Source organism: Aythya marila (assembly GCF_965140915.1).
Source record: "Aythya marila genome assembly, chromosome: 4".
Classification (NCBI taxonomy): Eukaryota; Metazoa; Chordata; class Aves; order Anseriformes; family Anatidae; genus Aythya; species Aythya marila.
Window position 1 is genome coordinate 52,611,715 of NC_139045.1, and position 144,179 is coordinate 52,755,893.

The 144,179-nt window shown below is 43.9% G+C and overlaps 2 protein-coding genes across 12 annotated transcripts; one reads left to right on the forward strand and one right to left on the reverse strand.

Moving 5' to 3' along the window:
• Window positions 1-10,463: 10,463 nt before the first annotated feature.
• RBM47 (RNA binding motif protein 47) lies at window positions 10,464-86,312 on the forward strand. 9 transcript variants are annotated; one of them, XM_082759897.1, is made up of 5 exons: window positions 10,464-10,682; window positions 77,071-78,230; window positions 79,772-79,978; window positions 82,837-83,039; window positions 83,698-86,312. In XM_082759897.1, exons 1-5 carry the CDS (start codon window positions 10,654-10,656, stop codon window positions 83,953-83,955), a joined length of 1,857 nt encoding a protein of 618 aa, XP_082616023.1. In that variant the 5' UTR covers window positions 10,464-10,653; the 3' UTR covers window positions 83,956-86,312. The 9 variants fall into 9 exon arrangements, with proteins under 9 accessions (XP_082616023.1, XP_082616025.1, XP_082616026.1 ...); XM_082759899.1 differs by lacking the exon at window positions 10,464-10,682 and adding an exon at window positions 11,297-11,624; XM_082759900.1 differs by lacking the exon at window positions 10,464-10,682 and adding an exon at window positions 42,546-42,667.
• Window positions 86,313-110,941: 24,629 nt separating this feature from the next.
• On the reverse strand, window positions 110,942-134,669 carry CHRNA9 (cholinergic receptor nicotinic alpha 9 subunit). 3 transcript variants are annotated; one of them, XM_082758790.1, is made up of 6 exons: window positions 134,620-134,669; window positions 124,959-125,120; window positions 114,002-114,147; window positions 113,039-113,193; window positions 111,938-112,470; window positions 110,942-111,651 (listed from the first exon to the last, which is right to left on the reverse strand). In XM_082758790.1, exons 2-6 carry the CDS (start codon window positions 125,035-125,037, stop codon window positions 111,095-111,097), a joined length of 1,470 nt encoding a protein of 489 aa, XP_082614916.1. In that variant the 5' UTR covers window positions 125,038-125,120; window positions 134,620-134,669; the 3' UTR covers window positions 110,942-111,094. The 3 variants fall into 3 exon arrangements, with proteins under 3 accessions (XP_082614916.1, XP_082614918.1, XP_082614917.1); XM_082758792.1 differs by lacking the exon at window positions 134,620-134,669 and having other exon boundaries at window positions 124,976-125,068; XM_082758791.1 differs by lacking the exons at window positions 124,959-125,120; window positions 134,620-134,669 and adding an exon at window positions 115,242-115,378.
• Between the last annotated feature and the right edge of the window lie 9,510 nt (window positions 134,670-144,179).

Genomic DNA, 144,179 nt, shown 5'->3' on the forward strand with positions numbered 1-144,179 from the left:
AATGCTTTTGCTGACTTGACACAAAAAATATTTTTCTTATCCAAAATGACCGAAGAAGCTGAATAAGCCACTTCACCTTCCTTCCTTTCCTCCTCTCCCTCACTAGGTTTTCTGTTTCTGTAAAGGACATTTCTTCAGACCTCTGACAACCTTTCTTGCACTACTCATGTTGTCATTTACTCTCCTGCATAGTTAGCTCCTGGGACTATTCAGAACAGCAGACACCTCTTGGTTTGGCTGCCCCTAGCTGCCAGCGAGGAACCTCGTGTACATGAACCATCACCACCAATGCTGATGGACACAGGTCCCCAGCAGCACCACCTGAGTATGGCAAAACCTCCTGCTTGGACCCATCATGCACACACGGTTGTGGCAGAGCTTTTGGTAGTGGGTTTTTCTGGAAGCAGAAATCAAACTCATAGCAAGTCAACTTTTCCTCCTGAGCCTCTCAATCTCTCTGCTATAGGTCCTGATAGCTTTCAAGGAGCAATTTTGTGGGTATAAGCCAATTATGCTCAAAAGAACTGCATACTACAGAAATTCTGAAGGAATTCGTGTAATTTCTTCTAGGAAGTGTCATGTATTGCTCCCATGATCACTATAACAAACTGTGATCCTAGCAAAAAAAAAAAAAAAGACAAAAAGTACCTTTGTGTTCAGAATCCTGGTTCTTTGCTAGTGTAAATAATTGTTTCCTTCCCCTCTCCTTTGTATATCTTTCTTCTTCTGAGCCAACACAGGTAAGGAGGTTGGATCCTGTTCCTTATGTATTGCACATCAGGAGGAGTTTCATAAATCCTAATCACATTCATCTGCACAGCCCCATTGAGAGCACTGTGGGCACAAGGCGGTCTCCTGGATCATTATCAACAGGAATGACTAGTGAGCAAGTATCTGTCAGAAACTGTGTGAATAATCAGTGTTCTTTTTAGGCAGGGAATGCACTGGATGATCTCCCAAAGTCCCTTCCAGCACTCTGAATATGTGATAACATGAGGAGAAAAGCACCCCAGCTTGGTTTTCTAAGTCAGCTGTTTGCAAGACTCCAAATATCAGCTAAGGAAAAAAACATCCTTCTGCCTGCAAGAAAAGTTCATTGATAGGTGTGCAAAATCACATTGCTGTACTCCCAAACAAAGCTGTCACTTTATGTCAAATTTTCAGAAATATTTAACAATTTTCTTCCAAAGGATTACCACATTTTACTTTAACTGTGAGGCTTTTTTCTAATGACAGATTCCTTGTTCAAGATAATGCTTTTTTGTAACAGCTGTAATGTATGAGCCTGGAACTGGAGCCTGGAAGGCAGCAGCCGTCCTTCTGCATTGTTAGTTTAGAGAAAAAAAAAAATGTTTTGTTAGAATTCAACCCAATGATGCCCTGTGAAATGATTATTTTCTTATGTGCTTCATTGGAAGAAAATCCATGTTAGAGAAGAATTAAATTCTAGACATTTAGGTAAAACAATTTTCAGCATTACTCTTCTTTCTATTTTCCACAAGAAAACTAAGAACAAGTACATGCTTTAATGAAAATTTCATTTTTGAATAAAGACCCTCATTTCTAAAGGAGAAACAAGTATTTCACTCCATTAAACTTTGCTTACTGATAGTATGAACAGAAGTGTGATGGTGCTAAGCTGGAGCTGCTGCAGCACCTTGTGTGCATGGTCAGGTGTGTGCCCAGGTGGGTGCTGTGCCTTGATGTCGGGGCAATACCTCCCCTGCTGCTCCTGGCAGTATCAAGGGCTATTTAAGCTGAGTTCAAAAACTTTACTTGAGCCGCATTTGGCAGTGCTTACATGATTTTCTCTGTTGCCTAAAGTTCAACTTGTACTACAGGCGTGGTAGGAGGTGAAGGAACAGGTACTTCTTGGAGTTCTCTGGGTTTTTGTGTTGTCTGTTTGCAGCCTTTCATGGATGCTCAAAGCCCAGATCTTGTTGTCTCCACTTGCTCACATAGTGTCTGTTACTGTTTTCACTGCAAAGGGTCTATGATTTCCATTGCCTCCAAGTTAAACAAGTGAATTTTGAGATAAAATGGGGCTAGATGGATCTGTCTGGGGAAAAAAAAAAAAAAAAAGAAAAAGAAAAAAAAAAAAAGGAAATGAAACATGGTCCAAATTACAGAAGTAGAAGAAAGAAATAGAGGAAAGCACAGTACATCTCAGAAGGAAAAATAAAACAAAATGAAACAAAGAAAAACAAAAATACCATGGGCATTGTAGTAGTAAGTGCTGCTAACAACACTGCCATGCTCACTGGTGTGAGCGGAGGCACCTCTGACTCAGGGTGCCCCACGTTCCTCTCAGTCTCTCTTGCTTAAATTCTGTCTATAATGCCAGTAGATGTTTTGGCTTTGTCAAAGTTATTATTAACAAACCACTAATTACCAAGCTAATACCGTTTAAAAAAGCAATTAAGGCCTATAAAATTCATATAAACTCTCTGTTTTCGCAGGAGCAGTTTGGCAGGGGTGGTGGAGTCCATTACCTTCCCGGCTCACTTCCAAGCAGCGTAAGTCATCAGGACTGTGCTGGGAGGGGAGCTGGGAGATTGGTCGTGGCAAGATAATAAGAGGTAGTTTTTAATTTGTGTTTGATTTCCTAGATGAAGGAGATGTTCAACTACTGAGCACTTTGATTAGTATTAGGACTGCAATAACTAAGCTGAAGCAATTCCTCCTGATCTAGGTTTCTTTCTGGTTGATTTAATGAACACATATAAATGCTAATCTGGTGAATGATCACAGATGAGTTAGTACTGGCTTCTTTCTGAACTGCTGGGTTAAATGTAAACCCCTTGACCTCATCATCTTCTCTGTGTATCCACTATACATCTGCCTGCGGTGCACCTCTTCACCACCAGGACCAAAAGAACAATGTATGAAACAATGCTTCTGCCAAAGTAGCACACATTCATTGGTAACAGGCAATTTTAGGGCACACAAATTTATTTGTCCTTCTCTTGCTAAGACTGCTTTCTCTCCTAGAAAGTCACATTAATCATGCTGTCAAATATTTTTTCAGGGTTTCTGATGGGAAAACCTAGAGAAAAGCTCATGGTTATCATTATCCCTAATAGAGCTTGTCCTGCAGGAGAGCCGGAGGCGTTAGGTCATGGATCGGGTGCTACGCAACGTGCTGCGAAATGTGGATCACATCCCATGTTTTTCCCCATAGATTTTATCTTCTGAATAGAAAATGCCTTTTTCCTTTGTCAGTCTTCCTGAGGACAGAGTACTTGACTGGACTGGAAGTGTTATACAAGAAGAATTACCTTTTTTGTTAATATTTACATGTATACAAAAGTCAGACCAACGATGTCCATGACACTGCTTCTGACTGTGCCACAAATTCTTCCAGTTACTGCGTATGTGTAATCAATACTTTTACTTTGATCTTATTATTATTATTATGTATGATTTGATATATACAATCCTCATCATTGCTTCCAGGTTTATTAAAGGACAGTGAATTGCTTTGAACATTGTAACCAAGTCTAAAATAATGTGTGAGTATTCATGGGCTGTGGTTTTTGTTTATGTATATACAGCTTGCAGTTTTCACACTGAGTGTATTTCACTTTTATACTACACATTTTTAATACATTTTCAGCCACAGAAGATTTAATTCCACTTTACAGGAGTCTTGTCTGAACCCCCAGATTAAGCTGAATAGGTGCTGGAAAATGCTGAAAAAGAGGAAAAAATAAAAAAGTACAGATGCTCATCATTAACGAACTGCAGGATGCTACAAAAAAAAAGTTAAATAAACTGGAAAACATTTTTTGTATAAAGTCACATATCTCTGTAGTACTTTTCATCTTGGTGTACAGGGGTGGTGAGCTAGGGGTCTTCTTTCAGTGCTGGGACAGGACACACTATGTTGTTGTGATATAATCATGACCAGCATATTCTTACATGTTCAATTGTAAAATAATTACCATCAAATGGTTTGGAGACTGAAGCTGGAGGTACAAAACATTTCAAAATCAGATGAAAACTGTTTCTTTGAATTTTTCTATGGGTAGGTGGAGGCAAAGCAAAGCAGGATTTCAGTGCCCCTCAGAGTACCCCAGCCAGAGGTAGTCACTCTCCCCAGGCTTCAAGCTGGCTTGACAAGCAATCAGAGTGTTTTCAGCTGGGCTATACCTGATTTGAGACAGCTTGCTTGTTCTGTGCAAATCCATTTCTAACAATGGCTCATGGTACAATTTGCTCTTCAACGTCATATATATTGTTTTTGCAGTTCTTGTTTGTTTTGTGGAGGAAAAAAAAAAAAAAAAAGAGAACAGAGAAACTGTAGTGAGGTTGAAAATTTCCCTGTCATATAGCCTTCTGTCCCTGCTTAGCATCAAGGTGTGTGGATATTTTGTCATGTCTAGTCACTCCATCCATACCTGCTGCTAATGCTTGGCTCTCCCAGCAGCCTGCTCCCTCCTCTTCCTCCTCCCCTCTTGCATGACCAGTGTGTGATTTCTGTGCCCCATGTGAATATTTGAAGGAATTACTGTAAAGGGAGTTAGATTTCATGGAGGGTGGTGTGTGACACCTGCCACTCTTTCTTGAAAGTGGTTATCAGAGGCTTTCATCCCCGCGTGATGCCTGGTAATAGAAAAAAGAGCAGGTTCCACATTTAAATATCACCACAGAACTGTGCTGAAAGCCAAGGTAATGATAATTTCCTGCTGAAATTCATCTCTGGGCATACGTCCTTCATACAAATGTCATTCTAGGGTGCTTGGGTGGACTGGAGACCACCCAGCTCAGGAGCTGTGGGCTGATACACGGGACAGACAGGGAGACACTTTGCCCTGTGCAGCAGTGCAGGTGGACAGCCATACCCACAGCCTGCAAAGAGGCCTTCTGGTGTGCTATGATCTCTTGCTGCAAGTGGAGAAACAGTTCTGTGATCATTTGGTTTCTCCCCTGTCCGAGAAATCATGCATTTTTATATTCTTGCAAGTAATCTGAATTGCAATAAATGTTCCTAATAATAGCTTTATCACAAAAGCTAATTAAAAAAAAAAAAAAAAAAAAAAAAAAAGCTTTAAATATTAACTAAATAAATATTTAAATATTAATAAAGTTCATGTGGGATATACATGTATATCCCCTGTATCTGGGTGACCTTCCTGTTTCATGGGCCCGTTTTCCTGCTGTACAGCCCTGCTGCCTGCGTGCGCACAGGCTCTGTGTGCAGGATGTGTCCCCGTTCCGGAGCACTTCTCTCCATCCAAGAGTGGAAGGGGTTCAGCTCTCGTTATTTTTGAGTCACTGAGTCAATTGCCTGTACTTTTTCTGCTAACCACCCGTGACTATTATGGGATGTGTGTGAACACCCCCTGCCTCCACAGGCGCAGACCTTCCTCCTCCTTCCCCTGACCTCTGCACAAGCTCACACCCACTGAGCACACAAGTGTGTGCATGTGCTGTGGCAATACCTGCAGTTGTCTCAGGGCCTCTTGTTCTGGGAGACAGAAATTGTGAAATTAGGCAGCTTCTTTTGTTTTCTTTTCCCCCTTTGCAGGGATTAATAAATGGCTGAATTCTTCTTGGCTTGATTTTTTTTTTTCTGTTCTTAGAGCTTGCTTCAGTAAATAACGATAATTTCCTGCTGAAATGCTTCTGCTGCACTTTGCCTGTTTCACTTCCCTTCAAAAAGAAGTGACTGCAGAGTAAACACCAGACCAGTGCTCAGCACGCCTCTTAACCAGGGTTAAATCTAACCACATTGCCTTGTGATTTGACCTAGCTCCTGATTTCACCAGCTACAGCTTCCAGCTTCAAGCTAGAGAAAGGTTTATTAGTTTTAAAGACTGCGCCCAAGTTTTAGGCTATGTATGGTCAGCTTTTCACAAGTCAGAATAAATCTCCAAGATCCTTTGTGCAAACTACCTGCTCTTTTCATCTGGGAAATTGAAAGAGGAGCAATGCTACCTTCAGAGGCTTTTATCGGAGTATTTTCAGGCTCTCATTTTATTGTAAGGACTGAAAAAAATGTTCCACATATGTGAGAGCGCTCAGCATAAAAACACCAGCAAGGGCATTACTCTTATTTCTGTGCTGGAAGAGGTTTGTGGAAGTAGAGAGCTGCCTTCCCTCCGGAACTCCACTAAAAGCAGGAGGGACAAGGAGCAGCCATGTGCTGCAGCTCCCTCCGGGGCTGAGGTTAGAGGTGCAGCGAGGGTTATCTAAGGGCATGTTTATGTGGAGCAGAGGTGTACCATGCACAGGGTCCTTTTAGGGAACTAAAATGCCCTAATGTGCCTCTCCAGCTCCAGGGCCCCCCAAGGAGCATTTGGTGGCTGAATGCAGCAGGAGCACATACCTGCCATGCCCACTCCCCTGGGGTGAAGGGCTTGTGTCAGAGATAAAATAGAGCTGCTCCTATCAAAGGCACTGCAGCTTGCTCAGTGAAGAATTTAAGAAGACACCTGTAGCTTTTCTTACTTTTAGCTTGGGGAATGCATTTGTTAACATGGGGTTAGCTGTAGCTCTTTTCCTCTCCTACGTGAGGAAAAGAGATGAGACTTTTATCCTATCCATGAACTATTTCTGAGCAGACTCTTCTGTGCAAGTCTGTGATGTTTTTTATGAAATTATGTGTCTGGATTTGACCTGTGAAAGGAAATTCATTCTCAGATTACACTCTTTTGGACACTGGAAACTGATTTGAAGGCCAGCTGGTTTAGTTAGCAAAGGGCATTGTGTCCAGGCCATGACATCTCTGCACATCCCAAGTGATAGAAGTTAGTTAAATAACTTTAGACTGGTACCAGTAGCAAAAAAAAAAAAAAAAAAAAAAAAAAAAAAAAAAAAAAAACCTGTAAATATGTTTTGAGAAGGAGCTGAGCATTGATGGTATTGGGATCTTTGTCAAAAAGAGACATCTAAACCTGCAGGCAGAGACAGCTCAAGGTCTTTCAATCATGCTGGCAAGTAGATGATTTCTGGCCATGCTGGGCTCAGCAAGCTGATGGGACAGAAGAGAGGGTGGTCACGGGAGGAGACCAAAGATCCATGAGGGTTTCCTTGTGCTCTGTCTTTCATTTCACTGCCCTCCTCACAAGCTCTATTCTCATCTTCTCTTCCCTAGAAATGGGGTTCCAGGGAAGTGCGGGAGGATGCACCTCTCTGCAGCACTGGAATTGTCCAGGGCTCCAGGCTCTGGAGGCCAGAGGTGGGATTGGGTATTCCCTCGCTCCCACAGCTCTTTCTTCTCTTCTTCCAGCATCACCAAGGTAAAGAACCTCCCGTTCACCTAAAAAAAATGTAGTCTGCTCTCCTGTCTATCTACTTTGCCTATATACATTTGGTGTTGTCCACATAAATGCTTCTCCTAGACAGAAGACAAAATGTCTATGGGCTTCCAAGCTGGACTTCTCTGGAAGAAATATTGCTGTGTCTCAGGCATACTGAGATCTTTTACATAGGAAAACACAATATTTCACAGACTATTTTCAAACATGCTTGTCCTCCAACCTTCAGCTTTAACTCGGAAAAAAAGCAAAACCCTCCAGGATTAAATACAGTATTAATTGCAGACTGTGTTTGCTTACTGAATTGTGTACAAATATTTAACCTGTAATCATACACTAGGAAACACTTTGTGTACCAAAACAAAAATATAGAATTGAAATAGAGGCTTTTTAACCTTATAATAATAATAATTATTATTATTACACAATAATAGATATTCCTTACCTCGCCAATCAGTTTTCTCTTCTTTAGAACCATTTCATTACTGGGTAACACACCTTGCATTTGTGTTTTCCATGGTTTCCCACTTAGTAAAACAAACAAACAAACAAACAACCTGTAGGGGGGTTCATAAACTCCTGAACAAACTGCAGCCACCAAACTTTAAACAAGTGGTTTCTTGCTGCAGCAAAATCAGCTCTTGGCAGTGGTGATAAACTGTAAAATATTTATTGCACAGCTGATACCACAATAAGCCCTGTTCAGAAGGAAACATTACCAACTGGGATAACCTCCCCCCCAAAACCACTACCCCTCAACTTTGGCTATTCATTGCCAGAAATTTTTGATTGCCTTTTTAAGATCAGTTTTGGAGGACACCTTCCTTGATCAAATGCTGTTGCCTTTAAAGATTAGTGCTAGCGGCCTAATCACACTGCACTTAGCTTAATTTGCTTTGCTATGGACTCATTAAATTCTTTTCTTTCGGTTAGAAACCCCACCATGGCTTGGCAGAGGAACAGGAAATCTCTGCTGGGTGCTCCAGGGTTGTGACTGCTCTTTCGTTTTAACCCACAGTCTGGAAGGTGCTGCAGCAATTTGTGGCTCTTCCCTTCCTATGTAAAGAGCTCACAACCATTTAAAACACTTTGTCAGCTGAACAGAGAGGGAGAAAAATTACTCAGATGTAAAAATGGCTCAGACTGGTGGTAGATCAATTAGATCAATTAGACCTGATGTTTAATTTTAGATTAAACCTAAAATTAGATTAGACCTAAAACCTCCAGTGGTAACAAGCTCTACAACTGATGATACTCAAATCAAGGATCCTTTCATCCCATCCCACCTTGTGATAGATCCAGCACTTGGTGGTCAAGGAGAGGCTTTCCTGAATGGCTGCTGTCATCTGGATGGATGATGTACACTAAGAAAGAAAAGTGAGCTTCAAGAACTGCCGGGCAACACTTGCTGCTTCTTTGAACTGGGCTCTGTGGATCTGAGTACAGTAAGAAATGCTCTACCTGTCACCACCAGCACTGGATCTGTGTGGAGGTTTGGCATTACTGCTCTGCCGGCAGCTGTGCAGTTCAGAAATGGTTGTTATTGCAAGGCCTGGAAACCCCTCAGACAGCTGTGTGCAGACCTGTCGTGGACACCTGTGCACCTGCCAAGGTGTGCAGGGAGATGTGCAGGACCTTGCAGTCCTGCGTGGGTCAATGGAAAGCGTTTGCTGCATTTTCTGTAATATTGATTAATTTAAAACAAAGTCTCTCATTTAGAAGAAATAATCTGCAGATGTTGGCGAAGAAGAACTTCTGCCAGTAATGCCTATTTTGCTCCTCTGAACAGAGCAAATGGAGCATAAACTGTCTGTACACGAGGTGTATTCCCAGGGGAATTTATGGGCAAATTTATCAAATGAAAACACTGTAGAAAAGCCTTGCTTCTGGACAAATGGGCCCTGTTTTTAAGGATGGTGATGCTAGAATACTTTAGAGATTTTTCTACCACTGAGCCCCTCTGTTTGCTTTTCTGGATTATTTTCCCTTAAAGAATTTAACTGCATGAAATATTTGAGGCAAATGTTGAATTCTCATTTCAATTAAAGTACTTGATGGCAATTTCCCTCCTGGTTATTCGCTCACCAATACTGGTAAATTCTGAAAGATTTTTTTATACTTGCCGCATTTGCAAAATCTGGAATTGCATCCCTTTGGCAACTTTTGACTTATGATAGTTTGGAGGGAACACGCTGCTAACTTGAACTTTGCAGTATCTGGCTCTTTGGCTTCTTTACACCAACAGTGGTTTGGTTCTTCAGTTCCTGCTTAAAGCGAAACTCTCTTAGGTAGTCAAGTGTGGTTCACTCAGGTAAAACCAATGGGATTTTTCCCTACTGTAAAAAAAAAAAAACAACAGAGCACAATTAGATAAATATCTGTTTGGAAGGACAAACTCCTTTCAAAACAACATTTAGGTTACAGAACAGTAATAAAGCAATATATTGTATACTCAACCCTGGATATTTCTTTTCAAAATTAAGAAGAATTAAGAAGAATCCTTAATTCAGAATTCATAAGAATTAGTTAAGAATAAAAAGAAATATTTTTAAAATTATTCGGAATTATGAAGAATGAATTTATTTCACTAGCTTTTATTCCCATTTTTATTGATTCTTTAAAGATTTAACTTTCAGGACTCTCAGTCTGTTTGTTAGGAGCTTGCTTTGTCCAGCTGTCCTAGATTAAGATCCTCTGTCCAGTCAGAAATTACAGAAATTAACTTGGGGGGAAACAACAATGACAAAACAGCTGCAGAAACGTCCTCCACAGGCAGACAAGCAGATGAAGAAGATTTTAAGATCACTGCTGATGGGAACTGTTGATCTGTTAAGTATTTGCATATATACGATTAAACATTGTCTGTGCTAGGCTTTCCAACAACAGCAAAAAGAACTCTATTTGAACAAAAGTCACCTAAGCTGAAACCCTTTTTTTTTTTTTTTTTTTTTTTCCCTCGCATGACAATGCAAGCAGGAATTACTACTTTTAAAAAAATCCGATGGTGTGTGCTTCCTGTTCCAGTTTGTTTAGTCACTCGTCTGAATTATATCTCTGTTGGTTGGTTTCATTTACTATAAACAGGTCTTGTGCTTTGTTTCAATACATCAAAGCCCATAGCCAGGCGCAGACAGGTAATGTAAAAGGGGGTGAGAAAGTTTACAGCCTGCTTCATTGTTTCTCTAAGTATTCAAGACAACGGTCAGAGGGATCAGACAGAGGTTAAAAGAAGGCGAAGGCTTGGCTGCTTTTTTTATAAACTAGTTTCCCTTTGTTCCTTTTCTAGAAACCAGATGTAACTTTAGGTCAGAAAAGGGTAAAATGAGGCACATGCTTGACCGCTGCTTTGGGGTGACTGGAGTGGAGAAACCTGTAGGCTTCACCCCTTGCTATGCTAACTCCAGCGATGCTGTCCTTCAGGTGAGTACAGACGGTTTGCTTTCCCTTCAAATCTCATCCACCCCAAGGACACAGATGACCGAGGAGGGTATTTTCTCTTTCCCGACACTAGTGGAAAAAATAAAATAAAAAAATCACTGGCTTAGCCCTTTAAAGATAAAAGGGAATTGCTCCCTCCCACAGTATTTTTAGTAAAGCTGCTCTAAAAGTTTGCTTCCTTCCAGCCTTTGCATCTCTACAGGTTTCCCTCTCTCTTTTCTTTTCTTTTTTTTTTTTTTTTTCCTTCTTCCTTTTTTTTTTTTTTATCTGCCCTCCTAAAACAACAGGAATGCTGCACTGGCCCTCCGCCAGCAAAGGCTCAGCGAGCAGGGTAAAATTTCAGTTCAGATTTACGGGAAGGTGTTGGGAGTAAAAATCTGGTTCGGTGAGTTTAAGGCAAGGGAGTAGCCAAGAGACAACCTTGCTACTGTGAGCGCAGGGAGAAAGGGAGGAGGAGGAGGAGGAGGTAAGGGGGACAAAAAGAAAAAAAAAAAACCCGACCCATACTGGGGGGGAGATACCAATTTTTCCTCTCTCGGAGTTTCGGCGTGCTGCTGACCTCCGGCAGCGCTATCAGGGCTGCAGGCTGGAAGCGGGGCGTGCAAGCGCAGCGCAGCGCAGGAATGTGCGGCTTAGGGCAGAGGCTTTGGCTGAGCCACTGCTAATCGCACGGCTTTCTCCCCACATCGGACTTCTCAAAAACTCTTAAAAAAAAAAAAAAAAAAAAAAAAAAAGTTGCATAGAGCCAAGAGAGGAGGTTAAGGCTCGGAGAGCGGTTGCTCCGAGTGGCAGCGTCGTGAGGAGTTGCTCAACCCTCCTCGCGTAGCGGTGGGGCAGGAGGAAAAATGCGTTAGGTCGCTGCCCCGAAGCTTGGCCTTTCCGTGCATGGTGCCGAGAGCAGCTGCGGGCGCACCGGGGCTCCAGGTAGGTGCCATCCCCTTCTGGTTTGCTCTGCTGTCCCTCTGTCCTTCTGCCAGGGTTCGTTCTTCTGCGATTGGGTTGGCAGCGTAATGGGACAGAAGTTTGCTCAGAAAACACATTTTGAACCTTTTTTTTTTTTTCTTTTTTTTTTTTCTGGGGGGTGGGGGATGAAACCGAGAGGACTGCAGGGATTGCGAGTGAAGTTTTGGTGGTCCTTTCCGAGTGAGAGCTTTTTTGTGTGCTGAAGCCACGGCTCTGCGAGCAGATGACAGATGAGAGGCAGAAGCAAATATTAACTAAGAAAGAGTGAGAAGTCATCTGCAGGTTTGAAACTTTTAATTGAAAGGTGTACATTTCTCTGCATCAACACAAAATTACAGCGTGATGTGCCTAATGTCTTTGCAGTAAATTTCAGAAGAAATATTTCATTTGTTTGGCTGTTTCTTACTTTCAACACTCAAAATGCTGCAGTTTGTGCAGCAGGCAGTGGTGACACAGCCCTGAGAGACGTCAAATGGGCTCAGAGATAGGCTGCTGTCTGGGAGCCTGTTACACACCATTAGCATAAGAATGGGATCTTATCTTGGAGAAGTTTCTGATGACCGTTTGAAATACATGTATCAATCGGGAGGTCAAGCCTCTCCTTTGCTCTGAAAGTAGGTGATTAGATGAGACATGCCGGGGGCTCCTTATCCGTGTTATAAGAAATAGCTGGTGAGGGGTTTTTCGGGTTTTGTGTCAGAGGGAAAGCTGCACAGCTCACTTCGCTGTAGGAATTTAAAATCAAACTTTGTGCTAAGACAGGTCGGGACCTAACAGACCGCAAAATCCCTCCTGAATGTTCCCAGCACAGTGGGAGTGCTCTCGCAGCGGGCAGGAGCATAAGAAGGGGCCGCAGAGAGCCGCTTGCGGCCAGCACCAGCAGACTGCCGGTGCCTGTGCGAGCCTTCGAGCCTTCGCAGGGGCAATTTGGGCACGGCTGGGTTTGCATGATGTGGAGGGGAACCCAGGTCTTTTTTGAGTGGTAGACCAGCAGCGTGGCTGCCACAGGTGCTGTGGTGCAGGGTGAGAGGTCAGCCTTCATGCTCGCCAGGCCTGGCGGGGAGCTGCAGGCCTGCGAGGCAGTGGCAGCCTGCGCTCACTGGGGGGAAACTGGAGATAACGCCGGGAATACGCTGCGGTCCGTGTCCAGCCAGCACATGCCAGAGCTGCTAAAAGGCTAACAAACTGCTGTCTGGGAGATAAACGACGAGACAAACACTCTCCTTGCGCGTTTGTTCTTTCTCCCCCACTCCCCTGCCTGCTCTCTTCCCGGGACAGGGATTTTTTTCCTGGCGGAGCTGAGGGCAGGTGCTCATGGCTCTCATCCCCGTGAGGTGGGACTGGGCTGTCCCTGCACTGCCAGGCATTGCCGTGCCCTGAGACATGGACAAAACACCCAGCCCCGTGCGCTAGGTGTTGTTAAGGGAATGTTTGGAGTCGGCTGGCATGTAAATAGTCGCTAATTGTTTCTGTGTGTCCCTGTGGTGGTCTGGGATGAGAAATCTTTGTTTGAAGTTTTAGAAAGTAAAGGAATGTGCTGCCTCCAATAAACTATATTTAAAAACATCAAAAACCTTGGAATACAATTATTTAATATAAGCAGCAGAGCCTGTAGGGAGTAGTGCTTCAGTTGGAGTTTGCACCAGGCTCTGCTTTCAGGGCTGTCCATGTTTTTGGGGTCCTGGCGGCCCAGCTTGGCCTGTGTTGGCCAATGTGTTGGTTCCCTGTAGGAGCTCACAACACTGAGTGACAAACTCTAGCAGATGTTACGTTACTCTTACGAGAGAAGCAATAATTATATCTCAACTTTTTCATTCAGACCACTGCCCTTGGTTATCTGTGCATGATTTCCCAAATCACCAATGCTCTGATTTACTGAGAAATTTAATAGGGTAATATATGCGCGGTCTGTGAAGAAATGGTGATAGGTCTCTAAGTTGCCAGATTCACTTCCTGCTGAAAATGACAGAAATCAATGACTTTGATGGAAGTAAAGATTGGGTTTGCTTCATAGCAGGGAAGTAAATCTGATCTGATGGCCATGAGGGGACAACCTCCATGCCTGCGTATCAGTGTATGTAGCTGTCTTCTTAGCCAAGAGGTTTAGATCTCCAAATTACCAATGACCTACACCCACAAACAATTCCATATATTGTCAAGTCACTTTGAAGCTTGTTTTGCATGGGGATTTTTAGGTCCAGTTTTCCAGCTTCTAAAACGGATCCTGTGAGCAGGACATTTTTGCATGCCATTTTAGCAGAAGAAAGGACTCTGACCTTTATCTCTCCAGTGAGAGGCCTAAAATAATATCTCTTTCTGTTGTTGTAATTTATTTTTTTTCAATAAAATGCTTCTGGGTACACCTAGCTCTTGCCAAGATCAGGAACATCTTCTCATAGCCTTGCAGAGACAATGTAGGCTTTGTATAGCTATGGCTGTTGGGGTTTTGGTGACACAGTAAACTCAACAGAGCAAAGCAACTTCTTAGTAACTGCAAAGCTGACTACCTGGTATGTGAGGGCATTTTTGTCCTTTCCAGTCTTTCATTTGCCATGATTACAAGCAAGCTTTTATTTGAAAAGAAGAGAGGGGTTTTTGATATATATTTTTTTAAAGCAAATGTTTTACAAAACATGCTTAGAGGCTGGATGTTATCTTTTACCTAGCTAGCTCAGGAAGCAGAGACTAAATCAGCATAGATGAGCTTATTAGGCATGGGTTGGAAAGAAACTACAAATGCATGAGAAACCTCTGCCATGTGGTATAAAAGAATCATGAGAAAACAGTAACTTTCAGCTATTTCCAAAGTAGGCAAGGCTTCAACAACCACTGAAAAATGAAACACTCTCTGTCCTATTCACCACCGTAAGGACCATCAGGAAGCAGAAGCACCACTCCAAGTGACATTGTTCAGGGTTTGTATTTGTGTTTTGGCCTGCGAGTAACCAGTGGATGTGCTTGAGTTTTACCTTGAAATAAAATGAAATACTGCCTCTGCATTTTTGTCTTTTGTCAAAGAAACCTAGTGATATCCACCATGGCTCAGGGTGTAGGTTCAGCCCCAGTAAGTTGAGTTCCTGGTAGAAGGAAAGATGTCATCTATTACTACATGGTCATAGGCCTGGGATTCCTGATCTGGGTGTTGCTGCCCCGTGTGTAACCACACTGCCACTGCTGTGCTGGGTTTCTGTGCGAAATACCCAGCAAGGGACAATAACTGGGTACGGCATGGGGTGGAGCACAAGGAAATTGTGAGACGGGTCAGTCAGGTGTGAAGTGTGGCTGCTGCTGCGTTATTTCAGCAGCACGGAGGCAATATATTGTATTTCTTAGCGAATGGAGAGCTGGTACATGGAAGCACTAAGGTGAGCAGCTTACTCAGGCATAAGGCTATGAAAATGACTTTTGTAATAGTATTTGGAAGATGAAGCAGTAGGTTGAGATCGCAGTTATGTAAGTCAGAGAAAAGGATGTTGGTGCTACTGAGATAATGAGAGGGTTAGACCCCGGAGAAGAGTTTTAGCTATGAGGGTGGGTAGAACAGGCAACATCTTGGACATGGAAACAGAAAGCATCAACAGGTCTTAGCTGTACCTTGAAAGGAAAGGCTGCCTAAGAAAAAATTGCACCCTGCCGGCCAACAGGACAGTAATTCTCACTGAGGAAAGGAGAGAAGAGATTTTGGGTATCCCTTGAGAGTGAGGGTGCCTGGCACACTGTTTTATGTGTGTTGAGCTTGGAAGTGTCCAGGCTTTCAGCAGACTGAAGAAAAAGTGGGTGAGGGACATCAGCTGGGCTGGGTATTGATGGGAAAGCAAAGCAAAAGAAATTGAACTATGGGGAGAATTTGCAATTGAACGTGGTAGAGAGAAGAGGGTTGAAAGCAAAAGAGAAGTCATCAGGGCTGATGGAGTGGAAATCACAGGAAGGCTGAATGGTGGGACATAAAGGGGGAGGCTAATGGATGGTGCTGAATAGGACCACTTGAAGGTTAGTGCAGGGAAAATTCATCAGTGCAGCCTGAGCACTGCATCTCAAATAAACAGTCTTTTTATGAGCAAAAGAAAAGAATCAGGGCAGCAGAGGAAGGGAATACGTGAGACGGACATAACATGATGAGGGGGTGATATGGGTCATCGGCATAAATCAGCAGCAGTGAGAAAGAGGCTTGTGAGAAAAGGAAAATGGAGAATCAAAACCAAAGGAGGAAGGTGGAGGAGCTAGGTGAACGGGAGGCGTCTGCAGGGCAGGGAGGGTGTCAGAAATGAGGGATCCTTGTAAAGAGACAGAGGAAGGACAAGGGAAAAGATCAAACCACAGGGTACAGTCTGACCCTAGTCAGGGAAAATCTGAGAAGGAGACGCTTCATTAAGGCTGGAAAGCCTTGCTGTTGAAGCCACGAGGAGGTTTTGGGACCTGGAGGGAAGGAAGTATGAAGAGATTGTGGCTAACTGAGGTCTTTAAAGCTGGAATGTGTGCTGTAGGACAGGCAGGGCGCGACTGTGGGAGCTTCCCAGGCTGGGTAGGGAGGAAGAGCATGAGCGGGGAAATATGGCACCGAAGGCAAAGAGGGAAGGTAGAGGTGAACACGAATGCACACGCAGGGGCATGTTCTTGAAGTGTTTTTACAGTAAAAGAGCACATTCAGTTCACCTTAATAAAATATTCACATTATTAACGTGACCTTAGGCCATGTCCACGTCATTGTGCCTGCTTTTGGCAGTAAAATTCCTGTTGGCTGTGGATGCTGCAATTTCTCCAGAGTTCATGCACTGGTACCCGCATTCTAACATGAATGGTACTCCTCACAGGCAGCATTTCAGTCATTAGTGCTCCCATTAAAGATAACACTAACAAGGTGCCTGAAGCACACAGGAACATTGCAGCAGGTAAAGCTGCAAGCAGAGAGAAATTTGATGGGCAGGTGTCTTGAAATGGATGGGACTGAAGTACAAGTTTTTGCTCTTGAAGGCTGATTCTGTCCTTTATTTCCTGGCTTTGGGGAGTGGGCACGAACAGACCATGTGTGCTCAGTGGATGGGAAGCTGGAGGTGCCTCAGGTTGGGTCGAGGTGATCTGCACCTATCGTAGCTGCCCTGTGTTGCGTCTTACCAGGTGTTTTTGAGGTAAAGAGGGCAGCAGATGCTGCTGACAAAGTTGTCTCTGTCTTTTCACCCTGACGGCCCTGGGTCACAGCGAGCTCAACACAATACCTACATCCTTCAAGGAAGAGAGAGACGAAGAGCTTCCCATACAAACTAATTGTATTGAGCAATCCTAAACGAAAAGGCTTCTCTGTGCTCTTTCCACAGGTTGAAGCACCAAGTATCATCTTACCTGTGTGAATCCCAGGTCAGGCTGTACATGTACAGAATAAATCTTCCCAGACGCCACAGAGGTGTCAGGGGTGTCTGGTACATGGAGAGGGTCTCCATGTACCAGACATGCTTTGTCCCTTTGTTTTTACTCCAACACGTTTTACCACTGGTGTTTGCAAGTCCTTCTTTGAGATGCTGAGGAGACCAAAGACAAAGTCTTCCCATGTTTGTTTTTTTCTTCTCTTGAAAATTCTTTTGTTTTTATTTTTATTTTTACTTCCAACAGTACTCCTCTACAAACTCATGTGCCCAGTGAGCAGCAAGACAGACTGACAAACAATATTAGTTTTTCCTGTCTGCTAGCCGTATGACTCAAAGTAAGAATATTCCTGCAGAAATTCCTGTGGAAATTCCTGGCCATTCCCATGGCCACCTGCCTTGGGACAGTTTATCAGCTCACTCTCTGCTTGATGTAAGGGGCACAGTAGGTACAAACCCCACAGCTTTCAGGGATGCAGAATGAGCTGCCCTAAGTGCACCTAGGTATTGTTAAACAGGTGGTCTTGGCTTTCTCATCATAAAAGCCCAGGGAAAGTAGCTGTTTTGCTCATGGAGCAGTTCCAGACCTTTCTCTGCCCTCTCTATAGCGTTATCTGGAATTTCTACTGTGGCTTTTTGATTCTTGGCATTGCCATCTAGATCACAGGACAAAAACAAATAAGAATAAAAAGAGGAGTATGCTCTATTTCTTTTGGTATTTCTTCTGCTTCCTTGTGCAAACAGTGGCCTTTCTTACGTGCTGGTATCAATGACCACTGACTTCAGTGAACTCAGCAAGAGTACTCTGGTAACCTCTGTATGTGAGGAGGACAAGCCTTTGGTAAATTTAGCTTTGCAGCTGTTTGGGGAATACCTCGTTTCTTCTAACCAGGTGTAGGCTTCTCTGTATATGCACAAGAAGTATCAAAACAGGTGAGTCTTGATGTTGTATTTTTAATTCCCAAAGCACTGGCCTTCATCTGTCAATGCTTGGTTACCAGCTTTGTCTCTGGTTTAGAGGGAGGTGATCCTGTGGGGACCACTTTTGCTCACTGTGCCGTAGTTTTCCCACCAATAGACCAGAAATACATTTTTTTCTTCTTTTCTGAAACACTATACACTATAGGAGACAAGCTGTTAAAGAACACACTGCTTGTATGTGAGAGATGATAACAATACACCTGCCTCTGGCATGAAGCATCTCTCCCTCTGAATTTTCTAGTAGTGTGAATTTTCCAAAAAACAGTGGTGATATTTTAGTTTTTTTAAAGAAGTACATTGTGTAAAGATACAGGATCTCCAAAGAAAATGAAAGTGAAACCACTGATTGTGCAATCTACTTACCAATAGGCAGAGTAATAAACCTAGTTTTATGAAAAATGTCATGTGTCCAGAGGTCTTTTGTTAAGCCCTAGAAGTTTAGATTTGCACTAAAACTTACCAGTAATAGTGAAAATCAGCTAAAGGAGAGAGCTCACCATGAATACTGTGAGTATGCAAGGCACAGACTGCGTAGGGCAGCCAGTGTGCTGTAAACTGGGGTGTAAGTTTACATATCTTTGGACACACCTTTGTGTTTTTAATACACAGGCAACTGTATGTTCCTTTTTATTGCACTCCAAAGTAATCAGAAAAGATCCTGCTGTAGCTTGGGAGCCGTAATCATGCTGCCACAGGGTGGCCACAAGGCTATCTGCCCCCCTGTGTGCAGTCGTGCCCTAGGAGTACCCACAAAAGGGTCGGACAAACCCTTCCCAGAGCTACGGCTGGCGCAAAGAGGATCAGATAAGCTTGGCAGTCGTTGTTGTGCAAGCTTCTTTCTGAGCTCTGGATTCAAAGCAAAACTCAGACAAAACCACAGGGCTGAAACTCCTCGGTGGACTCCATCCACGGCGTGCAACAGGGCAGCCAGCATGCAACCCGTACAGTTGACTCACCGCTTCCCCATCCTTCCAGGTCCGCCTTTGCCTTCCGGCACGGGCACCAGTTTTTGGGGCCACCACGCTGCTGAGCAGCTCTGCCTGTGTACCTCAGTGATCTTGGGTCCATGGCTGGGCTCCCAGGTCCCAGGCTGGAGCAGGATGGGTGTTGGCAGTGATGCAAAGCAAGGGGTTGATGAGCCATGGTCTGTGGGGTGCGTGGGCGCAGCCATGCTGGGTCAGAGCTGCTGGCACCACGGAAAGGCAGAGGGGTGAACCTCCTCCCCAGCAGGTCTGGGAATGCTGGGTGACACGGCAGGTGAAGGAGCCAGGCTGTAATTTTCACTGTGTTTCTATACTGTTCAAATCGGGGTTCCAGCTGAGATGCCAAAGAGCAGAAAGGGCCCAGCAGCTGCCTTACCTCTGAGAATGGAGCGCATATCCAGCAACAAACCCTGTAACATGAGCAAAGAGAGAGCAGCATTTTATTGCTTCTTCTACAGATCCAAGCCATTTCTATCACATTTCCTCTTCATCTAATCTTATCTGCTCTGTGTTGCAATCCTTGCTGTGCTTCCCTATTTCCAAATCAAAGCATGATCTCTGCAAAAATCTGAGCGCGGCCTCCATTTTGAAACACGGCCTGCTCCGAACAAAGGCTATCAGTCTGCTAATTCGCTGCTAATCCTTACCTGAAAAGTAACTGATGCCAAAATAATTGCGTTCTCTTGAGAGTGTCAATCACCATTAGAAAGTTTTCCTCTCGCTTCACGCGTACTATTGTACGTATATGTGCAACTGGATGTAGGACAAGCCAGACAAGAAGAAAACGAAAAGCATACAAATGACTGGTTCTGCAGGAAGAACACCAGCATGAGGTTTGGGAAACCTGGGTGCAAGTCCCTGCCCCACCACAAAAAATGGTGTGACTGAGTAAATAACAGTGTGGCCAGTTTGCTGGTTGCTGTGGGTATTTCCTATGCCTGTAATTTATTTTTTTTCTGCTTGTTTTAAGCCATTGTCTTGATGGGTTGGTTGGACAGCTGTGCTGGGAGAGTCCTGGGGATGGAGGAAGGTGACAATCAAAAAGAAAAATAAAAAGAGATTTAAGCAGGATATAAACCTCTGAAAATTTCCATGCACTTAGTGGAGACTTCAACTTCTAACATCCACCTCCCAGAAAATACTGCTCACACTGAGCAAGACTGCAATTGCTGTGGCAGTAGGAGGCTGCCAGGCTACCTGCAGCTGAGCTGGAGAGCAGGGTTTAGGGCATCTAAAGGTAAAGAGAGCCAAGGAAAAGGTGCTGGGGGCTGGGAAGGACAGGTTGGATGGAGGAGCAAGGGAAGGAAAGAAGGAGAGGAGGGGAGCTGGCAGGGGAAGGAGACTGCCTGGAAAAGATGATGGGGAGTTGATAGAAAGAGACTTGGTGAGATAACTCAAATAGAGGTGACCTAGAATTGGTGGCTGGGCAGAGAGACAGCAGCTACAGTAACAGGGTCCAGCGTGGGGGCTGCAAATGGAGCCCACCGGGCAGGGGGCCCCAGGGACTAGAGGGACAGAGGTGAGCTTGGGGCACAGGTGGGACAGGGATGGGGCTGGGGAGGTGAATGGAGCCCAGGTGGGAGCATTTGGGATGGTGAACTTGGGGCTTTCCAGCCAACAAGCCTGGAAAAGTGAAGTGTTGGCTGAGCAGGGGCAATGGGAGAGGGATGCGGCTGGGGCAAGCCCCATGGTCCTATGTTTTTCACCCATTCCCACTGCTGCCAGCAAACCCCAGGCTGGGCTGCTGCCTCCTCACTGTGATTTGGTCAGTTCCTTCAGCTAGCTGAAATCTGCCTGTGGTAAATCGCATGTGCCACCCCTCCGTGTGACACAGACGTCAGTGGGATGCGACATGATGGATTTTTTTTTAAGTTTGCAGGAAAAAAAAAAAAAACAAACAAACAAACAAAAAAAAAACACCTCACCAACGTAAAAGCTTTGGAAGTAGTGCACAGATACATCCTACTCAGAAAAAGTATAAAGTGTGTAATTCAGACAGTACCAGGTTTATAGTCTGCATAATCCTAATTTGCCTTCTGGGGTGTATTTTTATAGCGTGATTATTCTCTTCTGACATTTATTTCTGCTGTGTGGTGGTTTGGTTTTGGTTTTTTGTGTTTTTTTTTTTTTTTTTCCAGGGCTCTTGCCTTACAAAGTGCATGAGAAGGAGGGTGGTCAGCAAGCAGTTTACTTTACACTTCCTTTTCCTGCTGTTCAGGGTGTACGTTGCTAGTTCTCTTGCACTGCTTCCAGCTATAAAGAGAATGATTATTCCTTGGCTTTTTAAATGGGGTTCACCTCTTTACATTTAATTACTTCACAAATAGTAATGAGCTACTCTGCACAACAGCTATTTGACATTGATTTACTAAAAAAAATAAAAATGGAGTCACAGAAGGTAAATTAAAAAGTTTACCATAATGCTGAGAGCACAAATTAGGATGTCATGGCCAGGCATGGGAGAAGTTTCTTAGTTAAATGTCTTCTATACTGGAAAATGTTTTTTAGGATTAACAAGCTCTAGCTACAGATTTATGTCAAGTTTAAAAGGTTATTTTGGGTGAACAAAAATAAACATATTCCAATAAGTTGAAATGTGTTATTTCAACAATTCCCAAATGCGGCCACTACATTCCTGTTGCTTTAGGATGATATTTCATTTAAAAATTTGTCTGAATTTAACAATAAGAAGTGGGTAGAGAATCCAGAAATGAAATGTTTGATTTGGGCAAAACAAATTTCCTCCTTTTTTTTTTTTTTTTCCTGGTGCATTTCAGCTAGCAATGTGAGTCAGTCACACTGCTCGCCTTATGACTCTATTTTCCAGAAAAATTAGTTTTGTTTTAAGACTCTCATTTTTGAAGCGTGTTTCCCAGCAAGATCACTCACAGCCCTCAGCACTCTTTGCTTCTGCAAGGGACTGCGGATCAGAAAACGTTCCCACCCCAAAATAAGGAACAAGCAGTTGGTGACCATCTGTATGAGGCTTGGCTTAAATGACATGGCCAGTGATAGACAGGAACTGGGTGCAACACTAAGACAGAAAGCAGTTAATTGTGAGCCAGTTCATCTGCCTCGGCTGTGAGTTCCCCTTCCTCATGGTGTGTCCCCTGGAGCATCCCCAGGGGGGTGGTGGGGATGGAGGCCACCTAAGCAGGTCCACCCTCTGCTCCACACGGTGCGTGGAGGAGGCCACCATCAACTGCAAGGGGCTGCAGTGGTGCAGGATCTGGCTTGCAGCATCCACGTTCCAAATATTGGGTGCTCCTTGGGGCATCTGTTGTGGGGAGCATGTGTGGGGTGTGCATCTGGGGACAAGTGGCCCCAGGGGCTTGGGGATACGAGGAGAAATTGCAAGAAGAGGTGTCCTCACCACCACAGCTTCTGCACTGGGAAGGGGCACTGCTAGGCCGTAGTACCTACACCATGGTCTGGCAGGAGTGAACAGGGCCAGCACACCTCTGACTGCTGCATTATAACTCTTCCAGAGGTCTGCTTAATCAAAGTGGTTTGCAAAAGCTTGAATCAGGTATAGAAACCCACCCTGTGCTGCTGGGGTGTTTGGGTCTCCTTTTCCTCAGAGCTGACTGGAGTTAAGCTGTTCTCAGGCAAGGAACAGGACGTTTGGAGCATGGCCCTTGCTCGTATTCCTGTAACACACACTGTGGATGAGACCAGACTGGGGTAGGCAACTCTAAACAAAGCAAATCTACACCTCTACACCTCCCTCAATGCCTGCAAGTGCATTGGCAGAAACGTACCCAGAGCCGCATCAGCACCACGCAGACTGCCCCCGCCATGTGGGATTTACATTTTTTTATTATTATTATTTTTTTTTTTGGTATGAGCAAACAAGGATGGACAGCACAGGTCCTTTTATTACATTCTTCTAAAGCAGAAGTGGACAAATGAAAGATGCCTGTTGCATTGGGTACCACAGACAGCAGAGGGAAAGGCAACCTCTGTTCAATAAACAGGAAATCCAGAGGCAGAAACGAAGCCTGCCCAACAAGTGGCTGAAGATAAGGGTGAAACCTACTGCTCCTGAGGGGGCTGCAGTGCAGTGGATCACGCTGCAGCTTTCATTGAGCAAGCCTGAGCTGTGAACATGCTTATGGCAACTAGTGGGTGGATGATTCACAGCCAGAGAAAAGGAAAAAAAAAAAAAAAAAAGAACAAAAAGGGGAGGAGTTTGCACCTCTCCAATAGACAACATGATGTTTAAACCCTTCTCCTAACCAGGCATTGCCCATTCTCCTGTTCATTTAATGGGGCGTTTTTAAACAATGCAAGCCTGCTCCTTTTCATATTCAGAGCTGTGGTCAGGTCTACAGTACAAGTTTTCATGTGCCCAGTTGTGTTGGCCAGACCGCAGTTCTTCTTTCTCCTTCTTCTACCCCCCTGCTTTCCTGCACCAACTGAACTAGGGGTCATACCTGACCACCTTCCTCAGGTAGGAAAAGCTCCCACGCATCCATGGCTGTACTGGCAAAACTCCCTGCCTCAGGGAGGATCTATTTCAGTGGGAGGCAGAGGGCCCGAGCAAACTGCAGGCCAGATTTTGCATGTATTGGCTGTAGGGTACATCACACAGGTGAAACACAGCCTGGATTTTACTTGAGCCATCCCGCAGCAGCTTGCCGCCTCAGCTGTCTGATGGTGGCAAGCCGTGTCTGAACCAGTTATGACTAATTACTTGAAACTGGTGAAAACCCACGTGGTTTTCTGGCTTCCCAGGCTGAATTGGCATCACCTGCATATAACCTACATTATTGGGGTTGTATTTGATCATTTCTTTCCCTTTGTATCCTTTCTGTCTTTGGTTTTTAATTTAATATTCCTTCTCTCCTTCTGCTTTGGTTACTTTGCCTCTTAGTGCTTAGAGACTTCCTGCCCATATATATTGCACATTTTTAATGAAGAATTTCAGCAGCGCCTGGCGTTCACAAGTAAAAGCCCTCTGCAGATTTTGACAGAAGAAGGAGTTATATGAAATTACTCCTAATCTCTTTATCCTTGTCACACCACTCTGCTATGCAGTAATACACCAAAGAATTTCCAGAAAGCAAAGGCTGGCAACTTACAATACCTGCCTACTTGGTGGAAAAAAATAAAGAGGTGAATTCAATCTGCTGCTTTTCTGTAGCTGTGTTAGCAGGGGGACAAGGGAGAAGACAATTGGAGGGAGAAAGCTGGAAGAAACAAATGCTATCTCTCTTTTTGTTGTTGTTGTTTTGTGATTTATTTATTTTTTTAATAAAACCTTGAGTCCAATCAAGCCATTACCCTCAAAAGTTGAGATCATGTTTTGAAAGTTTAAAAACGAGGCATTTTGGTTGACTTTATCACGGTGGCTATCAATGGTACATTGTTAATCCCTGTTAGAGTGGCAAAGCTGAAAAACAAATAACAGTGTGTCCTTGAGTGCACCAGTTATGTGCCTGACAGGTTTTCATTTTTCACCCTGTTGCATAATGCTGGCATGCACAGATGACACGTAGCATATGAAACTTTCTGGGTAGGGCTCGATCCTCCTTCCATTCAAGTCAAGGGCAATATTCTTCCAGTTCTCAAAAGAAGCAAGGTCAGAACGAGCGCCGGAGCCTACCTCGCCCAGTCCGAAGGCAGACGGCCGTGTTGTAGGGGAGGTCAGCTGTCTCCTGCTCCGAGCCCAATCCCACATGAGCTTGTGCAAGGATTTACTTTTTGAAATCCGATAGCAGCTAATGGCTTTTATCACTTGCCTGCTGCGTTCCCAGAGTTCATTCCTTAAAAGAATTCAAAATAAATAAATAAATAGAAGAAATCCCAGCTAGTATTTCCTCCTCAGATGCACGCACGCAGAAAACAAGACATTGATTTTCTGGTACTCCATGTTTGTCAGTCTTAGCCAAGCGTTGTGTGTAGGTGTTATGTGATTTTAAAAAAATAAGATGAAATGTGGGTGGGACTGAAAATGCTGTTGCTATTATTCATCTATTTATGCCATCATACATGTGTGATCAGACAGTGATCTTGTGCAGCAGCTAGGAACCTACGTATTGCTTAAATCATGCTCCTGTGAGAAGGCCAGAAGATGTGTATAATCCTCCTACTAGATCAGCAAGATTGGTATACACCAAATTTGTATTTTGTAGTTATAGCCAGCATCAGCCTACACATGTGATGAAACATCAGCATGGAAATCCATATCTGTACTTTTTTTCCCCCCTTACAATATGCAAAATCATCAGGATTCCAATGGGGGAAAAAAAAATGTGTAAACAAAGAGTTACCAAAAAGTGAAGTTCTTGTAAAATTGAAACTGTTTGGGTCAAGTTTGCAGTACAATCTGATCTGCATAAAAATAAAAATTCTAAGGAACATATTTCCACTTTTCATTTTGGAGCACATGATGTGGAAACTGTAGGAAACTTTAAAGAAGAACTACAGGAAAAAATGAATAAATCAGAAAAGAAAAAGAAAAAAAAAAAAGATTTTTTATTTAAAAAAAAAAAAAAGAGAAAAGTATCTTTTTTATCCTTGTTTCTAGGGTCAATTTATAATAGAAATATATATATGTGTGTATGTATGTATATATATATATATATAAAGCCTGTTTACACACCTCTATTGTCACCTTCCCAGTACAAGTAAAGCTGTGGCATTAACGTTTGATGGCCATCAGGTTTGTACATGGGAGTTTAATCCTGCAGGTTCTTTGAGCTCTGTTTTAATGTACCTGTGACATACATAGGCCATCCAAAAAACTAGATGCAGATCTGTTATCACGACTTTGCAGGCTCAACCACATTCCTGCTGCCACAGAGAGCAGTTCTTCTAGCTGCAGGCACTACAAACTCGCTGCAGTGCTAATTATTTGATCATCTCCCTCAATATTCCCAGATGTAAAAGATTTCTTTATTTTGGTTGCTAAAGAAGGAGCTCAGTTTTCTTTCTCTGCTCCCTGTTGGTACATCTCTGCTAGTGAATTAAACGTGCCCAGAACCGCTCTCTGGCATGGATGCTGCCAGCCTCCCGAGGAGGATGCTGCCTCCCCTGCCAAAACTGAATGGCTGCACCCATGTGTGAAGGTTGCTCTGAAGCTCACACCAACCAGAGGTGTTTGCCCTCTGGTTTGGGCAAGTGGTATTTAAGTGACATGGACCAGAGCTGTGCCAGGCACCTTAGGAACCTTAGGAATCAGCACAATCAGTTTTCAGTGCCCAGCAATGCTCACTGACACTAATTTACTCCCATCGGGGTCGTTTGTACACCTCCGCCTTCCTTATTGGCACCGATCAGCAGAACGCTCTTCCTTCAGAGGCTCCAAGATCAGGTGCATGCTGATTATGTCCCCAAGCGAAGTATTCTCATTCAAATAAAAGCACAATTAGTCCTACCAGCATTAGCAAGTGTTATAGAATGAGGTTTGCACAGAAAGAGAATGGGACGATCAAGATAAAACCCTAGCAGCTGTGGGATCCCTGCCCAGGAAGCAGCAGCGAAACAAGGCAGAGAGGTAGCAGCAGATGCTGATGTTGAGAGCTGCCGGCTGCTGCCAAAACGAACTGTCTCGCTGGGAATAAAGTCAAGAATTTATGGGCAAGAATAAGACAAGAATGTGTTTTCAGAAGGGGAGGAAGAGTCTGGAGGCTCTAACGGCCTCTTTTGCTGTTGTTTTGTAGGAGGGAAGGCATAAATATCGTAGGCACAAAAATATTGTAGGGCTAAATTCCATTTTGCCTGCATCTATCCCAACTGGGGATGCTGTTTCAAGCGGTTCGTTATGGCTGGAAGAAAACAGTTGACTTGTGATTCCCATGGAAACACAAAGCAAGCTGCCTCCATGTAACTGAGACCCACGGGAAGGGCAGGGTGGGAAGGCGCCGAAAGCCACTGACTCCACGGCTGGGCAGGATGGCCTGAGTGAGACTTGGCCACCTGATTGCAATTCTTTTGATGAAACTTTGGAGCTACACTGCCCTTAGCCAGATTTTGGTGCTATTTGTATATATACCTGTACCCCCAAATGAATTGAGGTAGTACACTCCTAGAATAATATAAAATATGTACGTTTCCTTAACAAGAATGTTGGAGATCAACCCAATTCAATTAAATTTAAAAATTTTCAAAGCAGCAACATCTGTACAGAGAACAAAATATCCTCTGCTACACGGCAACATTACATCCAAGGAAGATGCTTTTCTGTGGAATATGCCTGCTGATTTAACTACCATCTGAGACTTTTTTTCACAGATTAATTTTCATTAGCCACTCGTTTCACCCACACGTCCTAGGGTAGCATTTGTAAGAACCAACAGCAACAACTTTGTTTCTCAGTTATGTCTAGTTTAACTAACAGCTAATCCTCTTAGCTTTTATACCTTCGCAAACAGGGATTTATTTGGCTCAAAATTTTTAATTAGCCTGATCACATGGAACAGGCATTTAACAACCCCAAGGCAAACCCGTTTCAGACATCAGAAGTGTCTCCCAGCCAGATTCAGAGAGCTCATTCTGGGAGACCTTTGCTGCCAAACTCGACTAACAGGGTGGGTGAGTGACTGGCACCCAGTTTTTCTGCATAAGTGGGCAGCATTCTTCCATGGTAGCCTGCTAGCAACATCCTTTTATGGTCCTTTGCTAGCCTCTTATCTCTGCTCACCCCCCAAAGCAGCCCCTCGGTTTGTGCTCAGAAAAGTCCATCCAGCTCCTGAGAGAGAGTTTCTCAACCATCTCTTCCCATGGGTTTGGTAGGACTGCCAAAAACCCAATGGGACAGGGACAAATAAATGTGTTTGCAGGCTGAGCAGAGAGGGTGAGGGTTGAACCGACAAGGCTCTTGGTCTCAGTGGCTGCGTAGCTCAGGCAACATGCAGGCTGTACCCCGGGAAGTGCGGGGTCACCGCTGTGGGGCTGGGACCCGTATTCCTGTGGTGCCTGAAAACCATCAGGGAAAGGAGTGGATAATGCAAAGTGGAATCATGGACACTGGCAAAAAACGCACGAGTGAGTGCTTGCATAACATGCTGAACAATTAACTAGTAATTATTAACTTGAGACAGAGTTAAACTCCAGGAGGGACAATTAGATCCAGATTGATATGACAGAGCTCAGTGGCTTTTATTCGTGTACTCCCCATCTCCCCAGATCAAAAGACGTGTATAAAAGCACCAAGGGGCTCACCAGCCCGAATCTGCAGGAGCTGGCCATAGGATAAGGGCTGCAGCTGTGCACGGCCCACCCATAGGTGCTCAGAAAGGATCCTCTGATCCGGGAAGGGATCCCTTGGCAGGGATCTTGTGGAGTTACACCAAGCGTTATCACTGCCTTGCAGGCAAGGCTTTGGAGAAAATGAGAGTGATAGTCTGAGACTAGGGGGGAAGACTGCGAGTAGTGGCTAGCAGGTCAAGCTTGTTGAACCCTTCCAGGAGTAAAACCTTCCTCTGTCAGCTTTTCAAAAGGCTGCTGCCAGCAGAAATGATAGTGGGCAAGTCACCATGCAGTTATTTTCAGTCTCTGTTCTCCTCTTAAACACTCTTTGGAACATCTTAAAACACCACAAAATAGTAGAAATCCATAAATAAATGAGAAATAATCTCAGCACACTCCACTTAACTTCCTTTAAAGTTGCCAAGTGGCAAGTCCTTGGCATCTGCCACTTTCAACCTTGACTTCCCAACTTTCTCTGAGCTCGCCTAGACATCAGCTTTAGTTGTTTGCCAGTTAACCCCAGATATTTGATACATTTGTCCCCACATTCTCTGCATAGTCATTCCTGGCTCCAGACGCTGCTCTTTAGGATGCCAGTGCTAAATCTCAGAGCTGCATCGCCCTGCCTCGGCAGGGGAGCAGATGCCTGGAAAGCCTTTGTGGTGAGCAGAGCACAAGGCACCCAGCGATGTCTCAGCACACACAGAGCTGCGAGAAAGCTGGCTGGCCAGGCTGTTTTATCAGTCCTACCTGGGATGAGCTGCCCCTTTTGTAAACAACACAAAATGCCTTCCCATCCTGCTGCTGCAGGGAAACCATGTAGCCACAAGGATCAAGTGCAAATGCAGGGCACTTGGCTTAAAACATCTTCGGTCATGTTCTAGCTGGATATAAAATCATTTTTAAAATGAATCATTATGATGAATGGATGTAAAATCAGTCAACGTTATGTTGTTTGAACAAGAGCTGCGTGATCAGGCAGAATTTCTGTTACAAATCATAGAGCAAAGAAAAACCACGAAGCATCAGAAGTTCTTCCTTAGCAAGTCAGGTTAAAAAAATAAAAATAAACAACAACAACAACAAAAGGCAGTCTGATCTCATCTTAAAATTTAAGCTGCCAGAGGGCAGCTGGAAAGCTTGTAGAGTCCGGTCAGTTGGATTATTTATCTCAGTAGCATCGTTTGCAGACATTTGCAGATAACACTAAATATATGAATGCTCACAGTGTTGGTGACTTTCATATTATATTATTTCATATCATCATTAAAAAACCTCTAACCATTAAAAAACTTTCTCACTGTCTCTTACAGCTAACTGGAGGTAAAACATGAGCCAAATGAAAATCTGGCAGAATGATGTGATGAGAGACATGTTGTCAGGTAGTATGACAGAAAACTAATGAATGCATCTAAACAATGAGGGGATCTTAGCTTTGACAGCACAAGTTTAATACACCAAATAAAGCGAAATCTTTGCTACTTCACAGAGTACCAAGATGAGAGCAATTGTGGGAATTCAGCACTCACAACGAAGCCAGTGAAAATAGTACCCTTGGAAAAATTGTCAAGGAGATGAGTTAGCTGAGAGCTGTGCAAAGGCTGCTAAGGCTCAATGAATCCAATAACCAGGAAGAAGAAAATATATAATATTCATGAGATATTAACTAAAATTGAGACTGGACCAAGACAAAACAATATATACTTTTTTCCAAATTTCCAGTCAATTTTAGGCACTTGCATGCTTTGGTTTAGCAACCTGAGTCCCCCGAATGAGCACTCATGCAGGGTGGGTCTGCCTGCGGATGTGCCCATGGAGGGCAGGGGCTGCACTGCGTGGTCAAATTACATCAGGCTCCCTGTGTTGTAGGTGGCTCGGACACCGACTGCCAAAGCAGGAGGGTGGATTTCTACATGTCTTGCTAGAGTATGGACACATTGGTGATTAAATATTTGGGATCACTGGCATATAACAAGCTTTGTGTGAATGTTAATGCTTGGTATGCTCAACATTCAACCAACAAATGAAGTTCTGCAGTGAAGATGTGCAGTGAGCCTGGGCAAAGCTTTTTACTGAATTCCGTAATCCCTTGGGAACAAGCAAGCAAAGCACATGTGTAATTGCTCAGCTTCTGGCTGAGCAGGCTCAGACTCATCAGCCTGGAAAAGAGACCACCGTGGGGGTGAATTGGTTCAGGTCTACAAAATCCTGAGTGGCGTGGAGAGGGTGGATAGGGGTGGGCTCACGGTGTCTTCCAAAGCAAGAAGGAGCAACTGTTAAACAAAGCTGGTAGGAGTTGTTCTCAAAATGATCAGGGGTATTTCTTCATGCAGCACAAGCAAGACCTGTGAAACTCTTTGCCAAAGGGTGTTCTAATTGCAAAAGGTTTTGCACGCACTCAAGGGAAGATTGGGCAATCCTCCTTCCAACTGAAGAAAGATTCACTACTGGGCAAACAACGTCAGGCTCAAGGAGTGCCCTGAGTTGAAAATGGCTGGAGGCTGGAAGAGGACTTGGAGGAAAGAGCATATATGTTTTTCCTGCTCTCATTCATCTCTGTAGGGGTTGCTTGTTGTCGCTGTTGCAGATTACTGGGCTATACTACCCAGATTACTTAGTACAGGGACCCTAAAGATCTGAAAACACTTTTTGCTTGGATGGGGGACAATATTTCTGCTGGTATTCTAGATGAGCATGGCTTGGACAGGTGATTCCATGTGCCGTCTTCTGCTAAACTGGAGGGGAAAGCACTGCAGGAAGTGGTGGTACTGCAGTACCCACAGTGAAATAAGTTGATCCCACAGCTATACCAAGAATTTTTGCAGAGGTTCTGGGTTAACTGGTGACACCAAGTTCTTCTGTTTTCCTCTCAATAAATAAAACACCTTTCACAGCAATAGAGTGCAACTTGTATTGCGCTTGTGCTTGAGAACATATAGCAGAAAACATAATACTCAATAGTTTAAATTAACTTGCTTATCTTCAGACCACCAGAAAAAAAAAAAAAAAAAAAAAAAAGACTCTATTTATCTCCCTCTTTTATACCGCAGCAATGGCTAGCACTTCGTCAAAGCATATTGCATCACTGCAATTGCATTGCCATGAAGTGTGAAGCTGTGAGGTGCTGAGACTTTGAGCAGCTCATTCTGGCCCACATTTTGCAGGTTTATAGTCTGAGCACCTCTATGCTATGATGCAGCATGGTACTAGAAATATATGTTATGAAATGAGGAAGAAAAATCACTCTGATGTTCCCACTGCTTAGGAAATGATTGTTTTTAAAAAGCAAAAAATGTGATACTGCAGATTTTGTGCATACATGAATCCACAAAAAGCATGAGAGTGCGTCAAATGCCTGCACAAATGCATGCAGTCATCAGCCTTGAGTTTTCTTTCTGTAGCTGCAAGTAGTTAGGGTAAGTTTTCATACTGACTTTTGTTTGAGATCAGTACACATCTGTACTGCCAGGCAATACAGCCTCTTATAAAGAGTTCTATAAATAGCATTTGCATTTTTTAAGTTGTATTAGCTGCTGTAGCATTTTTAGCTTTTGTCTCAGAGGGGATAAAGCAACTTATTCCTGATATTAGTCACATTGCTTAAAGCTCTGCTGAAAAGAATTCAGACGCTGTAATGATAAGCACAATATAAGAGCATATCTGAAATAGTACAGCTATGTTGTCTGTAGTGGAATTATGCTAATTTGCTTCAATGAAGAATGCAGGCTCGTTAGGTTAAGAGAAGCTGTCTTGAATCATAATCTGATATCCCAGCTTGGTGGGTTCTGACTGATACATTAATTTGCATGATTGAGCACTGTATCTTTTTTTTTTTTAATTATTTTTTTAGATTAGAAATGTGGGGCATTTAACTTGGGTATTGCTTCCCCTTCTTAGTCACAAGGGAAAAGAGTCCCTGGAGGCACAAGTTTTAACAGAATGTCCACAGCAACACCAAAGGGTTGAAACCTCTTTTTGAGAGACTGATAATAGAGTCTCACCATTTCCTTCTTCACTCGACTGGGATAAAATCAATAGGAAATTTAATTTCTAAAAATAAGCTTCACGGGGATATGTGGGATGTGCTAGCTTGTCCCATTTGGCGCTGCATGGGGCTTGACAGTGATGCTAACCCAGGGCACAGGACATGTTAGACTGTTTGCTGACTAGAGGTAAATCCTGTACAAATACCCAAGGGCAGCTCCAGTGGCTGCAGAAGCCCAGGAGCTTGCAGAGCTCTTGATAACCAGCAGCACCATGCTGCAGGGATGGAGGCAGGTTTGTTTAAACAGTGGCAATTCTTCAGTACAGCTCTGGAATGTCAAATCTGTCTCTCCTTCCTTTCTCCCCCTCATTGCTGTCAGACCAAAGATACATTATCGTGGGTGGGAGATCTGCACACCAAAGGAGTTACAAGCTAACAGTTTATTTTCTGTTCTTTAACAAAGAATACAATCAGCGCCATGCTAACACCCAAAAAGTTGACTAACAGGCTGATGAAAACGAAGTTTCTGTAAGTGTTAATCCGCGTGCCATTTTTTTGCAGAAGATCACTGCAGGCTCTGCAGCACGGTCTGCAGACTGATTCATATCCTGGAATTTCAAGCTAATACATGGTGTGATCCCTCACAACTGTGCCTGGCGCACATTTCTTGAGGAATGCACATGAACGGGGTTTAGCACCATAAGAAAATGTTGATTGACACTGATGATTTGCTTAACCTCAAGCCAGTGAAATTGTATTCAATCTATCAATAAAGTTGCATCAGTCAAGAACTAGAGATTGCACATGAAGAATGGCAGCAAATCCAAGAGGTTTATTTTTTCCTTCCTCTGTGCTTTTATTTGCTTATTTATCTCGGATAGGTTGCCTTCACTTCTTTGCATCTAGGAGTGACATTGTTCCAACATGCCATTGCCTTCGCTCCCAAGAGAAGAAGCCTGGCATGAAGAAACATCTCACCTTTTCCCTAAATGTGTGAAGGGCTTTTCCGTCTCCCTCCTGGCCACAGTAGGAAGAACTGCTGGGCTAGGGGGATGTCTGCCCTCAGTCTGCCCTCACACAGATGCTCAGGACCTGGAAAAAGCATGGCAATAACCATCCTCAACAAGGCTCTGCCAGACCCAATGCCCAGTGGGGGATAAAGTAATAATATTTTATTATATATATACTTATTATATATATTAAATATAAGACTATTTAGTGAAGAAAAAATAAGTGTCCAACTGGAAATTGGCAGACACAGCATACGACAGACCCCAAAACAACTGTAGTGGACTCATTGCTCTTTGTTGTGCTGGACCCATTCTCCAGCATCCTTCAATCAGTCATATTTCTCCACTTCCTATCTGAGTAATCAGAATGGAAACACTGTATGGCCTAGATCCCTTTTTTATTTTAATAATGAAATAGATGATGGCCTTCTGACTTTTCCTAGGATTAATGGTGCTTTCTGCTAGTACTCTTAGAGACAGTGCTGTACTTTACTGAGAACAAAATCTTTAAAAGTTGCCAAGATGTTCGTCTTCCCAAGTGTCACCCCAACATTTCCAGTGAGTAGCCTGATAATGTGAGAGGTCAGATAAACACATTATCTCTCTCAAAACACTCACAGAAACCTTAGCAAAATCCAGTATTATTTGAATATCTAACTTTAATCATTTCACACTGTGTTCTCCTTCAGAGCTGACTGCATATCAAGGGAGGTGAAGATACTATGTGAAAATACTTTAGCAAGTGAGCTGGGATTCCTTCAAAGAAAAGGCAATGCAAGCATAAGCCAGTAATAGCATTTAAAAGCCCACAAGTATGTAAATGTAATTTGAAATACTATCACTGCACAAGACTTCAGGATTATTCCAAAATAGCAACCAAGTTTGGGTTTAGATTCAGACGATAAATTGCACAAGAAAAAGGAAAGTGCAATCAATCATGACAAATCTCATTTTCAAGTTTGCAATACCATTCTCACACTTGTTGACATTGCCAAAATGTTAACATTTTGTTTAGTTTCAGAATTGGATATTTTATTAGTGCTGGGCAACTCTCAGACTCTTGCCTTGTAATCTTTCCCAAGGCATCTTTTAAGACCTTCCTCATAATCCAGTGATGCTTGGAGTGTTGGCAAGCATTAAAATATGATTTGTCATCTCTCTTTACAACTATCTGCAACATCCATTTAGCCCTCTGAATGTATGTTATTTCAGAATGATGGTTTCAATACGTCTATTTTCCCGTGTTTGAGAAACAGAAAAATCTAGCTGCCCATGAGTGATGTGCAGTGCCACAAAAATGACCCAGCTGTGAATGAACCACATGGACAAAAGTTCAATACCCTAAAAAAAATAACCCTATATCCACATGGAATAAATAGAGCTGTGTTTAATCCAATTCATCCTTTCATTTCAGGCATTTAAATCCTCACTGGTTAGGAGACTGCTCTGAATCCGCAAAGCCAAGGATCTGGCTCTGGTACAGATGCAGCTCAACTCAAATGCAGACTCTTGTTCTCAGAAAGGTTTTGTTCTAGCAAAGCAGAAGACTTGCAAGAACAAGCTGAATCTGAGCGTCCCTCTGTCATGTGCAAAGATTAGTGAGAGCAAACTGTGTAGTTCCAGTTTTAATGTAAATCAAATCCAAGCCTGTCAAATGTAAGTTCTAGCCTGCAGGTGAGCCGGACTGAAACCCAGTCAACCGCGAATAGCTGCACCTGTACTTAAAACCAGAAAGCATTTTTTCCTCTGAAATAAATTTATTGAGCAGCTCCCTCTTTCATAATAACAAGGATGGTTCTGTATGTCAGCTTTCAAAGTACAGCGTCTGCATAACCTGAAAGTTTGTGACATGAATTTTGCAGAATCTGGTGAAAGGTTTTTGAATTCTAAAAATAAACTTAGGAGCAAGAAGCATTTTAAAACTTGAATCAGAATCCTGTGATCCTCAGGGCAGATGTATTGGACAGATCACTTGGTGCAAAAGTTGCAGTTTACCACTGCTCTCAGAAAATGCATGAATATGCTTTTTTAAAAAAATATCTTTTTTTTTTTTTTTTTTTTTTTTTCATGGAAAAGCAGATCCAGTGAGTCACTTTGAGCATTAATGGAAGATCTAAAAAAAGTAGAAATACCATAAAACTACTCTGGGAAACTGATACACTGGCTAAATGCTGCAGCTTTCTGGTACAGAACATTGTGTTATTCAGCCCTTCAGCTTTCATACAATAGATGGGAACACTACAAGCATAAAGCATTACTGGTTGTGTGTGCATAGGAGTAAATGATATCTGCTTTTAGCCCTTACCCAGGGAAAAAAAAAAAAAAGTAAAACAAGTTTAGCAACATACTTTTGTTGCACATGTGATGTAGCTTCCATAGAGAGGGTATTGCTGGTTCTCCTAGGCTCCTTTTATGTGAAGATTTTTAGTAAGAGAATCTGCCTTCGGCTATTTTTATCACAAACAGGAAAAAGGCTCATTGTTTCATTTTTCTTGCTGAACCGTTACCCCTCCAGGTCCCGCTCCCCCTCCAGCCCTGGCAGGAGAGAGTCTTGGTCCCCCCCAGCCCTCCCTGTTGCCTCCTCAGTGGGAGGTCATCAGCCTTGTTCTCCTCCTCTGTGGGGTCCCCGTCCCCCTGCACCCACCATCACCTCTCTTTCCTCACTCTGGTCAGCCCCCGCAGACGTGTCACACCCCATTTGCCTCCCCCCCTCACATTTGGACTTTGGGCTCTCTCTGGATGTCCCCATAGTGTCCCAGTTCTCAGTAGTGTCCCACAGACAGGCCCATCAGCTTTCTGCCCTCTCATCCTTGCTGTTCTCCTCTGTGAGCTACCCTGGTCACGAACACGGCCCTCAGCTGGGCTGCTTCCCCCTAGGCATAGTTTCTTTTCTGATCTTTAAACCTCTCACCACTTTCAGCAGAGCCTCTGGCATGATCTGCATCCTGCCAGTTTGCCCCAGGCCCAGCTCCATCACACAAGTGTTTTTCTACCAGCTTCCCTGTTTTTCTGTGCTTGGCTCTGTTGGTCTCTTACCTCAGCTCTGTTCCCCTTCTCTGTGGCTTCCAGCACCCAGAATAGTGGTGCCAAATGCCTGGGTTGAGAGCAGGTGACACACCAATTCTTCCTACACCCAGGGACTAATTGTCGTTTCTGCTATGTCTTTTCAGTACACAATTATTCACTTTTCTTTGGAGCCCATGGCAGTGAATTCTGCATTTACTGCCTTCTCCATCCGATAGCCATTCAGGAGGTATTTTCTCCTTGTAGATCACACAGTTTCTCCTTTCTCACAAACACTGCTGCGTTTCATTAGTTGGCCTTCCAAAACACCTTACTTCACCCCAGGAGCTGGGTTACACCTTGCTATCTGTCCTTCTCCTCAGAAATTACAGTTTTCCTCTGATCTCTTCTCCACACAAGATGTTTTCCCATCTCTGCTCCACCTCCCTCTCCAACTACCACCACGCTGTCAGCAATTCACAACTCCTATTCCTCCTGAGCCACTCCTGTAAATCTCTGTGATTCCCTATTAATTTTTCTCCAGACAGTTATCGAGTCCCTGTCTCCAACTTCCCAAACCTTCCTCATCTTTTCATGGTTGGCCATCAAACCACTGTAGCCACATTGCTGCCTCTAGGTACCATCCTGCCTTCGAGATGTTTCTGCTCCAGGAAACCTCCTTCCACCTTGGGGTTCCCCAGTAATCCACAAACGTCTTCTGCTTTTGCCTTAAATTCAGTGATGAGGTGGATGTGTTGTAAGAAGCATCTGAAGCATCTGTCTACTGAAGATATTTTTATTTATTTATTTATTTTTCCTGCTTGGAGCGATTTAAGAGCTAAATAGTAGCTTCCAAATATTTAAGCACAGTCCTCAGAAGCTGTCCTCACAGAGATCTGTATCAATATCTCTGTCGAGATTCTCAGCAAAGCAAATAAGAACAAAAAATATTTCATTCATGTGCTTGGCAGTATGTGCTGGAAAGGCTGATTCAGTCCCAGCTTTTCCGTTCAGCTATAAAATCTCCATATGCACTATCTTCCTCAGCATTATTTTTAAATAGAAATATTACTTATCTCCTGGGGTTCATTCAAAGCAACAAACTGCACTCATGGAGTTTGATTAAAATGTTCCATGTATTCAAACGTTAGGTGCAGAATTAGATGGCAAAAGTTGCCCAAATTTAACAATGGATGCTAGGGACAATGCTAAGAAGACTGCTCACCACTAAAATGTGCACAGGCTAGTTTCAATGCCAAGGTTAAAGCCCAAGAAAATAGAATTAAGGCATTGTTAGCAACATATTTTGCTCATTTAGTATGAATTCTTGCTCCACATACAGAGTCCAATCTGCTACATAACTAGAAAAATAGATAGATAGATAGATAGATAGATAGACAGACAGACAGACAGCAAATGCATTTAAATACAAGTATTCTCCTTTAAAAAGTAAACAATTTCATTTTTATATTAATAGAAATATGGGAAAAAGAAATGTCCTGTACCAACCTGTAGCTTATAGTTATTTCATTGATATGCATAATAACTGTATTTAACAAAGTAATTAATGAAATCCTTAACTGATATGTAAGTGGAAGAAATCTGTCTTCCTAGTGTTACCCTTTTAAGGAGAATATTAATAAAAACACTATGCTGATATTAAGGTTGTTAATTTTTTCAAACTTTTACACTTCCTAAGCAGCAGTCACAGACATCTGTAACTACTCTGGCCCTGAAACTCTTTTTTTCTACCTTCATGCCTGGGAGCACATCCCTGGAGCAAACAGCACCTGCTGGGAGGGAATCCTTGCGGACTCCATGCTGCTTGCTGCAGGCGTTTTGACACTTCAAAACCATAGGGCCCTGGGCCAGGTTGGCAAAACATGGGTTTGCTGTGTTACACGTGGATTCAGCATCTCCCCTGGAGCAGGGCCACCCCACTGGCTTGCTCTCGGTCTGCTTGGGCAGGCACAGGGTCTCTGAGGTGCGCCAGGAGCATTTCCCAAATCACACAGATTGACTGCCTGGCACGAAACCCAGCCAACCAGCACCATTGAAGCCTGATACTGAGGTTCTCCTAGTTCAGTAAGTTATACCAGGGAAAAAAACAGAAGCAGCTTAGTTGGGGAATGTTTGCACTTACATCAAACCCAGGGTGAACACGTCTGTGCTTTTGAGCCATTGCTTTTCTAGCATGGTTCTTTCCTAAGTGTGACTGTGGGTGGCACCATGCAATGCAGCAATACATGTAAAAGCGGTTGAACAGCTACAAAGAAGGGAATATTTTGAAATATTAGTCTGCAGTATGAAGTTGCTAAATCACTAGCATGGAGTGTTCGTACAAAACACCGATAAAGTAAAAATAGGCAGCTCTCAAGAAATGGATGATAAGGGTTTGAAATACCATTTTTACAAACAAAACAAAACAAAACAAAACAAAACAAAACAAAAGAAAGAAAGAAAAGCTACAAACAAGGGAATGAACAACAACTGTGGGGAGAGAGCTGTTTTTCTGAATACAACAACTTGTTTTTAGGGAATTAGCCTGGTGTTATATGATTTTCTACAAGCATTCCTCATTCTTTGCTAGCCAGGTATTTAACAAATGAGCTCTACTGAAAGTGCTTGCAAACATTTTTTCCTATCAACGTTTAGCTTTCCTGTGAACCACAAGCAAGCTTTCTAACCTATTTTGTGAACTTTGCAAGGCCTGTTCCCTCCAAGTGAATAGGGATGGCTGAAATCTTGCCCAGTTAAAGCACTAGCAAAACAGCTCTGTGATCAGCTAGCAGAGACATTTTGTAAATAGTTCCCTTGCTATCTCTTTCCTCTTATCATTGGGGGGAGACTTTGTCTGGCCAGCACTGAGGTCTCATTCTGCAATAGATGAAGACCTACGGGGCATTTTGCTCTGAAAGCTCAGCCCAGAACACTAAATTAAGGACCAACGGGAAGGTATGGCATGGCCAGGTAGGATAGACATCCAGCCAAAGCTACAGCTGGAGAGGTGTCCTCATGCATGCCACCTTCAGGACAATGCTGAAAAGCCCTCTCAACTCACACCTCGTATCTCTGCCATTTTCCTGTACGATAAAGATTCTCCAAGACTTGCAGTGATTATTTTTCCCCTCCCACCCATTTCTCTAGCAGCAGGTATTGGCAGTCCCTCTGCTCCAGAGGAGGGGATGCAGCTCTAGTCAGAGGCAATCGGTGCAGCTCCAGCATCTCCTGGGGAGGTGGTTTCGTAAGGCAGGTTAGGGATGGGTCTGAACATATTCCTCCCAGTACTGTGTGCTCAGACACAGGAGGTTCTTTACTGGGAATATAAACTGTTCAAAGCCTCTGCAGCAGCCCCTCTGGGTCTGCCTGTGCTGTCTACCAAAGCAAGCATTGCCACGCAGGATGAAATACAAATGCATCTGTTGAAAGGGATCTGGAATAAAATTAAATCCTGCCTAAGATTCGCTGAGTACTGTAGGGAAGAAATTTCCCCTTCTGTTATCTGATCCCCACATTATAGTTTTGCTGTTTGATCTGTTGTTAGGGCTGCTAACACTTTGCAAGTAAATTGATGTTTCATTGAAAATGCTTTTTTTCCAAAAGCTTGTGAAATTTAGGTGCTTTTTCAGTTTTAATATCTATCTCTTTTACTTTTGTTGCTCCCAAGTTAGCCTGAGGGTGTATGGTTTCTGTACTAAACTAACGTTTGACTTTACGGTCCGCGTGTTGTACAATCCAGCACCTCCTCTTTTTGTGGTAAGTAAATATTCAAGTGTTATGGTGCCCTTGAAACCTATGCTCTGTGACAAAGGTTGCACAGCGAGGAGAGAATGAAATGCCAATTTTCTGTGGGTCACAGTTCCTTCTGTCAGTGGTGCGTTAATCAGAAACTTGCCCCTGGTTATCAGTGAAAGCATGGTGTGGGGAACTTTGGACCAGATGACACAGGCAGACTGAGCCTCCTGAGAAGCATCCACCTCTCTCAGAGTGCTGGAGTAACTCCAGTGTTGTGAAAAACCCTGAAAGTGGAAAATAAGGAGAAACACGTTAGACTCAGGTCGGCCAGAAGCCGTCTGCATTTGTTTGAGAACACAGGCAATGTATACCTGCAGGTCTCATTGCAGGCTGTGTGACCTTTGCGACATTATTTTATCTCATCCTGTCCAAGTCTGTGAAGATCCAAAGGTATCAACACTTCAGGGAAATGCCTCGCAGTGGTACTTCAGTCCTTCATGTTCGCAACTTGCCTTCAGACCAGTACTCTATAAAAATTCTACTACTGCTCTTACTTTGTTCCAAAGAAATTTAAAACTCTTTGGTTTTGGATGATTTTTATTCAGAGGTTAATCTCTGAAAACTAGAGAAAAGGTTTCACAAGCTTACGTGAATGAAAGACTGCATTTTCACAAGGTGGTAGTTGTACAAAGGTACATAGGGAAAATACTTTTTTCTTATTATTATTATTGCTTGCACAACAATGAAATAATAAAAAGTTCAGTTTCTGTTGTATTATATTAGCTTGTCTACAGGGGCAGATCTAGTGGGAGGACCCATCAAGTTATTATCACCATCCTGTTTGTCCAGGGTGACAAAATACAGCTTTAGCTGTATCATAGCAGAGCCATCACTTTCCTGTGGTTGCTACATCAGGCAGCTGCGACTGGTTACTGAATTTCTCTGAAGTCCTTTTGCCTGCACGGGCCAAGACTATGCACAATCTGCGCGGCCCTTCAGCCTGCAAAGAGCTAGCAGGCATTGCAGAACTATTTAGCACCTTGGAAAAGTGAGCACCTATTAGCACCTTGGAAAAACCCCAGTACCAGTGTGCCTCTCTTCCACTTCCAGATCTTATTGCTGCTGCCTCAGTTTCCAACCCTGCTGCAGAGTGGGCCAGCAGCATTGCTACACAAAGCACAATGGTGATAAACCCTAGGTCTCGTCCAGATGAGTGGGCAGCACCACTCGAAGGTCTTCTGGTGAAACACTTCCACAACCCAGAAATGCCGAAGCTGCCAAAAGCAGGCCTCTGCAGAAAGGTAGTCCCATTCCCCTAGGTGTTACTGGGAAGGTATGGGAGATATTGAGTATTCAGGAGAGAGAGACAGCACTGCAGCACTGCTCCCAGCAGCTCCTGCTCCCCCAGAGCTGGTTAGGCAGGGCCACGAGCACAGATAAGCTCTTTCAAACAAAACCCCACTTTCTGCACAGCGATCCCACAGCTGACAGCCACAGCTGAGCCTCCAAACAGCTCTGTGGAGCAGCAGGTTGTTGTTATTCCCACCTGCACTTGGGAGATCAGTGCGGCACCAATAGGCTGACACGGTTTGGCAAGCATCGTACTGCAAGCCAGAGGAGAAGCCGGCAGAAGGTGGGTCTGTCCCTGCCCTGCCATTTTACTCACCGTGCTCTTCCTCACAGCTCAGGAGCAGATGCTGTAAAGCAGCTCTGAGTCTGTGTTTTTGTTTTGTTTTGTTTTGTTTTGTTTTGTTTTCCACAGGTTGGCAGCTGGGAATTAATAAGGCATATGCAAAGCCACGGTCAGGTCTTGCAGTTTGTCCTATGGCAACGTGTCTAGCTGCTCCGGGGAGGTCCATAAGGCTTTTCTGCTCGTGCCAAGGGCCTGCCCTACCAGGAAGTCATGGGTCACAGCAATGGTGGCCTTAAATACCAAATGTGTGAGAGATTCCCCTTCCCCTTCTCCTTTCCCAGGCGGAAGGGGAGGGGAGGTGTGTGCGGGCTGGCAGAGGGAGTGCCACACCTGAAAACACCTGCAAGTGGTGGTGGTGCGACGGAGAGCTGCGCCGGCTCGCGTGTACCTCAGTGAGCAGCACGGGCTGCAGCCACAGGTCTCACTTTGCCACCATGGCTGGCCACACTTCAGCCCCTCTGGGCTCACCTGGGGAAACCTTCTCAGGGGTCCTGGTCACCACCAGCTCCAGGGGCCTGGCACCTAACCACAGGAAGCCCACCACGTGGAAATGCTTCTTGTTGCCCTGTGTGGCCAGTTATTGTAGCTAATCTTGACAGCTAGAGCAACCATGATGTAGATTTTCTTCTTAAGCAAATGCCATTAAAATACACTCTCTGCTCAAGTTCAGAGAACCTAGATGAGACAAAACGAATCAGTGTTTCTCAACCCAGGACATGAGACATATCAGACAAGGCAGTATCACAAAACCAGGACACGCACCGTGGCCTAGGTATTCCCCTCGTGTCCCCATGAGCACACATCTGCCTGCCATGTCCATGAGGGTCTCCCAGGCTGGGAGCAGCCACCAGGTGCAGGTCCCTGGATCCTTCCTGGGCTCTGCAGTTGTTCTCTCCTCCCGGGGAGTGGCAGTGGCACCTTGTCAGCACCGCGCTCTGGTGTCCTCTGCTTGTAATTGTTAACTTGCTGGGAATGTAAAAGCTCTGGTTAGTGCCGGTAGAGCTTTAACTTCGGGGCGCTCCCGAGCAGCTGAAGCACGGGATCAGCGTCTCTGCCTGCAAGGTAACCCACGGGAGATTTCTTTTCCTCCTCTTTCTCTTCAGGCTCTTCCCACAGTGTTTTATCCTGTGGTTAGTTATAGGGCACAGCAAAAAGTCTTTTTGCTGCCATTTTGGTTTTGAAGTTTTAGCCGTCGCTTGACTGACCGCTCTGCTAACGCTGAAGATTAATTTGGAAATTTGTGTACTCCCATAAATTAACTGTTCCCTCTCAGCTTTCAGCCAGGCACGCCTGGGCTTGCAGGCAGCGTTCGAACAATACGGAGAAAGGTTATCATGACTTACCTGCCGCTAATTATCTATTAATAGCACCATTTATGTAGTGTGATTTTTCTTTTTTTTCCATGGCATGTTTTCCCCCCTCTCAGCGTGTTTCCCCTTCTGTGCTTTGCTTGCCCCGTGGAGCACAGGGGCAGCAGACACGGGGCCCCCTTCCTGGCGTTCACCTGCCCCGGCGCCGCGTTCCCCATGCGATGTTTGCAGGGAGGGTGGGACGGAGGGCTGCCTGGTAAAACATTGACCAGCACAAGAAGCCCTGCAGGCACCCGGGGGAGGCAGCAGCAGGAGCCCGGTGGCCACCAGCACCCACAGGAGTACGCCAGCTTCTCCGCAGGTAATGTTTCCCGCTGCCCTTCCTTTGGCTTTCAGAGGCAGAAAGGTGACGGTGCTCAACAGTAGGGTTTCCAAAGGTTCCCCCAGTAGAAATTTGGGGTGGGAAAAGTGGTCAGCGCCGCTCTTTGTTGGTCGGTTTTGCCAGCTGTGTTTGGCTGTGTGGTGTTATCTAGTGTGCGGGTTGATTAACAGCTAAGTTGTTTTGGTTTTCTTGTGCTTTCATTTACAAAGAAAATCATGTACAGTTGCATTTGAATACTTCATTCATGGTTTTCTAATAAAATTCAGGACAGCTGGCTTCTGCTCATCTTCTAACCAGCGAGTACGAAAAGGAGTCACAGTTTCTAAAGAAAATGTGTAATCTAATTACTGCAGCAGGGATGTGGTTGGTGACTCATGCTGAAAAATACTTGCTGATTGTTGAAGGAGCTTTGCAAAAATAGACAAAGTGACTAATTTTTCCAGGACTTTTTCCCTTATAATTCCTATGTTCCAAGACCGTAGATACAGAAAAAAATACTGGTGTTTAAGTTCCCAGTATAATATTATGTGTATGTTACTGAGAGGTGAAGCTGAATAGATTCAAAGAATTGGTTTAAGTTTACTCAGGGACTGAATGTGTTTACCACCCAGAGGAAACTTACTTGTTCATACCGGAACCATTCCCCGTGTGTTATTTCCTAGTTTGGATTATTTTTTTAATGTAAATACCCATGGTGGCTCCCCAGAAATCACTTTTGGCATCCCAGGTGACTATCAAGTAACCCTGAAGTGTTTTTTTTTTGAGTGCTCTATGTAAAGGGAGTGACGTTTGTTCAGTATGCACGATTTAACTGCAGCGTGGTTTGAGTGTGAAACAAAATGCAAGGAAAGAGATATTTTTTTTCATTTGTTTGCTTCCAGTTTCTTCTTAAGAAAAGAGAGTCAGTGCTGGGTCCTGGCTGTGCTTGCTGGTTGCTTTCTGATGTGACAGATCTTCTTGATCTGTTTGCTAACTGGGCTTGCACATGACATGCTATTTATGCTTAGTCAATGCCTGGTGGTGTTAGGCAGTACTGAAGTGTGGTAACACATTTACTTTATTAAAAGTAGTCCAAGCTAAGTGTGGCTTCAGTTCTTAGCAGTACTAAAACTGGTGGAGCAAAGTGCAAGGAAAAATTACCGGAGAACAAAGCAACTGGATTCCTACAAGCATCTGCTTTAAAGAACTGAAGTATGACTCAAGTAAAAAAACTGGTGAAGGCTGCCCCAGAGTTTCAGTCTGTTGCTGAATTCTTAAAGGTAAAGCATAATTTTGATTGAAGGATGTGATTTTTGTGTGTGTCACAGCTAATGTGTGATGCTTGCCTTCTCCTTCCAGGAGTGGTGATTCCAATATTAGACAGTAAATTGGACGGATGTAGAAGTTCTTTCTCATAAGGAAATAAAGACGTCAACTGTTATCTCAGAGCCTACGGAGAATGAAAAAAAAAAAAAAAAAAGAGAGAGAGAGAGAGAAAGAAAAAAGAAAAAAAATAAAGAAAATCTAAGCCAAAAGTGGTGACAATGTTATCTTGTCTGTTTTCATACAATGATAAGGTTTTAGCTGGTGACTATAAGGAAGCTTACGTGGCTTAAATGGAAGGAATAGGACAGTTAACAAAACCTGTTCAGTCTGAGTCTTGTCTGCAGTATTGCAGACTGCTTTCAGAGCAGCTCCAACCCTTTTCCATCTCTGAATCAAGGAGCCAAGGGGAAACATTATCAGACAGACAGGTTTCAGGGCAAGGGGGCCATAACGATTTAAAGGCAACTGAGGAAAAGGTGGTACAGCCCATACTTTATGACCAAAGTAAGTTGTGTCAGTTGTGGACCAGTTACTGGTCCCACAATAATTTTAGTTTGATCCCACAATAATTTTAGTTTTGCCTGAGGAATTATTACTAGGATATCAACAGCACTGCCAAATCCAAAGCAGATTCTGTGCTAGAAGGAGCTGAGCCCCTTACTCAGCAGTTATTCTCTACTGTGAGTGGTTTTGGGGCACTTGTTTAATTTGTCTTTCAGGTGATCTGATAATCTGGATATTGTGAGCAACTTAGATTGTTTCGCTAAATAATAACATTATTATTTGCTAAAATGGAGTGAGCAGATTTCATTTCATGGGCTGTGTTTCCAGCAGAGCTGTTTACCAGGACTCGGTTAGTTAAACTTGTGTAAATATGCTGAAAGCAGGGCTGCACGGATATCATGAGGGACGCCTTTGTCTGCAAAACATTTTTGCTGGGTATACAAGGTGGAAAAGACCGATACTAACGCTTAGCCTGGGCTGTTTATAGAGCTGCTAGCTAAAAAGACGTTGGTCTTCACCCTTAAAGGGAGTTCCTGTGGCAGACATTATTGCTAGAACTATGCATAATAAAATATCGTAGATTCCACACAGATCTTACAGAGACCCTTTTCTGAATTAGCACTGTGATTATCCTTCATGGGAAAGAAGAAAGATCTATATTTGAACCATAAATAGGCAGAGTAAAAGGATGTATTAACATTGGAATATTCTTTTTCATATACTTTTGGCAAGGAGTGATGCGTTCTTAGCAGAGTTGAACAACATTTCGATGGCAGAAAATGAGTGCTGCCAAACACAAAACTCCATATAACCAGAACTACAGATGCATAAATATATGTGACAAAACTCATCCATTTATCTCCTAAAATTATCTTTCTTAAATGAGCCCAGTCACAAAATCACATGCCGCTAATGTGTTCAGCTGCTCAGCAGGCAGACGTGGAAGGACCAGGAGGTACTCATCTGCCTTCTGCTCAGTGTCAGACCTCTTTAAGGACATCCCCTTCCAGAGATCATCATTTTTTATTTTTTTTTTCACCTGATACAGCAGCTGGATAAAGCAATTGCAGATGCTTTGGGCTTGAGGCAGAAGTAGCCTGAAAGTCTCTTCATTTCTTTTACAGCAGTGCGGCTCTGCACTTTTCTCTCCATGAGTGTAGGAAAAGCTTTCCTCTAACTGTCCACTTGTACAACACCCACATGATAGGATTGTCTCCTTCACATTACTTTGTGAGCAATTAGCATAAACCATTAGCATCTAATTCATTTGTTTCCTGGAGGCAGAAGTGTGAATTTTACTGAGGGAGTTTTACCTTTTATATAAGCAAGAGCTTTCTGAGGGGAACTATTTACTTTTCCAGAGCCAGTTGCAAGAGCATATTTTTGTGTAAATAAAGCGTTTTTCCTCTTTCTGTTGTGGTGAATGAAATGATCAGGTAAAGTGCAAACCTTAAAAGACAATGATTACAGGCATGTAAACTTACCCTTGTGCATTTCCAGCTGAGCATAAGGATTTGTGCTTCATTGAAACCTCAGCTTTTCAATTTTGCTAAAATAATGCAGTCTTAACCCATGAATTACAGCTGAATAAGAAATATAATTTCCATGGAAAGAAGTAACTTTAATCATTTTAATTACCAAAATTATTTTGTGCTGAGTGCATGTATATGCAGTTCCCAGTGATGTCAATGAGAAATGAATGCTTAGATCTTGATTTAGTTTTTCTGCTCTGCAATGTGCTCTTTCAAGGAGAATACTTCTTTCTGCAATTTGTTGCTCTCAGTAATGACTTTCACAACTTTTGATCTCATCAGAAGTCAGATGTTGTACAGATCAGAGTGCAGAATATAGTTGATGATTAAACATACCTACCCAAATGAATGGCAGCCCTGCCCTCCCCTCCCCAGAGCTGGGTCACAGTGCTTCTCTTTACTCCCAATATTTAACAGCAGCTGTCAGCATCAAGCAGTATTTGCTCACACACTGAGAAACAGAAGTAGAAATAATAACCAATAGTTTCAGCAGAAATATTTTCCTGAATGCCTGACTTAAAGAAAGCTTACTTCTCATACCGCAGGATCCAGACTCACGTGGATTTACTGGTCTGCTTCAGAGTTTCACTGCATCTCCCAGGGCGTGAGAGTGAAACAAAAGGCACTGAGAAAAAGCTGCAATGCCATTTAACTCTAGTATTTGAAGCAAATTGAGCTTGAGAAGTCTACAGATTGCCTCTTGTGTATTTAATAAAATTTGACTTAGAAAGGAAACCAAATTTTTCAAACTAAAACCTTTTTGGTTGTTGAGTGAAGGAAGTCATGTTTTCCAGATGCGAGGCCTCTCCTAGCTTTTCATCCTTTCTGAAGAGCTGTAGGGAACACTCATTATTCCAGTCCTTCCTACCTCCTGCAAAGATATTGTCAGACAAAGAGTGTGGCTCTATAGCAGTGACGTATTTTTATAATGGTCACCAGTCAAAGTGCATGTCTTGCTTGGATCTTTTTTTCTTCTGGGCATCTTTTGTTATTGCAACTGAGAGCAGCCCCAGAAGCAGCCCTTACACAGACCATAATCTGGGATCAAACTAAGCCTTATTGAACTGAATACTTTCACCTGAAAAATTGGAGATGCTTTGAAGGGAAGATTGCTATGTTAACATTCAGTAAGGCACAGAAACATTTTTTTCTGGCCTGGTTTATGGCACTTCCCCAAGCAGTACTCAGGGCAGCCACTTTATCGTGAAGTTCTTCCACTTGAGCAGCTTGCTGAGATGCTCAGACCACACCTGTAGTTAGCCCTGTGTAGGCATGCAATATTATAAATGAAGCTGAAACTAAAGATTTGCCATTGGAAAGTGGATGAATTGGCAGCTCCAGGTTGAATTTATTGGGATTACTCTATCTGTTGGTGTTAATCAGTGGGATTGATAGCCTAAATCTTTATTTTGCAAACGCTTCTATACCTTGCATAGTGTTCATTCCTGCTAACATTATCCTTGGGAACTACATCAACATTACTTACTGCACGCCCAAGGGGCTTCACCAGGCTATGCTTATGAGTAAATACTAGATCTGACAGGGTGCTACCAGACTGGGTCCTGAACTAGATATAACAGAAGGGATGACTCTGAATTGAACCTCATGAGGTTCAGCAAGGCCAAGTGCAAGACCCTGCACCTGGTACGAGGCAACCCCAAGCACAAACACAGGCTGGGCAGAGAATGGATGGCGAGCAGATGGAGACCTGGGGGTTTTGGTTGATGAGAAGCTCAACGTGAGCCAGCAATATGAGCCTGCAGCCCAGAAAGCCAACTGTATCCTGGGCTGCATCAAAAGCAGCGTGGCCAGCAGGGCAAGGGAGGGAATTGTCCCCCTCTGCTCTGCTCTTGTGAGACCTCACCTGGAGCCCTGCATTCAGCTCTGGGGCCCCCAGCACAAGAAGAGCATGCAAGTACTAGAATGAGTCCAGAGGAAGGCCACAAAGATGATCACAGGGCTGGAGCACCTCTCTTATGAAGAAAGGCTGAGAGAGCTGGGGGTGTTCAGCCTGGAGAAGAGAAGGCTCCGGGGAGACCTTACAGCGGCCTGCCAGTGCCTAAAGGGGCCTACAGGAAAGCTGGGGAGGGACTCGTGGTCAGGGAGTGTAATGATAGGGCAAGGGGTAATGGTTTTAATCTAAAAGAGGGTAGATACAGATTAGATATATGGAGGAAATTCTTTGCTATGAGGGTGGTGAGGCACTGGCACAGGTTGCCCAGAGAAGCTGTGGACGCCCCGTTCCTGGAAGTGTTCAAGGCCAGGCTGGATGGGGCTTTAAGCAACCTGGTGTAGTGGGAGGTGTCCCTGCCTATAGCAGGGGGTTGGAATTAGATGGTCTTTAAGATTCCTTCCAACCCAAACCATTCTGTGATTCCACGATTCTATGAATGATGACAGGAGAAAACAGGCTGCAGTACCAGAAAGTGATAGGATGTGTCTAAGAACCTCTCTATCTCTCTTCAGACACCACAGCTACATGAAAATGTAGTATGAATGCCTGCAATTGCTGCTTGGAAAGCTTGTTTGACTTGGTGGTGGGTACCATCACCATGGGTGGAGGACAGTAGGTGGAGCAGAGGTTACTGGAGGTATTACCACTACTTCATTTTTACTTAAAACTTCTTGCTAGCAAGTCTTGAAGCATAAAGCTTAGCTCTGCATCAGCCGTTGGGTGTAAGTCCCTAAGAAAGGAGACTCTTTGAAACTGTGCAATGCCGTGGGTGGGCACCATCAGCACAGGTGGAGGGGAGTAGGTAGAGAGGAGGTCTGGAAGTTGGAGGGGCTGCCTGTGTTGGAGGTTTATTACACCCCAAAGAGAGCTTTCACCCTCAATTAAAATCTGCAAAGTGCCTCCTGCTCCATTTTGCACCATACAGTTGCTTTCCCATCCTCCTCTCAGGAAGGCTGTTGTCTCTGTCCATGAAGGTGCATGAGAGGACAGGATGCACTGTGAAGTGGGACGTCAGCAGTGGGAGCTCCCGGCCTCGATCTTTTCTGTTCAGAATGGAGAAGTGAGGAGAGATGTGACCATGGCTATCAAACTTTAGAAGTGAACCCAATGGTCATTTAAAGAAGTGCAACACTTTTCTGAACCAAAAATCTAAAATCTAAAAGAAACTATTAAAAGAAAGTCAATGGATAAAGTCACAGAGAACAAAGACTTGGTGTTGTATGTGTGAATTGCAAAGAAATGTCATCAGTTGCTTTCTGCTGGGAATATAACATTTTGATTAACAGAACAAATTTTAAAAAAAGATAATATACCTAACTGGGAATTATTATTCTCCTTTCCAGTGTAGGGAGTGCATACAACTATTTTACAAGTCTGAACAGAAGGATTTATTATAAAAAACATCCCTGTGATTCCCTACTACCACCATAAGTACAGATAGCCCATTTCAAGACCAGAGTCATGAACAGCTCCATAATACAGTGCAGCTCTTTTGGTAGTAATCTGTTTTCTGCTGCAGAATATTTTGATTTAAATTGCTGGCGAATTAATGATGATGTTGTATACAAATACAATGACTGTCACTAACTGGAGGAGTGTACATGCTTGCAAACAAGGCATGCAAACTGACTGCTTTCTGCACAGATGTAAAGGACTTTTTTAAATGAAGAATCTGTTTCTTTTTAGTCACTTAAAGAAAGAAAGAAACAAAAAAGAGTGAGCAGCCTTTCACAAGCAGAAGCAGGATACATAGAGAGCTTTGTTTTTAAATTAATGACACGTCTGCCTTATGGAAGAATAGAGGGAAGGAACGGAAATTAAATCCGGTTAAGGGGAAAAAAAATGTGTTTCAGTGTATGTCCGTTTAACGCTGTGGTCCCAGCTCTGCTCTTCATTTGCATTTCATACAAGGAAGTTTCAATAAAGAAATCCTTGAATTACTTGGGAGTGTCTTCAAGTCAGTGTGAAAGCACAATGAAAGCTCTCCTGTGTATTAGTTGTAATGACAGGGAGGTTACCGGGATCTTTGTCTGTGTTTGGGGAGAGGCATATAGGGTCCACACCAGCCAGCACATTTATAATTTTAAACACATTGTGATCATGTTAATATAAATGTGATATAAGCTGTTTTTACTTGCTTAGAGGCTTTGCTGGCTTGGTAGTCTAGTTGAAGATTTGTTTTATGAAAACCTGAATCACAGAATCATATAGGTTGGAAGAGACCTCCAAAGAAGAACTAGGTTAAAAAGAAGACAGTAAGAAAAAAATCTCTTGAAAGATGTACACAGAATTATGTTTCTCAGTCAAATCTTAGAATTTCTAGTGGCCGTTAGCAAAACTGGCAAACTTGTGCTTTCAATAGCTCTTCCTTTTCTTCCCTCGTGGAGGCAGCCAGCCTTCCTGAAGTCCTTCCCGATGAATGGAGGGGGCTTGGTGCAGATCTCCAGCAGCTTCACTGGCCTTTGCGTCCAGAGTCCATGGTTGCTCTGCTTGGCAAGTTATTAACTGGCATGTAAGTTTGTCATAGAGATGAACTTTGAGGCCTGGTAGTTTTCTTCTTGAATATACTCTTTTGCAGAACTCAAATTTTGACAGTGTTTTAGGAAGTCAAAATTTGATGGTGTTTTGGGAGTGGAATTGTGCTAACATGCCAGCTTATGAGAGATAGGATCTGTGTCTTCTCTTTTCTTTTTCTGCTTGCCCAATCTGGTTCAAGGGAGTTTTCTATTTTGATTATACTTGGGTTTTCCAGAGTTGTAATTAGGTAAATTACTTGTAGTTAATATTGTGTTTTTGTGACTGAAGTCCAAGTCATTTAAAAGAAATGGATTTTCTAGTTCACAGAATAGTTCCTATGTTAAAAGAGCAGGCACATCTTTTTTAAAGGAAGTAAAAAACTGAAAAAATCTCTGGTCTGTGTCCTTCAGACCATCACCATGCAAGATCGACAAGTTTGCGTAAGGGAGGAGGGGCATCTGCAGTGATACGACAAACAGATTTGCAAGTAAGCCAGTGAGGGCAACTTCCCTGTGCTTCTCCCCTTTAACCCAGCGGACCACCTTGATTCGGCAAGAGTTAATGCTCCATACTCCAATATCTGCAGGTGGAGTTCTGATATCAGAGATTATGGCAGTTCCCGACAGAGGAGCCTTTGCACATAGTTCAGCAACTGGCATATGGCTATTCCAGATCTAACTTGCCCCTGATCAAAAAATATTTTTAAAAAAGCTACTTTTTTAGTAGAGCAACTTTATAAATGTTAAATATTTTAGCTATGAGGGCATTTTTTGAGGCATCAGGTGAGCGTTATATTGTGGTATTTTTATGTGCAATTAATTTTCTTACTTGCTTACACCAATATTTGGGAGTAGCAGTTTTTAGTCAAAAAGCTAACTTACAGAGATTATAAATTTCCTGTCAGCAAGAGATTAATAGGGTCATTTTATTTATTTATTTATTTATTTATAAGAAAATTAATGTGGGGTTGGGTAAAGAAGCTGGGAGTTTTTTTTAAAGAAAACCATCACCAGAATGAATGTACCAGTCTGGAGCATCTGTTCAAGTCAGCTTTCAAACAGGATTTATTTCTGATTCGTGCCCTATTCATCATTTATTCCTTTGCTGCTCATGTGGAAAGGAGCAGACCCAAACAGCAGGAAGATGTGGCCCCTTCCATGGGCCTAGAAGAGAATATGAGCAGCAGAGGCCTGGGAGTGCAGGGGGGGCTCTGTACCCGTGTCCCTTCCATTTGTGAGGGGGGACACATCAGGATGCACAAACACTACCCATGTTGGATGGGTTGGTGCTGAAGAGGAAGCATTCCAACCTCTGCAGTTTCTCAGGTCATTAGATGGCAATTAACATAGCACCCCACGTGTAAAACGCATGACCAGGTAACAGGACACTTATTAATATGCCCCTGCCAAAATCTTTCCTCAGGGTGTTCCAGTTTCTTGCTGGGGCCAAGATGTTCAATCATTAACTGCACCCAAAATCTGCGAGCCAGGTATTTGCTGGGTGATGGGACCAGGTTCCCACAAACACAGCTGTGCTGTCGTGCTTGTTAGATGGCTCTCTCCTTCCTACTCCAGAGCATTTGTAAAAATAGCCCATTTCTTCTGCACAGCCTGCAGAACCCCCTCCTTATGCCTGGCTGTGAAATACGACTTTCCCATTCACCTGCTAGCAGCAGGATGTTTTTCTGTACAAGCTGGATGTAATAGCACAGTATTTCATTCGTGGTGTTCAGTGCTTTGACGCTCTCAGCAGCAGGCTGTGCTGTGAGATGTGTGTGTGTGTGTGTGTGTGTGTGTGTGTGTGCGCGCGCGCGCGCGCGTGCATTTTTGCAGTATGTTTCTTGGTTTTGCAGGGTTGGTTTTCAGCAGGAGTGGCAGGGCAAGGTGGGGCACTGTACCAAAGGACAAACCATCCTCTGGGTGCTTGGCTTGGCAGCGCTACCTTGAGCACAGTGTGTGTGCGTGGGAACATCACACCAAGTGATGGATAGTTAGGTGCAAGTTTCTCTGCGTTTATAAGTGAAATAACCTTATAGCCATATGCCTGAATTTCAGATAACTACTTCACTTCTAAGCAACCAGAAGGAAAACGAGCTTTTCCTCAGCTGAGCTGGAGGCAGGTTTCAGTAGAATCACACAAATCTTCTGAGATACAACAGATGAACATTTGTGGCTTGCACATTCTATCTCAAAATTTATTTATTTATCCTACTGATCATCATTTGTGTTTGGAGAATCTTTTATAACCAGCAGTTTTCGCTCTGGTGGGTGCAGGGATCCTCTGGGAAGGCCGTGCTGCATCAGTCCAGGCAAGCACATGCAGCACAGCCTGGTCTGTTTTGTCCATCGATGGAACCATGTCTGGGCTTTGTTTCAGGAAGAACTGGTGGCTCTGTCCAAACAAGGACCTAAAAGCAGACATTTATATGATGTGGATGCTCAGCAGACCAGGACAGAGCATAACTTGGGGAAGCAAGCTGTTGCACGGTGCAGATGTGCACCCAGCACTGCCCTGAGCTGCTCCAGGGACCAAAGCAGGCAGAGCATTTCCTCAGCAGGGGCAATGGAAAGGACATGTGCCTTCCTCTGTGTCCCTTCTCCAGGCCAAAGGGAGGTGCAGCACAGGTAGCATCCAGCCCTTCCTCCACTGGTTGGTGAAACATCAGTCCTGCTGCAAGCTTCACTGGGTGTAACTGGCTTGAGCCTCCTGCTAGGGGTGGAGGAGCTCTTGGACAGCCACAAGCTACTTACTTTTCCAGTGCTTCACTCCATAAGGGCACAGCGTGACCCACACTGTACTCTACTCCCCGAAACATGATGCTCCTTCAGAAGGGAGTATCCACAGTGCAGCTCCTCCACAAGAGACAAGAGCTAAGGAGGGGGTTATGTTATGGCTGGTTGAGATATTTTTTTAAAAACAAAACATAGTTTCAGTGGAAAGCACGCATGATTAGAAACAAAAGTGTTCAGAAGGAATCACAATTGCAATTAAACATTCATGTCTAGGCTGTAATCTCTGGGCCAAACCAAGAGAACCACTCCACAGCAGCCAGGAGGACAGAGCCAACCTGAGACGTGAGACCCCCAGCAGCAGCATTTGTCATGGGACTCTTGCATGCACTTCTGCCACCTAAACGCAACATATTCATCTTCCCCCAGCCTTATCTCCAGCCGTGGGTGCCTCTTTCCAAGCTAGGAACTCACACCAGGGGTGGTAAAACATTGCATTCCCAGCTTGACAGGCATTTAGGGACTCTCTTGCCAGGTAGTGATAGGTTCTCCCTGCTGCTATTACAGATTTTCCCTGCTTTCTTGCAGTTCCTTATTCTCTTTGATAAGCCCAGTCTAAATTTATTGTTATATTCATTCTGGCTGTAAAGTTGAGCAACTGTTGCCTTCCCTGTTCTGATGAAAAACAAGAACATTGTTTGGTATTAAACAATACATTGTTTTGGGGCTTTTGCTGCTTTTGAGAGTAAGAACATCAGAAACAAAGCCCAATAATGGGGTAATAAATAATCTGTCTTTTCCCTTTGCAGAAATAAGCACACAATAGTGTGCTGTACATTGGCTTTCAGGGGTTTCCAAACCACCAGGTAGACAACTAGTGAGATTGTTCCCTTATACATCCTTATTAAAGGAGATTTTAACTCTTTAGATTTCTACCTGTCTTAGGTGTTGGTTGCCTGTTTTTATTAGGTCAGCTCTTTCTGAATATGTCTCCTTTGCAATTATTGCCTCAAAATTAACCATTGTTATAAAGAGCAACTGAAAGATGAGAAAAATAAGAGAAAAACAATTTATCTTTCAACCATTATGTTCCTTCTGTGCATTGCCCTCTTTCTAGGAAAGGAGGGAAGGAAGGAAAGGAGCTCTCTCTGCAGCCAATAATTCTGCTAATGAACTGAAAAAAGGAAAAGCAGCAGGTAGGGTTTTCCAAACACATCTCTCCTTTTCATGAGTGCAATAATCCAATATTTTACCTCTCTGCTGTAAGACATACCATTAGATGTTTTCATTACTTCTGTGACATCCCAGTAACTTTGCATTTGTATCTGTAGCATACTTAAGAAAGCTTAAATTTAGTGGTTTTGGAGCAAGAAGGACCCTTTCTAGAGTCTGTGTTAATTTAAAAATAAGTTACATGCTTAACAAAATGAAAATGTAGCATAGCCTTGGAAATTTGATTTTTACTCAGGGTTAGAATGTAACTGCGTACTTTTTTTTTTCTTTTTTTTTTTTTCATAATTTTGTTGTTAAGGTTCCTGCTAGTTGAGCAATGTAACAATTAAAGTTTGTGTCTGAAAGACTGAACTTTTGTTTTTTTGATATGTTGTCATTTTAAGGTATGGGTATTTAAAGTCAGACCTCCCGAGGCCAATACCTAGGCACTTACACAGTTTTCAAAGGCTCTTGATCATGCTTAGCTCCTACTTATCTCAGTGTGAATTTGACAGACATGGACTGGAGGATTTAACATCATTATAACCGGATGATCTATGAGTAACAGAACTTATTAAGCCTGGTTCTCTGCAGTGCCACTGTAGGAATGCAGAGCAATTCCAGCTCCAACCTTTGTATTTCTCCCTTGCTCCTTTCTGCACCCCCTTCCTTTTGGGCTGAGCAGGTTTGGGGGCTGTTTGGGGCGCACATGCACTCAGCCACAGGTCATTCAGCCCTGCCAAACACTGCTTCTTGGGGCAGGGAAAAGCCTGGCTATAACCACCTCACCCTCAGGCAGAAACAAATTCCATTTCTCTCATTCAGCCCTGGTTTTCCTGAAGCTGGCCAGCAGGCTCAGAAGTTATGAATGAGTAGAATGGGGCTGGCCACCATGGCACGGTTTCATACACCACGTTTTTTTTTAGGAAACCAGGATGAGAGCACCAAGTGTTCGTCACAAACAGGAAAAGTGTGCAGGACCTGGGAATTGTATGCAAACAGGGAAATCAACTCCTAGGCAAAGACAACGAGGTCTATTCATTACCTATTTGCTCTGTCACAGTGACAAATACTGTGCAGAAATGCATTCCCTCCCCTTCCAAACTTAAATGTCCAAAGTAGTTTACATCTGTGAACTTTGAGTTTCACAGAAGCTCTACTTCTGGACTGCCTGTGGTAATCTGGAGTGGCTTTAGACATTTCACCATGAGTTACTGCTGGACTTTGCTCCCTTCAACATGCTGACCTTTGGCCAGCTGGGGTAGGAGGAGAAGCTGGTTGCTCTTGGTGAAACATGATCATAGTGTACCCAGGGAGGGACCTTTTGTAAAGTGCCCCTTAATCAGCTCAGGTTGTCATTTAGGGTTTGCATTGATTTAGGTTCTCCTGATAATTTCACTAGAAGAGCATTTCAAAGCATGATTTCTGTTGTTTCTGTGACCTAAGAAGACCCCACCATGGTTGACCTAAGAAGACCTCACCAGACAGCCTTACACCTTAGACATGAAGGTCTTTTCTTTCTTGAAGCTGACTATGCTCTGAGTACAACTGAGTATCTTTGTTAGAAACTGACAATCACTTAGAGGTTCCTGCCCTTGGTTGTATGTGGTCGCAGTAAGATCCACGATGGATAATTTCCTTCACTTGTCTAAAATTTACAACCCTCCAGCTTCAGGAGGCACTGCAGTTATGCTGTTGCTGAAGCATAGGGAAATGAATCACATCCAGAGCCAACATGTTGTCAGGCTTGCCTCTTCCCATGAAGTGGGCACATGCTGAGTCGGAGCACACACCAGCCAGCATCTGTGGTAGCTCTCAGGGGCCATGTCCAAGCCCTGAGTGTCTCCCCAGCCACCATCTGTCCTCCTCTTCCTCACACAAGTAGGAGCATTAACTCTATCCTTGCTCCAGGTTGCAAGTGGTCCATGGCCCACGTAGCAACCATCACACTGTGTGACTGCATATTATGTTGAATATTGAATATTACGTTTAATCTTCTAAGGATTTCAATAGCAGACCAAAGTAACCTTTTCATGTGTATAAAATGGTCTTTTCAGAAATAAATGTGTGAATACAAAATTGTACGCTTTTTTCCTGTCTGAAATGACGTACCTCAATGATTGCATAAGGAAATGACTTTTGCTTTGTTGGCATCATCAATGTACTTAGGAAATTACATGCAAGGCAATTTTAATCCACTTAGGTTTCATTTTTAATAATAATTGTTCCCAAAATAACTGAGAATTTCCAAAGAATGTCCATTATAATGACGCAAAAGCAGTCACAAGCCCCAGTATAACCTTACTTCTCTTCATTGTTCTTGTGGCACATCCTCTGGGTAAAATTTTGCTTGAATTTACAAAGGTCAATGATCAAAACAAAGGAACCTTACCACCTGATCACTTTATCTGTACTTTCTGGTATGCCCTGTCTTGTACATGCCACCAGTTTCATACCATGAAACATGTAAGAAATTAAATTCAATTAAAATTAAATCCTTGATGTAACATTCATGTCAAAGCATGCCTAGATATGGTGCTTAGGGACATGGTTTAATGGTAGTCTTAGAGGTCTTTTCGAACCTAAATGATTTTGTGATTCTACAAATGAATTGGTTTAATTCATATTAACAAAATTTCCACCAACAAAAATTCAACCAGCTTTTCACATTCACTCCTCAACTATGCAAGTAATTTCTTCTACAGATAGAAAATAGTTTTTTTTTAAAACTTATTTTAATATATACGAGAGGTATTCAGACCTCAGGCGTGACATGGAAGTCTAAGTATTTGGATAGGTGGCACATGGGTGACAACCTGCTTGCTGCTATGTTAATCTGTGTACTAGACAACGTGTCCACACTCACAAATTATGTGCTAAATCATGCCATCGAATCTGAGTAAGACTGAGACAGTCTGCACAAAAATGCCTTCCTTTTTCTTTAGGAAAAATCTCCAGTAACAAAGCAGGAAGGGAAGCACCTTCAAATGCAGGTCTCTGCTTACCTCCAGTGGTGCTCTGAAGATAGCATGCACCCATAGAAAAATCAGATTTCAACCAATTTACTGCTCTGAAGCATCTCTTTCTCTAGATATTTGGTAACGTTTGCCTTTAAAATGCACCTATGTGTATTTTCACCAATTAAATGCATTTCTGTAAAAAAATTACATTGCATGTTTTTGAGAAGGGTGAGGGGTAAAGAGTCGCTGATATTTTTGTTCCTGAGAAAAATTTAGCTTTTTTTTTTTTTTTTTTTCCTCCCAAGAAAAGGGAGTATCTCACTGTATTATGGTCATCTGTCACCTGGTTAACTGCAATTTCCTGTTTAATTGTAAATGCTTCCTTGAAAACAGCTAAGGTCTCAGATGCGTGGTGAACATTATTTATGCCCATCAACTGAGGACAGTAGTTCCCATTGGTTACACCTCTATTAATGAATAAAGCATACCAGGCTCTCTTCCCTGGACCCAAAGTCAGCACAGCACACAGTATTTTATATGAAGTCTTCTCCTTCCCCAAAAACCAAGCTGGATTTGCCCACAACATCTGGCAGCCCCTAGCCCATGCTCTTTGAGACTGTGGTCAGGACAGTGCAGGTTGTTTGGGCCTAAAACACCACCAAGAAGCACATGGGCAATTAAAAGATGTGAGTAATTGCCTGGTCCCAAAGCCAGCTCTATAGGCAGTGCCCCAGGAGGCTGGGTAGAGGCTCAGGAGGGATGTGGGAATGGGTCAGGGCCTACAGGCACCTGCCCTGCAGAGAACTATGGGACATCAAACAGGGCAGAGCTGAGGGAGTAGATGTAGAGTCCATTTTGTGCCTCTACCCCCTCCTTGAAACAAAGGAAGGGATGATTCCTGTCTAATGACCTTCTCATGCAGCTTCTGAGTCTAACCTCAAGGGTTTGGTTATTGCCAGTTTGGAAATGTCCTCTTAAAAACACAGACTTCCCACAGGAGATAGGAAATGTGGGGATTCGGTGTGCCCTGGACGAGGCATGCCTCAAGCTTAAATTTTGTGAGTGGCACAAGAGCAGCACATTCTAGGTCATAGTAGAAACATTTTCTTAAGCAATGAAGGGAAGGAGTGATTTAACTAATGGATTTAATAATTGCACCTTTCAGACCATTCTTCTCATTCTTAAACACTTCAGCTATTATTGGCCTTGAAACCACAGGCACTTTGCCTGTTTTATCTTGTCAAATATCTGTAGAGGAAAGTTATGTCAACAATGCTCTCGGGTCTTTCTTTGAGAGCAAAGTGTTTTATAGCAGAAGTGTGGTCCCATAAAAAAAATCACCGTATTGTGGGGTTTTGTGACTGCTGACCGTTAACACTGTCCTTGAGCGTTTTCAAGTTTAATTAGGGCAGCTCTACCCGGCAAGGTGACCTGGGGTCTGTCTGGCTGTCAGAGGCACCACTGCTGCCCGAAAGCCCCGTGCAGGCGTTGGGCCCCATCTCAGGTGCAGCCATGGAGGTGAAAGTGCCCTTTTACTGTTTGAGCATGTTTGGTTACGGTGGGTGGTTTCACCACAGGGTTGCAAAGTTCATAGCAGGAGTTACACTTGTTTTTCTGTGCCACGGAAAGAGCTCTGTATGGAGGTGGCTCTAGGACTGCATGTAACAGGTTTGGTGGAGTAAACGCTGACAGAGGGGCATCGGGCCCCTCCTGTTTCCTCCACTGAGGAAGCTCGTCTTATTTTGGCAGCAGAGCACTTTTGTTTGTGTTGCTTAAAACCAGAATGAACTTGGGAATGGTGTTTCTGATGTAGCTCCACAAAAGCAGACAAAAGCTGAAGGAGGCTTGCAGCCGTACTCCTAGAGAGGGAGCAGGCAGGAGGCCACCTGTGGACAGAAGGAGCCTGGGCGATGGGGTGAGGTGAGGCAAGGCAGGAGCTCCTGAGGGTGTGTCCCCACGTCCACTCGGCCACGGGGACAAAGTGCACCGGGCTGAGGTGCCAGGAGGGGGGACCATGCTTCTGTCTCTGGATGCTCCTCTCAGCCTCCCCACTGCCCTAATGTCAGAGGACAGGTGTCTGGGCCTGTCATTATCCCTTAACTCTAAACTAGCTTTAAACAGGACCTTGTCACATCAGCTTTTTACTATATGAAGTCCAGTCCCAGATATTCTGGCAGTGATATCCTTGTAGAAAGCTCATCTGCTTGACACTCAGACTTCTTCAGTAATGATGCCTTCACTACGGATGGCAGCACAGACTTTGCCTAATCCATAGAAAGCCACATTTTGTAATCCTGACAATGAATCAGCATTCTCTGGCATGTCAATTGTGAATGTGTAGCAAAACACAATGTAAAAGGCAGGAATTAATGGATGCTGTATACGCCCCTGCAGCTTGTTCAGTCTTCTTCTCTCATCAAATTTTTTCCTTCATGTTACTGGAAGACAGAAAAATAAATTTGTCTTCCTGAAGGGAACTGTCAGTTTCCTTATCTGATTACCTCTTTTTATAAACGATTTCCAAGTGGTGTGTGATGTCTTATTTTCAATAAGATGTTGAGAACTGAAATAGATAAGAGTATGCCCTAACCAAAGACAACACCTGTTAGCTGGAGGAAAAACTCTTTCTCTAAATATTGCTATGATCCACTGTGAGCTGTACAGGGGAAAGCAACTGCTGAAAGAGAGGAAATGGTGCCTACATCTGCTAACCACACTCATTTTCATACCTGGGGTCTGGAAGCCTCCCTTCATCCTGCTGCCAGTAAGAGTTTGGAGGTCTTTATCTTTATCCTGCCTCTTCTGAACATGCACCACAAAACCCTGTGATGCAAGGTCTCAAAGGGAAAGAGCGAGAATGTTATGTGCTGGGAACCACTCAGACACCCAAATTGGCTGGCACATGGTTGGCTTGTGCTGGCTGGACACCCCCACTACCACAGGATATGGTCACTGGTTGCCCCTCCTTCCCATGGGCTTGCAGTGACTGTGGAGCAGACACCACCACTCTGTGCCTACATCCTCAAGTCCTCCAGTACCTTCAGCCTCTTGAGACCTGCAGCACTAAAATTCACTCGCTGCAGCTTCTTAAAGGTTGCAGCTTGCTGTTCTACCCACTAATCTCACTGGGTGTTTCAGTGAGCTCCTTGGTACTGCAGAAAGGCCCTCGTCTACCTCCTGTGAAATCTCATCAGCTTCCCCAGAGCAGGAGCCGATCAGTAAAACTGATTCATCAGGCATTTAAAGAAAACTTTCCTTTGTTTTTCCCTGAATTTGTGCAATGCTAGTAATCTGACAAATGCTTCAGGCCAGCACTGGTGCATAATGTTTGGGGCAGCATAAGCTAAGGGTGCAAAGGGGTGGCTGTGGGGAGCGTGGAGTGGGACCTTAAATTTGGCAGTTAACAAGATTTGTGAAAAAGTGGTGCGAAAAATCGGTCTTAAGCAGCCACATCGGGCTAGGGAGTGCTAAATCGTCTCTAATTAGAATGTTTTATTTACCAAGGGACCAAAAAGCAACCATCAGATTAATCTCCCTTGTAGATATGTCTGTCCAGAACCCAACCTGTATTTATTAATTGGAAAGCAAACATCCTACAGAAATGTAATGGTTGTGTCTATATAAAAATTCTTTGGGTTTTTCTGGTGTCCTTCTTTATTTTTTAATGTCCTAATTAAAACCCATTACACTCAATGGTTTCATTCAGTATCCATCTTCTTCAACTTTGGAACTTAAAGCTTGCTTTCAGGCTGAAATGAAAGCACAGAAATTTGCACTGAAAAACTGAGCTTCCCCTCTAGGAGATCCTCTGTGCTGACTTAGATTGCAGGGCAGCAAAGGGTTGGCTAAAATGAAACAAAAACTTTGTATGGCGACAGTTAAGGTTGTCAGGGCAACTCTGACTGCCCACGAACCAGAGAAGCCTGAGATTAAAACACAGAAGGTGAAAGCCCACCGTGTCCTTGGCCACCTGCACAGCTCCGCAGGACTCTGGTCAGAAGGTCCCTAGAGGAACCCTACCTCCAGCCCTAGCTTGCAGTGCCCACACAGCACCTTATCGCAGCAGCAGCAGGATGCAGGACTGCTGCTCTCCGTGAACCTGGCAGGCTCGTGTGGGATGACGCTGCATTTAGGAGCACCTCCAGGACTGCAGTTTTGATCTGGAAAAGCTCCCAGTTAAAATCAGAGCCAGTTTTCCCCCTGGTGGAACTCCACCTCCAGGGCTGTGACGTTGTCTTCTGCAGGTAGGGGCATGGGAGGTGGCTGGGGCTGGCAGGGCAGGAGGGGAGTCTGCCTTTGTGAGGGCGTTTTCTGGGAATCCTCCGTGATGTGGCAAGATAAGGGCCAGAGCACTGACGTGGCTTACGCACTGAGACAGCTTCAGCCATAGAGAACCTGGAAAACTGTTGGTTTTGGGTGCTTGCCTGGGTGCCTGAACACCTCATATAGTAAAAGCTTTTTTAAGATTTTTTTAATCATACGTTGCATACTATCCATCCATAGAGGGGGGAAAAAAAAAAAAAAAAAAAAGAGAGAGAGAAAAAGTTTTAGTGCTCAAAACAAGGGGCTGTACTTTCTCCGAATAGTCTTAGCAATTTTTGGTCTGCACCAGCTTTAAGTCAGGAAATTGAGAACTGTGCTGTATTAGCTCACATTTTATAAGAACAGGTGTAAAATAGGATGTTATTCATTTAAATAAAGTGATGTTGCCTCTTTAAACATTCAAATAGGCAATAAAATGGTTCTACAAACATGCGAGAACCTGTTTCACCAAACACAAAAAGGTTTTGTTAAAAAGAGAAGTAGAAGAAAGAAAATTAAAAAAGAAAAAGGGAAAAAAAAAAGTTGTCAGTGTTAACATTATGAGATCCTAATTTTTGTGTCTGTATCGTGGCTGAGGTGGGGTTTATATGCAAATATACTGATAAACTCTAAACACTTTTGAAATCAGAGACCTTGCAGGTCAATCATAAATGTATGTGTCCTTTTGGTGAAATATTTTAGCTGGCACATTCCCTTCTTATTCTAGTACAATCTCTCAGTAGTCTTTGAAGACCAAATGTGACCATAAAAGCCAACCCACTGCTCCCTTCTCCTTTCATTTTCTCACGTCTGCACCATCACAGGATGCCATGCTGCCAACCTGAATACCTCCTGACAGCCTGTTTCCTAGCATGCTCATCAAAAACACTAGCTCTTATCCAGATAATGACCCTCCCCAGCTAAATGATACACCTGCCATCAGCCTCTGGATGTCCCAAAGCATTTGGGTTTGATCTTTGGAAAAATCCCAGAAAGCACTAACAATGCTTTTTTAGAGGTTTTCATTGTGTGGAGCCCACATAATTAGCAGAAGCAAGAGCATGTGTCTGTTTCTAGAAGGGACAGGTGAGAGGAAGCTTACAATCTCCTTGAAAGCCTTTTCTGCACCAGGGGGCAGGTTCCTAGCTGATACCCATTAGCACATTCCAGTGCATCTCACTTTTTCTTCAAATATCCAGCCTTTTCTCTCAATGTATTCAACAGAACAATTATTTAGGAAAGGCCTTTCACGTGTAATCCCACTGCAGGCAAGAACAAGAGGAAATGGAAGATCTATGGGAAACCAGCATGGACGGAAACAGATCTCTGCACTGTTCCCATAAACATCTTTTGGGATTTGGCCCCTGCTTAGCTATCAATCATCAAAAAGAGGAAATAATTGCATATCTATGGTAGTATTGTAGTGGAGGGTGACACTTCATGATTGCAGTCAAGCTGTACCTCAGGAGAGAAGATGTGTTTCTATTCTTACTGCAGCTTGGGGATACTCTATGAGTAAAGTACAATAAGGCCTCCCCAGGCCTTCTTTTCTCCAAGCTAAACTTGCCCAGATGCTCTTCATAAGACTTGTTCTTTAGGATGATACCAGCATCCTTATAAAGAGACATGAAAAGTTGTATAATCACTATGTAACGCACTGTGCAAGAAGCCAATCAGGAAGTAGGTGCCTAATGCCGGGGAAAACTGGAGGACACACAAAAAACTTGCAGAATTCTGCCCAACTTTCTTAGGTTCCCTCTAAAAACACAGCCTGCAAGACAAAATAATGTATTTTTGATTCCTGCCATTGGGAATGCTAACACATCAGAACGTCATGCAACAACTTGATCTGCTGATGTTCATTGTTTTAAACAATAATGGGGCATATCTTGGAAACAAACAACAGGCTGGGGCTAAAAGTGAAAGTACAAAATGAAAGCCAAGAGTTTGAGCCGCCTCCCTACGGGTTCCTGATCCGCATGGTATGCTGAAGAGCCTTCTAAAAATGAGTACACTGCACACAAGTTCATCAGCTTGCTAGCAGCAGTGCTTTCTCATTCTGCTTACACCAGACTACTCTTCCCTGTGCATTCAAATATGTGCATGATAGGTGAGCTGATAGGATTCATGTCATAACGCTTACAGTTAAAGGTTAAGATTAGCTTGTTTTCCAACAGAAAAAAAATGCAAAGTCAAGAGAAGGATTCTGATTTAAAATATTAATTAATCTGGTTGGTGGGAGTTTTGTGAGTTTATACCAGCTAAATAACATTTATACTCCCTTCCCTGTATAGATAAGTGAGATTGAAGGATGGGCCTGATTTTGGCAGAATCTCCTAGATTTTAACCCCAGATTTGAGACTGGTTCTTTCTACAGTCTTGGGCAAACCTCTGTATTTCCATGATGTGGCTTCCCTGCCTGCAGAGCAGCGCCTGCTTCTCTGCAGCCTTCTCACGACTAACAATTTAAGCTTTGCAGAGAGGAATTCTGAAGATAAACGAGATGAACCAGGTTTGGGCTGCAGGAGTTTTGGGTCCAGGATCTGGGCTGCAGGTGTGTTTGTGCAGTGCCTAACACACCGTGGCCACAGTGTTGTGGATAAACAAGTCTAAAAAGTTGGAGCAGGCTACACACAATCACCATTTGGATTTGCAGTGTGAGTAGAGCAGAAACTCTTTCTGTTCACTCCCGGCAGCCACCACGATGAAGTTTCTTTTTCCAGTCCTTGCCATCCTCCAAATTTCTCTCTTCAGCTTGGAGACTTCTAATTTTTTTGAGTTGTTCTCTCTGCAGCCTCTGAATCCCCTATTCCTTTTCTCCATTGACCAGTGTCTGAATCTGTAGTATAAGGGCATCTCCAAGTTTGCCTGCCCAGATTAAGCCACTTTAAGGACAAGAACAAATCATTACCAAGAACAGACTAATACAAGCTGACAGCACTTTCTCCACAGAATCCATCCCTCACGTAGTGTCATTGAGAGGTTAAGACACTTCTTCCACGCAGGGATGTCCTGATGTTGCTGGCTCTGTGCTTCTTTGCCGGAGCTTTGGACCAAGCTTTACTTGGGCAAAAAAAGAGACAGAAGAAAGGGATGGGAAACAGCACAGCCCAGGTGGAGGCCCTTTCTAGAGCCAAGCTGAGTGGGGCCATGATCTGCCGGTGCTGTGCTCCTGCTTTTTGCCTTCCCTGCAGGCCACCCTTTCCCCGGATTTGGTCGGCTCCCAAGGCATGCCCTGCTCCCTCTGCTCCCGCCGGCCTGTTATGCTTGCTGCTTGCCAGACTGGCGAATCCACCATCCCAAGCGTGTTTTGGTTTGGTTCCTCCTCTTGACCGCTCGAGAAGGTGTGTTGTTTGCTTTGCCTAAGTGCTTCTGGGGCCTAATGTCCCGTTGTTATGTACAGACCATTTCTGCTGTCATGAATCATGTTTTACCACCCCTTTGCCTTTGCTTCTGCACCAGGCTTTTTTCTTCCAAGCAAACACATTTGAGTTCCGTGTTTGCGGCTGAAGCAGCATCCGCCAGGCGTTCAGCACGAGCTTCTCGCTCCAGGAGCCACAGACCATTTCTCGTCAAGCATAAATGGGCCGAGTTCAGCCTTAAAATAATTTTTCCAGACACACACGAAGAAAAAGGTTTTACTGAAAACTTTGTGCCGTCAAGCAAAATATGCCCTTCTCTTATCTTATCTGTTGTGAGTAACTCAAGCTATTTGCACAACGCCTTGTGCTAGGAAGGAGTTGTTTGTACATGTTTCACTCCCTTTTCTGCAAGTTTTGAATTTTGAATGAAATCTTTCTGTTCAAATGCCCCCCCCCCAGTCTTCACCCCACCCGCGACAATGTTGAAGTTTCTTTTGCCTATTCTTCCCTCAAGGTTTGGCCCAGCCCTCCCGAAATCCATTCGTTTCAGATGGTTTCCTATTAATTTTCAAGCCACTGTTGAGAGCTCTCGGCATCTGGCAGCGCTCACATCCCCTTTCCCTTCTGTCCCACCCACTCGGCCTCGGCCCGAGAGCCCTTAACAAATGACTCCCGAGGAATTTACATGGCTAGCACTGGCTGACCAATAAAGCAATGCACAAACTCCATAACCGGGTCGTGCAGCTCGTGCGATTAGGGAGGAAGGCTGCTCCGGCGAAGGCACGAGCCCTCCTAACCCATTGCAGTTGGATCGCGGGACTGGGGTGGTAAGGGAAATGCTGCTTGTTCCGTAAAGGCTTTCTGCCCAGTTTTCCTCTAGCTGGTTGTTGGGACAGATCGTGTGTCAGCGGCGAGGTATCGGATTGGGGTTTTTCCCTCCTTTGGACGGGCTTAAAAGGTTGTATGAGAAGGAAGCAACTCCTGAGCTGGAGCTATGAGCTTAGTTTATGAATAACTACCAGGACCTACATGGCAACTCACACAGAAAATGTTGGAACCGTAAAAAACAAAATAATGATATGTCATACAGAAGAAAACAAATCAAATCAGGTTCCGGAAAGGTCCTTTCTGATAATTCAAATTATTGAAGTGAAAGGTAGCCATTTACAGCTGTCATATGCTTTGTTTTCAATGGGATTGGCTCTGCCGTTGTCCTTTTGTGCTGACTGTTACTTTGTTCTGTACTTATTCAAGAGATTGACACCAAAATGGAGCTTTGGAAATGGGTTATCAGCCTTAAGTGTAGAATTTGTGGCAAATAGACTGAGGATGGCTAAGAAGTTTGAATATGTATGCCAGTATTATTAATATAATTGAATTTATTTAACTCGTTCTGTGTACTGAGTATTTGATAATTTTTTAGAAGAACAAAGTTCTGACATTATTCTATTTACATTGTACCTAAGTAGCATGTGAAACTTTTAAGGTGGGTCTGTGACACAGGACACGTGACGTTAATCTGTTCATCCTTATTTATTTATTTGCTCATTTATTGCTTTATTGGGGTCAGTGCTGATAACAACAGCAGAGTTTGAACTTAAACCTGAAAAAAAAAAGCACTTGGCTCTATTTTTTTTTTAAAGAAACGGAAACAGTAAGGTTCAGGTGTGCTCCAGCTTAAACCAATGGCAAAAGTGTTCACTCACATGAGGACCAGATACAGCAGTTGTGTATCACAGCATCCTGCCCTAAGCTAGGTGGGACAGAAGCCATGTGCAATGTGCTCCACCAAGCTTTGCATGCCCAAGCCTGCCATGGGTGAGCCAGCACTCAGCGTGTACAAGGGATGTCACAGGAACACATTACTATACTCCCTTGCATCTCTTCCAGTCGTATAGTCGCAGTTAACTCCAAAGGCCTTTACACTCAGCACAATCCACAGTGACCCATGTTGGTGTTGGCTGATGATGTTGATCCTAAGACCTTGCCAGGTGCCTGAAAGACATGAGAAATATTTTTAATTAGATGAAGCTAATGCCGTTAATCTAACAGGCCTGCTGAATTTGTCCTTCTTGCTCATCCAGACAAGTCTGCAGGACCGTCTACCAAAAGTTTGTTGTAATGTTGCTGGTTTGATTATTTTTCCATGGGTTTCTCATTTACCACTGTACTGTATAACTGAGATTAGATAACATATTGGATAAAAATATATAAAGTTAATGAAAGAGGAGGCATTTTGCTAGACTGTTTAATCATTTATATTCAATTTTTTATTCCAGTTCTAATCTTTGCTGAAGAATCGATATTAAAACAGATGATTTTTGTCTTCTTTCTTCAGCCTTTAATTTGAAAAAAAATAACGAAACAAACAAACGAAAAAAACATACAGTTAAGGTCAGCAGAAGGTGAATTTCAAATGAGGTGTCTCAAATCCTATTCTTTTTCTGAAATGCACAGTGATTTCTTTTCTAAACCATGGGTATTTCCAACAAAGCTATAATTTCAATAGATTTAAATTGTTTTGAATTAACTCAGAACAGCAAGGGTGCCTCCTGAGAGAGTCCCTGCCTTGGTTAAACATTTTTTTAAATTTATAATATTAACCCTGGGCACGGGTAACGAGTACTGGAAATCTCTTCCTTGTACTTGTAAACCTTGTTTCTCAATTTCAACCCAAGGTTCAAAGGTTTGCACAAACTTCTTAGATCAGAGGTCAGGTACAAATTGCTGCACTTTGCAGCTCCATTCTGCCGATATGACAGAATTTCACAGCAAAGACGATTGCCTTTCATCCCCCTCTCCTCTGCACACGGGCAACGCCAGGCAGTTAAAAGCGTGATATGTACAAGCCAGCCATTGGTACCTGGGTTTAATAAATAACTAACTGGGTTTCAGTGGTGCAAGGTGCATATTATAAAAGGGGTCAAATGTCAGTGCACAAAGTAAAAAAAAACATGCAGTCACTGACTAAGCCAAATGCTTTGAGTTTAATGTACTTTCGGTGGCAAACGTTCACATCCAACTCTGTGGTTTGCTCCATGCTGATTTTCATTTCTGTGACCGTAGGGGAAGGGAACAAGTTGGGCCACTTTCAGCTTTCCTTTAAATCATTGCTGAAATCAGAGTGGCAGGCTGGGCCCCCCTCTTGTTGTTGCGGCATTCACGTGGTAAACAAAAAACTGTGAGAACGCAGCAATAAAAATAGCACAAAAGATTAGTGCGAACTGAAAAGTCTTAAGCTATTTAATTGTTATAAAATCAACTGAGCAAGTAGAGTTTGTATGAACAAGCCGTGTGGGCTGTGTTTCGTTCTGGCATCTCTGCAGGAGCTGGATGGAAAAAAAATAGATCAGAAAAGCTGAAAATGTTTATAAAAAAGTTTATAAAACTTTTTAGATGTTCTCACTTGCATTGTAGAGTGGAACATGTTGCAGTGATGCTAGCATAGGTAGATAGATAGATGGATAGATAGGTAGACAGACAGACAGACACAGACAGTGTTCTACATTTTAGTAACAACAACAAAAAAATAATAACAACCATGCACACACCTATCCCTACACCTCAGAGTTCAGGAAAGCATTTGAAGTGAGTGAATGACTTGGATCACTCTCTTTTATATATATATATATATATATATATATATATATATATATATATATATATTTTTTTTTTTTTTTCTCCTTAGAGAGAAGAAACGGAATAGGCAAATGTATCTTTCCTGTACAACAATTAACAGATGGTTCTATTTTTGTTTTTGCTTTTCAACTGTCAAAGTTCTCTTTTACTGTCTTTCTGACAGCAAAATCTCGCAAGCTTATAGTCCACACAAGGTGAAACGCTTCTTCCTTTCCTGGGAAGTATGCTTTTCAAAGCAGACCATTGGTGAGGAGGACACATTTATCTGTACCAGCATCTCTGCAGAGAGCACTGTTTAATTGCTTTCATGGTAAACAGACTCGGCAAAAAGTTTCCCATCAAGTCTAGCTCATCTACTATAGGAAACACTTGTTATATATGAAGTGATTATGTTGCACTTTATTTATAAGTCACATATATTCCTGCTTGACAGTAGTAATAAGAGGCTTTGTGGACTAGATTGAAATATGGGAATCTGGGGTGAAGGGAAGGGTTGTGTTTCCTGATTTGGTAAGCTGATAATAGTGATTACACAACCCATCTCTCATCTTCTCAGCTTCCCTCAACATGTGGCTTCAATATCTTGCAGGATAGTAACTTCAGGCTTAGCCAGCAACCGGTCCTATTGAAATATCTGAGAGTTGTATAATTATTTAGAGTTGGACTGGCTGAAAGACGGAGCTGGGGCAAACTGTACAACACACAGGTTACACAACTTGTTGGGACAAAGTTCTGAATGACTTGCAGCAAAGTGCATTATACAACACAGGAGGAGACTGGGTTTCACTTACCCAAACTTTCTTCAGAAGTGGCTTAAACCGAGAGGGTTGACTTTGCACAGCAATAGATCAAAAACACTCAGAGAATGTGTGCTTCATTGCCGGAATGCATATTGCAGAAACAGGGAAAATAAAAATTGTTTGGGTAAGATGCTGTAGGTATTGGTGGTGCTTTGGCATATTAGTAACTTTTTTTTCATCAGCATTGCTTCATTCTTACCTTGGTAAAACTGTATATACATGAACAGACTTTGTGCTTGTGATCATAGAAATACAATGACATTAAGCACAGCCCAGGCTGAGGAAAGTTTTCTCATTATATTGTTTAGGTTATCATTATTAAAACTTAGATTCTTTTGCTTGAATACTACTTTTGGAGTTTTTAGGCCAGGAGGTCAGATGGTTGAGGGACCTTCATCCTGTGAATGTTCACAGTTGTGCTTTGATAGCACTGATGGATAATGCAAGTGGAACATCTGACAGACTTTGTAGGATTGCTTTCCAAATCAAATATGCCTTAGAAGGATGCACAAAGGGTTGGCAACCAAGTAGACAAGAATCTGGCACAATACAAACTTATTTTGTAGGAGAATTGTAATTTCAGTTCCATTTGTTTATTGTGTATAAAATGTTTATTGTGTATAAATGTTTATTGTGTATAAAACCACAGAAAGTGTTATAATATGGCTAAGAGAATAAGGTCTGTCACAGTTAACCTTTTGTAATGATGGTGATGAAAACGAGAAGTTTAACCTTCAAATCCTAGTCTGAAGTTGTAGCCAATTGTTGACTAAAGATCCAGTGTTCAACTCTGTCATTAACATTGAAGTTTTAATCTGGGAAATTCCAGCGTGTTAACTTAAGGAATAATTTCAGGTGTTTTCCTCCTAAGGAGCAAGAAATTAAATAATAGACTTAAAATAACTTTGCTATCATTTTTAACCAAATGCATTGCCTGTGATTGGTGCCTGGAGGATATAACCAGTCCCTGTAAGAATTTTAAGGCAGGGTTTTCAGTAGTACTCATCAGTATCTTAAATACAACCCTACTGAAGCCATTAGAGTCCTACAAATGACATCGGGGGAGCAGTGCTAGGTGCTGAGTACTCTTGGAAATGTCACACTTAATTTTTTGTTTCTTTAAATTGTGTGCATTTTCAGACGTTCCAATAGGAAGCAGGACCAGCCACAAACAACACAATAAAAAAATAAATAAAAATGAAGCCAACAGCTTTTAGGGTGTTTTAAATGAAACCAACCACTGCTAACATGCTTGGGCCACTTAGGACAAATTTAAGCAACTGAGAATAGTGCATGGACCCCTGCTTGGCTGTAGCTCCATGCTGAAAATGGCTTCTCATGCCCAGAAGGTTGACCTACTCCATACCAAGAAAAAAAAAAAAAAAGGCCAGAAAAAAAGGCCAGAATAAATTCAGAGTTTAAGCTTGAAATACAAACTCTTCCACTGAAATTAGTGACCTGACCCCTGCTGATAAGAACCAGATCAGGATCGTTGGTGTCGTTAGCAGAAGTGGAAAAGTCATCAGCTAGTCCAGGGACTTAGTAGGTCAGAAATCCTACTGTCCCGGAAAACTTTGTGTGTGAAGGAAAATATGCTGCTGCTGTGCCTGTTCATGTCTGAGCATACAAAGGAGGTGATGCGGTGCAGCAAACGCTGCTGCATGTGCATCTCCTTGGGTCCCCCACATCACCGGAGCCGAAAGGTGCCTCCCTGGTGACCCCAGCGTGACTTGGGCATGTCTGATTGCTGCAACACAGACACACACATAACTATGGGAATGTGCAGCACTGTAGCAGTGCCAACAGCAGGATAACTCACGTGGCAGACGTGTCCTTGTCAATACCTGGCACAGGGCTGATCCACGAGATTACTTTCCCAAGCTGCTCACAGCAAGCAGCTCATCAAGTGAACCACTTTCTCTAGAGTTGTGCCTAAGTGACCCAGACTTGGGAAAGCCACCTTTTCGAAGCATTTAAGCTAGCCTGGGGCAACTTTTCCACCCCACTCAGCTGCAGGTAAAGCAGTGTGTCTGACACACTGCAGACAGTTGTCATGGCCCATTGGCCTCAAGTTTTTTTGTTGTTGTTGTTGTTAAATGTCCATCCTTCATTCATCATCCATCCCTCTGCTGAGCACAGACTTTTCCCTAGTGATCTTCCCTTTCCGGTAGGAATGAATTACAAAAAATTTCCGTGACCAAAAATCCATGCTGAAATGCTGTGCTCCCTCTTGCACGATGCAGCACAGGATTCAGCTTCAGACTTTTGCATTTTGTGAGCAACAGCAGGTCAGGTTCCCAGCTCTGGGATCCAGCTCCTGCTGCCCTCTGTTGAAAACCGTATTGAGGAGTAGCGTTTGATGCTTTAAATGTAAGTTAATTTGGAGTCAGGCACATGAAACAATATTTGAGCCACTATGTTATTTCTGATCGTTGGCCCTTTCCTTTTGCTGTTCAGATGGTAAATCTGTAAAGAGGCAAACTGTTCTCAACAAGAGCATTTCTGTAGATACCCAATGTCTATCATAAAGTTACACAGTCACTATTGGTAAGCTGTTGTTGTAGTTTTGTGTATTTTATGTAGGTAAAGTTGCCATTAGAAAAGAGTCAACTTAAAGACCTTCAACTGCAGCAGTGCTTCTCGAGGTGCTACTGCAGGCCAGCAGCAGGATTACTGTTTGCCCTTATTATTGCAACCAAAAAAAAGTAGGAAGGTCACATTTAAAACAGTAGCTGGTATTTCACTCTGTCAACACAGTGTATTTAGTTAAAATGTTGGTGACTGACCTTCCCTCTGCAGCGGCAGGGGCTGCGGCTTGCAATGCAAAGCTGCGGTGGTTCCCAAGGCAAGCAGGCCGGCGTGCTTCCGTGAGGGCATGTAGTGTAATCTCAGCAGGAATTTGTACAGTCCAAAGCTCCCAAAACTGTCATCAGGAGGATAGCTGGCACAGAATTTAGGGGTCTGGTGCTGCACCTACTGGTGGGGTGCAGGTGCCCCCGTGCATCCATGTGAATCTCTGCCCTTTTTTCCTTCTCCCCAGCCTGCTTCTGGGGAAAGGTCTGTGTGAGATGCTCCACACACTGTCTAGGCTGATAGCAGAGCAAATGTCAAAGTTGTCTGCAGCCCACGGGTGTCCCTTGGTGCTCCTGCTGCCTGCTGTGGGGCCAGCACCCATGGTGTGTGACTGCTGGCCCACAGAAGGACACATGATGCCACCAAATCTATGCAAAACTGGAGGGATGAATTAAAGCAAACATGAGTAAAACCCTTTATAGGGAACAAGAGTGGAGTTGACAAGCGACTGCAGCCACAAGGACACCAGCTGTGGCCCTGTGTTTGCAAAAGCCTCTTTTATCATAGATGGATCAGCAGAGGTGCAGGTGGATGCATAACTTCACGGGGCGATGCTGAGCACTGTACAAGACCAGAGATAAGATGCTATAGGGACTGCCTTTTTTTTAAGGCAATCCTCTTTGCTTCAGCAAACAATGAAGCTTTCTGGGAAAGCAGGTGGGATTGCCTCACTTTGTACCATGCAATTATTTCCCTTTTTATATTTCTCTATCTCCTCAGTACATAACTGGCCTTTTTTTATGCCTGCCTACCATGTCCTAGATGTAGAAGTTACTCTCCTTGCTGCTCCTTGTGTCTGCAGACCTAGAGTCATGTCTTTGAAGGCAATTGGATTTCTTCGGCCTCAATCCAGCAGCACAGGCCACCCCAGAGATGCAAAAGCCAACCCTTCTTAGCCATGGGAAAGAGAAAAAGCAACAGCAGAGAGGGAACAGCTCTTGCTCCCAGTGGGGACAGGGGAGACTTTTTTCTTCCCCTCCCAACAGCAGCCAGCTCTTCTGCAAGCCCTTGGGCATCGCCTTCCAGCTGGGGCCCCGAGCTACCTTCATCCTGGCACGAGACACCAGCTCTTGGCTCCGCATTGTTGTTAATCAAGGCGTGGTGTTTTGATTTAATAAAAGGTCTGCCATGGTGAATCAGCCTGCTCACAGTGTGCTTTAGGTCAGTCCCTGCCAATGTAGTAGGTTTCCCATTTGATAGTCTGAGCTGTGAGGAAAGAAAAAAAAAAAAGAAAAAGAATGTTAAAAAGAAGGTAATTAATGTTTAGGGCAAGAACTATTTGCACATGCCTGATTGGCAGCAGGGAAGGAGTTTCATAAGCAGGAGGAAGTGAAATTTGAATGGTTTTAGTGAAACGTGTACATCCGAGAGCTCACCTGCAAGTGAAAGAGAGGCCTTGAAGCAGAGACGCTGACCCAGAAGGTTTGCAGGTCTCTCGATATGCTGGCAGAAGTTAGCATCCACCTAATGAGGTGTTGAAAAATCCAGCAGACTTTACCTTTTTCTAAGAGAAAAAAAAAAAAAAAAAAAAAAAAAAAAAAAAAAAAAGCCAGTCTTGTTTCAGTCCAGATAATTATTCATTTAAAACTTGGTCATCTCCAAAGGGCAACCTTTCTGATCAGAAATTAATATTTATGCCTGTCTCTCTTTTATGAATCTTTACCATGGAGATCAGGTGTACGTTCCTCTTTGGAGGCTAGAAACCAAGCTCTTATATTTCACAAGACACTGCATTTTAATGTAAAACTTTTGCCTCTGCTCTTGACACTGATCACACCTCAGGGATGTGCTGAAATCAGCCTGGCTTTATTAGGACCACTGGACTCACAGTGTTGGCTCCTGGGCCTTGTGCACCTCCAGATGCATGGTAGCAAGTTTTCATGACTAGGTTACTGGGGACTGAAAGAAGGCATTGGTAGTGTTGAACACTTCAGAAATAGGTAATTTTGAAAACAGTTTTCTCAAGAATGATTGCTTTTCCAGGTGGACAGGTTAGGCTGTGCCGGCAGTCCTTCAGTAAAGCAGTAACAACAGGAGGAGGGAGCTCTCAGACCAGACACCCTGCATTTCTTCTCATCAAAATGGGTGATGTCTGAGCCTTGTGAAGGTGTTGATTGTGTCACTGTGTTGGTTGGCAGTGACTGTTATCAGGTGCATATTTAGCTACATCAAGTAGGCCTTCACAGGCTGTGAAGCTGCACAGAAAAAATAAATTCATTTGATCGTGAATCTTGATTCCCAATAAATTACAGAATGATAAAAGACATTTTAGGTTCAGGGTGATTTTTTTACTCCAATACGGTAATGTTTGCAGCTAAGGTGGCCATCAGCACCGAGCAGGAGCTTCAATTACAACTTCTGGTATTAGAAATCATCTTAGTGAGGCTGTGAGACCTGGTGCAATGCAAAGTGTTGGAGAATGAGCCAGTTCCTGGACAGCCACTGGTGGCCCCAGCCGAATCATACCGGCTGGTTTTGTTGGGGAGGGGAGGCTTTGCTCCATCTTTCCTCTCTCCCGGTGACCATCTGCAGCCTTCTAGGCTGTAGTCTCAGTGCCTGAGCCCTGAAGATAACAGAATACAGAGACTTTTATTTTGTTAGCTGACCTAAAACTGAAGGTAATGACTCATTTTTAAACTTACCTAAACCTGGGACATTAAGTAATTCACTTGCCAACAGGTGGCCCGTGTAAAGGTAATGATTATTCCCCAGTAAAGTGTCTGTTTAACAAGTTTAACATCTTCAGGAACAAATTGTCAAGAGAAAAATGAAAATGTTTTTCACCACTTTAATTTCTTCTAGTGATGTCAAATAATTCCCAGAAGTAAAATCGAAATGTCTGACTCTGACACATTAAAAAGGGGGAACATTTCAATCTCAGAGAAACAGTTTTACAAACAACATTTTAAAACGAGAAGTTTTCAAAACTGACGCACAGTCGTGAAAGATCTGGCTCTGAAAGAAATTATGTTTTCTGAAGCAAAAATACTGCCTGGGCATCACCATTGCTATTAGTGCCCCTCCATCTTCTCTGCCTTCCCCTCTACTGTCCATATTTTTGAAATGGCTGCATGGCTAATTAATCAGAGATGATGCAAAGGCTGATGGAGTTGTAAATATCAGTGAGGAGAGACCAACTCTGTGGCACTCAGTAGGTAGGATCTACTTAAAAGGTAGCTGGGATATGGCTGAGCACATACGGCCTTGGTGAGACAGAGAAGTGGGGAGAAGACTGAAGGGTGGTCTTCCTCCCTGTGTACCACAAGGGTGAAAAAAGTCTGGAAGTCTAGAGAACTGTGGAAAGAGACACAAAAATGATTCTGGTGAAAAGATGACTGATTGTGAAGAATTAGAGTTCAGCCTGCGAAAGTTATTAAAAAGAAGACAGAGTTGTGACTTGATGACACAACTTAAGTATTATAAGGTAAAAACAGAGGTATTGAAAGACTCTTTACTCAGAAAGGTTTAATGTAATGCTAGCTGGAAGTAAAAGGCAGACAAATCTCATGAGAAACAGCATACACTTGCTTGTCAGAGGGAATGATTAACAAACAATCCATAAAGGGAAGCGCTAGGGTTTGCAGCAATTTGATGCCTTAAAATCAAGGATTTCCTGGATGTCCTTCTGGAAGATGTGATTTACTCAGATAAATGTTATAGGACTCAATGTGCCAATAATAATAAAACGTAATGGCCCATGTCATCCACAGTCACTCATATTAAATGACCTGATGGTCATTTCCAGCTTTAAAAGTCAGTAAATTAACTACTCTGAGCCCCAAAGTGTCTTCTTTTAATTGTGCTTGGAGAGGGATCCCAATGCCTTGCAGTTGTAGTAGGTGGCATTTTCAACCTCCTCCTGTATTTCTGCATTTCCTGCCCTGTGTCTGGGTTTGAATGAAGAGAATCGTTTCCCCCTGATGCTAAAGTGTATTTATTATTTCCCACTTGACTGTTCCTATGAAGGCCTAGAGGAGCCAGGGGATGGTACCGAATGGGTGCTTCTCTTGAAAAAATGAGCTTGCAGGAGGCCAGGAGAGAAGGGTGGCTTTCTGGTGGTAGCTAACACCTTCTAACGAGTGTCCTGCTTCTTCCTGTGTCCAGGTTTTATCGGGCTTTGAATGAGTTTGACATCATGACCGCTGAAGACTCCACTGCAAGGATGAGCAACGATTCCTCCAATGTGGCTGCCACAAAAGTCCCCGAAGGCGTAGCCGGTGCGCCCAACGAGGCGGCTCTGCTGGCGCTGATGGAGCGCACCGGGTACAGCATGATCCAGGAGAACGGGCAACGCAAGTACGGCGGCCCTCCTCCCGGCTGGGAGGGCCTGCACCCTCCTCGCGGCTGCGAAGTCTTTGTGGGCAAAATCCCTCGCGACGTCTATGAAGACGAGCTCGTCCCCGTGTTTGAGTCTGTCGGCCGCATCTATGAAATGCGCCTGATGATGGACTTTGACGGGAAGAACCGTGGCTACGCCTTCGTGATGTACACACAGAAGCACGAGGCGAAGCGAGCCGTCAGAGAGCTGAACAACTACGAGATCCGCCCCGGCAGGCTGCTGGGTGTGTGCTGCAGCGTGGACAACTGCCGGCTCTTCATTGGAGGCATTCCCAAAATGAAGAAGAGAGAGGAGATCCTGGAGGAGATCGCCAAGGTGACAGAAGGCGTGCTGGATGTCATCGTGTACGCGAGCGCTGCAGACAAGATGAAGAACAGAGGCTTCGCCTTTGTGGAGTACGAGAGCCACCGAGCAGCAGCGATGGCCAGGAGGAAGCTCATGCCGGGAAGGATCCAGCTGTGGGGACACCAAATTGCTGTTGACTGGGCAGAACCAGAGATCGACGTGGATGAAGATGTCATGGAGACTGTTAAAATCCTCTATGTGAGGAACTTGATGATTGAGACCACAGAGGACACCATTAAAAAGGTCTTTGGGCAGTTTAACCCCGGCTGTGTAGAGCGGGTGAAAAAAATACGTGATTACGCCTTTGTGCACTTTGCAACCAGAGAAGATGCCATCCACGCCATGAACAACCTCAATGGTGTCGAACTGGAAGGCTCGTGCCTGGAGGTTACCTTGGCCAAGCCGGTGGACAAGGAACAGTACACTCGCTACCAGAAAGCAGCGAAAGGAGGGGCCGCAGCAACACCCGAAGTAGCTCAGCAACCTAATTATGTTTACTCTTGCGATCCGTACACACTAGCGTATTATGGATATCCGTACAATGCCCTGATCGGGCCCAACAGAGATTACTTTGTGAAAGGTTAGTAAGCACAATTAGGGGAAGTGATGGGCAGGCTTGATCTCAGGCTGACGTGAACCAAGGTCTGCCTGAGCCAAAGGACAGCTGGTGCTTGGCACTTTTTTCTTAAACACTCTTTTATAAGTCTTTTTATCATATGTATGGTCCATCTCATTTAAAGTTATGACTACGCAGAGTGTGTTTATCTAGAGATAATTGCTAAAGTACATGCCAGTTTGAAGGAGGCATCAAAACTATGCTAAAAGAATGAGCAAACAGATGAAGCGTGGGGTAAAGAAGAGAGGGATCTTTTTTTTTATGAGTGTTGTACTGTCTGGGTAAATGGACAGTCCGAGGACTTCAGCTTCTGATGCCTCCTCCTGAACAGCTTTATCCTGAGTATTAGACATCATGACAAAGGATGCTCCCTCTGCCTTCTCCTAGAGATGTGGGTCTGGTGAGAGCCACCCAGCAGACCTGGTCATCCAAAGGGAAGGGTGTCGGGGAAAGCCTGTTGGAAACTCTCCAGGTGTCATCTGCCCTCTGCATTAGGATGACAGCAAGTGATGTGTCCTTCATAAAGTCTGTTAAGAACTATTAGCAGAAGGAATAACATGAGTGCAGAATGATTCTTTTATTATGTATGCTTTAATTAGTTATGGATTACAACCATTACAACCAAAATTAACTGGAAATCAGTTATTCATTTAAAAAAAAAAAAATCTAGCAGTTTTAATTGGTGTAATAATTACAGTTATCCTGTACTTACAGGAATTGTAGTTTCCTGAAACTTAATGTGCATTTCCATACAACAGGCAGTTTAGCATGAATGTATTATTCAGGCACCCACGTAAAACAATAAATATTTTTAACTCTAGCTGATCAAGAATTACAGCCTCAGCTCAAATTCCAGATCTGTACTTGTCATGAACCACAGATGAGCTAACCAACAGCCTAAATGTGCAATTAGGCCATCACAGAGCACATTAATACCACAATGTCCAAAGTACTGTTTTAAAGTGTGTGGTGCTGCTAAGATAAATAGAGGCAGTACTGTTGGAGATGTGTAATATTCACATACACAGAAAGAAAGCAAAAGGCTCTATTTAAAATATATTCAGTGGTGGGACAAAGCTGATTAAAGGCCAGGTACAGCTTTGGGCCACCACTACATGGCCCCATTGCTGAGAGGCTGTTTCCTCTGGAGGACAGCTGAGAGCAGAAGCTGTTTCTGCTGCATAGAAATCGCCTCTGGAGGAGCCTCTCTCTCCCTGCTGACTGTACAACGCTCATAAAACTGGCCACAAGAGTTGCATCACCATAAATAAACCGTTAATTTACAGTCAGAAAGATCAAGAGCAAAACTTTCATAGTCTTACTAGGTGCATCTAAGGCCAAACTCTTCTGTTTTCATAAACAAAGTCACTTAGATCAAACTGACAGCAGCAGCCTCATTTCTAAGTACATGCTTCCTGGTTTCCCAAAGTCTGAGGTGGCTTGCACTCCCCATGATGCTGTTACTGTCTGTTATTCACCATCCTCTTCTATGTTTTTATCATAAGCAGGCAGCATACGAGGCAGAGGGCGAGGTGCAGCTGGCAACAGAGCCCCCGGCCCCCGGGGCTCCTACCTGGGGGGGTACTCCGCCGGACGTGGCATATACAGCAGATACCATGAAGGCAAAGGAAAACAGCAGGAAAAAGGATACGAGCTGGTGCCCAACCTGGAATTACCTGCTGTCAACCCAGTGGCCATTAAGCCTGGTGCAGGTTAGTGTGAACAGTTGGGTTGGGTATGCCTGCAGGATGGGGGGGAACACAGAGGTGGCTGGAGAGCTCCTGCTCTGGTCTAAGACCAGCCCATGTGGTGGTGGAGATGGTCCCTTGTCTGGCTCTGGCTGGGCTTCCTGCAAACATGCAGTAGGACAGGTGACAAGAGCATCTAGGAGCCCTTCAGTCCAGAGGAAAAAAGAGCAGAAGCTGCCTCCTCCTGTCCCCTTTTGCACCTCCTCAGGAGGAAGTAGACTTTCCCCTTTGTCTAGTCTTGTACACCAGAGCATGGTAACTAGGAGCAAACTTCCTCTCCCCAAATTTCTTTTCTGTTAATTTCACCCTGGGCAATTGCCTTCCCAAATTTCCAGCCAGGCCAGAACTCTCCCCTGCTCAGTTCTTATTTCTCCAGTTCCATGAATTTGGGAAAAGGACCTGGGGTTTTCCCATGGCAGGAAAGTCCCTGGTTAAGGAGAGCTCCTTGATCACCATCAGCAGTGTGAGCAATGCAGGTGTCCTGCCCACAGCCACCAAGCAACCTACAGCAGACCTCTGAGCTCTGCTGAGCTGCGGGGAGCCAGCCTAAGGGCCAGGGCAGGGTTTGCCTTTTTCTGCCACATCCTCAGCTGAATATCCAGCCTTTGCTTTTTTTTTTTTTTTTTTTTTTTTTTTTTTTTTTTTAAAGCAGCCTAAGGCCTAAGGAAGAGATGAGGGTGAGAGGTACAAGCTCTCTTGTACAAGTCCTCTGGTTTTCTCTCCACTCCTCTCCCCATGCAAATTTTAATTGCAGACCTAAACAGTGTTGAATACTAAAGCTGTAGTGGTTTACCGGGACGTGTTTCATAATGTCAGTGGAAACTACAACCTGCATCTAATGAAAACTCTGAAGAGTTCTTCACAACAGCTGCATGAAATAATGTGAGAAGAGGTCTAGAGAAGTAGGAATGTTGTTAAAAGATTAGGACCATTTCCAAAGGAAGATCTGAGACTTCCTGAGAAAACTATCCACTCGCAAGTAGAAAATATTACCACTATGTATGTTTGTAAAGATACTTCAGGAATTCCAGGTATTACTAAAGGATGCTTGAAAAGTGATTTTTGAAACACGTGCTTGATTTTATCCTAGTATTTATTAGTGGTGTCTGTGTAATTAATTCAACTACCAAACAAAACCTGAATCTCAAGTCTAAATGTTTCTCACTTGAAACATGTTCAGATTCAGATCTCTTTATCTGGTCTTTCCATCTCACGTGGTTCCAGCGCAAGCTGTGAGCACAGAAGCACTTGGTCTCTTTTCTCCAACCAGACCAGCTGACCTGGTAAAAGGAACTACGTGTGAGACTTACCTCTGTTATCAAAAGGAAATTACTCTGAAATCACACTACCAGAATGGAGAAGTAGAGAGGAACAGACTCTGCAGTTTCCAGTTTCCATCCATTTAGAAATATCTTAAAGTTCTTTTCTTTACAAATGGTTAGGAAACTTTTGAGAGAACACCCCAATACCCCAGCTGCCTGTTTCTGCTTTTCTGCCAGAAGTTACTGCAGAATGGAGCACGTGAGCTTTTGCCTTTTCTTCAGTGGGACATTATCCAGGTTATTTAAAGCACTGATAAAATTGGGTTTAGCTGACCAGGTGGAACTGGTGTAGAAGGAAGGCTGGAAAAAGTCACAGGCAGAAGTCTCTGCTTGAGATAATGGGACATCACCGGAGGTGGAAACACCTCTGCCTAAAAGATATATGATCAGATCCCTTGTTGAAGTCTCCGTGATCAAAACGAGAATACTACTTGCTGAGACCTGTCCTGCCCACAGGCAGAATTGCACACTTCCATATTGCTAAGTTTCATCCCAGTGAAACAAAGCTGTGTGCTAATTTGGCTTCATTTCTGGCTTAATGGCTGCCCCTCTCATAGTTGCCAACATCACCTCTTAGTCCATCTTTATTACTTATCCCATTTTCCTTACGAATACAAGTCCTGCAGAAAGGCTTCAGAGCTGAAGGCTGAACAGCACATTATGAGGCAACGATGGAATTACAAATGTTGTTATTGGGAATGTCTAGCGAAGCACATTTCTTCTCTAAGCAGTGAAGCTCCCCTAGAAGCACACACATACTCACTGCCTCTGAACACAGTTATTCTGCTCAGAGCATTTTCCCTTTATCTGGAAGACCTTAGCTCTAATTATTTTGCATTGTCCAATTTTGGCATGAGGAGCATTCTCTTAAGAGTAATTTCTTTTTTAGTGCCATTAAACAAATTGATGCTGTACCAGAAAGATGGGATAAAATGTATTTAGCCAAGTTAGTCCTGGGAAACATACAGTAGTAAATCAGCTGGTATTTCACAGGGTTGGCCAAAGGACAGGATATAGGCTGGGCCAGTTGCTGCCTGCAAGTTCTGCAGTACAAACTTCACTTTTCTTTCCTGAAGTAACCACACTTCCGTCAATCTCAGCAGCTGGAGCGGGGACTTCACCAGGGCAGTAGGTGCTCCCACCCATCTCTGAACTGAGGCCACACTCTTCACCAGAGAGATGATGGTGATGGTCAGAAGGGGCTATGTAGATCCAGGGCAGGGTTCTGGCCCTGGGACACCCATGACAAGGGGACAAGTACTGGGAAGAGCAAGCAGCACCAAGCCCATCACCATGCACAGCTCCTGACAGCATTTGTGGTGCTCTGACCTGCAGGGAGGGTGGAGGTGCCCCACGTCCCTCACTGGCACATGGGGCTACCTGTCCTGATGAAAGCAGCATGGGAAAGCTGGCATAGCCAGGAGGGAGGGCTGTGTGCTCTTTGAGATGAGGCTCTGGAGACCCTCTCCCAAAACACCTGATGTCTCTGGTCTCTCCTAGTGGCCATCCCTGCGATCAGTGCCCAGTACTCCATGTTTCAGGCCGCGCCACCAGCCAAGATGATGGAAGATGGCAAGATCCACGCAGTTGAGCACATCATCAACCCTATTGCCGTCCAGCAGGACCCAGCCAGTGCAGCAGCTGCTGCAGCAGCCGCAGCCGCAGCTGTAATACCGGCTGTGTCAACGCCTCCCCCCTTCCAGGTGAGTTCAGGGTCATCCCAGTACAGCTCAGGGCTGATTTCTGCTCCTGTTATTTTGTCCCATGTGCCCAGGACATACAGAGAAATTCATCTCATGTAACTTGAGACTCATCTGCAGCTTATATCTGGCAGCTGAGCTACACCTTATATAAATATAAGGGTATATTATAAGGCTATAAAAATATGAAGGGTATGAAAATATTAAAATGTATCTAAAGGAGGGAAACAAAGATGGTGAAGGGTCTGTTGGAGAAAACGTATGAGGAGCAGCTGTGGTCCCTTGGTTTGCTCAGCCCGGAGCAGAGCAGGCTGAGGGGAGGCCTCATGGCGGCCTGCAGCTCCCTCACGAGGGGAGCGGAGGGGCAGGTGCTGAGCTCTGCTCTCTGGGGACAGCGACAGGACCCGAGGGAACGGCATGGAGCTGGGACAGGGGAGGGTCAGGCTGGGGGTTAGGGAAAGGTTCTGCACCCAGAGGTGGTCGGGCACTGGGACAGGCTCCCCAGGGTCATGGCACCAAGCCATGGGTGGTCAGGAAGCGTGTGGACAGGGCTCTTAGATACCAGGTTTGACTGAGGCTGCTCTGTGTGAAGTCAGGAGTTGGACTGGGCGACCCTCATGGGTACCCTCCAACTCAGGACTTTCTGCGACTCCAATTCCAGGGCCGCCCCATAACGCCGGTGTACACCATGGCCCCCAATGTGCAGAGGATCCCCGCCGCCGGCATTTACGGGACAAGTTACGTGCCATTCGCGGCGCCTGCCGCAGCAACAGCGACGATAGCCACGCTACAGAAGAATGCGGCCGCTGCCGCTGCTGCCGCCGCTGCTGCCTACGGAGGGTACGCTGGCTACATGCCTCCGGCATTCCCTGCTGCCACCATCCAGGTGCCCATCCACGACGTCTACCAGACGTACTGAGACTGTCGGCACGGAGGGCGGCAGAGAAACAAACACTGAAGGAACACTTTACTATTTATGAAGAACGTGCCTGCTGCAAAACAGTAACGTCTGGACTCTGTAAACTGATGCAGAACCTGCAAGTGAAGAATGTCATGGAAAAAAACGTGTTTGAAATGTTTTCTATGCTTGAAGTTTTCACTAACTTTTTTAGGCTATTTTTAAAATTTAACACGCCTGTATTCATACATTTCTAAACGACCTCAGTGCATTGAGCCCATCGCTTATGTGCATTTATACGCATCATAGTGGGGTTGCATAGGGTCTTTTTTTTTTTAGCAGTTATATTTTCAATATATTTGTGGTATGAAGGTTATTTTTTAGTAACTTCTGCACTCCAGAGATGTCTATTTTGTAGTGCCTTTAATAATATATCTGCTATATATTAAAAAGCACACCTGAGCAGCTAGGGAAAGTTTAAACAATATATTTTGAAGAATATATTCAATATTTAAAGAATACATACCTTAGATTTTTTTTTAAGAAAATAAAAAACAACAAGTATCTTATTTAAAAAAATGTTATACTGGAAAGTGCAATTTGAAAAATGTGCAAGACCTCTGCATTTTTGTGCTGGCATTAATACAATCTGTTTGTTATCATTTGAAATCAAAAGTACTAATATTGGTTTTTTGGAAAGAAGAAGACAAAAAAAGCCTCCTCACACAGACCTCTTCACAGTGTGATTGGCAGGCTTATAATAAGCAAAGGAAAGGCTCTGAGTTTTCCTTGAGAACTGGATTTTCTATTTATTGAAGCTACCTGTAGTTCAGCCTTGGAGCACGTGCAGAAACGAGCACCTGATATTTCGTGCAAGGTGTCTTGACTTCAATCTTCATCCAGTATAAAACCTAGGCTCTTTTTAAATGCTCTTTGTTTTATTCTTTGAAGTAAATGCTGTAGTGACTGAGAATGTATGCTGTTGTAGGCAAGAGCACGCCTGCTCCTGCCAGCAGGACGTGCAGTGCTGCTTACCCATAGCTTCATCATGTTCTGTGAGAAATTTCCAAGGTACTAGGGGTGGTAGTGATACTGGAATTAATACAGCAGGGCTGGCATCCCTCCCGGCCTCCCTTCCACACTCGACTCCAGTTCTCCGCACCTGGAGTTACGCATGCACATCAGGGATGGGAGGGATTGGACCTGATGATTTAAAGATGTAGAGCTTGTAAATACACATTTTAAAAGTCATTTTATGTTGCAAATTTACATGGTATGTGGTTTGCCACAAAACAAAGGCAGTTTATTTCGATGTTATAAAAAAAAAGTTTGTTTTATTAAGAAGTAAATATATTATTGCAGTGTTTTGTGGCCTGTTTAAAGGCTTTTATTTAGTAGTGCAGTGAATGTAAAGTATAGTAAAATGTTAAAGAAATATCTTGCCCATTTGATGAAGAATGTCAGCTCTGCAAACACTACTCCAGTGAAAGGAGGTGTGAAGCAGGGACTGAGTAAACCATTTTGCTTTGCATTTTATGGTATAAATACCAACTGAAGGGGTTTCATATAAAGTATGTTTTGACAACTGAACCACTTCCAGATCACCTCCAGCTCAGTAAAGTGACCTTCTAATGCATATTTTTCTTGCCTCAAAATTGAGCGGTTGTTTTTTAGGTGCTCTTACTCAGCAAAGCTGAGCTCTATGTAAAACTGTCCAACTGCTATCAGAAGCACTGTGAGGAAGTTAACCATTAAGTCGGACTCTGCTCCTCTGTGCCCCTTCCCCGGAGGCTTTTATTGTCTGTCCCAGATCTTTCGGAAACGCAACCCTTAGCCCCAAAACCTGAAGGCCCTGCCTGTTTTTAGGGTGAGAGGAGGTGAAGCGGGCAAGGCCTTCCAGAAATACCCTGGTAAGGATGCTCAAAAAATGCTGGGGGTTCCCTCTAAGGCCTTGTACAGCTCAACACTAAATGCCACCACGGATTGCAGCACATCTCAATGGCCTCCAGGCATAGTGGGCTCTGCGGTCCCCTTTCCAGCCCCTCCACCACAACCACAGCCAACTCAGAGGAGGGACGAAGGGTGATGGTTGCCCTCCCATCCATCCCCTCCCCACTGGTTCCTGCTGCTTGCAGTAGGGACAGAAAGGAACCCAAAGAGGGTGAGCCTCCAGGCCACCACACCAAGGCAGGAGAGACAGGACGCGGGGCCATAGCCTCCTGCCCCCGTCTTTTCCACTTGCTTCTGAACCATTTCATGTACACTACTACTGAGGTAAGTCTGATAACTTGAAATGTGAACATCTTTAGGTTAAGAACAAACTATTCAAAGAAATATATATATATATTATTAAAAAAAAAAAAAGGAAGAAAAAAAAACTAGTGTGCCTTATTCTTGAAAGAGCTGATATTTTAGGTGTTTTATTGTATCTCTGTTTTCTGTACTGTCGGAAGCCTCTGAGTTTATTTAGTTCTTGCTCTATTTACGGTACATTTCTAGGATGTAGTGAATAAAGCATTCTTTAAAAAGAGCGACTGATATTTCTTTGTGACATCCCACTGCCAGGTGAAGCCTGATGCTGCGCAGGCTTCCTGGTGGGCAACATGCTACCTCCCAGCTGGGGAGGGGGTGCTTGGGGCAGGAGGGCAGCAGGGTGCCACAGCCTGCATCCTCATGGGCTCCTCGGGGAGGGGAGATGGCCTGGAGGACAGGACCCATCCCAACATGTGTATGGGGCACCTCACCATTCTTCCAGCGGCCTCTGATCAGCCCCAGACTCTTTTCACATCCAGTTTAAAGACCATGCCTGGATATGAATGGAAGAGACAAAGCTGGTGTCCTCATGCTTTCCATTCACCAGCTGCACAAAACCTCTGTAACCCCACTGTGCTCCCAGAAGTGCTGGGAGCTGGCACTGAGGTGCCCTGTTGAGAGAAAACAGCACATCATTATCATCTCAGCTCACTTTAGCCTTCAAAAGCAGTCCTTTCAGGCACAGATAACTAGGCTGCACCTCTCGGCAGCATTGCAGTCCTCCAGAATACCTGTTTGCTTCCTTGCTCGAAGTCCATCTGAAGAAAATTTGCTGCAGATACCAAGTCTTGGTAGAAGAGCAGTGTGAGGGAGCAGAGTTAAACTCTGAGGCAAAGCAGAAGGAAGGCAGAAGTGACTAAATCAGGCATTAGTGTTAGGGAATAATCCGAAAGAGAAGGAGAAGAGAACAAATATTGCACTTCCTTCCATGTCCCTCATTAGGAAGCAAAAGTATCTGCAACTTCCTTTCTTTAACCATCTTTTCCCACAGTGCCTTCAGGTCAAGGCATTTCATGATAACATGCCTTGGGCTTGCTGGAAGATACTAATCATGAAAGGATCATGAAAGGTTTCCCTGTCTTCACTGTCTCTTTTTTTTTTTTTTTTTTTTTTTTTTTTTTTTTTTTTTCAATTGTGAGTGTGTGTTAGAAAACTGAAAGGCTCTGGAAGAGTAGGATTTGGAGGTGGGAGACAGTCACCTAATTCCACCTGTTTTCCTTGCAGCTTTGGTTTAAGGAGTCTGCATGTCCCAGCAAAACTCCCCAGAACCAGGTCACTGTACATGTATCTTGTTCAGGGACTGGGTAATCACAATGCTACAAGCAGCTTTCAAGGAGAGATAGTCACATTAGGACTTTACCTGTTGGGCAAACCACCAAGTTACACAGGAAGACTAATGTTTTCCCTGCAGTCCCTTGCTGACCTTACCACTCCCTAGAGGTCCACCTCCATCTGGAGATGAGAAAGAAACAAAAACCACAGCCCTTACAGGTGTTCAGAGCTACACAGACACGCACTCCACAGACATCAGCTTTTTCCAAGTGAGACGAAGAATTGTGCCACACTAAAATGTTTTAGTGGAATTTTCCTCTTTCCCTTTATCCATGCTATCCTAAATTAAAATCAATCTACAGAGCATGCTCTGGCTCTTTCTAAACAGACACTTCACAAGAGAATTTGTTATTTTCCTAGATTGCTGGTTTCTTATTTCAGTGTTGTAATACTGTAATTAATGATTAACCCATCATAAGGTTCAAATATGCAAGTCATTCTCAGGATATTAACATAAACAATGCCAGAGAAATGCAACAGTACTTTTAAGATGACCTTGCTGCCTCAGGAATGTCAGGAGCCTTGGGCATCGTGACAACTCAGAACATTGCCAAGTTGATCCCATTCCCTCTCTGACCATATTTCTTGATGGTCTTGAAGAGCAGACATGCCCTTCTCTGGTTGGTATCAACTTGAAGTGCTAAAAGCAGCCTCGACTTTTTTTTTTTCTGGAAAGAGCACACATTAATACCTCTGTGACACAGCGACTATATAAACACATTAACAAGAAATTCAAGTGGATTAACACCACTCTGATATTGCAACATCTTATTTATATAAGCTCTAGAGCTCACAGCATATGAAAAATACATCTTCAGTGCATCTAAAAGGCATGCAGAGTATCCTATGTTCTGCTCTGTGACTGATGTTACACGTGTAGCATCTCTGGGCTGGGTCCTCAGCAGCTACTGGCAGAGCTTGCTGCTCCCTTGATGCGTATCAGCCACAAAAGTGGCCCATCATGCTGACCTGTAAAACAAATAAAGGCCAGACCTACCTCATCGCAGGGGAAACTACCTCTGCTGTGCATCTGAAAGTCAGCAGAGCCAGGTTTTATACACCAGTGTGTCAATTAAATGCTGAATCACGCTTGACTGAGTTTCAGGGCTATGTCCTGCCTGGAAACGAAACAGCAGGAAGGGTGTTGCAGGGAGAAAGTGGAAGTTAGGAAAAGAAAAAAGGCAGTTTTGTGCATCAAGTCCTCTCTTAACACGAAGACAGGCACCATGAGATTATAGCCATTCAAGATGCTAAAGAGGGGAAAAAAAATCTGGAATTTGATACAGACCAGACTGTAGAAATATCTCCATACAAAATATTTCCTGTCAAGCCAACGAATTAGATCAGATTATTTCTTCCTCCAGCCAGAAGGCCAGGACTGGTGTTTGCCAGTTTCCTAACCAAAGAAGACAGAAACTCAGCCCTGAGGTCCTTAATGGGGCAAAACTAGAAATCCTGCTTGCAGGAGGTGACAAGTCAAGGGCTAACTCTTCATTAGAAAACTGTGCAGGAAACAGCTCAAATGTGCTCAGACTTGTCCCACCTGCACCAAACAGCCCCATCTTTCCAACATGGTGACAGACATCTCCATCTGAATGGGCTGTGTTGGGCAATGCCCTGCCCCATGGCAGACTCTGAGGCTGCTCCTCCGTCCCCATAGGTGTACCCACAGCCACCTTTCATCCTGAGGGAAGATCAGTGGATTGTCCCACCCTGTTAAAAAGTTCTGCTGTCATTCCCAAGGGTATTCATAGAGGTAAAATCACAACCTCTGCTTTGGTTGTGGGTTTGCGCCTACCCTGGCAGCTCCCATGCTTCTGTATGTGACCAGGTTGTATGGTGGTCACCAGACAGAAGCAGTACCACATTTCATGCCCTGGTTGTCCATGGCTGTACTTTTACTTTGAAGCACGATATGCTTTTGTTCATTCTTTCTTACCTCTCTCCAAACCACCACATTTAATTTTTGCCAGAGGTGAACAGGTCTGGCTGCTCTTTGAGCCTGTCCTTGGACGTGTTTGCAATGTCACTGAGGTTCTGTGTCAGCTTGGCCTCTGCCTGCAGTCCGCTTGCTTGTGGGAAGTGGGAAGCCACAGTTAACCAAACGATCTCACTGAAGCGTGACAAAAACTGCAAGCAGCCTACACAAGCCACGGGAGTGACCTCAAGCTGGCTTGCTGAGAGAGAGAGGCATTTAAATTGGTCAGAAGCAAAACAGCCTACACTTACCAGCAGTTCCTTTGTTCCAAAGCTTTGAAACAATAACTGCAGCAAGCAATTCTCACTCCTGTAGCAAATCTGCAGGTTACAGAGCAGGGTATCTTGCAATCACTCAACAAGGTATGCGATAACAAGGGATTACTTATTAAACCTATACGCCTGCACACAGGGCATCCTTAGTTTCCCCAGTCTGTGACTTTTCGTCTGCTGTCCCTTACCAGAGTGTTTTCCAGCCACGTGGATAAGTGAAGGATTCCCTCAAGGCCTGGCTCCACTCCAGGCAGCCAGACATCTCGGCTCACCAGCTTTTGTGTGGGACACACCACAGCCAGTAGCTGCAAGGTTGGCCTCCAGGCTGCACCATGGGGGCACCTGGAGATCGCCAGGCAGGAGCAGTGTAGATGCTGAGGGCACGGCAAGGTGCACGGGAGGGCCCTGTGCCGCCCAGGCAGGGCTCTGGTAGGCAAAATGTGGGGTGGCATCAGCACATCAACAATGATCATGTCACCAAGGACATATCCAAGCAAGAAAACACCTGATCACCTTGCCCTTTGTTGTTGTGTAAGTGGTCTAGGCTTCCCCTCCAAGAACTCCACAGAGTAAGAAAGGAAGCAGCATCCTCTGTGGGCAACATTTTTACTTTCTCCTTTGTGGGAGGAATGACATGTACCATCAGTAGGCCCCTACAATTAGTTGTTGGGACAACAACAAAGTCTGGTTCTTCAAACCAGCATCTTCTTCAAACCAGGCTACCTCCACTAAACCTCTGCTACCTTCAGCTGGAGAGCTTCTTGTTACCACCTGAAGTGTCACAGCAAACCCTTCCAAAAGACAAAACATCCAAAGGAGTGCTACAACGTGCGGAGGCTGCACCAAGCCACACACTCTGTGCAGACACACCTCCTCCCACGGTGTCACTGTTGGCCATGCCCTGACCCCATGGTGCTGCAGCAGGACCTGGAGCACACCCAATGGCCCTCGTGCCGTGGAGTAGCCCCAGGAATCATGAGGTGAAGTACGTCAGGATTGCCCTACATCAGAAATGAAAGGTGGGGAAGAGCATGATGTCTGAGTCAGACTTGCAGCCTGAGTCATGAGGCGAGGCATTTGAGGGAGACCAGAGGAGACACATCTGAAGAATTCACCACAGGTATCATCAAGACAAACTGGGAACCTTGACATTGGGGTGGCATCCTGAGGCTTTGGTCTGGGGGAAAGCTGATCAGATGGGAATAGGCATCATACTGTGGCAGGGAAGAAATCATTTCATGTCCTTAGTTTGGACAGACATCCCTCCCTGCTGGAGCTGTCCCCCCACAGAGGGAGTGCAGAGCAGCTCCTCCACACCAATGCACCCAGCACTGGCCTGTCAGACTCGGGACTTTGGCTGGGCAAGCAGGTAACATCCACAAAAAACAGGAAAATGTCTTAATTTGTCTTTTCTGTTTTTCTCTGTTGAGCACTGAGAAGGGCAGCGATATGGGTGTGTTGGCCACACACTCCTCTTTCCTCCTAGCAGCCCAGAAGGGAGATGCACAGAAAGGCTGATCTTGTTTCTGCCAACAGACCCTGTGTTAGTCTTCAAGCCAGACCTCCCTAGAGAGACCTCCTGCTCCATCAGAGGCATGATTTTTTTTTTTTCACAGGATCCCACAAAACAGAAATAAATGGAAGAAATAATTCTGTCTGTCTCTTTGGATCAAAAAGCTTATTTCTCTTATGCCGGGGAATATACTGAAATCTGATTCACTCCAAGAGATGGAAATAGCCACATACATGTATGCAAAGTGCCTGAAATTCAAATGAGGATTTTGTATTCACCAGTGAAGTAAGAGGGATGCTTTTTAAATGGCTCTGATGCTGAGCAGTCCTGTATCTGCAAGGTGACCAACACCATCAGTAGCAGTAGGATCATTACAGACATCATTACCGCTGCTGTCAAAGGTGCAATGTTAAGTGCATCACAATTTAGGAAATGGTTCTTTCTTCCCTGTAGGCACCATCAGAGGCTCATTCAAAACCCATCACATGCTTTCCATAAAACCAGACAGTGTCCGTACCCTGTCCAACAAGGCGTTGCCAGTTGTAGTGTACACAAAGTAGTTACAACACACTGTAGTTCGCATTGTGTTTTTCCTGTTGGTTTCAATCTTTCCTCATATGAAGCAAAAGAGAGTTTCCATGGAGCACAGACCCCAGGCTGTGTCCCATAACAGGGCTGGGATTCACCCACAAGTAAGTGCTTCATCTTAAGCTTTGCTGGTAAGAAAGACTGGGGCTGAGCACGGTGTCAGCATGTCTTCAGCATTCACAAGCATCACTGCCGCTCAGAAGTAATGGATAGACACTCACCACTGCTGGGGCTGGCTTCAGGTGAGCTCCAGCCACAGGGTTGAAGCCCCAGGATCTGCTTCAAGTGTGACAGACGTGAGCCTACTGCCCCTCCTCTGGGGGCACAGAGCATTTCCTACATATTCCAGTGCCTCTTTGGAAGTGACAATGAAAAAGGCTCTTTGTAAGAGAAGCTCAATTGCTTACAGCCTAGTGCAGGAGCCCCACCAAGGACAAAGGAATCCTTTAAATGAACCTCTACAATTTGTATTGGCAAGGAGAACCAAGTCCTGTTTGGCACCGCACAGTCCCAGAGTCCCAAACTCCTTCTGACCCAACACGCCCTACCCAGCAGCCACGTTCCCAAATGCCAGCCAGGTGGGCCTTCCCCACCACCTTCCCCCGAGCCCCTAGTGCTGCTGTTAGCATGAGAGGTCACCAGCTGCACAAGGGGCTCCTTCAGAGCTGGGGGGTCATTTATTGATGTATGAGATTTTGAGATATGCATCCCATCTGTGTGGCTCACGAGGTTTTTTGAGACGCTGATTGCTTTGTTACAAGCCTGCCATCTGATTTTGTTCAACATTTCGGCTTTTGTATGGCTGAGCAGGAGTTTCTCTCAGCTTGTTCCCTTTGGGGTTGGGACTAGGACAGCACTGAGGTCTTAAAAGATTAGATTTAGGAATAATAAATGATGCATTACATTTAAAAAAAAAATCCACTCCCTGAGAAAGCAAACTTCCTCGTCTTTCTGTGGCGTCTTTGTGAGTGATACGCGGGGTAGAGAGCATACGGAAATGTACAGCACTTGGCACTGCTGCGCCTCAAACCCGTTCTCCCACATTTTACAACCAGCCCTGGCCACGTGACCCACGTGGAAAGATAAACCGAGACATTTAATCCTTTCTTTTTTACCACAAGGAAGTGAATTTTATGTGGTTGTGATCATTAAATTACAGTAAATGATTTGCCCACAAGAGGGAAAAAAAACACAATGGTTTGAAGTGGGAAAGGCTGGGGAAGGGGAGCTGCTCAGGGCCAAGCGCTGTAGCTTGAAAACCCTCCCGGTGAGCTTTACTCTTTCACCCTGGCTGTGGCATTTAGGAAATCAGTCCTGTAACCTCATTGCAGGTGAGGATTGCTCACCACTTGCTTTTGCAACCAGAGTGTTAACAACCACTTTCCAAAAGCCTAGCTTTCGCATCTGCCCTTTGAGTTCAAGCAACAACAATTAATCTCAGGTAGCAAACTGGGAAGTTGGTGAGCACCGTATTACCCCAGAAAGCAGCAACCTTTACAGTTTTTCTTCATCTCCAGAACACCATCAACTTCTGAAAGAAAAGCTTGATGCTGGGATGGGGAAAGCCAGTTCAGCCCAAACACCTGGACACGAGATGGGTCGCAAGTGGGAACATCACAGCTGAGGGCTGTGGTCAGCCAGCTGGGATGAGAAGGCCAGCTGGGGAAATACTAGAAGAAACATAAGACAAGCAGGAAACTTTGCAGACCATGCCTGTGACTCACTCTGTTTGGCCCATCCTACAGTATCCCACAGTATGCACGTGGACCTTTTCCTGTTAGCTTGCAGACCTGCCCCACAAACAACTCCCGGTGCAAAGGGCAGGGGTAGGGGTGCCCATCACCAGGACCGTCCTCCCTACAGGCGAGGCTGCACGCTCGGCTTCTGACAACCCCAGCTCTGTGCTTTTGTTTTTCTTGTCTGGCTGCACTCTCATGTGCTAACACAGACCAGCATTTCCTTTATGGCAACATTAGTCTGAGTGTTTAAACAGCTTTTTGCTACAGTCTGGTCAGTTTGGGATGCAAGGAAGCCTTGGTATAACCACAATAACAACCAAGGCTGAAAAGTTCCTATTCACTGCTGTCCCCTGGGATGTGCTAGTGAAGCATCCTCACGGGCAAAGCTGTTTTTGTGTCTCAAGCCCTGTGACAGTGTGATGCCCACACACCCAGGGGTGCTCACCCACCATTTAGAGAAACGCTGCTGCCAGCGCTGGTGCTGGCCAAGCCAGCCACTGAGATGGGTCACAAGGGAGGAGCGAGGGCTTGTGTTTAACCAGGCTCAGCTTTCTGGTGCGGTTTGCCACATCCCCGTGCAAACCGTTGCCCTGGCACAGGGCAGCAGTGAAACCACAGGATGGTGAGGCTGGCAGGGACCTCTGAAGGCACCTGCTCAATTCACACACTAAGCATGGATGCCCACCACTGCCAGCTCTGCTGCTCCCATTTACTCTTGCTGGCAGTTTTTTTCCGGAGAGAATTCCTGGGCACGAGAAGTCTCACGTGCCTGCTAGCAGCCCTGCTGTATCTCCTCCAGAGCCTGCCCAGCCAGCCTCTGATCATTTACTCTTCTCATTCTTTTCTTTCATTGCCCACCTTCTCAAGGCTTAGGAAGGGCAGTGGGCAAGCACAGTCACTGAGAGGAAGACGCAGGACCCAGCACTGGCAGCTCTTTCTCACACCAGGGCAGCAAATACAATTGTTTTAGGCCTTTTCCCCTTCTGAGAAAGCTCCAGCACCACCTCCTCTGGCTTTGCTGCTGTTTCCACAGATGCTGTGATCACCCTTATCAGCCCTCAAGAGGTTTGACTCCAGTTAACTCAAGAAATGATTTTTCATGTGTGTAAAAAGCTAAACCTGAATGGAGAGCTGACTTGGCCACCACGAGCCACGATAGATATTTTCATCTGATCTTAAAATGACCGTGCAAAATCTGACTTTGACAAAACTTAAGAACACCCTGAAATGGCCTGCATAAGATAAGCAATGGCATATAATGCACACAATACTCTTAAAACTCATAATTCAATGCAAGTGGAGATTTCCAGAAAGATCTTTAAGAAGAAACAACTAAAACATCCCGACACCGCACATTATCTTGGAAAAAAGGAGAACATGAAAGATATTTCAGAATAGCCTTCTGATGGCTCATTACAAATTTAAAAGCATTATTATAAATTGTGCCTGGCAAGCTTTCCTCAAGCCCCTCAGTATTTTTGTACTGTTGATTCCACGCTTATAAGAACAGGATTTTTTTGTTTGTTTTTGTATTAATTGCTGCCTGTTTATTCATTAATTGGGTCAATCCATACGCCCCAGAAGGTTTAAATCCCATAGTGAGTAGAAAGTGTGCTAATTGTCTCTCTGTGCACTTCCAGAATCCTTTTCTTTGGAGTTGGATGTTACCATCGTGATGTGATGGGCAGGAAGATCACCTGGGGCTGGACTGGGCTTGGAGGACTCAGGTTTTTTCACAGAGTCATAGAATCACAAAATGGCTTGGGTTGAAAAACCTTAAAGACAACCCAGTACCACCCTCCTGCCATGGGCAGGGACACCTCCCACCAGACCAGGTTGCCCAAAGCCCCATCCAGCCTGGCCTTGAACGCCTCCAGGGATAGGGCATCCACAGCTTCTCTAGGCAGCCTGTGCCAGTGCCTCACCACCCTCAGAGTAAAGAATTTCTTCCTTATATCTAATCTAAATCAACCCTCTTTTAGGCTAAAGTCCTTCCCCCTTGTCCTATCACTCCACTTCCTGACAAAGAGTCCCTGCCCAGCTTTCCTGTAGGCCCCCTTTAGGTACAGGCTGCCACTATAAGGTCTTTTCCCCACAAGTTTTCCACTTCTGTCATGTTGGAAGTGGGTGCAGAATGAAAGGGCCAACACACAAGTGCATGTGGGAGCACACACCTCCCAAAACAAAACATGAAAGCCGCTCTTTTAATGAAACCAGAAGGGGGAAAAAATGAAGGTAGAGTGGAAAAACCTGCAAGAGGTCAACAAAAGAAACAAAGGGCAGCTTTATGTAATCAGCTATTTCACTCCAGAAATGGCAGGGCTGGTTAAGGCATTTAACCAGCCCTGCTGCCTGGCATTTTCAACACAGAAATTCAAGGTAATTAGGGCTTTTCTTGTACCAAGAAGATAATGACAAAGAACACGAAAGATAAATGTAAGATCTAATAGTAAATGAGGTTGGAAGGATGAAAGAAGAGAGCAGACAAGGAACAGGGCCCTCCCTTTCAAAAAGCAAAGAACTGCTAAGGAAAATGGAGGTGATTCTCTACATTTTAATTTTATGCTTGGATCAGGCCAGACAAAAAGCTTTTGATGACTCTTATGGGATGTATTGATCAAAAATGAAAGCCAGGTTCAAATGAGCTAATATCTATAATTGAAGAGTAAATAAATTGCAATCTTCTGCTAAGAAAGCAACTTCTGAGCAATTGATGACTGACATTAAAAAATAAAACCACATTTTTTTCCAGTAACATGTGAGGCTCAAACCGATCAAAACTAATTTATGTTTAAATAGACATAAAAGGATCGGTGTTAAGGATGAGCCACTATCACCATGAAACAACACAAGAACTAGCAAATGATAAAGCTGGGCAAATCTGTGCAAGATCTCTGCCAAAAAGCTGTTCATGTGCATCCACTTGAGCTGAATCCCAAGCAGGACAAACGCAGACACACCGAGGGAGCAGTGCAGCACGGGGCAGCTGCAGTGTCCTCTCCATCCTGCTGTCCTGGCCCTTCACTTCTGCTCCTGCAGGATGGGCCTCGCAAGTTCGAGCTGCCAACACCTCCCCCTTGGTAGGAAGACTTGCCCTGGCAGCTTGCTGGATGACAGCTTGCTGGCTGTCTGTTGCCAAAGTGACTGCTTGCAGTGAAATTTTGATTTGGGTTGGACATTCCCAGTATAATGAGCCTCACGTGACAGCTGTTTTGGTCCAACATAGCACGCGTTCTTTGACAGAAGAGAGACAACTCTGCCTAGTTAAGCTTTTGCATTTCCTCGCTTGCTAAGCCCCAACTTCTGAGCAGCTTGGTTTCAGCTAACCTGCTTGCTACTACAAGGAACGCTAGGAGAGAAGATGCTTCAACGTAGCCCAAGGTTAAAAGTGTAGAAGTGGAGTCACAGCATCCATTTTCTTCTGCATCATTCACAACCTGTCAGGGAACTCATCACCCCAGGAAGGCCTTTGCATCTTTTAGCAGCTGTACACCCAGAAATTACGGGCAGCTGCGCTGACTCAGAAGCAGCATCCACCTCCACCAATATGCTGTCTCCAGCAATGGCAGAAGTCAATAGCTAGGGAAGAGTAAGAACAGGGCAAGTTTATCTACAGTGCCCAAGTATTCAACCAGCCACAGCAGATTTCTCGAGGTGAACACATTTTCTGTTTATTTAGTAACTATCAACAGATCTCTCTTCCAAGTACTCTCTCTTCAAATCAAACTAAAGGAAACTTAACTGAATGTCCCACCATTTATTTTGCATAGCTATTTTCTATGTTCCCCTTACTTTCTAACACATGGTTGCTTCCTTTTAAACTACATGACTTTCCTGTTCCCGAAACATAGGATGAGAACAATATTTTCAGCAACACGCAGAGGAAGTGAGCAAACTGAAAAAGCAGGGACAGCATTCATCTTCAGGGATGGCACAGTAAACAGTCAGTGCTGCACCCCAACGTGCTGACCCCAGCCAGCAGCACCCGCTCAGCAGTTCTGGAAATGTAGCCCCCATTCTGGTGCTGAAGCAAAAATACCTTTTTTGAGGCACTACACTCAGTTCAGAGCAACGCATCCTTGAAAATCTGGTCTTCATGCTTTTTTGTTGGTATTTCACTGTTGATTTTATGGAGAGAATTACGGATGAAAGAGCTACTTTCCACAAGGCAGCTCAAGATTAGCATATGGAGAAATAGCAGCCACACTCTGCCCACAGGAACAATTAAAGCTTACAACATACCTAATATTGCAGCAAGCTATTTGTATTGGCAGCTAGACTGCATCTTCAGGGGCAGAGGTTACCATAAGTTTTCAGGCTATTCAGATCATGCCTGAGCACTGTGCTGATTAGGAATATAGCCCACAAGCTGGCAGAAATGGAGCAGATGTAATGGAAATGGACGTGGGGAGCATAGCAGTGATCATGTATCCAGTATGTTTCATGCACTGTACACAAGGGGAAGTGAAGGCTGGCTTCACCTGGGAATCTCATTTATCCAGGATCTACCTAGGACGTGCTGCAAATGATTTCCAAGATGGGAAACGGTGGAGCAGAGCAGCTGTAAAGTTGGGCTTTGGAAAAACAATATTCACCGAGAGCATAGAAATGGAGAAGTTGTGAGGGCTGGAGGGGCTCCCTTAGACATGTTCTAGAAAAGGAAGGTAGGCAAATGCATTTTCTTAAGAATTATTATGGATGTTGCCTCTAATCTTGTTTGGAGCTCATTCTTTATTAAAGTCACCCTAGCTTCCACCATGTGCTACCTGGAAAGCTGCTTTAAGGCATATCTGATCCTTGCATCCACACTGTGCTAAAACGTAGTCGAGCAAAGGGACTAACAGACACACACTGCAGGGACACCACTGAAGTCAGCATTCCCAGCACAGCAGGACACAGGTTCTGCCACGCGTGTTCCTCCTCCATATGCTCTGCATAACCCCTGCAGGCCTGGACCTGCAGAGGAGATGCACCTGGGGACATTTGGCACTGGGATGCAGTCACAGCAGCCTGGTGAAGCATGTGCAGTGCAGCTGTGGGTATGGTAACACATCCATGCAGTCTTGAGCAATTCACACTACTCGTACTGCACAGCTCTAACACAGGGATACAGATCAGCATGCAGCTAATTCATTAGTGCAAGTATGTAAATACCTACAAAGTGCTTGGAAAAACTACAAACACATTAATTGCTGCCTATCTTCAATGAACCTTCATAAGCATTTCAGGACTCTCCCATTTAATACAAAAGATTGCATCTTGCCTCTTGATTCTGTAGCCTTAAAAGTCCTTGCAGCCTAGTTTTATTCTCCCAAGTGGTATTTCACAGGTAGCATGCTGGCTTTGCTGCAACTGCTTCAGAGATGCCCTTGCCAAAAGGCAGTGCTGCTGGCAGGAAAGGCAAGGCTGGAATGGGATGCTAGCTGATAGGGACCCTGGAGCAGAAAGAGGAGACAGCTGAGTCTCACGCACATCTCTGGGCTGACTGCAAATAGTGGTCTTCTCCGTTACAGCTACCATAGAGAGCTTGTTAAACCTAGGTAAGTCTCTAGCACACCACAGCAGTGAGGCTACTCTGGTGATGCTGTCCATAAATCACAACCACCTCAGCACAGATGAGCTGAAGGGGACAGCATAAAAAAGGTCAGGGAAAATAGCCACTTCTGCACAACCTCACCCCAAAGTGCACCAAACAGCTCACAAAACATAGAATCACATAATTGTAGACTGGTTGAGTTTGGAAGGGACCTTTGGAGGCTGTCCGGTTCAACCAGCAGGTTGCCCTGGGCCACGTCCGGATAGCTTTTGAAGATCTCCAAGGAGGGAGACTCCACAACCTCCCTAAGCAACCTGTGCTGGAGCTCCCTCGCCTGCCCAGCACAGAAGTGCTGCCTGGTGTTCAAAAGGTATCTCCTGTGCTCCAGTTTGTGCCCACTGTCTCTTGTCCTGGCACTGGGCACCACTGAGAAGAGCCTGGCTCTGTCCTCCTTGCACCCTCCCTTCAGGTATTTGTACACATTGACAAGGTCCCCCCCGAGCAACCTCTTCCCCATGCTGAACGTTCCCAGCCCTCTCAGCCTCCTCTCACAGGAGAGGTGCTCCAGTCCCTTCATCATCTTGGTGGCCCTCTGCTGGACTCTTCCCAGTATGCCCAGGTCTCTCTCACACCGGGGAGCCCAGAACTGGACACAGTACTTCAGGTGTGGCCTCACCAGTGCTGTGCAGAGGGGAAGGATCACCTCCCTTGACCTTCTAGCAATACATTGCCTAACGCAGCCAATAGTCCCATTAGACTTCTTAGGGGCAAGGGCACACTGCTGGCCCATGTTCAGCTTGGTGCTCACCCAGTCCCCCAGGCCCTTTCCTGCAGAGCTGCTTTCCAGCTGGGTGCCCCCAGAACCTGCTGGGGGACACAAGGCTCTGCACCCCTCCTTGGAGAACTCCATGAGATCCTCGTCAACCCACCTCTCCAGCCTGTTATGTCCCTCTGGATGGCTGCATGGCCCTCTGATGAGTCATTCACTCCCCCCAATTTTGTGTCATCTGCAAATTTACTGAGGGCACACTCTGCCCCATTGCCCAGATTACTGGTGAAAATGTCAAACAGGACCAGGACCAGTACTGATCCCGGGGGTACTCCACTTGTTACTGGCCTCCAACCAGCCTTGGCACCACTGCCCACTGGGTCAGTTCTCTGACCACCTCCCTGTCAGCCCATACTTCAACAGCTTCTCAACAAGGACCTCGTGGGGGCAATGTCAAAGGCCTTAGTCCAGGAGACAACCTCCACTGCTCATCCATCGGTGATTTCATTAGAGAAGCTTATAAGATTGGCCTTTCTGCAGGATTTGGGTTTAACTCAGCTTCACCTGCCCTGCTGAACTCTGTCAGCACGATGCCCAGGGAGAGCAGCAGGGACAGCCCCGTGCACCTCAGTTCACGGGAGCAAAGGCTATGTGGGAGTGCCAGGTGGAAGCGGCAGGGTGACCCAAGGTTTCTGTGAGGACACCCCTCATGGGATGCCTATGAGGTGCCAGCCATTCCTGTTTGCCTCAGACAGGTTGGTTTGGGGCACTAAATCCCCTTTTGTACACTGGTAGGGCTCTGGAAAACAAAACTGACCTTCACAAAGGCCTACTTTCATGAATGCGTTGTCCACAGGGGGTGGAACGAACATTCAGTACTGACTGGTGTGGCACTGAAACGCCATTGCCTTGTTCCCAGACTTTGTTCCCATTTCATCGGTCTGGAGATGTTCCATGTTCCTCAGGAAGCAAGAAGAGGATCCTACACAACAGACTGCTCAGGGTCAGGTTCACGTCTGACGCAAAGTTGTTTCTACCATCTGATTTTGTCCTACTGAAATTATAGGTTCCTAACCTGAGCTGTTTGAGATGTCATGAAAAAAAATAGAGGCACAAAGGCAAAATAATCTTTCTTCTTACTGAATCTCAGCAAACATATGCACTGCCTTTCATAACCTGAAAAGTACCAAGAGTTTAAGCCATAGAGGCCAAGTTATCTTTGTGAACTTTACAACCAGGAAAATTTACAAATGGCAATTAGTAGATCCAGAGGCCAAAATAATTAACCCAGATAGAAAGCATGTAATAAATCTCCAGCATTAAACTCAGGGAGGCTGACACAGAAGAACCACGACAGAAGTTATGCAGTATAACAACAGTGCTATGCTACAGCCACTGACTGCAGCAAAAGGAATCAGTATTGATCTTCTCGTAGGAGGAATTTTGCAAAATGTCACCTAGTTTTTAATAGGACCTAGAGTTGCTGGACGGTATTTAAGGGAACAAGAGCAAACTACAAATGACTGTATAGATCCCTGATAAGATACTTTTTCACCCAGTTTCACAGTGAACCTTGGAACCAGAATGAAACTCTTTTCTCTCAATAGCATGCAATTAGGTAAATTACTTGTTATAGATAAAGTTCTGAGGAGAGATAATACTTACAGTGAGACACCATAATCCTTAGGAGTGATTAAAAAAAAAAAAAAAAAAAAAAAAAAGAAAGAAAGAAAGAAAGAAGGTCAAGTACCAGGTAAACAGTAAAGAAATTCTAACAAAGCTGGATTTTGCTGGGCACCCATCTCCCTCCCAAACCCCTCCTGGATTAAAGTAACTCTCTTTTCCCTTTTCCTGCAGATTTCATTCATTGTAATATAATTACTTTTTTTTTTTTTTTTTTTTTTTAATCTCTGTAATACAAATTGCCTTTGGTTATTTAGCAGTAACACCTGAGTGCACCTGAAGGGTGAATATGTGAAAACTGCATAGCCCCAAACACCTCTATAAAGTGGTGGTCTTGTCCCCAGGGCACCAGCCACCCACAGGTGCCAGCTCTGACGGGATTTGGATTTAAAGAGGTGGGTAGCCTCTCTGCAGGCTCCTGAGCTTAGCCAAAGCAGCTATTCTAGCATAGTGCTCTATTTCTACATGTGTCATCTCTCTAAACCATCAAAAAGTACCTCTGGAAATAAAATAATAAAAAAATAATAATAAAGTTCTAGTAGTTAAGTAGGGGAATTACTAACATGATACACACTGTCCTGGCTAAGCATCCCCCTAAACGTATCAGGCAACAGCAAAAAAGCATCAAAGTTGTATTTTTGTATTCCCTCTGGAGTGGTTTATTCACACACACACACTACAAGAAAATTGCTGAGTGCTTGCTGCAAGGCAAACCACAACAGCGGCCTCAATCCCAGCCAGACCACCAGCAGCAGGATCTTGGTACAGATATATAATGATATTTAGGTGCCTCGTTTTTAATATCCTGAAACATCTCATCAAAATGAGATGTCAAACCACGGTGACTCTGCCCCTTGGCTGTCACCAGTCTGTGATAAAGCCCCACTATCCACATACAAATTCTCCAATTTTAGGTCCCGTGATACTGCTCTCTTTGAAGTTCACCCTCTTGTAATCTTTTGGATGTCCTGTATGAACAGGAATTTACGAAGTCAGTAATTGCCCCATGTTCCTTTACTATAGGCAGGGTTGGTGTATGTAATGGATTTAAGCCAATACTCATACCAATGTGGTTCATAATTACCTTGTTGTTCTGTCTGGATGTCTTTTGTGTTTGGAGGTTTTGTTTGTTTGTTTGTAAAGAAAATACATGCTATAAAACAGCAATTCAGCAGCTGCAGTGCAACAGAAATGAATGGTGACGTACATTTTGCTGCTGTACAAAGAAGTTCTGCTCCCCAAGCTGACCTGCCAGCAGCAGCTCCTGTTAGGCTTAGCGCTTAGTAACATTTCCAGGCCTGTGCAGTACTAATAATCATCTCTGAGACAGCTAGTGCAAACCAATATTTGTAGCTAAGAGGGAAGGGGAAGGAATCACCCACCAAGCTGGGTTCAGGATGACCACCTCCAGGGAGTAGCTAGAAATAGTGTCCTGGAAGAAGGTTAGAGCACCAGCAAGGACCACTTGAACTGGACCAAATTACCTCCAACAGTCTTAATATACCTGCTACCTCATTTGAGTTGAACAGTCTCTGCTCTCCAGCTATCTTCCAACGTAGGATTGCAATCTGATGCAAAAGTGAAAGGTTAAATCAGCATTTTGAGAAGAACCTTCATCTCTGGGAGCAAGTGCAGGCTCAGATTACCACAGTGAACCTGCCGGAACAATCAGGAACCTCTGTATGACACATCCTGCCCCATTTCTTCTGGCTTCTTCAGAATTTACAAATGGCACGTACCAGTGCTTCCATCTCTTGAAGTGAAAGCCAAATATTGAACTGCCTCAATGATTTCCCTTTCCTCAGCCTAACTGTACGTGGAGATGGTCTCATATACAGAAGAGACCTTTCATGTTAATATTACATTTGCAGTGAGCTGAGCATGAGATTTGCTGCAAATCAATAGCAAGAGCAAACAAACTCTTTCTTCCAAGTCAGAGATGTTGCCCTACCCAGTCCCCACTTATGATTACTGAACTCAAGGAGACACGTTTACAGGGTGCAGGGAACAGTACCACAAGGCTAAAGTTGATTCCTATGCCCATATCCATACCATAACAGGATTCTTTCCACACACAGAAGAATATAAGAAGAAGATATAAGGACTAAAGGACAAGTACTGAGGAGCTAAGAGTGAGACAGTCCAGTCAAGAAAGATCAGTGGAAGAAATCTGTTTGCCCAAAACCTGCTTTTCCAGGCTACTTGACATTGGTCAGAAACTGTAAGTTAACCTATCTTTGCTGACCTGATCCCAATGCCTTCGGCAGGTGTTTTCTCTTTGTCTCAGCATTATGCCAGACTGCCCCGACCAGGTGTAGGACCACAGTCTGGACTGCTCATGAAGTCTTTGTTCCCCAGTACTCTGAAGTCTAACAGACTACCTCCAGACAGTTCTGTTCATAATACTACTGGCCCCTGGGTCTGTAAATTAAGGCATAGCTTCTGAGGAGATGAAACAGCCCTTTCAGAACAGCAGCCTTTGCACTGTCCCATAGGATACATTCCTTCATTTATCTAGACCTTAATAAAAAGCTATCAGCAGGAGAAATGCTAACAAGGCACCAAGTCTACATTACTCATTGCTTCTTAGAAAAAGGAAAACAACTACGATTAAGTGCAGGTGTTTTGAGGTTGTTTTTTGTTTTTTAATCATTTATTTTTTAAATTGCCCACTAGTGCTGCCTTGAAGTGCCCGGGCAAGAAGAACAGCACTCGTGTGACCTCTAGAGGTCTCAGGAGTTAGGCGAGGAAAAGTCTCCACAAGAGGAGCTCTTGCAAGGTGCTGACTTCTTTGGCAGGCACCTGGGCCCCAGACATTTTCACCGTCACCCTGCACCTCTCCTCCCCTCACCCCAGCTGGCCCCAGCTGTTTTACATTTCTTCTTAACCTTGCCATCAGCCTTGCCATTTTCAGCCTCAAAAACTGCTGAACCCACACAACTGAGAGCAGTGTCATCCCAAACCAGGAACAGGCACATGGGGCAGGAGCTCTGGGCTGCTTTGCTGCTGTCAACTCAGGAGCCCAGGGTCCCAGGGTAACGCTCCTGGTGTGACAGAGCTTGCTGGCTAGAAGCACTGCTCAGAGTCATTTGTGGGTTCAACAGTGCGGTGCCAAATGAGTGCACGTCCTACGCATTCCACTTTGAACCGTGGTGTTTAGAAATGCTCTTTGATCCAATTCAAACAACCTCTGCAGGATAGTGAACATGGCATTCAAAAGCACTATTAAGGCCATGCACCTGAAGGTGACTGTGGCTACACGCAGCGTGGCCCTTATCTCAACACCAGGCCCCTGAGTTAAGAACAGTAGGTAAAAGCAACACAAGTTTCACTCACCTCTTACTGGCAGCCACCTAAACCATTAACATGCTGAACAAAAATAGACCCAACTGCAGCACATGACACGTTTGGACAGCTCTGAACCAAGTCGAGTGTCTTGTGGAGGAAGCACATCTACCAAGTGCCTGTGAAAAGGCCCATGAGCTGGACAGAAAATGGGTCTGAATACACATGGGTGCTAGAGGGAACTTAGGGCAGTAAGGTATCCCCAGAGAAGTCAACCTTCCAGACGGTGTGAGTAGAAATCTTCATGCAGGTGAGGGCCCCTAGACACACTTACCTGCTGGAACCATGCAGAGGGGCAGGGTGAGATGGTGTGAGGTGACAGTGTCTCCTCAGGGGGTCCCACTTTTCCATCACAAGCTGCTGCAAGCTTGGACATACAAGCATAACACTAACAAAACATTAACAGCCACTCCTCTGTCACTGAAATGCAGTGAGCAGCTTGGTAACGTTCAGCTAGAACCAAAAACACAGAATGAATGAAGAAGCCAGACGTACAACTTGCCTGTGGTACACTAATGATACAACCATACATGCATGCATTAATCACAGTGCCTTTCTTTATTTGTTCACATTATACTGGCTCAATCATTTCCTGCTAACATGCACTTAAACATGTTAATGGAGAATGCATGAGCAAACAGAAACAGAATACGTTATTATTACATAGTATTTAAGACCACTATCAATCAAATTTTATTAGTGGTAAAACATAGAAAGCAAATACAGTGAATCCTAATTTACTCATTTTATTCACTGAAGCTCTGCCTACAATCATATGGGTTACATTTAAACAATAAAAATATATATGTATTTTTTGCTCCAATGCTCTTCTTCCTTTGCCAGCTCTGTCACTACGTTTAGAGTAACACAAACCAATATAGTGACAGACCAAAGGGAACACAAGCCAGTCTTTGGCATAGAGTCCCCATGCAACTCCCAACACCATAGATAAAATAATTTGCAGTGAAGACTAATAAAAATAATAGCATTGAAAAAATTGTTTCAAGTTCTTTTGTAACAGAAAAAAAAAATGTGAGTAGATATGCTAACATTGTAAGGTACATATCCTGGCAAAGAATAAACATTCAGAATGGCAGAGAAAGCAGACAATATGCATTACTCAGAAAAAAAAAAAAAAATCAACACAGTTCTAGGTAGGTTATTTAGAAGGTAGAAGTACTGAATCACATTTAAACTGAATCACATTTAAAACAAACATTTTCAGGAAGTAGAATGAAAAACTCTTCTCTTTAAAACTGCAGCTGCCATTTATCTTGATTTGTTCTTTCCAGATGTTCACTAGATTTGCTTTCTACTCTGAAGAAGTGCCCAAGAACAGACAGAGGCGTAACAGTTCTGTACATCTGGAATTAAACCATGTTTTCCACCCTGCTGTGCTCCCCATCAACTGTTATCTCCCTCAACAGCTGTATTTGGATATTTATATTATTGTCCTATTGCAAAGGTATCCCTGGATTGTCTTCTCAATCACAATAGCTGGAACTTCAGCTGGAGATGCAGCACTGTCGTGGGCAGACAAATGAACACAAGACCACACATGACCAAGAAAATATATGATTAAGTGCACTGCTAGCCTGCTGTGAGGTCAGTCCCTGCAGCCCAGGTAAGCAGAAGGCAGGCTGCACTGCTTGACACTCACCTTTGTGGTAGCTGAACTTAACACACTGTACTCCTGACAGCTCCCAGAAGTTAATATGTAAATTAATATGCCTTCATCTTTTTTTAAATGTATTTGTATATTTTATTATTTAGTGTTCACTGCCCACTGCCATCAAATGGTTCCCAAGTGACTGAACTGGACAGCTTTTAGAGCTCAGTCTCACAAATCCTTGAGTGTAGCCAAATGGGAGGATGGGTTAAAACAGTTCCATTAAGCTAATGGAACAATTGCAGTGTATCATTGTTGGCCTTGCAGATCATCTGTGGCCCAAGGACTAGGAATTAAATACTGTAAAGTATTTGGAAAGAAACAAACAAGAAAGAGCCTGAGCTGGGGCAGTCGATATCTCAGTTATTCCTTACCGCAAGCAATATATAAACAGAATTGTTCACTGCCACTCTGCAGAAAGGAGATCTTAAAAGAGAATATAGCGCAGTTGGAAGGGACCTTCAAAGATCATGTAGTCCAACCACCACAGGGCTAACCAAAAGCTAAAGCAGATTCATGAGGGCGTTGTCCAAATGCCTGTTGAACACTGACAGGCATTGGATCTGGACACAATGAAGTTTTAATTTGTAAAACACAAAGGAGAAACTCTCCCTCTCTCTCATTCCTTTAATTGAACTGGATTTATCTCTACAAAAAATAATGACTACTTCTTAGTGGACATCACAGTCGGTGAGAAAAGAGATATTCAGTTTGTTCTGCTCCTTTAAACTGTCTCTAAGTTATTCACTCTGCCTGCAAGTACAAAAGAGGTGGTTGCACACAAAGTACAGAGGCCACCTTCAGTCTTATATCCTGTTGTTGATGAGAAGATTTTAAGAACGAAAACAAGAGTCACCACATTATTTTCAACAGGTAACAGAAATTTTTAAAATGAGAGAATAGATGGATTCTTCCTGGCTTTAAATGGAAATGAAGGAATTCCCTCACCCCATGCTTTCCCCTTCCCATCTCCTACACAATCAAATTACAGGTCTTCTGTTTCTCAAATGAGGACAGACCTGCATAATCAGGAGTTCTTGCCAAACTCCTGCATTTCTTGAGAAACAGCTCTGAGATATTTCCCATACTTCTGGCAGGGTCAGAGCAAAGCTTTGTTAACCATAGGATGAAACATGCTTATAACGTAACACCTGAATTCCTGAAACATGGGATAAAGAGCACAGAAGAATAGGCACTATTGAATCCGTAAAAACACTGCTCTAGCTTTCAACTCTTCATGACTGTATTTAGTTGTACCCTGACAGATTTTTCTTCCATTTTCCCCCAGCTCTTTAAATCCACACAATCTTTTAGCATTCACAGATTCTGTTGCAAGGAGTTCCTCAGCCTTCTCACACAGTATATAGTCAGTCCCATCCACTACCTCGCAGTATATTTGATGCACCTGGTTCCTAAAGTAGAAGAGAGAGCAAACAATAACGCTTTTCTTTATACCACCCATAAGCCTTGGACAAACACTCCCTTAGCCATTTTTTCTCCACCGTGAAGACTCATGTTCTGAATACCTTACCTTTATCTTTAAATACTTTACTCCCCAGGCTTTGGGGACAGTATCTTTTTTCCACAACAAAGACCAAATCAGTTTCCTAAACGAGGCAGTATAAATGTCAAACCCTGAGCACCATGGCAAATGTCTGCAACCATTCTTCTGCACAGGGAGAATGAACAGCTTGGTTTCTAAAGCAGATATTCAAAGTTACCCCAGTTGACTGGAAGCTGATAATATATAGGGAATACACTTGAGACTTTTTCCACATACTGAGTTTATTCTTGGCTAGCTACCCAGTTTATCTTTACATTAGAACCTGGACTTTAAAGCTTGCATTATGTATGAGAATCAAGATAAGCTTACAGCATTAATTATTCCACACAAAAGAAAACCTGGCATTGAGAATTCAACGCATCATTTACATAATAATAATAACTACAAATCCCTCTCTTTCAATAAATTTGGGCATGACGACTGCATCGCTTTGCCATTTTGACTCCTCACTCTTAAGTTACAGCTTCACAGGTGTGCTCCTATTAACTGCAACAGTTACGAAAACTCATTTTATCACATGAACTTTTGACTGGGATCCATTACAGTGTCCTTCTGCCTCTCCCACTGCATCTAGAATATCATGGTTTCAAAATTCAGGATGCTTTGTAAAAGCAATTTATCTGCCAAGGGCATGCCTGGGCTTTTAAGCTTCTCACTTTACCGTGAGACATCTTCTGGAACTTTTGTCTGAGGAGTTAAAAGAAATTAACACAGAGGAGAGGGCTTTTTAGTGTTGTCAGCAAACACATTCATGTACACTTAAGTAGCAAGGTGTTGAACAGGGAACGTGTTGATTATGGCACTACTTTAATGATAGTGCTGTAAGATCATGCTTTTGTGCTAAGTAATGCGCAAAGCAACCTTGGCATTCCTCTAGACAGCTGATAATTTAAGTACATTTAGATGAGCAGACAGTGAGGTGGACTGAGAACTGGCTGGATGGCAGAGCTCAGCGGGTTGTGTGAGGGTGTCCACGGTCTAGCTGGAGGCCTGTAGCTGTGTCCCCCAGGGGTCTGTGCTGGGTTCAGTCCTGTCCAACTTACCCACCAGTGAACCAGATGAAGGGATAAGGATGCACCCTCAGCATGTTTGCTGCTGATACAAAACCAGGAAGAGTGACTGATTCACCACAATGCTGCATTGCTATTCAGAGGGACCCGGCCAGGCTGGAGAGTTTGGCAGAGAGGAACCTCCTGAGGTTCAACAAAAGCTACTGCAGGGTCCTGCACCTGAGAGGAATAACCCTGTACACTAGTACAGGTTGGGGGATGACCTGCTGGAAAGCAGCTCTGCAGGAAAAAAACTGGGAGCCCTAGTGAACAGCGGGTAAACCATGAGACAGCAATGTCCCCTTGTGGCCAAGAAGGCCAATGGTATCCTGGGGTGCATTAGGAAAAGTGTTGCCAGCAGGTTGAGAGGTGATCCTCCCACTCTGCACAGGCCCGGGGAGGCCACACCTGGAGTATTGTGTCCAGTTCTGGGTTCCCCAGTACAAGAGGGACATGGAGCTCCTGGAGAGAGTCCAGCAGAGGGCTGTGAAGATGATTAGGGGACTGAAGCATCTCTCATATGAGGAAAGGCTGAGAAAGCTGGGCCTCATTAGCCTGGAGAAGAGAAGACTGAGAGGGGATCTCATTAGTGCATATAAATATCTTAGGGAAGGGTGTCAAGATGATGGGGCCAGGCTCTTTGGTGGTGCCCAGAGGGAAGCAACAGGCACAAACTGAAACACAGGAAGGTCCACCTGAATATGGGGAAACACTTCTGTACTGTGAGAGTGACAGAACACTGGAAGGGGTTGCCCAGAGAGGTTGTGGAGTCTGCTCCCCTGGAGATATTAAAAAACCCACCTGGACGTGATCCTGTGCGACCTGCTCTAGGTGACCCTGCTTGAGCAGGGGGGTTGGACTAGATGGTCTCCAGAGGTCCCTTCTGACCTTAGTGATTCAAAACCAGGTAACAGACACATGGGGTGAGCATTGGTCAAGATCAATACAATGAGCAGAGACTAGACACTCACAGCCTATTTTAACAGTCTCACAAGTGACATTTAAAGGCCCATTTTGAACAAATGTCCAGAGCAATGAAATATCTAGGGAGGATGAGAAGCCCTTCCTACTGTTAGAATCAGAAGGAAGAGAAAGGAGGAGAGGCCCTGTGACTTGGTGAGGAAGAAGTCCTGTCATTCTGGCTTACTGTGCCTGTAGTAACAATGGAGCAATATTTAGCAGCAGGAAATGATTAAAAGGAAAATCAAGGTACAGTCATATTTAGTGGTATACTCAGTGGTAGCAGAAGTGAAAGGCACACCAGAGAGCAAGATAGAGGCAGGTGGAGCCTATGAGCAGACATGAACAGTAACCAGAAAAAGCCCTTAACAAAATAAGCTAACTTAGGCAAGCTAAAAAAGGAAAAAAGGGCAGTGCCATGAAGCAGTAAATTCCAGGAACTGTCACAATCTCACAAATACCCCACTTTTGTTCTGGCAGAGAGAAAAGGCCAGCCAAGTTACAAGGTGCAGCCCTCTGAATAGAGTGCTCCCTGCTAGGCTGTCTGCTCCATCACTGCATTGCTCCCCCGATCAGCCTGCAGTCGTGACCACCGTTCATTAAGACGGAGCACAGACTGCTCATCCAGCAGCCTCATCGGGGCTGCACTCCCATATTAAAACGCAATGAAAGCCACTAATAAAGCCATCCACTGAGCAATGTCTCAACATGCCGTTGCAGCCTACTGAGCTGGTTTATTGTTACAGAACAGAAGACACAAAGATCTCAGAAGCACACCTACCCCACAGCTCCACTGAAACGAGCTAACCCAGTACATTCATACCTACAAAATGAATGTGTTCATCTGCAGTTAAGCTGCTTTCCCAATGATTAGCACACTCATGAAAAACACCATGATAAAAAAAATCCACATGAAAAACCTGTCCATCACTTTTGCTACTTTTTTCCACTCAATTCCTTTGGCCCGGTTTGCTTTATGGTCTCGAACACAGTTAGCAATGTACTCGATATTCTTTATCAGCATTTTGTAACAGGAACAGCAGTTAACGTTCTCCCTACTATCTTCACCATGAACTCCACAGCTTTTGTTCAAATTTCCATTCAGCTTCTCCTTGACATCACTGTCGTCATTTCTATTGGAAAGTTGACTCCTTACCTCTTTGTCTCCCCCTGGACACACATCATCCCCCTCTAACTTATGTTCTTGCTCCTTCTCTCTTTGCGGACTTGTACAGTTTTCACCCACATCATACACAAAAAAGATTTTTGACATGTAGTCCAAGATAACCACCCTGGCCCATTGTGGAACAGGCTTTGCTTCTGAGCCACAGTGATGGACGTTCATGATAATGATCGTCAGTGCAGTGGAAGCTGTGATCATGGTCATAGTTGCTATGTAATACTTGCCTGGAACACAAAATAAAATGATATTAAAGATGTTACCCTAAAAAAATCAGTGCAGAAATAATGTGACAACATAATGCTAAGCATAAGTGCAAGTGAAACCAAATTTTAATCACCCTGATACTCTGTATTTAGATAACAATTACTGTATAAGAATATTGATTAAAGCATTAAAGTAAAACCTCACACTCATTACTGGTATGCCTTTATCAGATGAGTGACTATTGAATAAGCATTGTAAAAAACGTTTAAAGCATATAAAGCTACATTTAAAGCACATAAAGCTCACCTATTAAAGGTACGTTTTCAGAGGGAGGCATGATCTCTGCAACCATAAGCTGAAACACAGTCAGAGCAAGAAGAACCGTAACGCCTAGAGACACTTTTTCTCCAGAGTCTGCAGGGAGATAGAATCCCAGTGGGGCGAGGAAAGAGATCAAAATGCAAGGAAGCAAAAGGTTAAATATGTAGAAAGAAGACTTCCTTTTCAAAATCAGTGTGAATGTTACATCTGGATAAGGCTCAGAGCAGCAGCCGTAAGTGATTACATTCTTAACCGCTGGCATGCCATGAATCTCCCATTCCACATCTTCTACGAAGTCAGAAAGGTCACCACTATCAAGAGAATTGATGATGTCTACCTGATTACCATTATAAGTCCAGGAACCAAACGTAAGGTTGCACTGCTGGCTGTCAAAAGGAAAATAAGATACATCCACTACACATGAGCTCTTTGTGATAGCAGGCGCATCCCAAGTGATTTTTCCATCATATCTCAACACAACATTAGTATTCACTGGTTCTGAAAAGTCATCATCTGCCCTAAAAGACAGAAAAGTGATAGTCAGGATTGACATGCAGCAACTTAATGTGTAGGCTGGGGAGAGTCAGGAGGAGACCCTCGCTTTACACCATTAAAGGCATGCTTCTGAAACCATATTATTTACACTAATTTTTATTAGGAACTGACTATTAACTATATTATTTACAAGTACCAGTATCCACTGACACAGTAGGATATTCAAAAATCATTATAATCTGCTGTTCATTACTGGCCTGGGAGAGCAGACAAGTTATAGATCCTTTGTATACCCACTTCTTGTGAACACAATCTTCTAGAGCTCTCCAGCAGCTTCTACAGAAAGCACTTCAGATCACCAGGGAGGGAAAGTGTTCAACTCCCAATGCAACCAAGGAAGCTGGATCAATATTCAAACGATCCTATGGATTTTTTCTAAATATTCAGATGTTCAGAAACAAATATTAAGACAAAAATATATCCCTTCCTAAGGCAAAGTGTATTGATGAAAGTTCAGGCTCCATGGGTCATTTTCCTTCTACCCCCTCCTTCATACACACATTCAAGCCAATTCTCTCCAGCCTCACTCACTTGTTATATAGGACAATATCTGGCCTCCAGACCAAATTGCTTGGAATCCTGATAGAATCCAACCCATCATATTTATCCTTGTCCCATTTGAGGTACGCATCATACCAGCTTTGTCGAATCCATAAGTAAGCTGTCAAAATTTGGTTCCTTTCATCCTGCATAAAAAATAAAAATATTTTTAACTGACTGTTAAAAATAAATAAATAAATACATACATACATACATCTTAGATGCTGGCAGTCTGGCAGTATTTGTTGTGTAACTTTAAAGCAATGCTTGGAACAGGCCAGAATACTAACAGGCCACAGCAGCACTTCTCAGACAGGTACATATACCATACAGTGTAGAGGGGTCTTATGTATTCAATCTTTCTCTTGTCCAAGCCTTTCTCCCCCAAAGGATGGTTCTTCTCCCTGCACCCTCCCAAGCTTTAATCACAGCTGTCTAAGGCTCTTAATATCTCATGAGTTTTCTTTTGCCAGCTTCAGAATACCAAACAAAATTTAGTCCAAAACTCTCTGAAAGCTTGTTGATTCACAAATCAGAAGTGTTTTTCCATTCTCCTTACAGACACATTTTTTTTGCCTTAAAAATGTATCTGGCTGAACCAAATTTATAAGAAGTTAAAGGCTGAAATAGGGAGATTATGAGAAATTGCTTCCTAGAAAAAGCATTTGCTCTTTTTATTTAATAGCAAAAGTTGCCTGGATGCTACAATACAAACATCTAACTAAAACTACAAAGTCTTTGCAATTCAGCAGCTATGTCTGTAGACATGCAATGGAAGTCCTAGAATTGCAATCAGATAAGATTCTGTTGAGAACCAGAGAACAAGACCCTTGTGAAGAAGCATTACTGAAGTCGTCACAACAAAATTTAAGTTGCTTTCCCACTCCAAGCAAGTTTACGGTTGGCATGTTTCTGCATATATTCAGAAAAAAACAGAACTGCATTTTTACTCACCATGTCTTTAATTTGGGACAATGTTATCTGAAGGGTAACATTCAGCACTTTATCTGTGTCTTCCACTGGTCGTAGAGCATTTGAATAGTCTTCAAACAGTTCATTGAACAGCATGTGAGCATATTTTCCTTTGGCTGATTCTACAGCTAGATAACACGTTTTTGTTCAGTACATCAGATTAAGCACTGAGCAATATCAGAAGATAGCCTTTTTCTATAGCTTCAAACAGCATTTGCTATATTTATCATTCACATATTGTAGACTATCATTTAGTGCAAAAACAGAGTAAACCTGATGAAGTTATTCAAATAAAGACAGCATTCACCTGTAGTAAATGAATAGCTAGCTTTAGCTTTTCACACCCGATGAAAAAAAAAAAATCTCTATCCAGAGATTCCTGCCATTTTTGAGTGTCATTACCTCTATTTTACTGATTTCTTTCATAGGCATAGAGATTATTGGCTTAGAGTCACACATCTGCTAAGCTAAAATTAGAAGCCAAGCCTGAAGTCGAACCTGCTCCCAGGCTAATAGCTTGTGATGTCTCCTTAAATGCAACACTGCTACTTTCATGCTACTTTCAGAATTTACCCTCCCTCTGCCCTTAAAAAAAAATAAATACAGCACTTGGAAGAAGTCTAAGCTGCTTTTCTTCACAATTTGACAACTACAAGAGGTATGAACACATCCTTGGACTAACATCTTTCCCAAACCATGTATTCCTTGCTATCCAGACTTCCTATGGGTATTCCACTAAAATTTCAGATTTACCACACTTCTGCTGTTCCACACTGCTTTGTGCATCGCTGTTTCTCTAGGCAGTGTCTGCATTACCTTTAGACAAATTCACACATTTCTGCAGGCAAAGGACAAGGACAGTAACATTCACAAGACTTGTGCGAATGCCAGCTGGCACAACACAGGAAACAAGTGCTATGGAGGACATTGCTCTTTGGTGACTCACAGTGACTTCCTGGACTTACCAGAGTTCAAAGTTAACCTTCCTGATGAAAAAGAAATCCTAACAAACCAAAGCTTCACAAGGAGCATTTGGATCTATCTGGTTGTACACGATCATTAATTTTGTCTATGCATCAGTAAGACCAAAAAAAAAAAAAAAAAAAAAACAGATGAAGGGGATTTTTGGAGCTCAACCATGTAGGATGCATCAGGACACCAGCTCCTACCTGAATAAAATAAATGCCAATACAACATTTAGCTACCAAAAAGTGTTTCTCACCTTGAAGCATCACGGCTGTGAAGAGCAACCTGATAGAGACATGAGAGGAGGATGGAATTTTTCTCTTCATTTCTAGACCTTCTCACCATGCAAAAGTGTAACAAAACACAAGTTGCACAGCAACACAAAGTTGCTGTGGCACTGATGAGCAGCTAGAAGCAACTCGGTGCTCCCTCAGCAGCTGTGTGTCCTGGAGCGATGGTCTCAGCTCCTGCAGCTGCCTGGGGCTCTGATGATCCCTCCCTCTCTCCGTAACCTGAGAGCTGCCTCCTTGAAGCTAACGCTGTGCAAGACAACAAACAGATGGGATATCAGCTGGAAAACTGTATTCCATTGCATTTCTCACTACAAATGTGAGATTTGGTTTCTTCACAGATCGGACATTTCTCATTTCTTCATTGGGCCAAGTCTTACTGCCTTTATGTTCAGCAATAGCTTCTCAACACCGGCCCAGTGAACCTATGAACCCTCACCAGAAAAAAAAAAAAAAAAAAAAAAAAAAAGCAGTAAGATTTGCCTCAGTTGGTGTGGTTACACTGAGTACCACACATCCAACGTGTCACATAGCAAAAACCACAGCCTACCTGCTCGCATACGGACAGAAGTGTTTCCACCTACCAAAGTGACACCACGTGTAAGATACGCAGCTACAGCAACTGCCAGGCCTGGCAGCACAGGCAAGGTTTGCAGAAGCACAACACAGCTGTGCAAGCTACAGCTTCCACTGGCACGGACAACTCCATGATCAGTCCATGGCACAGGAATCAGGAGCAGGACTGGATTCTGTAGATAAAATGCTACTTCCCAATGTAGTACAATTTCCCAGGTGAGCTTAACCAGGGTTTACAAATGATTACAGAATTACTGGAACAGCTTTTGCATTTAGCAAAAAGACTCACAGGAGAGAAGTGTGACTGTAAAGCAATACCATGGCTGGACTCCCTTTACCCCAATAGCCAGCTCATTGTTAGCTCTGCCTGTATTCCTCACGTAGTTGAGTTAGCTTCCTCACATTGCAGGCATTTTCTTACAGGTTTCTCACAAACAAGAGGAGGTGACTTCCTCCTTCCCATAGACCACTGCCCCTCATCATATACTGCAGTGCCATCCTATTAGGACAGGTAGAAAAATAATCATTAAAATGGACAGGTGAAAAGGCAGAATGAACTATCAGTAAAAAATTGTTCCAGAACAGTTCAGATACACACAAAAAATACTGTTTTACTCTTGTGCATTCCCTTGGCTAAAAGGAAACTGATCCCTTCACAGACACAATTTCTATGTAAGAGCACTGTGGAGATTTTACCTTTTTAAACCTGCTCCACCAGAGGCCCAACCAGCGTCACTCTCTGGCTTGGCTCAGGCCAGTGGCAGGTCCCTTTTGGAGCCAGCTGGAGCTGGCTCTGATCTGATGTGGGGCAGCTGCTGGGCTCTGCTCACACAGGCCACCCCTGCAGCCCCCCTCCTACCAAAGCCTTGTAACATAAATGCAGTACAAGTACCAGTCGCTGGATAACGTCTGCGCTTCAGTGGGGTCTGTAAATCAGTGACATTTATGGCCAAGTTCAATGGGTAAGCACTAAGTAATTTCAATCAAAGCACCTGTAATGAAATCCATCTCCCTCCCTTCAGTTTCTTGTCAAAAGGGGGGAAAAAATGGAAAACAGTTTAGAAGTCAAGAAGGTCAGAGCAGCCCTTAGGCAGCATGTTAACTGGCTTTTCCTGTGGGTAAAAAAGTGTATGCTGTCAGGTGACAAAAGTTAGGGACAAAGAGTTTGGGGGGGATACTGTCACATCAGTGCTTTCTCAGGTGATACCTTGAGCCTAGTTTATCATTTTTGTCAGCAAGCAGCTACTGCTTCTTACTAATTACAAGGGAATGACCAGGGCATTGCTTTAAGTGTGCTGCTATAAGTGCACAGGAACCGATATGAAGTTTGCTTTGCCACAGGCTGTGGGCAATCCTGTGAGCAGTTACACCTGCAGTACAGCTGTGCTGGGTAGCACAGCCTGATACACAGAAACTCACATAAGATCACATATTAAAGAATCCTGAACCTTTGTTTTAAGGTGTCCTTTCCAAATAAAATTGCAGGTTTTCAAAATAAGAAAATGAGGCATACTTGCATGTGTTGATTACTCAGTTTATTCCTATGCACGGGTTTCATTTTATTCATTATAAACTTGTGAAGGAATAGATCATAACCAGTACTTTCCAGTCAAATATATCCAGGAGTTGCCACATACAGGGCATGCAGGCAGTGAGTCTGCATACAAAAGACACTTACAATGCTACATTAATTGCAGTGCTTATAAAAAAAATATCCAAAAGCCTTCTCAATATTAGAGTTTAAAAAAAAAAAAAAATTATCAGTACACCAGACCATTCAGCTTTTTTATAAGAAATTTAATCTGTAATTTTAAACCAAATGTCCCTTAAGTAGACATTTTGTGTAGAGTATTAACATTATTTGTTATTTAATGATCTGAGAGATTCATCTACAAACCCACGCTTCCTTGCAATATAGTTTTAAATTGTGGCTTAATCTATGGTAATACAACTCCCAGATGAAACATCCCATTTAACGTTTGAATGGAGCATAAATTTATACTCAAGCAGTTCTCTGTTTTTACAGTAATAAGTTCTGCTACAGAGTCGGGAACTGACACAAGTACAAAGCAGCTTACAATGATAATTTCAGAGTCATGGTTGTTTGCAAGTCAGAATCAAATCATTAACCTCTCCCCAAACTAGACTTGCTTCCAGTGAAATCCGAAGTTCCCTCAGAGTGCGTCCACCAGCAGATGGCCCTGTTAAGCCAGCCTACCGGTTTACCCAGACACTCCAAACAATCTTTGTTTATTGCATAAAATCACATCACATTTTAATCTACTTTGATTAATTTCTCTGATTATTTGCCTTAAATTTAATACAAGATTAACAAAGAAAATATGTTCTTTTAAAGAAGATAAGCAGAAGGAACAGAACTACTTAATGGCTGAATCTGGCTCTTGGATCTGCCTAACACACCAGGCTAGTCACGGGAGGATCTCAGTGCGAGCAAACATAAATCACTGTCAACAACTGCACAATGTGAAACCATATTTAGAGCAGAGGCTGCTTCTGCTGAGGCAGAGATCAGTTAAGGCACAACATCCAACCCTGGTTGCGTATGATTTTATTCAAACATTTGACTTTGTGGGTACACGTATGGGCCATAAACAGAGCAGAACATTGTTTTCATGTTTACATTCAGGGTACCATTCGTTCAGCAGTACACTGAACCTGTATAACACTCACATGCCATGCAACTTCTGATGGTTGTATGGACAAGCACAGGCTGCAATCAAAACATCAAAAAAATGAATTCAGTGTACTGCCTTGTAAGGTAAGTTTGACTTTGCATATACCTTAAGGACAGACCAAAGTCAGGGGGAGATATTTTCATATTAATAACTTCCAGTTTTAAATATTTATCTTGGACAAACCACAAACAAAGCAGGAAAGAAGTTTAAAAACATTTTAAAAGTTTGTTCTTTCAATTAAAGATACCTTTACTCTCCTGCCTAAATAATTATTTGTTCCTGAAGCTGAGGTTTTGACATGTACACGTTCAGACTTTTTTTAAAAATGTATTTTCAACCTTTTTTGCATGGAAAACATTAAGAGTTTAAGCCTCCAACTGGAAAAGCTACAGATACTGTATTATCACAGGCCTCAAGGCTGTCTGCACCATTTATAATCCATCCCTTCATCAGAGAACAATAAAGAAGAACAGATTGGTTTCTAAGCACAGTTTGTAAGAAGTGTCTCACAGTCTGCTTCTACTTGCCTTCCTGCCAATTTTTCTCCCCAGAAGCTGTTGTGTTCACATTCTTCACAGCATTTGCTACAGAATATTATCTTATGATGGGGTCAAGCAGCACACTAACTCCTCAGAGTCAAGACTCCTCTCCTTAGACGAAACAAAGTCTTAACAGCACAGGTAACAACAGCTCTTCTTGCCAGCAGAACAGCCTTACTGTGCCTGCTCTGGAGAAGCAGAACACAGCACTTCATTTACATGCAGCGTGTTTCTCTCCACCTCATTTTCTCAACCCACCTACTGCTTCCTCCTTCCTTCTCTCTCAAAATCCCCTACCACCTGAAACTAGCATACTCATTCATATTTTCTTCTTCTGTCATACACACAAGATAGGAAATACACTAGGAAGTGTTCAGCATGTTAGGTCATGAGATGATGTGGAATATTAGCCACATTTTCCAGAAACAGAAAAGCCTAATTTAAATGTCAGTCTTTTTTTTTTTTTTTTTTTTTTTTCCCTGAAAGTAAATTTAATTTTTGGTCCTCTTACACATACAGCTCTACCAACCACCTTGCAGCACATGAAGTAGAGGATCCTTTTGTCCTGAGAAACCTTGCATTGTTTAGTAAGATCTAAATTGCAGTGCATTCATCCTTTTTCACCAGGACAGGGTATTTTATCTGTCCTTGCAAAGCATTCAGTATCTGTCAGGGTTAAGAACAAAGCTATTTTATAGCTTTAGCTGTCAGAAAGCTATTTTATATACAGCTCTCTCTCATTGGGGTCACTTCCAGCTTTAGATCATGCCTTTGAGTGGCTGATCACAGGATCTATGCTCTACGCAAAGACAGGCAGTCTGATGCTCTAAAACAAATTGGATTATTATAGAAATTTTTTACCCTGTTACAAGAGTGTAGAGAGACTCAAATATCTTCTTCTGCCTGATTGCTCTTGCGACATGGAAGACAACACAGTACCTCAGCCTTGAGAAGTAGAAGGAAGCCCCCCAGGTACTGCTGTACAGGCAGATGACAACTGTAGGATCCCCCGAACACAATTCCATCGGCTCAGGTGGACTTCACAAAAACTGACCAAACTCAGAAGTTTACTGAAGACGACTAAAGGGCAGACATCATTTCAGATGCTAACTCAGAGGTAAATTTTATCGTTAAAATTCAAAGTGGAGGAGAGGGTCAGAAGTAACATCCTTATAAAGAGGTACAAAAACATTGTATACGTGAGGGAATCTACATAGAGGCAATCCCTAGCACCCCCTAAGATAAATGCCTTCCTGGTAAGCTCACATCTACCTTGCAACACAAACTAAATTAAATCTAAACATTTGTATCCTTATCCAAGTTCCCTGCAAAGAGCTAAGATTAATATTGTGTACTAATACAGAGCAGCTGGCCACAAAGGCAGGATGCCAAAGATAAAGTCAAGAAAGAAACCAGACCATAATGTATCAATCTAAACAGAACTCCAATTGCAGGATGACTGCTACCGCAGTATTCATACCTGCTACTTGGCCAGTGTTGCATACAATTTTGCTTACATTGTAAAACACATCTAGACAGACACTAAGCAGACATTTTTGTCACAAATTTTGGCATTACCTAATTATTTCAGCTCCATCTAATCATACATAACAGTTCACCCTGGGAATTTCTCCACATTTCCAGGATTTAGAGGAAGAAAAAATTGCTTTACTGAGAATATAGATAGTTCCCTTGACAAACCACTCCAAGAGTGGTTTTCTAAGCTCATTAAACTAATTTCCAAGCTTACAACTACTGCAAAGTTGTCTACTTATATATATATTCAGAAAAAAAAAACTCTAAATTACCACAATACAAAAGCCTTATTTGTGCATAACAAACTTCAAAATAGGATGAGACAAGCACTAACTACTCATCTTTGAGGGAAAAGAACTTTTTATAAGTTCTAGCTATTGAAGCATCTTATAGTATGTGCATACTTTCATTCTTCAGGCTTCCTCCCAAGATGCATCTGAGGCTGGGAAAATTTGTTGGCTTTCCTTTTTAGCTACTTTTCTGAAAAGTGAGTTTTGATCACAAGAATGCTAGCATAAACCCAGAGCAACTCTACCTTCAGAGAAATTATTCTGGGTTTGCACTAATATTAATACGACCACTATTGATTTCTTAAGTGTCCCTTTTGAAAGCAGCTTGACAGGACAGAAGTGGCAGAAAACAGAGGAGACCCCACAGAAAAGAGATACAGACCTCTCTGCCTTACTCATCTAACCAAAAATTGTTCATTAAGTCACTGATATGGCAAATCATGTTGACCTCCAAGAAAGCAGCTCTGGCTTCATCTCTAACAGCAAGGGACTTGAAGCTTCTTGTAAGAGAGGCATAACAGCTGGATGCACTCCTTTTCCTTGCAGACTCTGCCAGTTTTCTTTTCCTGTTACAGAATCTGACCAAGCTGCACCATCAAGAACACACTGCCATTTGTGCTAAAACTTGGCCATGCTCAGCTCACTCAGACGCCAGCTCAAAACCAGATGCCCACAATAAGCAAACCATCAAGAACATTAGGTCTAGATGCTACAGCCTGTGAGGGAAAGAACAGACAAGCCAACAATTAGAACAGACTTCATCTGAGGCTGAACAGTATTAAAGACATTTCTTGCATCTCACTGTCTAGTGTCATGCTCCAGTTAGCTGTGCACTTCTCACAGAAGTGGTACAGGCAGCATTGTAACCAGACAGGCTCAGATTTTTGGACTGGACAAATTGCCTCCCTACAGGTCCCTCAAACTTTAGGCAATATTGTCAGGATAGATTCCCACGCACACCCATTTTAGGCTACACTTTTGAGTTTTGCCAGCTTAAGAGTAACAGTATGCCATTCCAGCAAGCACCTTCTAGCAGGAACACAGCTACGTTATGCTATAGACCAGGATAAATTTCTCCTTAAGCAAGATTAGTAGTAAACCTGCAGTTTTACTAAAAGCCTGTAACTGTGCTCATTCTGGCATAACAGGCTCATTTAGATCTTGGGAACAAAGCACCAACACAAGCTGAAGACAGTACCTCTTGTCTTAAGCATCTGTGAATACAGTGGCTGCAGAATAAACTTAAGAAAGGCTGTATGAATACCTTTGGTTTTCATCTGTAAAGTTCTAAGTGGTCATCTAAAACCGAGATGTTTCATCCTTTTCAACCTACACCAAGTGCAATGTAATGAATGCTCAGTACTTCTTTGGTTAACTGGCTGAAAAACTTCATTTTGCCCATAAATCAAAGATCTGCTATCCAGAAGTGTTAACCTGCAACACTGATCTCAATCTTATGGGCTTAATAACTGCTGTGTTTGAAGTTCCACAGAAGGTGATTATGAGGTATAAAAGTAGTTAAGACCAAAATTGTGTGTTCTAGCAGAATGTATAAAAGTATAATATGCTACTATAATCACACATTATACCTGGCTGGTTTGTGCACTTTGGGAAACATTTGCTGCTTGTCTGACAACAATTGGCAGGGGGCCGTGAAGTATCTTTGCCAATTGCTCAGCTGCCTTTTAGCAGGATGAAGGGCATGAAGAGTGTTTTATTCTAAAATAGAACAGAACCAAGATGTTGGGGAAAATGCAAGAGACATTACATCACAGCCTACAGGTAGCAGAACTATGAAAGGACAGACAATCCTACAGTCATCCTGCTTTTGGGAAATGTGTATGAAATTTCAAGAGGCAATTCCCCTAACCAGTATAAAAGAGCTAACATAAGAACACTGTTAGAAGTTGGAACAGTTTTAGCAACAAATTCCTTATTTACTTTACTCCTGGGCTCTAGGCAAAAGCAGCATATTACACTGCCATTTCAGAGAGCTGCTCTGAATTCAATGGTATTAATAATCATTGATATCTGCTCAGGTCTGGAGTCTTACTTGGTTGATTTGGACTCTTGACTCTGGTTGATTTGGTGGTGGGAAGCCATAAATAAGGAAAAAAAGCATTCATTTCTTGTACACATTCTCTAATTCTTTCCTTTCTGCCAATAATCTTATATACCTTCAGTAATCTTCTGCAATCCTAAAAATTAGTGGTAAGTATGACAGTGGTATGGCTGAGCTCTGTGTTGCAGTGAACAGTGAATACACAGCCAGCCTGAGGGAAGGGCTGGCAGATCGTTACAACATCTCATTGGAAGGCATGACCCAGTGAGCTGGCAATGATTGGTGGATTCAGCACTACACTGATGCTTCTAGCCAAAATTATGTCATATCACAACACAAAACAGAGTCTTCTTTATCTGTTTTGATCAAAAAGCACTGTTTTCCCTTTAGTTACTTTAAAATAAATGTACTTTTAATGCCTACTTACAGCTTCCAGCTCTGCAGCCTTAGCAATTACAAAGCTCTGAGGAGGTATGTCCTGAGAACGTGAAATGAAACAAGACATCTTCAACAGAAAGCCAGAGCAGGGTAAACAAAGCAAGAGCACTGGCATGACATGCCCTGTGTGCTGCTATTACAGCTGCTGCAGAAGGTCTGGTGTCCTCCTTGCTGTGGAGTGAAATAAGCAAGTCTCCACAGCATAGAAGTAAACATCTCAACTGCTGGATGTACAGATGTTATATCACAACTATATCTTACTTCTACGTATGTTATAAAAGGAAGTCACTGTCACAAAAAAAAAAAAATAATAATAATAACAACAACAACAACAACAATAATAATAATAATAAGTCTAGACACACAAGAGGCACTTTGGGGGGTATTTCAAGCAACAAATCAATGGAAACCCTTATTTTTGTATAACATTATTTTAAGGTCTTCTTTTGCCAGCTTCTTCCCAGGTGCTGGTTGCAGACAAGAAAAATATATGGAACATGCAATTGCTTGTACTTGCAGATTAGCCTCATAAAAGCTCCTCAGTAGTTTTTATAGCAGGAATAATACTTTATATAAAGCCTGAAGAGAAAACCTTAAGTTGAAAGGCATTTGTCTATTTATCTTAGCTTTCTGGACTTGGGCCTTTGGGATCAAAAGACACAGTATGTTGTAGAGCCAGACTAGCAGGGGATGTTTTCATTCCACAAGAACAAGAAGTACTCAGGGACCTTCGTGTGAAACCTGACAAATATCTAACTTATATTTCCTACTTTGCTTGCAATAGTTATGGAAAGATGCCTTTTCTTGCAAATTTTGTCTACTCAAAGAACACAAATGAACTTGGAGGTACAATTCAACAATGAAAAATTTAACTGTTCAAGTACATACACTTGATAATTAATTAGTGCTGTACTAATTAAAGGGCAACATTATTTCTGTCATTCTAAGGAATATATATTTTATCTAAGCATCACAATCTGGAGAATGAAAAGCATGCCAGCCAGGTGTACAAAGACTTTTTAAGATACAAAATACAATTAATCACTTCTTTTACCCTTGAAAAGAGTCTAATTAAATACAACAGTTATAAATTGTAGAAATTGTAAGAGTTCAGGCTTCTACATTAATATTGATTCACCAGTATCTCAACAGTAATACATAATACAGTAATTTCTTCCAGCAGACAGTGATTAGTACAAGAGTAATTTAGCTCTTTCTGCAGTCTGTATGCTTAACCTTTCACACTTAACATGATAAAAAGTGTGAAATCATTAACGTTGTAAGAAAGAATTCAGGATCTTTACAACATCAAAGTGTTAAAAAAGGAAAAAATATTTGAAAATCTGAAGTAACCATGTTAGGATTCTAAGCCGATGAAACTCCTAACATTCTTGAGAAAACAGGTTCTTGGTTTTACTGTCACAAAAGCAAACATATAGCTCCAGCAATTATAGATCAAGCACTACATTTATAACCCTGTTATCTGAAAAATATATGCCAGCCTATCAAACGATGACTTTTTAGGTAAGCAGGAAAAACTAATTACCTCTATGATGGCTGTACCTTAAACATATTTTCATGCTTCTTGGTGCTGGGATCAGAGAATTCAGCAAAGTTGACATCATCGCTGAGTCTTCATCACCTCTTCAGCTACTTCCTAGACTTCACTTCCATTTCAGGGGTACAAAATGAAAGTCTCTGGTGACAGCTACAGAATGTAGACAGAAATAAGAACAGAGGTATTTTTTCCTCTTCTATCAGTATCGCACTGAAGACAAATATTACATATAAAACAGACATCCTTTTTTCCAGTAGTGCAGAACAATCATTGTGGAATTTATTTGCAGAATACCAGATTCCCCAGAAGCCAGACAGATTTCTGAGGTTTCAGAAAGAAAGTATACACAACAAAAGAAAGAGGCTAAGATCAATACTGGCATTCCTGTTTTAAGTATCCATTTATACTCTAAAAATATTTGCAAGATCTTCTTGTCTCCCCAGCTGAGAAACACAGTTTATTGCTGAGGTCAATTAAATAGGAGAGTCCTGGTACTTAGTAAGAACAGCGAGGCATAGCCACCAAGCTGTTCTTGTACCATGTTTATTTTGATACCTCCCAGTTCCACCAGCTACTTCCATCTACTTGGACAAAGAACTTTGTCCAAGTAGATGGAAGTTCTTTGTCCAAGTAGATGGTTTTCTGCTGTTAAAAAGCCTTGACCAATTTCTGCCTGTCTTGAACACATTTTGACTTAAAAAAGGCAAAAATCTTAGAGGCTTTTCTTCTTCCCCTGGAACATGCATTTTAGGTCAGACTCTTCCACTGGAATTCAGTTCTCAGCTGAACAGAAAGCTCTCGCTTTCAGATGCTTCCAGCGGACTATGTCAGTAAGTAGGGGGGAAGAGGGGCAGAGAGGAAGAGATGAGCTTATATACTGTGGAAGGAGACAGGTACATTTTGCACCTTCAAATACCTCATTAGGAAACAGTAACAACTCATTTTCAACCACAGTTTTTCCTGCCACCCTAAAGCAGACAGCAGTAAAACTAAAATACTAGTTTACTTCTCTGCTGAAGTCTCACAATGAACACAAAGCTGAATGCCAAACTACTTTTTCTATATCAAATAAGTCAGTTCAGCTAAAGACATCCTCTGGCAAGTCTTTCCTTCTCAAGGCAAAAAAAAAAAAAAGACAGCTTCCTAATCGCCATTTTACATTACAAGCATTAATAATCCACAGTAGCCTTTGTATTCTGGAACCTCAGCTGTATTTCTCTAGGCTTTGGTTGTGGGTTGTTGTTGTTGTTGTTTGAAAGATTTGCATCTTTCTGTGTCATCCTCATCTATACAACTTCTGCAAATGTATCAAACGTTTACCATTTATACTAAAAACCCTTGTCAAATCTTGCAGGAAAAGCATTGACGTAACCAGCAGTCAATGGAGCCAAAAGAAAATGCACTTGTGTCAGCCTTGATCTGCCTAAAATCATGCCCTTCTTCAAGGCACAGGGCAGCCAGCTCAGCCTCTCAATCTCCCTGGTGGCACAGGGCCGCTAATCCCTCAGAGGGGCTGGAAACAGCTTCTGCGATAAGGTCATCACAGGAAGCAAAACAGGTTGTTTTTTTTTTGGACTAGCAGGGTATTAACTCAAACATCAGCTGCTCTCTTAATAGCCTACCTTAAGCCATGGGGTATGACAATACTTCCAGGACTTTTTCTAACTCCTCACCTTCACGAAGGAGCCACAGTGACTTATGTGAGTAGCTGAACCGAGCTGCCTACTCCATGGTGCTTTGCAGCCATCCTGGGATTTCTCGGATTAACCAGAAAGCAGTGGGTTAGCTCTGACTTAGAGCCAAACCCCTTGCCAGTGAGACAGGGGGAGAAGACAGGAAGAATTGAAGCAAGAACACTCACAGGTCAGGACAAAGATGGGGAGGTCTCCTAATTACTGCCGTGGGAAAAACAGACACAACTTGAGAAAACATAATTTATGGCCAGTTAAAACAATCTGGTAGTGGAAAAGAAAAGATAAACCGGGCAGCCTCTTGTCTCTTCCTATAGATGTTAGACATCACATACACCAAGGACAGAAAAAAAAAAAAAAAAAAAAAAAAAAAAAAAAAAAAAGCTTGGACACCTATGAAATCTTGCAGAAAGCACATAAAGCAGCAGCTCCTTACGCAGGTATACAGCAAGCCTCTGCTCAGCCCAACCAGTAAGAACCTCAGGAGAAGTCTCTTGGCAGATGCACCATTAGCGGCACCTCAGTCAGACATTACTTACGGTTAGGCATTATGCAGGAGTTACTATTCAAACAAGCATTTCCAGTGAACAAAGCCAGCTTTTAACTGAAGCACAGTTAAAAACAAAGATCTCAGATACCGTGCTAACCACTGAAGTCTTGCCACATTGTAGTAAGTCCCACGCTCAACACAATGCAGCTCTCATAGTAAAAAAGAAGAAAGAGTAACAGTAAGGAGTAGCAGATTGGTGGTGCCCTGCAAAGTGTTACCTTCCAGTAACCAGAAGGCTTGAGAAATCATGGCTAATTATTTCCATGGCAATCACACCAGCATTAAATTCCAGCCAGCTCCCACGCTGTAACCCACATCTTTGCTAGAAGGCAGGGCAGAGTAAAATACTAAGCTACCCTATTTAGCAGCACTGTTGTTCCAGGTTTGGAGCAGCAATAGCAGCAAGGATGATCAGGCAGCTTGCTGCAGTTCTCTGAAGGTGCCACGAGTCCAGCTGACCCATCAAAGCCCTTCCCAGTTTGACCACAGGGTAAAAAATATATTCTATCCCATGGCACTGCAAGTGCTGTAACTACAAAACTGGAAGTACTCTAGCCATCAAACTTCACAATTATGGTTGAAGGTTCCTCAATTTAAGGAAGTTAAGAAAGCACCTTAAAATTCAGGAAAAAAGAGAACAGGCTGAATTAAGGACAAGTAACACATCCTAAGGAAATAATTAACTGTTAAGTGAACTGTGTGATATTTTAGCTATTTAAAATTCTGATCAGGCTAATTATGCTCAGAGAGAACTGGGGCTAGCAGATTCAATTAAATATTTTCAGAGCTAGTGTTTGCTGCGCAAAAATGTTTCAGCCCCCCATCTAAGCAGAAGACATTGCTTTGAACACATCTTATGAGTATCAGTGTTTGTTGTTTGCTTTTGTTTTTTTAATTCAACCTTTGGTGTCTGTTATTAAACTAGTTGTGTAGGTTATATTTCCTTTTTGACCTTAGTGACAACTTTTTGTATAGCCATAAATTGTAATATATTTTGGTTTTTAAAAGTGTAACTACCTGCTGTCTTACAGTAATTAACTTAAATTCTCAAGTTTTGCTTCCAAACTTTAGCCATTTATTACTCTAAAAAAGCCGAGCCTACAATTTCTAATGCATAAAAAATAATATTGCTAGTAAGCATAGGCTGTTTTAAAACTGGAAGCATTTATTAATTCAAGTTACACAAAATAAAAGCATCTGTAGACTTGCTGTCAAGGCAGACAAGGTCCACACGCAGCAGGTCTGACACACCCACCCTTGGGGCTGCAGACAGTGTAAGCAGCGCCTGCAGGCGAACTTCAGGAGCTGTTGTGGTGTGAGGTAGAAAAATCATTGCAGACACTGGGACTTAAGTTACTGCCGCTGACTAGAAACTATGTGGTTAAACTTTCATAGAAAGAAGAATTGATGAGCTTCTGTTTTCCCCCCAGTCTCCATGGCTATGGCCTCTCTGGGATCATGCAGGGCCACCTCGCCAGGCAGGTGATGTCCTCCCCGGGATACCCGCAGTATGTGGCAGTGATGACAGTCCCCAGCCAGAAGGAATGCAGGCCATACTGCTCCCCAGAAGCCCCAGCAGCCTCAGGGCCCATCGGAGAATGGTCAGAAATTCCCTCCTCATGACTGGCACATTATCCATGTGCACAAAGAGCAGCCCTTCGAGTGGTGAATGCATCACATAGCTCTGGAGGGCCAGGACAGGGCACACCCATGGCTCTTCAGACAGCCCGAGGCTGATGGTATGTCTCTCCTGGCCAAAAGGAGAGATACACAAATGAAACACCACTCTGCTTTCTGTCACCTGGGTGTCACTCAAGTGCAGCAGTTCTGGCTGCAGTGCAGCATGGTGCTTTGCCACCACCTCTCCTACTCGAAGTGCCCCAAAAAAAGCTGCAGTGAATAAGGCACGAAACAGTAAGCATTCGTAATGGGATATACATACAGACTCCAGAGCTCCTAAGAGGGAGCGTGACACCTCAGTTGTTACAGGAGTGTATTTATCCCTCAGAATGCCCACTTGCAATGGGTTATAGCCCACCATGCAATGGGTTATAGCATCTTCCAGAGGATCGGGGTTACAGATCAGTCTTGACAAGTAAGACAGTGCTGCCACATACTTCAACGTCTTTGAGGATGAGTAAAGAGACTCCACAGCCAAAAACCCTCTAAGTTGATCCTCTGGAATGGGCCAGGCTGCAGGCATCCACATGCCTTTCCTAAAGGCAAGGAATTTATTTAGTCCTTCAAGGTAGGCTTGCCACAGCCTAACATCCCCCGAGCACTCCAACAATGACAATGTCTTCAGAGACCAAGGTCCCAAAGAGCGTTTCCAAGGACGACTAAACTCCCTTCCTATGAGACAAGCTCTATATTAGCACATGCTGACAACAGGCACAAGCATGCCAGTCAAGGCGTGATGAAGAGAGTGTTTATGTGTGACTTTAGGTGTGACACACACCTAAACAATGCTCTAGTAGTTTATCTGCCTAGATATTCGCTTCACACACAGCTACACCCAGAGCTGTTAACAAGCTGAGATATTTTTCAGGTGTGAAAGGCTACAAGTCCCACACCTGACACATCTCCAGCACTAGGTAGGGGAGCACTGCAGGAACTTACAGAGGGGTAGCAGAGAAGAGAAGGTTTAAGAGCCAGCCTTTCCAGTGTTGCCTACACTGAGAAGGTCACAGAGCACACTCCTGATCCACTCATCCCCCTCAGCAGCCCACTGCCCTGGCCAAAAGCCACCACACATGCTTGTTACCCCTCACAAATCATGGCCACACTCACCAGTCACCACCGTACTGCAAACTCCACACTGCTGGGAAACACCAGGACACCACCACCACAGTCCCACATGATAGCAGAGGATCCGCCTGGCTGACGAGGCCCAGCTGCAGCCACTCCATGCCCAGCTCCTGGTCCAGCAGCTCCCAGAAGGGTGGGGAGGGGGCTTGGATGTGCATGGGGGATGATGGGATGGTTGAGGCATGTGGAAGCTTGGTAGGCTTCTGATGTGGGGTCTGACCATACTCTGGAAGCCTGTTGGAACCTCTGTGTAGTCATGGATTTATTCCTAGTGTGTGGCTTTGTCACTTCTGGACCCCTGCATGCATTCATGGGGTGTGGCACTGCAAAAACCTTGCTGTAGCATACTGTGTGTGTTGCCAGGCTTCAGGCATTGCTTTAAAGAGGAAAAAAACAAACAAAAAAAAAAAACAGTATGTCCTTACACTTATTGAGAACTTAATCCTTCACCACTGGTCGGTCTGTTGGAGGCTGTTCAGGTGAGTCATAAAAATATAAGGGACAGAGTTATTCATTTTCCAAAGAAGTTCAAACAAAAGTCAAAGGGTGTTGAAAGGGAAGAAGCTTCTTTTCTGTTTGTTGCTTTTTAGACTGACTTGCTTGCTGTTGCTAATGTGGATTTGTTTCAGTAGATGAGCTCAGCCATGTTCCTGAGAAGCAACCCTTGGGCTTCTTGCCCCTGAGGACTCTGCTGTTACTGGAGTGCTCAGGAGATAGACACTAGTGACAAATATACTATGAGGGCCTGAAGAATTTTCTTGCCTTTAGAGAAGGCATGGCTCTGCCTGCAGTTTGGCCAATTCCAGTGGACCAAGTGAGAGACTTCTTGTTTGTCATGGAGTCCCAGGATCTGCCTCCTGCAAAAGTAATAATGTACATGGAAGGACTGTCCTTCATCTCCAGAATGGTCGATCATCCTGATCCTCTTCAGGATATCTGATATCTGTCATATGATATCCAAGTTGAAACATAGGGCTGGCCCTTCAAAGGATAAATGCTCTCCTGTAACTATCAAAGTGCCGAGATCTCTCCTGGGGACTCTGGAGTCTGTGTGTAGCTCTCCTTATGAGTGTGTATTGTTCCGTGCCCTATTTATTGTGGCTTTTTGGGGGGCACTCTGCATAGAAGAGATGAGAAGAAAATCTAGCTGATGGCTGGTGACTGGCAGCTGTGAATAAGGGGGGAGTTCAGCAGCTCACTGTGACACTGAGAGGGATGTTGGTGTTGTCCAGGCTGCAGTTCCATAGCAGCTATATTCAACCCAAACAGGTGCTGCTGCTGTCTCAGTCTATCTACATGGGCCTGACCCTTGAAAATTCATAAAATCCTTCACTGAGCCCTGTTCAAAAGGTATATAGGACCAAAAGAAGCCTTAAATTGAAGTGAAGCTAAACTATCACAGGTGACCTTGCTTGGTTCCAAGGATCCCTTGTAGCAGGGAACATTCTGTAAGAGATGACATAAATAACCCTCATCCTCTAATTGGGGCACTTCTAAGATTTCATACAGATTAAATCACTTATATCTGTGAAGCAGGATCATAAGGTTGAATGTCACCTTCTGTTACAACAAGGGTGTTTGAAGTAATGGCATCTTCTAGTGTGTCATGTGTTCAGGAGCTGCCTAGGTGACAGCTAGCTCTGGGGAGAACAACCAATGTAATACTGAATTTCCAAGTCAGAGAAAAGTGGCTGCAAGACCCATTTTGCTGCCTCTTGTGCGGCCAGGAAGGCACTGATGGACATCACACAAGTACAGCAGGTGGTAACCAAGGCAGCATGGGGGACAGTGACTTCGAGGCTGTCCTCAGGTGTGCAGTTGAATGTTCTGTCCTTACCCAGCAGGTCTCTGTTAAAATCAAAATACGAACTGGTAGTCTGTTAGAGCTGTGAGAAAAATGTTTTTTAGAGAGGATTTAGGGCTCACTGTGGTCAATTCAAAGTTAGGAAAGCCTCTTGGGATGTCCCTGGTGATGACCTCAGTGATGCCAAGGAAACAGGGAAGAAAGTTACAGAGGAGGAACCTTGCAAAAATCAGCTGAATAACTGCACAAAGCAGCTGTCCCAGAAAGGTTTCTTATCAGCTGTGTAAAGTTCCAGGTGTCAAAAGGTTACTCCTGATGGGGAAAAGAGCTCCTGAACATATGTGTAAAAGCTGTGCTGAACCTACAGGTTCACGTGTTTGCTCAGCAGCAATAGCAGCTTACACCACTTTGTGTCCTTTTGTTTTGCTATTTATTCCCTCCCTGTGGAGTCTCCCTCAGCTAGTATGCTTTGTTTGGCTAAATCTGGAGCAAATATAAAAACAACCTCAGGTTAAAAATAATTGTATTAACTTTATTATGTAGTCCAGCAGAATGCTGTACTGACCCAGCTGAGGTCTGGTAAGAAAATCACATACATGTAGGTTGGTACTACTGCCAAAAATATATATATTAAAAAAATAAATAAATAAATAAAAGGTTTTCAAAGGTTTTCATCAAATTACATCCTAAAAACATATAGGATGAAATAGTCATCCTACAGTACACCCACCAATAGCTGTTATTGATGTGTATCCCGAGACTCTGTTACTGCAGCAACAACTCGTGGATAGCAAAGCCAGACAAGGAAAAACAAAATTGTCTTTGAGTGATGTATTGTTAAAACTTCCAAGCAGGTTTCACTGCACAGCTGCTAGGTGTTTGCTCATCACAGCGATGAAGTTTTGCATCATAGCATAAAAAATTGTGTAATCTAATGGCACCAAGATGCAGCCACTTCCTAATGAAAGTAAATCAATTGGCTACCTAAGCTGACAAATTTAATCATATTATATCCTATGAGTGTGACCAGATAGATCCACTTTACTGATAAATACCCGTTCCTCTTTTTCCATTCTCAGCCTCTAGAAGAGTGAGGCAAAATCTTGTGTAAACATGATCCTTAAAAATTCCACATAAATGAATACGAAGACTAGAGGTAGAAAGCAACTCCTTATGGAGATCAAGCCTTAGGCACTGCATCCTCCCAGCTTTGGTTGTAGAGAACTCAGACCTTAAAATTATTAAAGCTTTTTGCATTACTTTCACACATGCATTCTGCATTGGGTATTTATAAAGATAGCTAATCCTTTAGCTACAAATTCCAATAGCATTATGCAGGCAGTACCCCAATTTCCTGTATAAGCCTGTCACTCCACGCTGCACCCCGTCCTCTCATCCACTGTCACTTCACAGTACGAGCTCTCCTGTCCTCACGCTACAGGCATGTGGCACAAGGTTTGCTTGCTACCAGTCCTTGGGATAAAAGCCTTTAGGGGCTTAAACAACAAAGATCATAGAGTAAACTACCAAAGATATGGCACCATTGGTCATGGGATAGAATAAATGTGCACATGTAATATTTGTTGTGCTCTGCATTGTGTATGAGGAAAATTTCACAGTAAGGTGAACTTTGTCTCTGTTTTAAAAGGGAGAGAAGAAAAAGGTAAGGAAGTCAGTCATGAAAAGGAAAAGCCAGTGGCTGTGAGAGGACATTACCCAGCTCTCTACATAACACTGAAAGCATCTGGAAAATGGCATGTTTTCCAAACATCCTGAGAGGCCATGGAACATGTATTTTGCACGCATGTAGAATTATTTCAGGTGCAGAGCAACCCATCCGTGTGCCGTGTCCTTCCCTGTTAGCACCAAAGCAGTTACCTATTTTGTTCCATTCAAGAAAAAAAAAAATTGTCCATGCCACAGTGCAAATCTCATGATCGTCTACTTTTTACATGCTTTGGCAGTTTCACTGCTGCAAACCAAAATGCTTAAAGACATTTAGGAGATGTGTCCCTCAGCCATTGCTTCATGGTGGACACGCTGAGCACAGCACCCCTACCTGGAGGGAACTAGCCATGGAGACTAACTTACATCTGCGCACAGGACAAGTAGCATGCACGGAAAATGTACCAGATGCCGTCTGCTAAAAGCTGCCTGTGCTTTCACTGAACCTATTTTAGCAAAGCTGAAAATAGGCAGGACGACTTTTCCCCAGCTCTTGACATTTAAACATGCCCCAGGCTGGCAAGCCTCCGGAGGAGAAGAGCTGACAAGCAGGGCCTGGGCAGCGGATCATGCACAGCGGGTAGATGCCAAAAGGAGGAGGCGAAAACCTTTACCCACTTCTCCAGCCAGGCATTTCGGCCTGCTCCTCCTCTGCGGGCTGAGCTCCACGTGCACAAAGGACTCGCACTGCTGGCTTTGACCCCGCGTGGGCTTTTAGCATGCAAACCGCATGTCAGAGGGTGCAGAGAGGACAGAAGCAGCCAACTGCTCCCCTTCGTGAACCATCTGGAGCTTTCATCGTCCCTCCGTTGACAGATTACAGAAAAGCAAGGTCACCGTTTTGGCAAAGGGCACGGTACCACTGCCCTAGGGGCTCAGAGGGTTGGGGCTGCAGCAGCGGTGTTGATGGAGGAGCTGCTGTGTGTGGAGCCAGAGCTTACCACCCCCTCCACGAAGGCTTGTGCTGGGAGAAGGGCTGCTGCTGCATCATGCCACAGGTTGCCCTGTGGTTCCAAATGGTCCACCCCATAAAAAACTGAAGCAAACTGCACTTCATATAAGCCCGCGTACCTGGTGTCATCTCGCGACCTGCCGCTGTATGGATGGAAGTTTCATTTGGGGCTTTTCTTGGTGCAGCCCGGGTGAACGCAGCCCTTTTGGCAGGTGTTTCCGGTGCAGAAAGAAAACAGGTCCCTGTGGTTAAGCCGCTCAGTTCACTTCACCTCACTCACCAACCAGCGCCGCGCACGAGTGGCTCCGCCGCGTTATCTGCACCCCTGTGAACAGCTCCAGAATCGGGAAAGCATTTTAACACCCAGCCCTAACTTCACAACTTAATGTTACCCAGAGAAAGTAACTTTAACACATCGGTAAATAAACAAATAAATAAATAAATGATACTTTTTGGTTTAGCTGCAAGAGCTGGGCTAAGGCAGCGGTGCTGGGGTTCCTTCCAGCAGCTCCCGTGCTGGGGAGAAGCCTCCCAGCCATGCCTGGCCCTTTCCTTGCATTGCAGTTGTTGGATTTGTTCACCCTTATCAAACTGGAAGTGATGCTGCCCTCATCCTTTCAGCCGGGGAATCTGATGAGTGATTCAAACATGGGAATTTTGTGGAAAAACAGCACACAGGTCACTCTGGGTCCCACCTCAGCCTTGAGCTGTGAGTCTCTGGGTGCTGCAGAGGAGCCTGCATAGGCACCACAGAAAGGGCCTGTGCAGTCCCCAGAGGCTTTTAAAGGAAAATTAAGCTGAAAAATCCAGGGATGGACCGCATGTAGTCCTGCCATGGGAAGAGTACAGCCAAGCTCCTGGTGGGTGTAGGAAACAAAGGCTCCCTGGGGGCATGCCTATCCCTGCTCCTTCAAACATACAACAAACACTGAAGCAAGCTCAGATTTTTTTTTTGTTTTCCACAAGATTTCCCCACCTTGTCCTGCAGAACCTTTCATCTTGTTCTACTTGTGCCTACAAGGACCCCTCAGAAAGGAGTTTGGATGCCCACCAATTTTGATGGGGATATTGGCACCTCGACCGCTCCAGCTCCTGCTCCTGCAGGCAATCCCGTGTGGTTCTGCAGGGCAGAGCTGGTGTGCTGCTGGTGGTCAGCCTGAGACAGCCGGGGCTGTGGGAAGCCTGCAGGCACACTGTGGCCGTAAGGTTTCTTGGCCACTTGATTTTCCTACAACATATGCACAGCAGCAGCTTTGTTTTGACAGTGTCCTCACGCCTCTCCTCACCCACCATCCCGAAACAGGGTGTTCCTCTGCCTCAGAGCATGGGCACATGAAGAAATTAATTGATGGTGTGAATTTACAGCATGTCATTTATTCCATGGTAACTACACACTCCTACTCAGCAAAATGCAAGGTAAGAAGGTGTAAATGACTTCACGCTTCATCAACGAACACCGAGCATTCATCCAGGCCCTAGAGGTATTTAACCAAGTAGCTTGATCCAAAGCAAGCTTTGTCCTGTTTCTGGCCTCATCCAGACACTATTAGTTCAATGGGGGTGTCTCTCAGTCCAGAGAATTAGCTCCCTGGCAAAGATAAAGCTTTAATCAAATAATCCATCCCTGTTTTGGGGAATCGTACTTATGTTCTGTACAAAGATTTTAACTGCTTTCAAATGGGAGCTTGTTCAGGCTCCCATTGAGTGGGAGATGTTATCTCCCATTACGAGGAAAATAAAAGGACCCAGTAACCAAATTCTTGTTAGTTCAGGACTCTGAGTTTCAGATAATTATCTAGTGGTTTTATTTATACGACGGTGTTTCTCTTCTCCATAGGTAGGAATCAGCATCTAAAATTCAGAAGAGGAGTTAGTAAGGCCAAGAGCTCTCCTTGTACCTTCAGATTTGGACTTTTACATTTGCAGTTGACCAAGCTAAGCTGAGAACTTTCCAGCCAAACAGCCAAACTGGCACGAGGCTATGGTGCATCCTCACCTGGACACAGGGCTGGAGACCACAGAACAGAGAAGGCATCCAGGAGGCAGAGCCCAATGACTCTCATTAGTTGATTCTTGGTATATTTAATAAAGATGCCAAAATTAATGTAAATTCACACTGGAAAGGCACTGACACTCCTTATGCTTAAGAGCATTTTCAAATCACAGTGATGGCACAGTGCAATGCTCTTCTGATGTACACAGTACAGGAGAGGGAGGGTTATCTGATACTGAAGGAGGGATTACACATCCAAAAACTTCCCCTTTAAGTTTTTTCTTATTATGTCATTATAATAAAACACAGGAGCACTCCCTAATCTTGCCAAACATTTTATACAATAAATGTTGTCTGGCACGTAGACAACAGAGGCCTAATTATTTTATTGCAGTCTCCTTGAGCATTTTCTTATATACGCAGCCCTCAGAGGACAAGATCCTGGCCTTTCTGCATGCCTCTCCCTTTTCTCCTCCAAGAAGGTGATAAAGAGGACGGGTGGGAGGTCTTCGTTCCTCCCTGAATGCACTAAGGACTGAGTTCTCCCTTGGGCTGAGGGTACAGTGCCCACTACAGTAGCTTCAGCTCTCTTTCCCCAGAACCTAAAGTGAAATCACCCGGTGCTTAGCCAGGTGGAATGAACAGTATTTCATTGTGATAATAGAGCTGGCATATGCTTCTGTAATGAGACCACATCAAAAAGTGAAACTGCAGTCTCATGCGGTTGTTTGCAGAGTCGATGAGTCAGAGCCCTCTCTCTTCCCATGCAGCAGCTCGCTCAACCTGTGCCCGCTTTAATAATTTCCATTCCCTTCAGGAAAGAGGGCCACGTTCGTGCTGTGTGATCACAGGAACACTCTCCGCCACGTAGTGAGAGATTTTGAGGTCTTAACCTCGGAGAGTAATTGATCAATAATATATCATCTAAATTGTTAGGTTTGACCCACATCTGCTTTGGCAGGAAGCTTCTTAGCTGAAAATCCAAGTACAGATGTGTTTCACAATTAGTTTCATGGTCAAAATGACCTCTCGGATTTAATTCCAGCACCAAAGTTAGTGGGGACTACTTCATGAGTGGTGATGGCTGAAGAGGCAGGGCTCTAGCCCCCACATTGGCATCAAGCTATGCATTCTCACTGCAGGGCTCCCCCACCCCATCAGTGTCCATCCCTGTCTTAATCTCAATGCGGCATCTGATCTTCAGACATTCAGGCCTGTGAGATTACCTTGTCTCTAATTCCTCTGAGCTTAATTTGCTTTGACATCAAATATCAGTGGTCATACATCTCTGCCATTCTCTTGCACAGCCGTTTGTGGCAGTTTCTAGTTCTGCCTCTGGTGTGACAGGTGGGGAAAAACACCTTTACAAGGCAATTAAGTTCATAAAGAGAAACCCCTGTGACAAGTGCCTCCATCCCTCTCCATGGAGTTGTAATATGGAAGGTTTAAATGCAAGTAGAAATCTGTGTTGTTACATCTCAGTTACACTCACAGTTTCAACAGCAGCACCTTGACCACATGCATGGTGTAGCTGAATACCCTATCTGTTTGAAAACACTTTTCCCTTGTGGATTAGACTGTCCTGAGAAATAAGATGGTCATCACTCTCGTAGCCTGAACCCAGAAGAAAACAAGGATTGGATGAGTGCTATCTGCTTGTTCCTCTCCCCTTAGGTAACTTGTTAATACATTGGCAATTTCAATTAACGTCAATGGAGGAGCAAAACCCCCGGAGATACTCAGTTCTTAAAAAAAATCCATGCAAATAATCATACAGTGCTCACTGCGAGCTGAACTCATCCACCTTTGAGGCACAGGGCCACAAGGAAGACTGCTCCACCGGTTCTGCTATGACAAACAAGCCCTGTGGTGGTGAGAGCTGTGGCAGGACTCACCCCACCAGGGCCAGGAAGGGCACGGCAAGGTCCCCAAAGCCGTGCCAGCTGCAGATAGCGTGTGCCGTATCTGTAGATGAGGGTGGGATTAATCTCTGCATCTTCAGATGTCACCGTATTGACACCTGTGGCTGAGTTCATTGCCTAGGCTCCTTTTACAGCCAAGAAACATGCCTTTCTGGGGCACAGCTCACATAACTGGTGCCTGGAATAGACCAAGTGAATCTTATGTCGGGTGTGCCTATTTATCTCTTCTATGCTCCTGCCTGCTTGCTTTTTGGGAGACCTGCCTGCTCCACACCAAGCAGCAGACCCCTGCCCACACTGCTGCACATCTGCAAACTGCTGGTGCCGATGGAGCCTGCGAGCACGCTCCTGCAAGGCGAGGAAGGAAGAGCACAGCCCTTGACTGCGGTACCCGGCGCTGCCGATTGCTGGTCTTTCGTCTTTGTTTAGTTCTGTGAACTCTCCCTTCCTGACAGTTCTTCTGAAGTGCCACGCAGATGGGCACGGGGATCTGAAACGCTTTGAAACACCAGCTGCTGGGCCAGGAGCTATGCTCTCAGCTATGCTCGGGGCAGTTGTGTTGTTCCAAAAGCAAACCCTACCAAAACCCACCAGTACGTAGAGCTGATATCCCAAGAGAGCCACGTGTCATCGCAAGCCACCCGGTCTCTGTGGCATCTGGCCACCTGCATGCAGGACGCCACAGCAGAGTGAATGCTCCAGAGGCTTTCTGTGTCACTTCACCTTGCACACAAGATGATTTTTACCCCAGTCACCCAAAAGGCAAGTGAGATTGTTTGTACAACGTGCTGCATGCTTGGCAGGCTGCAGCAAACCTGGGCAGGATCAGGGCCACAGCTCTTGTCCCAGCAGAGTGACAAGCCCCTGAGTCACATGCAAAACTCTCTTGGAAACCTTTTCTTTAGAACCTCCACAGAAAGGTCACCAGGCCTTGGGTTTCCCTGCCAGTGTTGTGAGGTTTGTAGTAACCATGCAGGCTCCAGAGCACCAAGAAAAGCATCAGCCCTAGGTTTCAGTGCCACATTTGCTGCTGCGCCCTGGCTGCTACCACTTGGTGTCACTGGGTGTCACAGATCTGCTGCCACACTGCGCCCAGGGCATACACAAATGCCTTCTCCTCACTCCTGAGCTCAGCCTTCTTCTCCTGGCCAAGGGACAGAGGGACAGCCTCCCCATCCCTGGTGGGACAGCCATCCTCAGCTCCGTTTTCCCCTGAGACAAGGACATGCACTGCAGCCCTGCTAAGGTTTGGGGATGGATGGGGAGGTGAGCATGTGGCCATGTTTGGGTGTCACAGCCTGCTGCAGTGTGGATACAAAGCAAATTTGCTCTTTTAGGGAGCATATTAGACTTTGCCTTTAAGAGCACGTGATAGTGAATGGCCTCAGCCACCTTGCCCACTTTACCACATAGCAGAGGCTGTCCTTGCAGAAGAACCCTTCCACTTAGCACCAAAGGCAGTCCATTCCTCCTGTTGTTGATCTGTTAATCCCTCGTTTACCATGTCACGTTTGATGGCAGAAGAATCAGGACTAAATGTCCAAGCACCCTGTCTTGCTGCAAACCACACAGAGTGAGCAGCTTCAGAAACCAGGAGCTCGGAGCTCGGGCAAGGTTCTGTTCAGCCACATCTTTTCTCTGATTTCTTCAATTCTCAGTAACCTTTTTCACTTTTTACAGCCTCAGTTATTTCCTTTCACTGCGCTTTAACTCCTACCGTTCTGCTTACCAGCAGCCCACCTCTCTCTCCTCCTTCCCCCTCCTACCTCCTTTCAAGACCTTCTCGAGAGCAAACCACATCCTTACGTTCCTCTCATTGTTAGCGCTGCCATCCGTGCTGCTGTCACGACTCCTCACTACGTTTTGATCAAGTGGTCTAGGGCAGCTCTGAGCCTTAACAGCTCTTCAGATGTTCCTCTCCGCAGGTGTTCAGACTACCCCAGTGAGCTGTATTTTACACACGTTTGAACTAAGTTCCCCTTTACTGCATCACGCACACCTCAAAAACGTACATTAGTCCTTGTGGTAAGTGTGAGCTCTCCCTGAATTTGAAATTCAGAGGGGGTTTGTGGTCCTGTAGAAATAATTTGCTAAGCAAATGGACTTTGGACAGTTCAGGGAAAGAATAAAATGATTCAAATTTGTGTCATTTACCATGGGCTTAATGTGACCATTAATGCTGAACGTGCACATTGGTCAATCACTCAGCAATTGACTCAGACCTGAGCTGACGGAGGCACCAGTACATGACTGAACTATCTTTGCACCAACACTTGCACTTGCCCACACAGAGCATGAAACACCGATCACAAAATCCAGGTGATGCCAGCTATTGCAAACTTCATCGTCTCCATGACTTGGTTCAACAATATTTTTCACTCTGTGACACCAACCCCCTTTGCACTGTGTAGAGGTGAGGTTTTTTTGGACACCTGTCTGAGGGTAGTTGCCTTGCTATTTTCAAGCAGCACCTCTGTCACAGTCATTCAAGTGGTTTTGCAGCTCAATCAGTGCTCGCTGCATTGACAGGGAGCCTCCCCATGCTCTGGGGCCACGTTCAGGGGAGGCATGCGGTGTAGGCCTCAGTAGCGGTGGTCTGTCCTGCACGCACACTCAGCCTGTAAACAGAAAATGGTTTTGCAAAGGTTGTACTGCACACATGGGAAGAACTAGAGTGGAGGACTCTGGGCTGAAAAAGATGGAGATCTGCTCTGCTAAACAGTCCAGAAAGGGAGTAGCAAGAGAGACGTGTTGCTGCTTTGACATCTGCTAGCTGGCAGGCCCTAGTTCCTTCAGGGGGCTACCAGGGGGTTTAGACCTGAGAGTGTGGTCACCAAATCAGGAGGTGACACTCGCCATTCCTACAGGTCTTGTCCCAGGCAACCTCCAGAACACAGGCACAGGGGGATTCACCAGGTATTTTTGGTCCCCAAGCTTCTGGCACAGTCAATGAGCAGCATGCTTCTGCAGGCTGGATCCCTTGGCCAAGCTCAGTTCCTCGTGGGGAAGCAGAAATATGACTGCACTGCCAAATACCATGGATGCTTTTCACCTCTGTTTGGTCTGATGAGGTATTTCACTACTTTCCACATCTCCTGCCTCTTGATGACTCCAGACAGGTCTGATCCTCAGTCCATGGAGAAAAATGGAGTCCCTACACACTCTCTGTAAGTGGCTGTCCTATCTCCTGAGCTGATGATTTGAAATCATTACCAGAGCCTTTCAATAGTTTCTGTATGGCCAGCAAAAGTTCATAAGAAATACCAGCTGAAAACCTATTTTTTTCAGCCTTGAGCCTGACCCTGCTTGACTCCTGTTTTGCCTTCTGCTTCCACCTGTGTCCTGCACAATATCCATGCAAACAAGGAGCAGCAGACCTCAGCCCATCGTGGTCACTGCCTGCTCCAGCTGTGGCTCATTCACTCACACCCCACGGGACTGCCAGGTCAGGAGATGCTTGCCTTGCAGGGAAGCAAAACCCCTCACAGCTGCTTGCTGTCATGTAAAGCTGTGCACACACTGGAGGCACACAATTAATTTGTCTTTTTTTTTTTTTATTTTTTATTTTTTTGGCATCTCCTCCTTCCAGCTGCTGTATTATCCTGGCAAGTTTCTCTTGCAAATTCTCCAACAACTCTCATCATCTTGCAGTCCAGTCCTGAAGCCCAGTGCACCCCATGAAACTTAGTGGTACCTGGAGATGTGGGATCCAGCACTGCAGACCCAGAGCCTACATTTATTCAGCATGGCACATAGAACGGCCTGCAAGTAGCAGCCACACTGAGGCAGGTGCAAGAAGATGGTGTGTGCAGGTCTGTGAGCAAGCCTGGGGAGATGAAATTAAACCACTACACAGGGAGGGGAAGTGTGAGAGTATGCCGGGATGGTGCCAGGGCTGCCCTCCCACAGCCCCCAGGATGCTCCACATTTTGCCATCACTGCAACCCTGGGTATCAACACCACTCTTCTCTTTTGTTTTGGTTATGCTGAGTCCTGCAGCTCAGCCTTTTCATCTGCTGTCTCTCTGAGACCTTTTCAGCAAAATGGCTGATTCATCATCTCCATCCATTTGGGCTTCCATCTCTCTGTAACATGTGCCTGCCTGGGCAGTGCCAGCAGTTCAGAGGCACCACTGTCCGTGACCACTTTTTTCCTTCAGAAAAGCACAGCATAACCTTCAAAAGCAGCTTTTTATTTATTTATTTATTTTTAACAAAACCTATCTTTTTATATACCTGCAAGCCCTCAGAGACCCTGGCACAGCTTTTTTTTCCACAGCTCAGGGATTTTTTTTAAGTGTTACATAATTATTTAGCACTGCAGTCGCTTACGTACCCCTGACCTGTACAGAAATGAATGTAATTTCCTCTCATATTCATGCTGACTTGTCTGTTCATCTCCTGTTGCTGCTTTGTCCACTGCGCTCATGAAGAATGCCTCTGAGCTCCCTGGCTTTCTCTTCTCCTCATCCTGCCCCAGGTATGTTCTCCTGGTGCTTGCAGGCTCCTGTGAAGTGGTGGGTCCACTGCTCCTCCTGCATCTCATGCTTCATACCTGGCACACTTGTAGCTCCTCTTGTTAGTCACGCAGCTCTGCAAACTAATTTAATGGAACAGAAGGTAGATATTTTCATAAAGGTAAATATTTCCAGTTTTCACACTCTTTTTTTTTTTCTTCCTTCTGCCACATGCATGGTGTCAGAGCACTACCCTGCAGGAACCCAAGCTCCTCTGCTTGATGAATACCAGATAGTTCAATAGCATCCCTGAGTAATTTGTCCCAAATCCCAGTCAGACATTAGTCTCTTTTTAGAAACCCAGTTAACCAGCCCCTTCTGGCTTAGCTCTTTTCAGAACCCATCTCTGTCTTCATGTGCTGCTTTTACTCTCTGCTTAAAGCCTTACTGACTGCTCGTGTATTTGATAGACAATACAGTGATAACCCTCCAATCTCTGCCATGTGGTTACTTTACTCCACCAGCACTGGCTGACACCTATTGTAAACATCGAGTCCACCAGAACTAGTTCATCTCAGGGGAGGACAGCAACATCCCAACTAATCTTCTTTTTGTGAGGCAAGGCTCATAGGATTTTTTTCGCCTGCAAATTAAAAGTTAAACTGTGACACCTTCAGCAGTGGGAGTCAGCTATGCATCAGCCATCCATGCATCAACTATGAAAGCAGGAGGGGAATTTCTTGGATGAAAGTGGCTCATTTTCTTTACATATCTCTGAGTAGTCAGGCAAAACTAAAAAGGCTAAATCCCAGCACACTACAGAGCCAAAACCTTGGTGATGTTCCAGAGCAAGAGCAGCTCATCAGTTCTCCTGGCAGCCAGGTGGAAATCTGTGGAAGAAGTGGACTAGAGTCAGAAGCTCCTCTCCTTGAGTTAATCTCCTTGAGTTATGCTTTGCACTACATAGGGAGGTTGAGACTATGTATGGGTATCTCTCTCTGTTCCCACCACAGAAAAAAAAATATTTCCTATCCCAGTGGAACAATTTAGAGAACATCATTGGTAATTTCTTTCCCTTTTTTTAATCATGGAAGGGTTAAATTCTAACAGTGCGAAGGTCATAGTTGTTGACCTCATGGCTGCTCTCACCAGTCTTGCTAAACCTAAATTTTTGTTCCAGCTGTGTGGAATTCCTTTTGTTCACTCAACAAGGGAACTGAACCACTTTCAAGGTGATCAGATTTCAGTAAAACCTATGGATTGGTCACTACAACCTTACTGTAAGACTGTCCCTGCAGCACACACAAA

What these genes read in the sequence shown, in the direction of transcription:
- CHRNA9 (XM_082758790.1), bottom strand. Translation starts at nt 125,037, where the DNA reads ATGATGTCAACTTTGCTGAATTCTCTGATCCCAGCACCAAGAAGCATG. An exon ending in AAGGTACAGCCATCATAGAG is followed by an intron (nt 114,148 to 124,958) that starts GTAATTAGTTTT and finishes CGTGTTATCTAG; the next exon opens with CTGTAGAATCAGCCAAAGGA. An exon ending in GATATTGTCCTATATAACAA is followed by an intron (nt 112,471 to 113,038) that starts GTGAGTGAGGCT and finishes TCTGTCTTTTAG; the next exon opens with GGCAGATGATGACTTTTCAG.
- RBM47 (XM_082759895.1), top strand. Translation starts at nt 66,389, where the DNA reads ATGCACAAACTCCATAACCGGGTCGTGCAGCTCGTGCGATTAGGGAGG. An exon ending in GGCCATTAAGCCTGGTGCAG is followed by an intron (nt 79,979 to 82,836) that starts GTTAGTGTGAAC and finishes GGTCTCTCCTAG; the next exon opens with TGGCCATCCCTGCGATCAGT. An exon ending in CAACGCCTCCCCCCTTCCAG is followed by an intron (nt 83,040 to 83,697) that starts GTGAGTTCAGGG and finishes CTCCAATTCCAG; the next exon opens with GGCCGCCCCATAACGCCGGT.